Source organism: Vipera berus (assembly GCF_964194415.1).
Source record: "Vipera berus genome assembly, chromosome: 6".
In the NCBI taxonomy this organism is placed as follows: domain Eukaryota; kingdom Metazoa; phylum Chordata; class Lepidosauria; order Squamata; family Viperidae; genus Vipera; species Vipera berus.
In genome coordinates this window covers 79,536,338-79,680,516 of record NC_138208.1, presented here as the reverse complement: position 1 = coordinate 79,680,516, position 144,179 = coordinate 79,536,338, and the positions used below count along the sequence as shown (strand labels likewise).

Below are 144,179 nucleotides of genomic sequence, written 5' to 3'. Positions count from 1 at the left end.
TCTATTCTATTCTATTCTATTCTATTCTATTATTCTATTCTTTCTGTTTTTATTTTTCTTGTATTTGTTTCCATATGCTGGAGATCTAATGATCATATCTCCTATAATCAGTGGTGGGATTCAGCCAGTTTGCACTACTTTGGCAGAACCGGTAGCTAATTTTTTGTTGCCCAGGCCCAGAATGGACTTCCGGAAGCAGCATCCACACAGAGAACCGGTTGTTCACATATTTGAATCCCAGCACTGCCTACAGTCCTTGAATAATGTGATTTTTTTGGCCAAAGTAAGCTTGCCAATTCATGAAGATTGCTTTGAGATAACACAACTTACTGAAATAGGACTAGCCAATTTATGTAATGGGTTGGTGTAGTGTGTGAATTTGGACAGATTAATTCAATAAATCTAGATTCAGGTTTAGGCTGGGATTTCATGTCTAAGGGAGCTGAATAAGATGAAGTTTGGCATTCTCATGTTTCTTGGCATTGGCGTGAACCCAACCCAACTATCAAACATATTTATCCATAGCATGACTGTTTTGCACATGTTCTTCATGTTACCTAAACATAGAAATAGTGTAGTCATATATTTCCTGGGAAATCTGACCAATGTAAAATATTTAGGTTATTCCATACCTGACCTTTATAAGGCTAAGCATCTATTCATGTGAATAAGATCTCTTGATGTTTGATTTGTCTTCTATCTTGGTGAACATTCGCTATAACTAACACATAATTTCAACCAGGAAGAAAGTCACCATAACTTCTCTCTGCTTTGGCTTGTATTGCTTCAGTACTCTCAAACATTTTGCTAGAATAAGGAACTAGGGCTGAATCCGATCATTCAAAAATCCTTTTTTATTATTATTGTAGAGCCAAAAGGATCTCACATAGAAAGAGATCTGAAAAATGGTGAGAGAGGATTCATCCAGCTTTCTTGAGGAAGGAATTAGTACCACTTAACTGTTGCTTGAGTTCATACAGCATACTAAATCCTAAATTCTTTTTCTGTGGCAGGGCTCATCTAGATAAACATTTACTTTTTTTAAAAAAAAGTATTAATCAGGCTTTTTCTATATTAGGTAGGAAATACCCTATTTTCCATAAGCCAATCTTTCTTTTGAAATCACAGTCATTCTGATGCAATATTTTTGTGCAGGATAAATTGCCTAAACTACAGTAAATGTTGGACAAATTCTAATGACCCATATGTTCTTTTCCTCACACTGTTGTTACGATTCTGTCACAAAGAATCTTTTCTCCAAGTAGTGTGGACAAAAATGATGCAATTTTATTAGTTCTCACCTAATGGCCACCATCGGGACCTGAATTTCTTCTACTAAGCAAGGCAATTGTTAGGAGAGTTGTGCCTGATTTTTATGAGCTTTTTTTGCTATAGTTGTCAAGCAAATCAATGCAGTTGTTCAGTGAATTATACAATCATTAAGTAAATCCAGCTTCCTTTATTGACTTTGTGTGTCAGAAGATGGCTGGAAAAGTTGCAAATGAGGATCACATGAGGCCGGGAACATGCAACCATTGTACACATGTGCCATTCTCCAAGTGCTCATATTTTGATCCAGTGTCCTTGAGGGTACTATGACAGTAACTTTGAATGATTTGCTAGATGAATGGGTGTAAACTGAGAACTAACTGTAGCACGGGTAGCAAAAAGAAATTACTCTCAAGAAGTAGACAGAGAAATAAATATAAATAAAGAACAAGTATAGCTTCTAGCTACAACCATCTTCCCTTGATCATTAGCACGTAGCTTTCCGCACTTTTAACAGGTGGAGCTGGGGTGTTTTCAAGGCATCAAAAATGTGCAGGACTACCTCATCCTTAAGAAGGCAAACCTTCCAGATTCATGCTTAACATCTTCTTCATTCATATGCTAACTCAACGTATATGAAGGTGAGTTGCTACAAAAGAATCATTGTTCTCCTTTCTTATTTTGTTGAGCGAGAAATGAAGAGAGAATGACAGCTGCGTACCTAGGTTTGATTTAAACAAATAATTGCAAAGGAAAAGGTAGATCCATGCCATTCTAACAAATGAATCGGACACATGGGATTATATTTTTAAAAAATCATTTAAAAAAAGAAACAGTTCCACAGCAAGTCCCAATTTAAATTCCACATCAAACTCAAAGACACAGATTGGGAGTTAAATCTCAAAGCTTCTGGTGTGGGTCTCTGGCAGGTCACCCAAATCCAGTCACTCAAACATTTTGTTAGTGCTTCTCCTGCACTTACGTAAGTGATGCTGTTTGACACCTCAGAGACAATTTCTCATGTTAGATGGGTTGTAAACGAGCACATGGTCCAGAATAATTAACAGTAGCACTTCAGTCCTTTTCTGACAGAGTTGTGTTTCTTGTGTATTTTGTGCTGGTCTGTCTACTTAACTGTAGCCAACCATGCCTGAAAGACAAGAAAGAAGAAGATGGACAAGTGTGTCATTGATCAAACCTCTTTTGCTGTAATTAGAAATGTACAGGGAATAAATTATTCTCACACTCAAGCTGTCCAGCCTTGCACAAATAATAACACAACTCAAGAAGCAATCTGTTCCTAGGGAGGGTGGACAGAATTTGCAACAAAATGTTTCTCTGCTGCCTGATTAGCTTTCCTGGAGCTTATTAGATAAAAATTGCTCTGTCAATATAGTCCAGAATAATAGAATTGTTCCCATTTTTTTTTAAAAAAAACTCATAGAAACTAGACAATTTCATCAATAAATGATCACAGTTCACTAACATTTCATTTGATCTCTCATAAAATTAGTGGATTTGACAGTATCCAAAGGAGTTGAACTAAATGAATAGCAAAATAACTCAACGACAATGGGAATGATTGTGGTTTTCAAATATTATATCAATATCTTGATTTTATCTTGGTACAAACTTTGCGTTATCTGGGGAATTGTTTTCCTAGATTTATTTGGAAAAAGAGCTAAACTAACGTTTGCTGTTCGTCATTCCACCTCTCTGAACTCATTTGAGAAATGTGTTATTTTTTATGCCATAGAAAATTCAAGAGTCCCTAAAAATTCAGGGCTCATTTTTTATTTTATTTTATTTTTGCTCTTGAAATGTTTTAAATAGAACTCTTGTCTTTTAAATGTAACTCTTCAGGTTGTATTCAAATGCAACACATTTGTCTGAGCAGGCAAAGAAAATAACAAGGATTCTGCAAGACTGATTTAAACCCAGTGGATTTCAGAAGGCAACAAATAAAATGATTCAAAAGATGAGCTTTTTTGGAACTTGAATGTTGCCTTGACACATTTATTAAACTTCTAGACATACGTTCATGACATCTCGCTTCCCTCTCCATTCCCCTGCCTTTTTAACTTTGTATTTCTAACACCAGGTTGCAATTGTACTGGAAAATATAGCAGGAAAGCAGATTAAAACATTGTTTAGCTTGGACTTTTGAAGGTTTTTCCTGCACCTGTTTTGGATTTTATTTTCAAATCTTGAGTCTCAAAAGAGTTGTTTAGGAAACAGTTGAATATGAATAATGGTTCAATGAAAAATAACACAATACTTGGCATGTACTGGTGCTACCTATATGAATTTAATATATGAAATATCTCCAGATACAAAACATTTATTGATATACATTATTTATATAGGTTGTCCGCGTCTTACAAGACAGTTGTGCCCAAAATTTTTATTGCTAAGCAAGACAGTTGTTAAATGAGTTTTGCCTCATTTTGCGACCTTTCTTGTCACAATGGTTAAGTGAATCACTGCAGTTAAGTGCTTCCCCATTGACTTTGTTTGTGAGAAGTTTGCAAAAGGGATCACGTGACCCAGGGACGTTGCAACTGTCATAAATACATGCCAGTTGACAAGTGTCCAAATTTTGATCATGTGACCATGGGGGTGCTGCAACCATTGTAACTATGAAAAACAGTCATAAGGCACTTTTCCAGTGCCATTGTAACTTCTAACTGTCATTAAACAAATGGTTCGTTGAAGGAAAAATCTTCACCAGGGTCCAGTCCAAGTCAGAAATAATCAAAATGGAGAGTGCTTTAGAAAGAAGGTTGTAGCTTATTGAAGAGGAGAGCCAGACAGAAGCATGGCTCTGGGAAAGCTGACCACATTTGCAGGGAGTGGTGGCTTTTTATACCTTCTGGAGCTTTTGTTTGGAGTTGTTCCTGTGGCATGAACTTTGACTTGCATCTGAGTGTGCCTTTCTGGTATTCTGATGATGGTGGGTTAATCCTATTATGTCCCAAAGGTCATATCCTGCTTCCCTGGGGCTGATGGCTGATGAGTGTTGGATTGTTTTGGGTGTGAGGGATTGTTGATTCTAGGAATCTTTATCTTTCTAATCCCAGCTTCCTGGCTCCAATCTTTATGACAAGATTATCACATCTGCATTTCTGCAGACCTGGTTTCTGTTTGGGACAGAGAAACTTGGTGGTGGGGGGTTGGTTTCTACCTTTAAAATCCTTTGGGGAAATATATTGTGCCTTTTTAATATTTCCCGAAATATTTCTTTCTCTGGATTCTCCCCACAGTTTGTAAGTCAAGGACTACCTGTATAATTTGTATATATACCATCTGTATATATTACCAATTTGTTATAAAAACTGGGTCTCAAAAGTGCCAAGTGGTGAATAATCCCTTAACCTGATTCAAGACAAAGAGGGAGGGGCAGAGAAAAAGAATGAAAGAAAAAGAAAATTCACGGAGAGCAAATTATATCCAGTGAAAGGAAGTCACAGAGTAACTACATAATGTTTGAAGAACATCTCAAACTGTACGTCTTGTGCCTTGTTTGAAAAGTGCTTTTTTCCAAAACCTTCAGAATGTTTTCAAGGAAACAAGAAACCAAGGCAGCACTGAAGTTCACTTATTGGATGACAAATGAAATGTTTTGAAAGAAAAAAACCTCCAAGAAACCCTTTTGGAAAAAGCACCTTTGGAACAACCGTGATCTGGATGGTTGAGAATTTTCAGTGACCTCCTGTGACCTGGTATTGTTTATCACTTTCATTCGAGTTCTAAATAGCTACAAAGTACAAGTAGTCCTTGACTTAGAACTGTTCATTTAGCGACCATTTGAAGTTACAATGACAGTGGAAAAAGTGACTTATGACCAATGCTCACACTTACGACTGTTGTAGCATTGTCATAGACAAATTGGGGTTTTTAATAGTACAGGGTTGATTTAATATTTTTTAAATTGGGTTTTAACTTTTGTATGTTTGATTTTTAACTCCCTGTAAACCGCCCTGAGTCCTCAGGGAAAGGGCGGTATATAAATGCAATAAAATAAATAAAATAAATAAATAAATGGTCAAACTTCAGGTGCTTGGTAACTGACACATATTTACAATGATTGCTGTTATGTATGCAGGCACCTGCATAGCAACAGCCACCAGGGGGCGTTGGCCTGGACGGTTTCGGCGGGAAACTCAGTTTCGGCGGGAAACCTAGGGCCAACCCCATTGGCTGTCCGCTTACCTGGCTAGGTATTTAAGGAGGCCAGGTAGTCCTCATTCCCCCAGTTCACTACCCCCCTCCAATAAAGAGCTGAACTCACACACCGGCTGGCGTCTCTTCCTTGCGTCGGACCCACTACACAATAATTGCAGTATCCCAGGATTGTGTGATCCTTAGTAGTTCCTTGATTAATAATAATAATAATAATAATAATAATAATAATAATAATAATAATAATAATAATAATAATAATAATAATAATAATAATAATAATAAAGTTGGAAGGGACCTTGGAGGTCATCTAGTCCAACCCCCTGCTCAGGCAGGAAACCTTATACCATTTCAGGCAAATGGCTGTCCATTAGGGTATTATTTCTGCTTGATTTTTGTCTGGTGTTAATCCCTGCTTAACTAGGTATAGATTACTGGAGAAGATGTGAAAACTGTGAAAACAGGATGCTGGATTAGGCAGCCACCTGGTCTGATCCGATTCAGCATTTCTCCCATTGTGTGTTTTTTTTCCTCCTCAAATAATTCAGCACAATTGTGAGCATCCTGTGTCCTTCCTATGCTTTGCTTCTTGCCAGCATTGGACAACAATCCTTAGCAGCAAATTTTCTCTTGTATTATCATTCCCTCATTGTCCAATTTTTCTTTTATTTGTCTTATTTTTCCCCCCCTTGAAGTATAACTTGATTGTGCATTCATTATAAAGATGAGGAAAAGCAATGATTAAACAAAAACTTCTTTGGAATGCAGAGTTCATTTCAGCCCATTTGGTTTTGTTGCACACAAATTAGATTTGCATTGCAACCTGCACAGCAGGAATTCCACTTGAAATCAAAGACAGATACTTTTATGGGATTAGAAAGAAATATCTTCCGGAATGGAGAGCACCTTATTGCAGTGTGTAATGATAGCGCCCAAATGAATAATGATCATTTTTGTTATTCTATCCAGCTGTCGTAATTCCAACCCCCCACCACCCCCACTTCTGCAATTAAAAGAATTGAGGATCCTTTTTGTTACTTGGCTTGTTGACAAAACAAAACAAAAATTATGATTCTTTCTTTTTCATAAATAGCTGATGATACCTGACCTTATTTGAATTTTAATTGTAAATAGCTTGGAGCAAAACCACGCATGGTGAAATCATTTCAAGTGGCAATGTTAAATCACTTGTTTGAAAACAGCCACTAGTTCAAACAGTTCCTGAAACAGGCTGCCCTATTTTTATAATTCAGATATAGCTTTGCAGCCATCCCTTCCTTTTACAGCTGAGGACTTTGCATATTTCTTCTGTCTATATTTCAGCAGAGATCACATAGTCTCGCACAACCAGTTATTTAGTGGCCATTTGAAGTTATTACAGCACTGAAAAAATGACAAGACCATTTTTCACACTTATGACCATTGCAGCATTCCCATGATCACGTCATCAAAATTGGACACTTGGCAACTAGCACGTATTTATCACAGTTGTGCTGTCCTAGAGCCATGTGACCATCTTTTGTAACCACAAGCTTGGGGGAAGCTTGTGGCTTCCCACAATCAAAGTCAATGGGGTTCCCTTAACGACAGTATGATTCACTTAACAGCTATGGCAAAAAAGTTATAAAATGAGGCAAAACTAATTTAACAACTGCCTTGCTTAGCAATAGAAATTTTGGTGCTCAATTGTGGTCGTAAGTCAAGGACTACCTGTATATACACCACAGTAGGATTGTAGTTAATGTGTTGGACTACGACTGAGAGATCCAAATTCATTTCCAGAAGACACAAACACTCAATTGACTGCTTTGGGCCAAGCATTATCCCTTGATCTTTCTCATGAGGTTGCTGTTGTGGGAAAGAAAATATCAAGGGAGAACTCTATGGAAGTTACCATGAGCTCTTGAATGGAAAGGTGAGATGCAGAACCACCAAATACAGACAACTGGTGCCAATTGAAGAACTGAATTTGAGGAAGACCATGAAGGACCATGAAGGCTACTTTCTGGACCTACTACACGTCTCTATCCTTATCACACCACATATTAAGCTTGTGGGTCTGAAGTAGGGAATTGTACAATTATATAAGTAGGGGGATTGCATGAAAGAGGCATAGAATCAAGATGACACAAAGTATTAGGTACCGCTTTATTAAACCCTAGTAAGACCACACCTGGAATACTGCAACCAATTTTGGTCACCATGCTACAAAAAAGTATGACTTTGGAAAAAGTTCAGAGAAGGCAACTAAGATGATCCAAGGCCTGGTGACTAAAACATATGAAGAACTATTTATTTTTATTTATTTTTTTATTTTAATTCCATTTATATCCCGCCCTTCTCCGAAGACTCAGTAGCCTTCATTCTATGTATATGCCTGCTTATTAGGGCTTTCACACACACCCCCAAGCGGCATTATTACAAAGTCAGCTTAATTGCCCCCAACAATCTGGGTCCTCATTTTACCTACCTCGGAAGGATGGAAGGCTGAGTCAACCTTGAGCCTGGTGGGATGCGAACCTGCACTAATTGCAGGCAGCTGGTGTTACTTAAGGAGGCATTAGCCCACTGCTCCACCAAGGCTCTTACAGGACTAGGGTTTGGCTAGTCTAAAGAAAAGAAGAAACAGGGGTGAAATGATAGCAGTATTCCAGTATTTGAGGGGCTGCCACAAAGACGAGGGCATCAAACTATTCTCCAACGCACCAGAGGGCAGGACAAGAAACAATGGATGGAAACTAATCCAGGAGAGAAGCAACCTGGAATTAAGGAGAAACTTCCTAACAGTGAGAACAATTAACCAGTGGAACAACATACCTCCAAAAATCGTGGGTGTTTTTAAGAAGAGACTAGACAGTCACTTATCTGAAATGGTATAGCTTCTCCTGATTGAGCAGGGGAGTGGACTAGAAGACCTCCAAGGTCCCTTCAGCTCTATTCTATTCTAGGTTTTTTTTTAAAGAATGATACAAATATAGATGCTTATAAAGGTAAACTTGTACATGTTCTAGGAAGCCTCTATCAATGGAAATGCAGAATGCAGGAAAAGAATAGCAGTCTCTTCCTGCTTCTCCAACCTCCTTAAGTTCTGAACAAAACATCACAATCAGCTAAGGTTATCAGTATCTTGCATGGTACCAGAACTAGTGGTTAAGGCACCAGTGGCGTAGCGTGGGGGGTGCAGGGGGGGCCGGCCGCACCGGGCGCAACATCTGGGGGGGCGCGCTCACACTGAGCTGCTCAGGGAGCCCCAAGGGCTGCACAGAGTCGGCTTGGCTCCGCTCTCGAGCTGCTCTTTCTTGCAAAGCGAAACGAGTCCGGCAGGTGAGATGGGCGGCCACATAAACTGAATAAAATAAATAGAAGCGCCCAACTCTCCGCCCAGGCTCAGGCCAACCGCAAGCGCCCCGCAGGCGCCCCGGCAGGCTTGGCCGAGCGAAGACGGACCCGCCGGCCGGCTGGCCTAGCTTCGTGCGCATGCGTGGCTTTATTTAGCGGGGCTCACGTGCGAGCTTGAATGCAGCGGCTCTTGCAGGTCGGAGCCCCGCCCAGCCGCCCTCGAGAGGGACCCGGAAGCATCCCGCATGCGCGCGACTCTTCTTGGAAAGTCTACGCCGTTGCGGGGCGCGTCTTTTCGGCGGTGCCATGACGTCACCGGGTTAGGGGGCGCAAATTGCCCCGGGTGCTGACAACCCACGCTACGCCACTGTAAGGCACCAGGCTAGAAATCAGGAGACCGGGAGTTCTAGTCCCACCTTATGCATGACAGCAACTGGCTGATTTTGCGGCAATCACCAGGAGAGAAAACTGGCCGGGTGACATTGGCCCAGTCAGTTTCTCAGCCCAACCTACCTCACAGGATTGTTATTATGGGGGAAACAGGAGGAAATGTTAGGTATGCTTGCTGCCTTGAGTTACTTATAAAAATAATAAAGGCAGGATTTTTTTTAAAAAAAAACCCCAAAGCTAAACTAAAACAGAAAAACAGAGATAATAATGCTCTGTTTGGAGTCCTGAATGGACATGATCAGTTATGAAAACATTGGCCATTCTCCCTTGCTCTGCCATCTTCACACTTGTGCTCCAAATGCCACACTTTAGAACACATCTGCACTATCACGCCAGAGTGCCTGAAATAGCTTTTGCTTCGCATTCAACAGCAGAAGAAAATAGAAACCTGCTTTCAGAGTTTATTTTTAAGTCACTTCATATGTAAACCACCCCCTCTAGCTGTCTTCGTACAACCCATGGGAAGCCAATCAATTACAAACCTGTAATTGTAATTTACTTACATGTACATAAGATATCAGGCTGGTCAGTGCCATTCTACGTGAATTTTTTTTAAATTAAATTTTATTAAACAAATTTTAAATAAAAAAAACAAGAACATTATTACAAAGTACTGAAAAGTGCATCAAATAGAAAAACACCAAAACATCCTAGACACCAAAAAACCAAAAACAACAACATTAGACAGGACCGGGGAGTGTAATACTACCCCTAATTTCTTTTTCTCGTGCATCCCAGGCTAAGTAACCTTTAATTACCAAATATTAGAAATCTATAATTGTATATATCTCCAGATTCTATACCTCAAATAATAATACACAATCATCTGGTATTTCCCCCGTTGAGATTAAATATTCTATTTTGTAACCATGAATACCAGGAGTCCCAACTTCTATTGAAAAGTGATTCACTTTTCCCTTTGAGAATATATGTCATTCGATCTGACTCTGCGCATAGTAATACTTTCTCTATTACTTGATAGTCCGTTGGGATTTCCTTCGTCTTCCAATATTGCGCATAAATCATATGCGCCGCTGTTGTAATATGTATTACTAGATACCAAACATTTTTTGGTACTTCTTGTGGCTTCATCCCCAAAAGGAAAATAGCTGGGTCCAATTGAAGATCATATCCTGTTATTTGAAATAACCATTCTACATGAATTTGAGGGGGTAAACAAATCCATCAATTCAGTTATTCGGTGAAAAGAGTTGCGTGAGCGTTTTCAATCTCTACTGCAAACATACCTGGGCACGAATAACTTCTAAGTGATTTCAGCTGCATTGTTGCAGTTGTTCAGAATATATCAGAGTTGGAGGAGCAAATCAGAGTAGGAAAAAGACTTGTCTCATCAAGGTGCTTCTTTCCCCACCTAGAGCCTTCTCCCCCCACCCCCACCCCTTGTTTCAGATTCATTTTTCTTCCTCTTTAAAAGAAAAAAAAGAAATCTCCCAGTTTCTTCAGGATCCACAACACAGTCACTCAACATAATATGCATTTAGCCTTAGCTACAGTGCTACATGTGTCTTAAATCATAAATTCCCATTGCACGGACAACAATCAGAGCCAGTGAAAAATAAGTGTTGTTGTCTATTTTTTTTTTCATTGCAGCATTGCATTTCTTATTTTTGCAATAAAAAGGAAATAAATAGTAGAAAAAGGAGAAACCACTCGTAAACATTTTACACATCCTGCTAATTTTTTAAAAGTAGTTTGTGCTTTCTCCACGTTTCCACCTACCGACGGCTTAGAAAGGATGAGATATAATTACGAATGTTGAAACGCAAAGAAGGAAACACGAGGAATGATCCACTTAAAAGAACTAGAGAGGCCAGATATCAGTTACATCCCATTTGAAGTGAGGAGAGAAAATTCTCTTTCTCAAATCAGGGCAAAACAACCCCAGCATCATCCTGTTCATCTTATTGATTAAAAAAAGGAAAGAAAAAAAGGATGTTCTCCAGTAACCTCTTGTTATAGCCTCTTTTATGCCTCTTACGTATACTCTTTATCACTGTTATTGTAGATAAGCCAAAGAAAGACATTTGTAAGGCCCGTAACACGTTGATCAATATTGATACTCACATTAGAAAGCCAGAGATAAGAGCTGCCTAGCCCAGACCAGATGACGGTTATACATTATCATCTTATGTACTTGTCCTGCCTAAGAGGTGAATCAGGTAAGTTATAAGAGAAGTTAGTTTGATTGTTTTTCCGCCACTTATCTTATCTTTACAGGTAGTTCTCGAGTTGCGGCCATAATGGAGCCCAAAAATTTGTGTTGCTAAGTGAGACATTTGTTAAGTGAATTTTTCCCCATTTTACGAGCTTTCTTGTCGCTGTTACTAAGTGAATCACTTGCAGTTCTTAAATTAGTAACACCACCTAGCTGCCTCGCCTATGTAAGATTTTTTTTTAAAAAAAAATGGATTTCTTTTTCTGGATCCAGTCCATTTTAAAATTCTGCCTTTAGTTTCTCACATCAGATTTAGTTTTAGTCTAACAGAATAACAGAGTTGGAAGGGACCTTGGAGGTCTTCTAGTCCAGCCCCCTCCTCAAACAGGAAATCCTATAGACAAACGGTTGTTCAACTTTTTGCAGAATTAGTGTATGGGTAGATCTTTGTATAGGTTTCTGCCTACCAACCCTACTCCCCAACATTTCCACTGAGTGAGAAACAATAAACAATAACAATGATCAACTGAGGAAGGATTGGATTATTGTACTCCTTTGGCTACTCAGCTGCTTTGCCTGGTTTGGTGAAAAGCAAAAGCACATTGCTGGCATACAGTGACACACATACAGTACATCAGTCTACTCCAGTGTTTTCAAACTTACCAACTTTACAATGTGTGTCCCAAAGGTGCTTTTACACGAGGCAACTGGACTTTCTTGTTTTTCTTTGAAGACATTTTCTTTATCATTCCAGAAGCTTCTTCAGTTGTGACTGGATGGTGGGGAATGGAAGGATTTATACTCCTTGCAGACAGAATATAAATTCTTCCATTCCTCACCATCCAATCAGAGCTGAAGAAGCTTCTCCGATGAGAAATGAAACGTCTTCAAAGAAAAACAAGAAAGTCCAGTTGCTTTGTGAAAAGGCACCTTTGGGATAACTGTGACCTGGATGACTGAGAATCTCCAAGGACATTTACAATGTGTGGACTTCAAATTCCACACTTCTGCCGGGGGAATTCTGGGAGTTGTAGTCTGTACACCTGAAAGTTGAAGTTTGAAAAACACGGGTCTATAGGTTCTCCTCCTCAACTTAAACCATTCATCTAGTGCAGGGGTAAGCAACCTTGGCTCTTTTATGACTCGTGGACTTCAGGAGTCATAAAAGAGCCAAGGTTGCCTACCCCTGATTCTAGTGACTGTCTGAAGTTACAATAGCAATGAAGAAAAGTGACCTATAGCTGCTCACGGCATCTGTGTGGTCATGTGATCAAAATTCAGTCACTTGGCAACTGGCATGTATATATGACAGTTGCAACATCCTGGGAGTCCTGTGATTATCATTTGTAACTTTCCCAGCTGGCTTCCAACAAGTAAAGTCAATGGAGGAAGCCAGATTCGCTTAATAACTGTGTGCTTTGTTCAACAACTGTATGATTGACTTAACAGCTGGGGTCATTCACTTAAAAACCATGGCAACAAAAGTTGTAAAATTGGCCGTGTCTTATTTACCAACTGTTTCATTTAGCAACAGAAGTTCCCATCCCAATTGCGGTTGTAAGTCGAGAAGTACATACTCCAACATCCTGAAGTATTATGCTCCTGCTCCCATGGTTTGCTGGATTGGGGAATCATTGCTTGAATTCTATTAGAGAATATGTTTGTGTGACAGGAAACAGATTTCTGCAAGTAAATTGTTCTCAATGCTTTGCCTGCTTTCAATGGGTGCTCACTAAGGAAAATAAATCCTGTTTTTGTAGAATCTTTTCACTTTCTGATCCACTGTTCATTTGATCACCCTCCCCTCCCTTTGCTTCTCACTCTCAATGTAATTTTTTCCTCCGCTGGTTTTTCTTCATTGCAGTCAATGGCCCAGTAAATACAACAGTGTGTGGAAAACCCAAAAGAATGATATGCCCAAGCATTAAGTCATGGTTTTACTGCTTGGCTGTATAGATCTATCAGGTTCTTTTTTCAAACACTGAATCATAATTTGCACGAAGCATCCTGCTATGGGTAAGGTCTGGGATTATTATCTATTTTATAAAAAGCACCTAGGAAGGCAGAGGGCTTACCACCACCTTCAATCGTATGTTTGTTTGTTTATTAAACAAATGTATATGGCCGCCAAACTCATACACAGGTGACTCCAGGTAATTTACAACATTAAAATCCTGAACACAAAAGCCCTCACACCCTATCTATTATGTAGTGGGTTCTGGACTGCATGGACGACTCCGGACAACAGGGCTCAGCATAATAGTCTTTTATTGAAGTTAACACATGGTTGAAGATAAAGGGCTATTAGCCCCACGTATATACCTAGCCAGGTATACCTAGGACCAATCCCCTTATCTGGATTTCCCGCCAAGGACTACCCTGCCAATCCGGACAGGGTACCATGCCACCTGGTGGTGTCAGTGGCTCACTACTGCGGAAACATCCCCTATATACATAACACTATCCATGGCAGCAACAACACAACTAAACTTGGTCAGCTCCGTCTCTGTTCAGGATCCCTCGTCTTGCTGACAAAACCACATCTTTAGACCCTTTTGGAAAAGAAACAAGGTAGGGTCCAATTGAACCTCTGGGGAATGATGTTCCATAGGGAAGGGGTCACCACCAAAAAGGCTCTTTTTTGTGGTCCCACCAGTTGTGCATCCATAATAGGTGGGACCCACAGCATACCCTCTCTTTCCATCCCACTTGGCGGGTAGATGTAATTTTAATATAGACTTGCAACCACATTTGAGTCCAAAATATCTGTTGCTAAGTGAGAGAGTTGTTAAGTGAATTTTGCCCCATTTTACGACCTTTCTTGCTGTATTTGTTAAATGAAACATGACAGTTATTACGTTAGTAACAGTTTCTAAGTAAATCTGGCTTCCCCATTGGTTTTGCTTGTCAGAAGGTTGCAAAAAGTGATCACATGACCCCAGGACATTGCAACTTTCATAAATATGAACCAGTTGCCAAGCATCCAAATTTTGATCACCTGACCATAAGTTATAAGTGTAAAACATGGTTGTAAGTCACTTTTTTCAGTCATGTTGTAACTGCGAATGGTTACTAAATGCATTGTTGTAAGTTGAGGACTATCTGTAATTGGAATTTTAATAATGCTTAGGACAACTTAAGTGCTCCTTTTTAAAAAAATGGTCCCAGGAAGATGGATATTGCCAACCCCAATCTCTTGCTTGAAGCATAAAGAAATTAATTTACTAACATATCCCAAACCTTCATTTTTGGGTTAAAGTTCCTTTCAGTTTTAGATAGATGTTGTTGTTAGCTGCGAAGTCGTGTCCGACCCATCGAGACCCCATGGACAAAGTTCCTCCAGGCCTTCCTGTCCTCTACCATCTTTTGGAGTCCATTTAAGCTCACGCCTCCTGCTTCAGTGACTCCATCCAGCCACCTCATTCTCTGTTGTCCCCTTCTTCTCTTGCCCTCAACCTTTCCCAGCATTAGGCTCTTCTCCAGTGAGTCCTTCCTTCTCATTAGGTGGCCAAAGTATGTGAGTTTCAGCTACAGGATCTGGCCTTCTAAAGAGCAGTCAGGGTTGATCTCCTCAAGGACTGACCTGATGAGTTGAAGCCATTTGCCATCTGGAAAGGAAGAAAGGGAGAGCCGGCAGTGTCAACATAAATCATGTTAGACACAGTTTCACCCTGAGATCAAAACTCCTCAGAGTAAACCCTTTGGGATGTTGCTTTGCTCTTCTGCATGTAGGGAGTGGGGGAAGCGAGTAGGAAAAGAGTCTTACTAAAGAAGAGTTTATCAATTCTGCGACATCGCTTTGATTAACAGATTTTGAGCACCTATCATATTTTATTTTACTGCTGACCTTTATGAGGCTTATTGGAGGGGGGCGTGGGGGTGGAGAGACCCCCTTTTCCCCCCTGTACATAAAGCCATAACCTTCCCTAAAGTTTTATCATGCCTCTGAGCTCAGAGGAAAATTCTTCAGCTATTTTTTTGTTCTTATGTACACTTTGCCCTTTTCAATTGGTAATATCAGTGAATTTGCATGGGGGAAGAAGAATCGGCTGCTTTTCCTGATCGGTGTACATTTCTTAGAACAGCTGAATCGAGGTTACACTTCCAGTGTGAACATACCACGTTCTGATCACACAGGACACGAAAGTCACCCTTTTAAAATGTCCCATGTTTTTCTTGCACAAAACCAGCCTATGCGATACAGGTAGATCCTTAATTAATGACCACAATTGAACCCCAAATTTCTGTTGCTAAGCAAGACAGTTGTTAAGTGAATTTTGCCCCATTTAATGACTTCTCTTGCCACAGTTGTTAAGTGAATCACCTTGCTTGTCAACTTAGCAACAAGGCTGTCAGCAACAGCAATAACACTTAGACTTAAATACCACTTTATAGTGCTTTTTGCAGCACTCTCTAAGGGGTTTACAGTCAGCATATTGCGCGCGCCCCCCCAACAATCTGGGTCCTCATGGAAGGCTGAGTCAACCTCGATCCGGTCAGGTTCGAACTACTAGCAGTGGGCAAAGTCAGCCTGCAATACTGCATTCTAACCATCACAGTCCTGTTAAGTGAATCTGGCTTCCCCATTGACCTTGCTTGTCAGAAGGTTGCGAAAGGTGATCACATGACTCTGGGACACTGCAACCATCATAAATACGAGCCGGTTGCCAAGCATGTGAGTTTTGATCTCGTGGCCCTGGGGGTGCGGCAACGATCTTAAGTGTGAAAAACGGTCATAAGTCACTTTTCTCAGTGCCATTGTAACTTTGAATGGTCACTAAATGAATAGCTGTAAATCAAGGACTACCTGTAATCCAATATGCCTACCATTCCTGTATCATAGATTGCTAACTGCATTTTTGTAATACACAGTTCAGGAGGCAGCCCGGTTTACCGTTCGTGCAATGGCAGTATATTTCTGCTATTCGGAAATAAGTCCTCCTGAATTCAATGAGACTTATTCCCAAAATCCAGATGAAGTTAAGATGATGGTTAAAAAAAAAAAGCCTGCATGATCAATCCTGAGTTCCTTGGAGGAAGTTTATAGGAGAAATGTAATCAATTATATTAGAACCACTTTGAAGTTCCCAGGAGGACAAGTTATAATTCAATGTGATGCAATGCAGCGCATCCGTTCAACAATTTATTTCAAGTCTGCCAAGGGCACGGAACAAAATCAAAATGAAAACCAAGGATCAGATTCTTTCTCCATTCTTCTTATGTAGACCATATGATGTCACAGAGGTGGGAGCCAAAACTTAAATCTCACTCCCAGCTCGTGACATCCGGTTTCAAGTGTTCCAGGAGGTGGTATGCACAAACCATAGCTTTGTAATCTCAGCTACATCAATTTTTCACCCTTTAGGAATGATATGGGCCACTGAGACTTAGGCTAATTGAACCATTTGCAGGAATGGCTCTATCCAGTTAAGCCTGTTCTGGATCTTCACTACTTGGAGAAGGCATACTGCAATCAAGAAAAAGCTATTTGCAGACTCTCCAGTGTAGTGATGGCAATGATGTTATCCATTCAAATATTGTCCAACTTTTGCTGATTCTAAGGGCCATCTTCCAATCTTGCGCTACTTCTTTGAGTTGTTCTATGCTGGTGTCAGCCTCGATGGTGTCCAGCCACTGTTTTGTTTAACAGCCTGGTTCCCTTTCACTTCTAACTCTACCAAACATAACTGTATTTTGTAGTGGAGTGGAGTACAGCAAGAACATTGAAGAAGCAATTGAAAAGCCATTAAATAAACAACAGCACAGCTCTGAAAGAGAGCAGTGGGTGAGAAAGAAACTCAGTATTGGCCCACCTTGATTCTTTTTAGTATTAGGGGCAGAAGAAAAAAAACTATGACAGGCTTTCAAGATTCAATAGTGTTGAGATCCAATAGTCCTTATAGAATGTATGTCTTGACCTAACCTACTTTGAAGGACCGAAAGGTGCCTGCAAAACCAGCAATAAAGATCTCAGCTTTCACAGATCTTCCCCCTTTGGCAAAAGTAAGTATCTAAAATGAAAAAGGCACTTAATTCATGTTGGCTACGAAATTCTGAGATTGAAAGTCTTCATTTCTTAAAGATGCTGCGGTTGTGGAACACTGGTCTAGTTAGAACACACCTGGCAAGAAATGCTCTTTTTTTTTTAAAGTGAAATTAGCATTTAACAGAATAATAAAGTTGGAAGGGACCTTGGAGGTCCTCTAGTCCAATCTCCTATTCAAGCAGGAAATCCTTGACTTACAACCACGACTGATCCCAAAACTTCTGTTGCAAAGTGAGACAGTTGTTAAGCGAATTTTACCCCATTTTACAACCTTTCTTACCACAGACGTTTAGCAAATCACCATAGTTCTTAAGTTAGTCACCCGGTTGTTGAGTGAATCCGGCTTCCCCATTGACTTGGCTTGTCAGAAGGTCGCAAAAGGGGATCACGTGATCCTGGGCCACTGCAACTGTCACAAATACGAAACAGTTCCCAAGCGTCTGAAATTTGATCAGGTGACCGTGGGGGACGCTGCAACGGTCTGAAGTGTGAAAAGGCGGTCATAAGTCAGTTTCTTTGGTGCTGTTGTAACTTTGAACAAGCTGTTGTGAGTTGAGGACTACCTTTTCCCATTTTAGACAAATGGTTGTCCAATTGTCCATTTCGGGGAACAGGTTATCACCCAGTCCTCTCCCTGGCATGAAGCTTTGCTTTAACACAGAGCAAGCTTCCCCCTCTCTCGGCTCAAAGTGATAATAATAATAATAATAATAATAATAATAATAATAATAATAATAATAATAAGAAGAAGAAGAAGAAGAAGAAGAAGAAGAAGAAGAAGAAGAAGAAGAAGAAGAAGAAGAAGAAGAAGAAGAAGAAGAAGAAGAAGAAGAAGAAGAAGAAGAAGAAGAAGAAGAAGAAGAAGAAGAAGAGCTTGGAGGTCATCTAGTCCAACCCCCTGCTAAGGCAGGAAACCCTATACCATTTCAGGCAAATGGCTGTCCAGTCTCTTCTTAAAACCTTCTAGTGTTGGAGCATTCACCACTTCTGGAGGCAGGTTGTTCCACTGGTTAATTGTTCTAACTGTCAGGAAGTTTCTCCTTAGTTCTAGGTTGCTTCTCTCCTTGACTAGTTTCCATCCATTGCTTCTTGTCCTGCCTTCAGGTGCTCTGGAGAATAGCTTGCCTCCCTCTTCTTTGTAGCAGCCCCTGAGATATTGGAACACTGCTATCATGTCACCCCTCACCCTTCTCTTCGTTAAACTACACATACCCAATTCCAGCAACCGTTCCCTATATGTTTTAGCCTCCAGTCCCCCAATCATCTTTGTTGCTCTTCTCTGTACTCTTTCTAGAGTCTCAACATCTTTTTTACATTGTAGTGACCAAAACTGGATGCAGTATTCCAAGTGTGGCTTTACCAAGGCATTGTAAAGTGGTATTAACACTTCACGTGATCTTGATTCTATCCCTCTGTCAATGCAGCCTAACACTGTGTTGGCTTTTTTGGCAGCTGCAACACACGGCTGGCTCATATCGAAGTGATTGTCCAGTAGGACTCCGAGATCCCTCTCACAGTTACTACTATCGAGCAAGGTACCACCTATACTATACCTGTGCATTTGATTTTTCCTGCCTAAATGTAGAACCTTACTTTTTTCACCATTGAATTTCATTTTGTTCGATAGAGCCCAGTGTTCGAGTCTGTCCAGATCCTCCTGTATCTTAAGCCTATCTTCTGGAGTATTGGCTATTCCTGCCAGCTTGATGTCATCTGCAAATTTGATTCATCCCTCGCTGCCTTCCGCCAAATTTAAAAACCTGGAAGACACCTTCTGACATCTCTGTCTGTCTGTCCAGAGTCTACCTAATGAACTGCCAGCAAAAATAAGTGGGAGGTAAGGGATCTCAACTCCTATTATCAAAGTTCATTGTCAAGCACCTTTCCCCACCCCACAAACCTGGAATCTGCCTGTGTCAAGGGAGGAGAATGATTATGTGCTTTGATCAAGGCAAGTGCTAAATAAAGGGGAGAGGAAGAGAAGGGGGTTATAAATAATAGCAACATATGCATCAAGAGCCCCCCTCCAAGACTTGTGAGGGGGGGGGCAGAATTATCACAGACACCACCTGTGCTGTGTGTTAATGTGACTTTTCTTTATTCCAGGGAGCATCTGTTTTTAAAAAGCAGCTGTGGGTTTAGCACCACATAGGAAGTTTAATAGCGTACCTGTAGTTAGTGACATTGATATTACCTCCCTTCTTCCTTAGTTTTAGAATATTAGCAAATATATTTTTGGAATGGAGCTAAAATACAGAACACCCAGTAACTAAACTAGTTGAAAAATCCCACTCCAAAAAAAATATATGCACGATTTATAGGTTAATATTGGATGCAAAAAAACCCCTCAGATATGTACTGTTCAAATGTGTCCATAATCAACTAGAGGAGGGGGTTGTTTATAATATAAAAATTGTAGAAGTTGCATATGCTTTGGAGGAAAAATTGTAAAGAGAACATGATGACCACAGAATGAATTCTAGAGAAGGTAACATAGAAAAGCCTGCTCCACCACACCATTTACAGGTTATTTCCAATGTATATTTTCTTTTCTTTTTTTAAAGGTGATTTTTCAACAGGTAGTCATTGACTTCGGACCACAACTGAACCCAAAATTTTTGTTGCTAAATGAGACACGTGTTAGGTGTGTTTTGCCCCATTTTGCGACCGTTCTTGTCATGATTGTTAAGCAAATCACTGCAGTTGTTAAGTTAGTAACACGGCTGTTAAGTGAATCTGGCTTCCCCATTGACTTTGCTTGACAGAAGGTCGCAAAAGATGATCACATGACACACACCCCTCCGGGACACTGCAACTGTCACAAATATGAACCAGTTGCCAAGCATCCAAATTTTGATCACATGACTAGGGGGGTATGCTGCAATGGTCATAAGTATGAAAAATGGTCATAAGTCACTTTTTTCAGTGCTGCTATAATTTCAGACACAGAAATGAATGTTTGTAAATCAAAGGCTACCCGTACTTGATCCTCATTTTCTACAGAGTAAAAATACTTTTAGATCTGTGTGCACAGCCAGAGCTTTCAACCAGCGAAGGCTCCAGTACAGCTGGCCAGGAGTTGACCAATTTGGCAAAAAAAAAAAAAACCTTTACTTTTCTCTCTTCAAAGTTGCCAGTTGCACAGTGTCCTACTCACAAAACTTCTAATCATCTCAAAGGTGCTTTTTCAAAAGGCAACTGGACTTTTGTTTTCTTCCTTGAGGAAGAAAAACAAAACGTTTCGTCTCTCATCCGAGAAGCTTCGTCAGCTGTGATGGCGGGAGGGGATGGAAACTTAAGTTCAACTGCCTGTACCTGTCATCTCAACTGATGAAGCGTCTTGGATGAGAAAGGAAACATTTTGTTCTTCTCCCTCAAGGAAAAAACAAAAGTCCAGTTGCCTTTTGAAAAAAGCTCCTTTGAGACAAACAGTGACCTGGATGAGTGAGAATCTCCACAGTCAAAGCTTCGAATGTTCTCCGCAGGTCCTTCCTTCTTGTCACAAAAAGAGGAGCAACAATTCGTTTTTTTAGATTCTACATACTGCCCATAAATTTGATGATAGGCATCAGTATGCATATGACTATGGGTTTATAAGGGTGATAGATTGCTCATGAGGTGGTGGAGAAGGAGAAATGATGGTCGAAAGTATTAGCAAACCTCTGAGAAGCTTAAAATGGCTGCAGTGGTCCATGCCATCATATCAGCCTGGCAGGTGAAATGTACTTTCCAGAAGGATCTGAAGTATTCCTTTTCCTTGTAACCTGGACTGGATGAAATGTGAGCTGGGAGGCATGGCAACAACCCTGGATGAAGGTGTATTGGGGTATGTGGAGTCATGCAAGGACATTTCCCATAGATGCTTACCTGAGCCTTAACACATTTTTGTTTGTTATTTCTTCAGGGGGAAAAAAAAACCTGGAAAGTTATGCCCTCCAAGTTTGAAGTTTTGCTGCTGGATTTTTGATAACAAAATCATGGGGTGTTTGGAAGGGACTAGAAATTTTATGTAAACTCTGGGTTATGGATTGTATACTGCTTGACAACCTGTTATTTTTAATCATGGTTTATTGAATACAGTCATAAATCACACCAGACTGTGAAGGATGGTTTACAAATCACAGCGATTTGGTTTGTGGATTTAAAACAACAAGTGTGAGTTTGGTGTGTGGTGTAAGTTCAGCTAAGTGTAGCTTTTTCAGAAAAAATATGATTTGAAAATCAGAGAATAGTACCTGTTCTATTTTTTTTTTTTTTTTTTTTTTGCTATCTTGGACCAAACCAACCAACACTGGCATTCTTATGAGGATATCTCAGCCCTTCAAGAGGACCTTTCAAAGATACATTTTTGCTTCATATTTTTAAAATAAATGATGATGATGATGGAAGAGACCTTGGAGGTCATCTAGTCCAAACCCCTGCTCAGGCAGGAAACCCTATACCATTTCAGACAAATGGCTGTCCAGTCTCTTCTTAAAAACCTCCAGTGTTGGAGCATTCACAGCTTCTGGAGGCAGGTTGTTCCACTGATTAATTGTTCGAAATGTCAGGAAGTTTCTCCTTAGTTCTAGGTTGCTTCTCTCCTTGATTAGTTTCCATACGTTGCTTCTTGTCCTGCCTTCAGGCACTTTGGAGAATAGCCTGACTCCCTCTTCTTTGTGGCAGCCTCTGAGATATTGGAACACTGCTATCATGTCCCCCCTCGTCCTTCTCTTCATTAAACTGGACATACCCAATTCCAGCAACCGTTCCTTGTATGTTTTAGCCTCCAGACCTCTAATCATCTTTGTTGCTCTTCTCTGCACTCTTTCTAGAGTCTCAACATCTTTTTTACATCGTGGTGACCAAAACTGGATGCAGTATTCCAAGTGTGGCCTTACCAAGGCATTGCAAAGTGGTATTAACGCTTCACGTGATCTTGAGATGGCAAAGCATGTTTTTGACCTGAAAACTGTATTAAACATTCACCTGAAAAGCCAAACCGTGATCCTCTCTGCTCTGTAATTAGTGTGCCATTAGAGACAGGCTGAGTGTGATGGCGGTGTGGTGGTGACTGGGGGGGAAGAGAAGGGAACAAAACAGTTGGGGCCTAAAACAGAGATTTGATGAAAAAGGGAAAAAAAACCAACCCACTTTTCTCTCTTAATTGGCTTCTTAAGTGTTCTTTCTTCCCTTCAGACACTCCAGATTGACTCACACCTATGGGAGTATAAGGGGAGGGAGTTGCAAGGAGCAAACACACACCCATTTAGAGCTCTGTCAGACCTCTTAGCAGGCTGTCAGAGTCTGGAGCGTTTCACAACAGTGTTAACCTTTGGAATACAAACTGTCTTTAATGCAGTTACAAGGGAGAGAACGAAGGAGATCCTAATAGTGCCTCTGGAACGCTGGTGGATGTGACTCCCAGGAGATTAGATAATCAGAGCTGAGGCTCTTGTATTTGCAGAGGAAAACCAGTGTGTGTGTGTGTGTGTGTGTGTGTGTGTGTGTGTGTGTGTGCGCGTGTGTGCGCGCGCGCGCAAGCACTTGTCCACGTGTGCATGCATGGATATTGGGGAGGGGATATAATTTGAGAAAGCTGTAGAGGTAGTCCTCAACTTATGACCCTAACTGAGCCAAACGTTTCCATTGCTAAGCGGGACAGTGAATTCTGCCTCGTTTCTTGCCATGGTTGATAAGTGAATCACTGCAGTGGTTAAATTAGTAACACGGGTTGTTAAAAGTGAATCAGGCTTCCCCATTGACTCGCCTTGTCAGAAGGTCGCAAAAGGGGATCACGTGACCCCAGGACACTGCAACCGTCATCAATGCATGTCCGCTGCCAAGTGTCTGAATTTTGATCACGTGACCGGGGGGGGGGGATGCTGCGACGGTTGTGTCAAAAACGGTCATTTTTTTTCAGTGCTGTTGTAACTTCGAATGGTCACTAAAGGAGCTGCCGTAAGTCGAGGACTACCCGTACTCGGGATCTCCGTGTGAAATGTTCACTTCCAACAACCCCCAGTCTTCATTTTCAAAATCCAGCTTGATTTTCAGCTAGAACATTTCTGAAGTTGGAAACGATGCATGTGATTATTATTTTTTCTTGGCTACCAAAATAACAAAGTGGTTTGCTTTGGATTTTTAAGCTTTTCCAGTCTAGTTTACCGCCCGGGGAGTGAATTTCATCATCCTTTGAGCCATTCACCCTGCTCAGTATGACACTCAAGCCATTTCCCATACTTTCCGACAGAAAAACAGGCTATCCATGCTTTTCAAAGAATAAACACCCCAGGATCATCACACAGCTGTTCTGATGATTCCGACTGCTTGTGGCTCTTCCAGTAAATTATTTTGATTTCCAGCCCAGTGCCGATTCTATACAGTGGGACCTGTTAGCCAGCAAAATGGGCTAATCTTTTGGGTTTGTGTCCTGGGAATTGTCAGGGCACATCCCTTTGCAAACGGGCCTCCACGAACATCATTTCTAACAACATCTATTTCCTGCGGTTCGTTTTTTTAGGTTCTTTGCTACTGTACTTTATCTCTCTTTTCCAATATCTGTCTTTGTTTCTCAGCAATGGGATGTAATGATGGGAAATGTCTGGCTAAGGAAGCAGATATCTTCATAAATAGTTCTTGATGATCTCTACTTTGGACAAGAGTGCTAAAATCTAAAACCATCTATTAATTTGAGCTCAACGGCACATGATTATAAAATAACTTTCTCCCTCTTTCCTTTCTCCCCTCCCTCTTCCCAGCAAACACTGTCGCAGCACCACCTAGTGTCCAATGTTGTGTTTTACCCATTAATATGTAGCTACTGAAGTACCAGGGACGCGGTGGCTCAGTGGGTTAGGATGCTGAGCTTGTCGATCAGAAGGTCGGCAGTTTGGCGTGCCGAATCCCGAGTGCCGCGTAACAGAGTGAGCGACTGTTAGTCGTCCCAGCTTCCGCCAACCTAGCAGTTCGAAAGCACGTAAAAATGCAAGTAGAAAAATAGGGACTACTACAGTGGGAAGGTAACAGTGTTTTGTGCGCCTTTGGCGTCTAGTCATGCTGGCCACATGACCACGGAGGCATCCTCAGACAAGTGCTGGCTCTTCAGCTTTGAAATGGAGATGAGCACCGGCCCCTAGAGTCGGAAATGACTAGCACACATGTGTGGGGGAACCTTTACCTTTACTTTTTTACTGAAATACCGGGAGTCCTTGACTTATAAACCATTGGCTGGTTCGAAGTTACAACTGCACTGAACAAAGTGATTCAGGACCGTTTTTCACACTTGCCACTGCTGCAGCATCCCCATTGGTCACGTGATTAAAATTCAAGGGACTTGGCAACTGGCATTAACTGCTTAACAACAACAAAAATTGGACTCAGTTGTGGCCATAAGTTAAGGACTACCTGTAGACTTAAGGTAAGAGCCACACTAAGCTGTCTTATGTGAAATTGAACAACCATCCAACTATCTAGATGCTGTCTCTCTACGGCAGTTCTGTAGAGTTACAGAGAAGTCTTTCTAGAACTCACTGCATAGAATGGGCAATGAACATGGCATCGTCTGCATGCAAAATATAGGTAGTTCTTGATGTGAAACAGTGACTGTTTAAAGTTGTAATCTTCTTGAAACAGGGGACTTAGGACCTGGATCCGAAGTCCCATCCATCCCCTGGTGATGTGACTCACTTCAGGCTCTTGGCAGCACAGCTGCAAGAAGAGTTTAGACAACCGTTTGTCTGAAATGGTATAGGGCATAAAAGAGCATTGGCCCTTTTATGGCTTGTGGACTTCAACACGCTAGCTGAGGAATTCTGGGAGTTGAAGTCCACAAGTCATAAAAGGGCCAAGTTTGAAGATTTCCTGCTCTAGGTGGCCTCAACGATTCTCTGAAAGAATACAAACGACCAGCTGTCTGCAAGGAGTATAAATCCTTCGATTCCCCACCATTCAGAGCTGGAAAAACTTCAAAGAAAACATCTTCAAAGAAAAACAAGTAAGTCCAAGTTGCCTCATGAATAAACATCTTCGGGATACTTACATTTCAATATTCCCTGAAATTTTGGAGAACACTAGCTGAGTGATATCTGGATTACGGTTCTTCATGCTCAGCTATTGATTAGAAAGAATCAGGGCTGTTTGGCTTCAATGCACAACTCTGAGCCTGGGACGAATATTTGCAAAATATCGCAAGATTACAGCCAATGTAAATTCCTTTCTTCCTAGCAGACAAATCAGTAGCAGCACCTCTGTTGTATCAAGGGGCAATTGTGAAGAAGATCAAAGGCACCCAAGAAGTCTTTAACATTCTCAATAATAAATAACGGTTAAAATACATATATCGAGTTCTAAGTATTCCAACCTAAACCCTTTTCTCTTGCAATAAATCTGACTAATAAGGTGCAGTGCAAATTTATTGATTGTAGGCAGTCATTAGACACTTGTCAGTTCTCCATGAGCTCTAACCTTGACTGAATTCAAAGCTGGACTTTGAATAGACTGCTCACCTAGAAATGCCAGGATTCACTCATGGAGCAGAGTCCTCAAGTTATAACTGCTATGGAGCCTGCTCATTATAGCTGTAAGTCATAAAGTGGGTCAGTCATGTGACCAGCTTGATTTTATGACATTATGACCAATTTTTGCAGCAGTTGTAAAACGAACTCTGTGGTTTTTGAGTGAATGCTGCGGTCATTAAGCAAATGCTGTGGTCCTTAAGTGGTTTGTAATGGGTATGGTTTTGCTGAAGTAAGTGCTGGTTTTCAGCACAATTGTCATAAGACACGGCCACAAGACTACTGGAGACAACAGTAACAGAATAGCAAAGTTGGAAGGGTACCTTGAAGGTCTTCTAGTCCAACCCCCTGCTCAGGTGAAACCCTATATACTGTACCAAGGGCCTTCAAACATGGCCCTTTTCTGACTTGTGGACTTCAACTTCCAGAATTCCTCAGCCAGCTTGCCTGGCTGATGAATTCTGGGAGTTGAAGTCCACAAGTCATGAAAGGGTTATGTTTGAAGACCCCTGACCTAGAGGTTTATCTGTGTGGTCAGGGTTGCCTGAGCAGTGCAAATGGGTGTGAAGCTTTCTTGGAACTGCTGCGAGGACTGTGTTGAAGACCGAAGAGAGATGATATCGTATCCCTCCCTCTGTTGAGAGAGAGGGCTGTCCAATTTTGACCTAGGGCCTCTTTGATCCCTCTTTCAAACCAGCAGTCCTCTCTGTCCAAAATGTGGACTTTGCTATCTTCAAAAGAGGGGCCTTTGTCTTTTAAATGCAGATGGACTGCCAAATCTTTTCCTGATTGGTTTGTTGAAAAAAAAACACCTTTGGGATAACGATGACCTGGATGACTGAGACTCTCCACAGACATTGAAAGGTAAGGAAAGAGCCACAGAGCTAGATGGAAGCTGAGCAGTCATCTAATTCAGTCTCTAGCTCGGTACAGAATCCACTTGATCCTCAAATTTGGCGATTTTTATGAGCTGTAGACTTCAACTGTGCAGTAAAAATTGTAGTTTCAACCAGTTTGCAGTTGACTTCAAACGCGTAGACTTCAGCTCCCAGAATTCCTCAGCCAGCATGCTGGCTGAGGAATTCTGGGAGTTGAAGTCCACACATCATAAAGTGGCCAAGCTTGAGAACATTGCAGTAGGGTAACCAATGAACTGCATATTAAGTCATACGCCAAAGAAAAGCATCAGGAACTGAGAATGAGGAAGGGGGGAAAGCAAGTCCCAAAAGAAGGTAGAAATTGAACTTGAAGTTACAACCCCTTTTCCTGCCTCCACTGATCATCTCTAGTTGACCCACCTAACTGTATTAGCAAGGAAGTTTTCAAAATTTCCAGAACCCTCCAATCAAGACACAAAGCATGGCGACAGAACATGGAGATTTCCTTCTTTCCCCCCCCAAAAGGCTTAGAACATTTTTTATCAATGCTGTTGGCCCGAGTTTAGGTGAACTTGGGAGAAGTGAGTTTAGTCTCTCACAAACCTACAGTGACTTCTAGTACAAAAAGTCCTCCTGTTGTACCTTTTTTCTTTCTAAGTGTAACGCTTGGTTGTGGCTCTATCTTCTAGGGCAGGGGTAGGCATGCTGGCTCAGGAATTCTGGGAGTTGAGGTCCACGAGTCATAAAAGAGCTGAGGTTGCCTACCCCTGTTCTAGGGCAACAGAGAACAAGTCCAATCCCTTTTATGGGTGACAGCCCTTCACATATTCGAAGATTACCATCTCATAAGAGTTCCAGAACACTCATCCTGATCCTTACAGGGATATAGATTCTTGTCTAAAAGAGCCTATGGTATCGTTAATGTACGCTGTAAAGGTAAAGGGAAAGGTTCCCCCACACATGCGTGCTAGTCGTTTCTAACTCTAGGGGCCGGTGCTCATCTCCGTTTCAAAGCCGAAGAGCCAGCGCTTGTCCGGGGACGTCTCCGTGGTCATCTGGCTGGCATGACTAGACACCAAAGGCGCACGGAACGCTGTTACCTTCCCACCATAGTGGTCCCTATTTTTCTACTTGCATTTTTATGTGCTTTCGAACTGCTAGGTTGGCAGAAGCTGGGATGAGTAACAGGCGCTCACTCTGCTACGCGGCACTCGGGATTCGACCCACCAAACTGCCGACCTTCTGATTGACAAGCTCAGCGTCCTAACCCACTGAGCCACCGCGTCCGTCTAATGTACGCTGTACTGCATATTAAGTCATACGCCAAAGAAAAGCATCAGGAACTGAGAATGAGGAAGGGGGGAAAGCAAGTCCCAAAAGAAGGTAGAAATTGAACTTGAAGTTACAACCCCTTTTCCTGCCTCCACTGATCATCTCTAGTTGACCCACCTAACTGTATTAGCAAGGAAGTTTTCAAAATTTCCAGAACCCTCCAATCAAGACACAAAGCATGGCGACAGAACATGGAGATTTCCTTCTTTCCCCCCCCCAAAAGGCTTAGAACATTTTTTATCAATGCTGTTGGCCCGAGTTTAGGTGAACTTGGGAGAAGTGAGTTTAGTCTCTCACAAACCTACAGTGACTTCTAGTACAAAAAGTCCTCCTGTTGTACCTTTTTTCTTTCTAAGTGTAACGCTTGGTTGTGGCTCTATCTTCTAGGGCAGGGGTAGGCATGCTGGCTCAGGAATTCTGGGAGTTGAGGTCCACGAGTCATAAAAGAGCTGAGGTTGCCTACCCCTGTTCTAGGGCAACAGAGAACAAGTCCAATCCCTTTTATGGGTGACAGCCCTTCACATATTCGAAGATTACCATCTCATAAGAGTTCCAGAACACTCATCCTGATCCTTACAGGGATATAGATTCTTGTCTAAAAGAGCCTATGGTATCGTTAATGTACGCTGTAAAGGTAAAGGGAAAGGTTCCCCCACACATGCGTGCTAGTCGTTTCTAACTCTAGGGGCCGGTGCTCATCTCCGTTTCAAAGCCGAAGAGCCAGCGCTTGTCCGGGGACGTCTCCGTGGTCATCTGGCTGGCATGACTAGACACCAAAGGCGCACGGAACGCTGTTACCTTCCCACCATAGTGGTCCCTATTTTTCTACTTGCATTTTTATGTGCTTTCGAACTGCTAGGTTGGCAGAAGCTGGGATGAGTAACAGGCGCTCACTCTGCTACGCGGCACTCGGGATTCGACCCACCAAACTGCCGACCTTCTGATTGACAAGCTCAGCGTCCTAACCCACTGAGCCACCGCGTCCGTCTAATGTACGCTGTACTGCATATTAAGTCATACGCCAAAGAAAAGCATCAGGAACTGAGAATGAGGAAGGGGGGAAAGCAAGTCCCAAAAGAAGGTAGAAATTGAACTTGAAGTTACAACCCCTTTTCCTGCCTCCACTGATCATCTCTAGTTGACCCACCTAACTGTATTAGCAAGGAAGTTTTCAAAATTTCCAGAACCCTCCAATCAAGACACAAAGCATGGCGACAGAACATGGAGATTTCCTTCTTTCCCCCCCCCAAAAGGCTTAGAACATTTTTTATCAATGCTGTTGGCCCGAGTTTAGGTGAACTTGGGAGAAGTGAGTTTAGTCTCTCACAAACCTACAGTGACAGTTTGGGGGGGGGGGAACCGCTGTAGAAATATTGAGAATTGCAAATTCTGGAACATATATGATTGAGATATTCTGGGGGTTATGACCCCAATGCTTCTAAGGAAAAATTAACACAAAGACAAATGGCTGAAATGGTATAGGGCAGGAGGAGACAACCTTGGCTCTTTTATTTATTTATTTTATTTTATTTTTATTACATTTATATCCCGCCCTTCTCCGAAGACTCAGGGCGGCTTACAAGGTTTAGCAGTAGCCTTCATTCTATGTATATGCCTGCTTGTTAGGGCTTTCACACACCCCCAAGCGGCATTATTACAAAGTCAGCTTATTGCCCCCAACAATCTGGGTCCTCATTTTACCTACCTTGAAAGGATGGAAGGCTGAGTCAACCTTGAGCCTGGTGGGATGCGAACCTGCACTAATTGCAGGCAGCTGGTGTTACTTAAGGAGGCACTAGCATTAGCCCACTGCTCCACCAAGGCTCTTTTATGACTCGTGGACTCGTGGACTCGTGAGCCAGCTGGCTCAGGAATTCTGGGAGTTGAAGTCCACGAGTCATAAAAGAGCCAAGGTTGCCTACCCCTGGTATAGGGTCTCCTGCTTGAGCAGGGAATTAAACTAGAAGACCTCCAAGGTCCCTTCCAACTCCGTTATTCCATTATAAATGCATAGCTATCATCATTTCCGTAGCTAAACCTGGTAAAGGTGTAAAAAAGTATGTATCTTTCCATTTAGTAAGTGCTTTCCCATCCTAAAGACCATTTCCTTAGCAGGAACAATTGTCTGCTTTTTGTCTAATTGTGCCCAGGACCTAAATGGTATCTTGTTTGATAAATATAGCAGCCCACGAGTGATCTTGTATGCCACTCATGGACACACGATGCTTTGTACCAGCTGCAGCTTCCATATCACCTCCCGTGGCTAATTAGGGCCTGACACCGATCCCATCATGCCTTGTTCTTCTCCAAACCCATCCCTGCATTTCCACTCCAAAGGCCTGTCCGGAAGGCAGAGCTATCCGGCAGGGGTCTCGATTCCCCCATTTCCTGCTGTGTTTTTTTTTTTTCTGCAGGACTTCTTGTGATAAGAACAGCATGGGTGGTTCTTGAAAGAGAATAAGGCATGATGAAAAAGTTCTCCGGCTTCAGTCACCAAAAGTGTCTGTGGCATCTTTTGCTCTTCCTGATGGATTAAATGAGAAAGCGGAAAGAAGAAACTCCTCTGTACTGGGGTCCTGACTGTGTGATACTGTTAGTCCGTGGTGGCAGCTGGTGAGTGGCGAAGTCTTCTGTGACAAGTTGTATGCGCGAAGGCAGGTGCAGGTATACATCACACGCATACATCATCCTGTTTGAAGTTTGTCACTTCACACGCGTGGCTTTAGAGCTTTCTGTCAGAGATCTGTCTTTGCAGATGTTCCCTTCTTTCCCTTCATTTGCCATTTGTTTTAATTATTCCTGCTGGGGTGTTTTTTGTGTTTTTTTGGTGTGTTTTTTTTTTGCCGATTGCACGAAAAGCCGCAAGCACCTTCAAAAGTGGAAATAGATAATGCAATTGTCATAACAACAAAGCTTTTCATTACCAGAAGAACTTTTTGACAGCTTTACTATAATACACATGCACCCCAATTATTTCTTACCAGTCTGATTCATGTTCTTTGTAAACAGATTACAGCCTGCTAGAGAAGGCATAAAATGGTAAGAAGAGCGCGTCACTGCATATTTATGGTAACACACACGTCTGGAAAGACAGTCACCAACACCAACACCGCCACACACACAAAAAAGAATCTAAGAATTTATTTTTTGCAGGACGTTTTTAACTTTTTAAAAAATAAGCTACTGTTGCTTGTGATGTTTTTAGAAGAAAATTCTCTGCCAGAGATCTGGAACGTATTCATGCTCATAGATTGGGCTCAAAAGAACCTCTTTGCGCTCAAAGAATTTCAGTTTCTAAGCGATCCTTGAAAAGGTAAAACTTTCTCCAACCTCACTCTTACATTTTGGTTATTTGAAAGAATATCTTCTCCTACAATAACCTACTGCAATAATAACCAAAGAGACAATTTGGTCTAGTAGTTAAGACACCGGGCTAGAAACCAGGAGACTGTGAGTTCTAGTCCTGCCTTAAGCTTGTAAGCTGGCTGGGTGACTTTGGGCCTGTCAGTCTCTCTCAGCCCAACTCGCCTCACAGGGTTGTTGTGGAGAAAATAGAAGGAAAAATAGTGTGTATAGGGAGTCCTCACAGCCACATTTGAGCCCCAAAGTTCTGTTGCTAAGCAAGACAGTTGTTAAGTGAATTTTGCCCCATTTTACAACCTTCTTTGCCACAGTTCTTCAAAGAAATCACTGAAGTTGTTAAGTCAGTAACACAGTTAAGTGAATTTGGCTTCCCCACTGAGTCGGCTTGTCAGAAAGTCTCAATAACTGATCACATGACTCCCGGGACACTGCAACCATCATAAATATGAATCCATTGCCAAGCGTCTGAATTTTGATCACATATTCATGAGGATGCTGCAATAGTCATAAGTATGAAAAACAGGCATTAAGTCCATTTTTTCAGTGCCGCTGTAAATTTGGTCAATAAATGAACTGTTGTAAGTTGAGGACTGCCTGTATTTGCCACCTTGACTGATTAAGAAAAATAATAAAGGCAGGATATAAATAAATAATAGGGATGCGGTGGCTCAGTGGGTTAGGACGCTGAGCTTGTCGATCGGAAGGTCGGCAGTTTGGCGGGTCGAATCCCGAGTGCCGCGTAACAGAGTGAGCGCCTGTTACTCGTCCCAGCTTCTGCCAACCTAGCAGTTCGAAAGCACGTAAAAATGCAAGTAGAAAAATAGGGACCACTACGGTGGGAAGGTAACAGCGTTCTGTGCGCCTTTGGCATCTAGTCATGCCGGCCACATGACCACGGAGATGTCCTCGGACAAGCGCTGGCTCTTCGGCTTTGAAACGGAGATGAGCACCAGCCCCTAGAGTCGGAAACGACTAGCACGCATGTGCGGGGGAACCTTTACCTTTACCTTTATAAATAAATAAATAATCCACAGAACCCTTTCCAGCATCCTCTGTACCCTCCCTTTTTAGAGCTGCTTTAGGGGCAACATCGCCATGCTTTAAAGCCACACACGTGAAGTGACAAACTTCAAACAGGATGATGTATGTATGTGAGGCATACCTGCACACACACAGACACACACTCCACGTGCGTACAACTTGTCACAGAGAACTGCGCCACTCGCCAGCTGCCACCATGGACTAGCATTATCACACAGTCAGGTGCCCAGAACAGAGGAGGCTTCCTCTTTTTATGTTCTCATTCAACTCATCAGGAAGAGCAAAAGATGCCACAGACACTCTCGGTGACTGAAGCCGAGAAGTTTTTCCATCATGCCTTATTCTCTTTCAAGAACTGCCCAACTTGGAGAGGACCCTAAACCGGATTCCATACATTTCTTTACAAATGTAAAACCAGCCCAAGTCTCTTTCTACTCCAACCTCACACCTGGAATACTGCAGCCAATTTTGGCCACTGTTATGTATTGGGCTTGTGGTGTTACACCACGTGCGTGCGTTGCTGGAGCAGCTAACGGCTCTCCAGCAACCTAGACAAGCTGTCTCCGGTCCTGCAATTGGTTAGCCTCAGGCGGCAAGAGTGGGTTCAAACCTAATGGCTTCCACCTAGGGGCTGAGCCCTGACAGCCCTGCAGCTCCAGCCGTCTCTCGCTCAGGCTTGTGCAGTGCTGCCACCGGTTCAGTTCATTCCCCATCCCCCGCTACCACTTATCTAGGATGGTCGCGTACCACCTGCCAGTTGCCAAAGTACCGCAGGTGGTACCCGTACCACTGGTTGAAAAGCCCTGATTTAGAACACGCATATTGAAAAAGCCAAGACTACTTTAAGGATGGCTAGGAGGTTACTCTTCCACACCTAGTGATTTAATGGTGGGTTAAATCAGTGCCTGCCTTGTGACTTCTGTCTCTGCTTCGAGATGGCCATCTAGGCTGTAATTACTCAAAATGCCCTAAACCTTATTTTAAATTTCCTCAAAGAAGAAAACTTATCTTTATCTCTGCCAGCAGTGGAGAATCAGAGCTGAAGGCAGAGTATATTCTCACTCCCTTGTTCAAACCGAATGTTAACAATTTAAAAGGACTCAGAGGAAAGAAGGAAAGATGACAAAAAAACCAACAACAAAACCTCTAGATTATAACAAATATCAGGAAAGAAAGTTTAATATATGTCAGAACAGGTTCAATTTAAATAAGAGCTAATCTTGTTCCAGCTTGTATCCTATTGTTTGGTAATTGCCTAATGGGGTGAGAGACAACGTTCAAGTGATAAACGACCCATGATAGCAGTTATACATCCTCAAGTTATTGAGTAATAGCTGCAATTACCACGTGGGAAACAGTCTAAATTAGGGAAGGAGGGGGGAGATATTTCACAGCCATGCCGAGTTTAAGGTTTAAGCCAAACCAGCCACACCGTTGCTTAATAAATACGTATATGTCACCTGATTTGTAAATCTGAAATCGGGTTCATTTCAAAGATCTGGGGATGAAAAGTGAAAGCCGTCCTTTCTTTTATCTTATCTTCTCAAATTATCCTTTCTAGATTATGTGCCTCCCATTCCCCCCCCAAAAAAAGAGAGTTTCATAAAAGTTACCTTAAAGTAAGGTAAACTAGGATGGAGAAAGAGGATTTCACTACTTAAGGTAAAGGTTCCCCCGCACATGCGTGCTAGTCGTTTCCGACTCTAGGGGCCGGTGCTCATCTCGTTTCAAAGCCGAAGAGCCAGCGTTTGTCCGAGGACGTCTCCGTGGTCATGTGGCCGGCATGACTAGATGCCAAAGGCGCACGGAATGCTGTTACCTTCCCACCGTAGTGGTCCCTATTTTTCTACTTGCATTTTTACGTGCTTTCGAACTGCTAGGTTGGCAGAAGCTGGGACAAGTAACAGGCGCTCACTCTGCTACGTGGCACTCGGGATTCGACCCGCCAAACTTCCAACCTTCTGATCGACAAGCTCAGCATCCTAAACCACTGAGCCACCACGTCCCCTTTTCACTTCTTACACCCACCCAAATTGTTTAGGTTCTTTTCTGAATCCAAAATTCCACTGAAGGTGGCTAATTGTCTCTCAGGGGAAAAAAAAGCCCAAATATTTTAATTGGAGAATCAAAGCTAATATCCTCTGATTGGAGTGTGACTGCTTCCGGTCACCAAACAATTCTTTATTCAGGCTATAATGAAATATAAGCTGATGCGCTCTCCACATGGATTCCTCTGTACAAATCCTATATTGTGCTTCAACTTTGGGAAACGATTATATCACAAAACTCAAACATAAGGCTATTCTTCTGGTCTGGACCCCAAGAAGCAGTGACTTACATCAGGTTTTCTTTTACGATATTCATCTATTTAAAATGTTTTCATATTGCTTAAGACTTTTTTAATGGGAAGGAGGGGAGAGATGGAGGAAAAACCTTGATTGTTAAACTAAGCTTTTTAGTGGATTGATATACTGTATGATATTCAGATTCACCAGGTCACTGCTTTCTTGCTTTTGTGGCATGTTTTATGATGCTAAACATCAAGTGATTGGATTTTAAGATTTACAACCAGTGTTAACGCAAAGTCTTGCTGTCACAAAGTTGTGCTCTCCCAACCACTTTGGGCAAACAGAACAGACTGCAGGAATTACACTGGGAAACGTTCAGTGGATTATGAAGTTGCTACTCTTGATCTATCAATTGGTCAACCAACTTTTTCTTGGGCTCAAGACTTGGTATTTGTGGCTACATATTAAGGCCAGATAAAAAAAAAATTCTTATGTATTTTTTTAGAAGTTCTCATCTGATTTGATGAAGAATAATTTGTACTGGTAAATTATTTATGGAGAAATCCTCATGAGTAGAATATAGTGTTCCTTGAACTTGCTAGCTGGCCAGAATTTCTGTGGCTCAATGACACCGTTATTTTTGCCCCATTTCACGACCTATCTTGCCACAGTTGTTAAGCGAATCACTGCAGTTGTTAAGTTAATAACACGGCTGTTAAGTGAATCTGGCCTCCCCATTGACTTTGCCTGCCAGAAGGTTCGCAAAAGGTCATGATGTGACTCCAGGACACTGCAACCGTCATAAATATGAGTCAGTTACAAGCATTTGTACTTTGATCTCATGACCATGGGGATGCTGCAATGGTTGTATGTGTGAAAAACAGTCATAAGTCATTTTTTTCCCAGTACCGTTTTAAGTTCGAATGGGCACTAAACAAACTGTTGTAAGTCGAGGATTACCTGTAAAAGGTGGTTAAGGGATATGAGTATCTTGCCTTTCGTTATACTCTCACCTCTTCAGTTTGTAGCCTCCATGATTTCTCAAATCCTAAAGGGAAGACATCAAGAGGATTCACCCAGGAACATTTTTCACATGGGGATCTATCACCAGCACTAGAAGGAATCCTGCCCTTGAAAAAGTATTCAAGAATTCCATTTTCCCTTGAGAACTTCAAAGAAACCAAGTGCCCAATTCCTTTTCTTTCCACAGAAGTAGCCAAAATACCATCTGTATCCAGTTCTTCCATCTATAAAATGCTTGCTGGATGTTGTAGACTGCATGCATTTGTTCCATTTAACCAAGGATGCAAAGAATTGAGAAAGAGATGAGATTCTGTTTGTTTATATGGGATACTTCTCCAGGGTGTTAGATTCCTAGGACAAGCACGAGAAATATTCATTTTCACTTTCTTCAGAATTACATCTCTGGACTGTTGTTCCATGAGTGGGCGTAGGGAGCCATTATTTAATTATGACAACTGCACAGATACAAGTCATTGCATTAGGAAACACATAAGCACCATCTGCTAGGTTCCATGATTAGCTGTAGGCATACAAGAGTGGAAACTTACAAACATTAACTCTATTCTGGGAAGCTATTAGTGCAACTCACACCCACTGAGCATCAGCGAGTAAAGGCATTTGGAGGAAGAACCAACTTTGACAGCACAGATATTAAGGTTTTAAAAGATGGTAAATAATAATAATAATAATAATAATAATAATAATAATAATAATAATAATAATAATAATAATAATAATAATAATAATAATGTTGGAAGGGACCATAGAGGTCATCTAGTCCAACCCCCTGCTCAGGCAGGAAACCTTATACCATTTCAGGCAAATGGTTGTCCAGTCTCTTCTTAAAAACCTCCAGTGTTGGAGCATTCACCACCTCTGGAGGCAGGTTGTTCCACTGGTTAATTGTTCTAACTGTCAGGAAGTTTCTCCTTAGTTCTAGGTTGCTTCTCTCCTTGACTAGTTTCCATCCATTGCTTCTTGTCCTGCCTTCAGGTGCTTTGGAGAATAGCTTGACTCCCTCTTCTTTGTGGCAGCCCCTGAGATATTGGAACACTGCTATCATGTCACCCCTCACCCTTCTCTTCATTAAACTACACATACCCAATTCCAGCAACCGTTCCCTATATGTTTTAGCCTCCAGCCCCCTAATCATCTTTGTTGCTCTTCTCTGTACCCTTTCTAGAGTCTCGACATCAACTCTAACAATAAATAAGCATCCTCCACTTTATGCAGGATGCTTTCAAAAGTATACAGGTCCTTTTTCTGAGCTAGTGAAAATTGGACCTAGAGATGCAATTCCAAAAGAGATTCTGGCTAGTGATATAAATACATAGACTTTTAGTAAACTAATCTAAAGATGTAAAGTGTAGTTCAGATGAGCTTAATAGCAGAACCATCCTGAACTGGAGGGGTTTCAGGGAAAGTGGGGCTCAAACCAGGATTTTTAACACATACAAAAAAACTTCCCTTCTTGCAGCTTAGAGTTCAAATAATAATTTATTAATAGCACCATTAGTAATTTTATACTGTAGCAGGATACAATGCCACAAGAGCAACTGAAATTGCAGAACACAATGAGGATACAACTGTAAATTAAACTTACATAGTCTCTTCCTAAAACATCCTTTTGATTTGATCTTCGCTCACTTTTAACATATAATTAACAAAGAGAAGTAATAGATATCTTTTTAAAAAATGAGCCCAGACAAATCCTAGCCTGAAGGTAGGGAATATATGGGTTCTCCAATTGTTACTGAATTGTAAGTCCCTATATCCCTAACCATAGGCAAACCTACCAAGAACATCTCAATCTTGTAGTTCATTAACATCTGGAAACACATGTTCCCTGCCTCCAATTCTGAATCCCATTGAAATAGTCTTTTCTAGAATCCCAGCTAGATGTATCTCACTGGTTTGGAGACATATAAAAGTGCCTCCAAAGATTACCACAATTGGCAGACAGTTCACGTGGGAAGAAGGCAGCCTAAACTAATTACGGTTTACAATTATGTTGAGGATATCCTTTAAAAGGTCACCTTTCATTCAAAGACAAGTCCCGGTGAGTACATGGGCACATCTGTGCCGTTCTCTTGGCAACAAAATGGAAGTAGTTTGCACTATCTTTCAGGCTTCAGACTTTTTTGACTACCCAACCTCACCGATGACCTTGGAATTTTGAAGTGGAATCCCATCCAAACACCAGTCAAGCTCTGCTTAACTTTTTAAAGCCAAAAAGATTGGCTAGGGTGCTGTGACCAATTGAGGCAGCTTATTTATCCTTGGAAACAAAAGGAGACTCAGCAGAGTTATTTCCTGAAAGGCAATTCTTCTTCACAGTTAGCTTTCTTTCATCCAGTGAAGTGAGCATAAATAAAACCTCTGAGATTGTGTCAGGAAATGAAGGAGAGGACAAAATCCAGGATGCTCTGAAGAAACAGAAGGGATCTTCAAGAAAAGAAGCAAAGCAGTTCCGTGACTGGAAGATCACACAGGAAAGATTATTTGTTTGATTCATAAAGATTCGTAAATAAATATTTAAGACAATACTTGGAATACTGTGTCCAGTTCTGATCATCATGATACAAAAAAGATGTTGAGACTCTTTTCAGCATATTTATGCTGTAATCAGCTGAGATAGCATTTCCAGAGAGTGCAGAGAAGAGCAACAAAGATGAGTAGGGGGCTGGAGGCTGAAGCATATGAGGAATGGTTGCAGGAACTGGGTATGTCTAGTCTAACGAACAGAAGGACTAGGGGTGACATGATAGCAGACTTTCAATAGTTGAGACACAAAGAAGAGGTCAACCTATTCTCAAAGCACCAGAAGACAAGACAAGAAGTAATGGATGGAAACTGATCAAAGAGAGGTTCAATCTAGAATTAAGGAGAAATTTCCTGACAGTGAGAACAATTAATCAATGGAACGGCTTTGGAATTTGTGGGTGCTCCAACACTGGAGGTTTTTAAGAAGAGATTGGATAGCCATTTGTCTGATTTTTTTTAAATCCCATTTATATCCCGCCCTTCTCCGAAGACTCAGGGCAGCTTACAATCTAAGCACAAATCAATGGTATAGGGTTTCCTGCCTGAGCAGGGGATTGGACTAGAAGACCTCCAAGGTCCCTTCCATCTCTGTTGTTCTGTTATTCTTATTCATCCATATTTCTTCTAGCTCCTTCAACAGGATTCCACAACTGTATACTATTCTGGAGAATATGGAATGGCTTGGATAGAAGGAAGCGAGCAGGAGCCTTGGTGGAGCAGTGGGCTAATGCCTCCTTAAGTAACACCAGCTGCCTGCAATTAGTGCAGGTTCGCATCCCACCAGGCTCAAGGTTGACTCAGCCTTCCATCCTTCCGAGGTAGGTAAAATGAGGACCCAGATTGTTGGGGGCAATAAGCTGACTTTGTAATAATGCCGCTTGGGGGGGGAAGCCCTAATAAGCAGGCATATACATAGAATGAAGGCTATTGCTAAGCACATTGATTTGTGCTTTAAATTGTAAGCCGCCTTGAGTCTTCGGAGAAGGGCGGGATATAAATGGGATTTTTAAAAAATGGCACCCACCAACACAGCTCCATTTGCCCATGTGGATCCAGCTGTCCCTTTTTGTCCCTTTTGCAATAATACAAAAATAATACTAATCTGATCTGATCTACATCTATAAAACAATTTGTTACAATGAATTATGATAATCTCAGTACTTAAGAAGGAAAGCAAATATTAGATTTGTTCAGCTTTGGATGAGTTAATTCCATTCACAGAAGTATTCTAGGCACCATGCCTGAGCGGATGCTTATTAAAAGATACAGTAAAAGGATGCTTCTCAAACTCAGCAAATTTAAGATAAGTGGACTTCAACTCCCAAAATTCTCCAGCCCACTATTAAAGGAGTCCACACATCTTAAAGTTGGCATGTTTGAGATTATAAGGAAGCTCTGAGGCAGGGGCCCTCAAGCGGTGGGCCGTGAGGGGTTTGCAACTGGGCTGTGGAAACAGCCCGCTCAGACGCATACACATCCTCAATTGTGTGAGCAGCAGGCAAGCGCACTCCATTTGCATGAGCAGCAGGCGTGCATGCACACCACTCACATAAATGGAGCTGCATGGCCTAGCTAGCACATGCTTGCTGGCCACTCGCGCGAACCATCAGCTCCCCCCGCCAATCTGCAAAGCTGGAAACCTTGGGAAACTCTGTTCTAAGGGAAACATCTCACTACCAATTTGCTTGAGTAGTTCAGATTCTTGTAAAGCAGGGGTCCCCAACCCCAAGTCCATGGACTGGTACCAGGCCGCAGCATGCCAGTAACAGGGCTGCACAAACAAGCAGAGCCCCATCCGTGAGATCAAGGCAGCACACAAAACAACGCCCCCTCCGCAGAAAAATCTCTCTCCACATAACCGGTCCCTGGTGCCCAAAAGGTTGGGGACCTCTTTTGTAGAGAGCTGAAGCTTGCAATAAATCCTTATACCCATTTGAACTGCCTGGATCACCAGATTTCCCTTTATGCTTGACAGTAATGCTGAATGTTTTTAACGCTTTCATTATTATATATTGTGCTTCTAAGATATGTAAGCTGTCCAGAGTTGCTGGACAGGAAGATGGGTGATATATAAATTTATTAAATAAGATAAATAGGGGGGAAAAATAGAAAAGGACCCTTTGGCCTCAGTTTCAGCAAGCTAGTAGAGCTTTGGATGGCACAGTTGCTCTTCCAGACAACTCTTCCTTTTTCTCTGCTGCTTTGCTCTGCCCTAGATTTATCTTTTTTTTCATTAAAAAGTTTTATAAAAGTTACAATATAAACCCCAAAACCAACCCACCCTAACCCCCCCCTCTCCCTCCCCCACTTCCCAGAGCTGAGTACAGGGTTACAAATATAATAATCATAATCTAACTAACATTAACCAGCTATATAAATAACCAAGTCCATAATGCGCTTTAACTCCCCTTTAACATAAATATAAACAGATTAAAAGTAAACATAATAATAATAAAAACATAAACAAATTAATATCCTAATTATTAAACAATACAATATCCAAGTTGTTAACCAATACTAATACTAAAAATAATAATAATATCATATAATTAACCCTAATAAAAAATTCCACTATAAAAATTCCACTAAAATTTACTCAAAGGCTCAATGGTACTTTTTAGTCCCATATTTATTCTGAATATAATCTATCCATCTTCTCCAGACCGAAATGTATCTTTCTTGTGAATGATCCTTCAAATAAGCAGAAATCTTAGCCATTTCTGCTAAATTTGACACTTTAAGCGTCCATTCTGCTATAGTAGGCAAGCAATCCTTCTTCCAATATTGCCCTACCAATAACCTTGTGCCCTAGATTTATCCTAGCGTGTTTCTTTGAAGTTAAACTGTATTTAGCTGAAATTTGACTCGTTGGAAGTCGACACTAAAACCATGGCATCTGTTTTCCTTCCCCCCACCCCCCAAAAAAGTACCTAGTTCATTTTTTAGAAGCAGACCACTCAATTCTCTCTCCTCCCCCCACCCCATTTATTTAAATCTGTTCTTTCCTTTCAAGTGCTAATTGCCTTTCATAACAAGCAGCCTCTTCATCTACAATTACTGGCATAGCAATAGACAGGAATCCAAAAATGTGGCTTGAAGCAACCCCCACCCCAAAAAGGTTGCCTTGGTTACCAAGACCCCAATGCTTTTATTAAAAAAATATACACATACATCTCAACCCATTTCGTGATATGAGGAATAGAAAAGTGTAAGAAAGTAAATTTTTAGCCCTCCTGTGTCCACTCTTCTCTTCACTTAAGGGAGGTATGCTAATCCCAGGAAATAAGAAAGGCAATTATCAGGGAATAGCTAAATTCTAAAAAGGTTAGAGGTTGTGCCTATTTATCTGGATCTTGATCTGTTGAATAAGCCACATTTGACTAAGTTCACATCATGCACAAAGACACAAGCCAAGACCTAAAACAATAATGGTGAATTTAGGCTATGTGCTAAGTCACAGTCACACAAACCACAATGTTGCAATGTTCTGCATGAAGCACATGTCTCCAAAAGTTGCTTTTGAGACATTCAGGAAAATTCCAGGATCATGAAGAAGTCTCAGAAAGGAGGTGAGTGACTTTATTTTTGAACTCTGAAGAAGCAGAAAAGAACATGGACACTTCTGAAGTACTGACATTTGGGAGGTTGGAAAAGGGAACGGTTGCTGGAATTGGGTATGTGTAGTTTAACGAAGAGAAGGGTGAGGGGTGACATGATAGCAGTGTTCCAATATCTCAGGGGCTGCCACAAAGAAGAGGGAGCTAGGCTGTTCTCCAAAGCCTCTGAAGGCAGGACAAGAAGCAACGGATGGAAACTAGTCAAGGAGAGAAGCAACCTAGAACTAAGGAGAAACTTCCTGACTGTTAGAACAATTAACCAGTGGAACAACCTGCCTCCAGAAGTGGTGAATGCTCCAACACTGGAAGTTTTTAAGAAGAGACTGGACAGCCATTTGTCTGAAATGGTATAGGGTTTCCTGCCTTAGCAGGGGGTTGGACTAGATGACCTCTAAGGTCCCTTCCAAATTATTATTATTATTATTATTATTATTATTATTATTATTATTATTATTATTATTATTATTATTAATTATTATTATTACCATGAATAGCAAAGAAAACAATGTACTACTACTTAGTCTCAGATTAGCATACAGTAGTCCTCAACTTACAACAGTTCCTTTACTGACCATTCAAAGTTACAACAGCACTGGAAAAAAGTGACTTAATGACCATTTTCCACACTTAACCACCATTGCATCTCCATGGTTTTTTTGATCAAAATTCGGATGCTTGGAAACTGATTCATATTTATGATGGTTAGAGTGTCTGGGATCCTGTGATCTGAGACCTTCTGACAAGCCATGTCAACGGGGAAGCCAGATATACTTAACAATTCCAGTGGCCCAACCTAACCACTGTGGCAAGAAAGATCATAAAATGGGGCAAAACACGCTTAATAACCATCTCGCTTAGAAATTTTGGGCTCAGTTTTGGTTGCAAGTCGAGGACTCTCTGTGGTGTATTTTGGATGTGTTACGCCAAAATCTAGCTCTCTTGAAAAATCGATAATATCAGGAAAGATGGAAGAATCACTCTGAACAGCAAGATGAGTGGCATCTAGAAAAGAGAAAAAGAGAATTACTACTGGCAAGGGGAAAAGATTCTATTGCAACAGCCGGGGGGTTGCCCTGCATGAAAGTTCAAGCTGGAGATGGATCATCACTAAGAAGGTCTATTTATGTGGTCACCAAAAGCCAACAATGACTTGATAGCATGTAATCAGTTTGGCTTTCCTACGATTTCCTGCATATATTTTTTTCATTGAGTTGGATCGAGCTTTACGTTACACAATAACGTGGTTTGATTTCTCTTTAGCCTAATATGTACACTCAGCTATTGTAGTTTGTAAACTTTGGTGGATACTTGATGTTATGTGTTAATTATGGTTTTTTTTTTAGAAGCCCCAACTAAGTTCACACAGTTCTTTAACTATAAACCAGGGTTTGGAAGGCTCCACTGTAGTTAATACAATGTACGAACCCAACCTTGGTAAGACCACCCTTGGAATACTGCAGCCAGTTCTGGTCACCACAATGTAAAAAAAGATGTTGAGATTTTGGAAAGCATGCAGAGAAGAGGAACAAAGATGATTAGGGGTCTGGAGGCTAACACATACGGAGAACAGTTGTAAAAATTGGGTATGTCTAGTCCAGGGGTAGACAACCTTGGCCCTTTTATGAGTTGTAGACTTCAACTCCCAGAATTCCTGAGCCAGCATGGAATTCTGGGAGTTGAAGTCCACGAGTCATAAAAGAGCCAAGATGGCCTACCCCTGGTCTAGTCAAATGAAAAGAAGGACAAGGGGTGACATGATAGCACTGTTTCAGTACTTGAGGGCCTTCTACAAAGATGAGGCGTCAATCTGTTTTCCAAAGCACCAGAAGGCAAGACAAGAAACAATGGATGGAAATTAATGAAGGAGAGAAGCATCCTAAAACTAAGGAGAAGTTTCCAATGGAATAGCACGCCTTCCAAAGTTGTGGGTGCTGCATCACTCAAGGCTTTCAAAAAGAGACTGGACAGCCATTTCTCTGAAACGGTATAATGTCTCCTGCTCAAACGGGGTTGGACTAGAAGACCTCTGAGGTCCCTTCCAATTCTTATTATTGTACATTCTAACAGTAGCTAAACTGAATAGTATGAGAGAAAACTGACGTTCCATTCCGTAATGAATTTTAAAAAATCAAGGACTACACATTACATACGGGAATAGACAAGCTTACCTTTAATAAAAACTGAGGCAATAAATCTGAACAATCATCAGATTTTGCCAAAATGGGGGAGGGAGGAGGACCTGTGCTTCTGAAATAGCAATTCCTTTGTAGATACAGCTGGCCTATGTGAAAATTTAACTATTGCTGAATATTCCATTTCTTAATTACAGCAGAGATAAAACTTTAAAATGGCACAGCTGCCATCAAAGCTCCACGTCTGGAATGAAGGCACAAAGGAGGCGAGATGGATGCAGAAGAAGTTTTATAAGGAAAGCAAACCAGAGAGGGGGTTATATCAGGGGTCTTCAAAGTTGGCAACTTTAAGACTTGTGGACTTCAACTCCCAGAATTCCTCAGCCAGCTGGCTGAGGAATTCTGGAAGTTGAAGTCCACAAGTCTTAAAGTTGCCAACTTTGAAGACCTCTGGGTTATATGGTTATTCCAAAGTCTCACCTGAAGTCCTGATCTGTTAAGGCGTTTCTAAAGATCCACTCTGGATCTGATTTAGTTCCGTAGTCTACTTGTAATGTTAAAAAAAAAATCACCACCACTCGAAAAAACCCCCAAAGCATAAGAAAATCAGATTTGTACAAAGTGATGCAAAATTGAGAGGCAGAGAATGAGTGGTTAAGGAGTGAGTTCAAAGCCATTTTCAGCAGGGAAGATTTAATGGCTGATTTTAACAGAATAACAGAGTTGGAAGGGACCTTAGAGGTCTTCTAGTCCAACCCCCTGCTGAAGCAGGAAACCTTATACCAAGAGTCCCCAACCTGTGGGCCACAGCCTACTATCAGGCTGTGGCCTAGTCACAACTAGGCTCCGTAAGCAGCAGACTGGCATGGGCATGCTCACACACAATGCCATCCGCTCTTTCTCCCTCCCTCTTCCCCCCCCACACCGGGCCAACAACCCGAAAAGGTTGGGGAACACTGCCCTATACCATTTCAGACAAATGGTAGTCTAATCTCTTCTTAAAAACTTCCAGTGTCGGAGCACCCATTTTAAATCAGGCATCTCTCAGACTAAGCCATCTCACAGGACTGCTGTCAGAAAAATGGACTTGGAGGACAGAGTGTTAGCTATCTTTACCTTGGGTTAGAAATTAGTTAGTTTACTGAGCATTAAAAGACATAAGGGTCTAATTCTGCATTTTTGAACCAATACAGGTAGTCACTGACTTACGACCATTTGTTTAACAATGGTTCAAAGTTTTATGATGGCCTTGGAAAAAGGGAGTTATGATATTTACTTGCACTTATGACTGTCATATTGCCCTCATAGCCAAATGGTGATAATTTGGGTCTTTGGCAACTAACTAGCATTTACAACCAGTTGCAGTATCCTGCAATCACGTTATCATGATTCCTAACCCATTTTGGGGGCAATTTATGGCACAAACCAGCAAAACGCACCCATTGGGGAAGCTGAATTTGTTTAATGCCTGAAGTAAAAATTGTTGTAAAATTGAGTTTGACTCAATTTATGACTGCACATGAAATGAAACTTTATGGAAATTAAAATAAGGACTCCAAGTGCAATGCAGATTGTCAATAATTTAAAAAAATATTTGGGAATATTACCCTCAAAATTGTAGATAGGTAAAACTGTAAGCAAAAAGGCATTCTTCAGAGAAATTTACATCAAAATAAATTCAGCATTTTGTGTTATTTTAAAAAAAATATTCTTCTCCAATGAACTGTACCTAGCATATTTTTAGATCTAAAGAACTTGAGGGGGGAAAAATCATAAACTGAAAAAAGGAGAAAATTTAACAAATACAGTAGTAGAAATAATTACAGCAGTTTAAGTAAGAATGCAGCTGAGTTCACACATTGTACCAAGTCCTAATGTGATTTGTTTTGGTTTCATCTAAGCCAGGGTTAGGGGCTGTATGAATGCAATCTTTATGCTACTGTTTTTCCAACTGCAGTGCAGTTATAAGCTTCAGATAATCAAGAATAACTGAGGGGTCCTTGGTGCTCTTTGACCTTGGTTGTTTTCTTGCAGACATTTCATTACTAAACTAGGTAGCATCCTCAGTGCTAGCATGTCCTAGTAAAGTTTAATAAGGAAAAGTTTGTAAGAAAACCACCAAGCTCAGACAGCATCAAGGACCCCAGAATTCAACCCTGAGCTACAAATATTCTTTTCTTTCTTTTTTTCTTTTTGTAAAGTTTTTCTTAATTTTTTTCGTACAGTATTTATTCAATAAATGTGTTGTCTGAGTTTATCATTCACTAATACAAATTTAATTCCTAATCCTTTATTCTTTTCTCCAGCCATTGATAAAATAAGTCCCAAGTTTGAAAGTATTCTGTTTCTTCTTTTTCTTTCAACCTCATAGTAAGTCTTTCCGTTTCCGCACATTCTAGTATTTTTTTTTAATTATTTCTTCCTCTGATGGTATTTCTTCATTTTTCCAATATTGTGCGAATATGACTCTTTCCTCTATTATCACATGTAAAGTCAAGTATATACTTTGTTTATCAACCTTTTCTGGCATTATAACTAGTAAAAAAAAAAGTTCAGGTTTAAAATCTATATGCTTTCCCAACATCTTTTCTAGCCAAATAGTCTTTTCTATTGGAATCCAGAATATCCCACACTTTCATGTTCTTAAGAGAGCCCATGGGAACACCAGCCTGGAATCCTAACCGTTATGATTGTTCTGTACCAGCCTGCTACCGGCCCTGCAGAAAAGGCAACCCCTTTACAAACGGCAAGAGGCTGGAATAACGTCTGCCAAATGTATTACTACAAAAACAAACAAGACACGAACCAAGATACAGGAGCTTTGAAACACTATCCGAGCGGTTGCTTTCAGCAAACCAGCCCTCCCCACACATTCCCTTTATAAAGAGTTCAGGGCGTGGCTTCTCTCTGCCTCCTTCCGAGAAGCTCCATTGCCTTCCTCTGTTTACTCCTACTTGACTGCCTCCTGCGTCGGGCGTCCTTGAACAGGGCCAGCTGTGGGTCATCTTCATCCACACTGTCAGGCTCACACAGCTGGGTCTCCATGGTGACCAAGTGGGAGGGGCCTGCCTGAGGGCTCTCATCAGCAAGATCTTCAACCCCCTCAGCAAGGTCTTCAACACCCCCCTCCTCCTCTGAGTTGTCCGACCCAACTGCCGAACCCACAGGCTGACCCTGAATCACAACAATGATTCCCATTTGTAACCTGCCTAACTGGCTTCCAACAAACAAAGTCAATTGGGGTGGGGGGGGAAGCCATTCTCTTAAGAACCACATGAATTGACTTAACAACTGCAGTGGTTTGCTTATACCTGTGGCAGAAAAGGCCATAAAATGGGGCACACTTCACTAACAACTGCTTTGCTTAGCAACACAAACGTTGGGCTCAGACGTGGTTATAAGTGGAGGATTACCCTGTATTGGTGACCAGCTATCTTGGTAGACATGACTGTCAAAAATATGACTATAGCTACAATATGCTGATTATATTGAGAAACCTCCAGCCTCATATTGGTTATACCAGGGGTCTTCAAACTTGGCCCTTTTATGACTTGTGGACTTCAACTCCCAGAATTCCTCAGCCAGGCATGCTGGCTGAGGAATTCTGGGAGTTGAAGTCCACAAGTCATAAAAGGGCCAAGTTTGAAGAACCCTGGGTTATACAGTAGCTCCAAAGCTCTTCTCCAGGTAAGACTAGATTAGATGTCTAGTTTATAGAATTAGCTATTGATGTATTTTGCCAAAATTACACGCTGAATGACTTTTTTTTCCTAAATTCTATCTGAGTGCTCTTATTGCAATCGAGTTGTTTTGTTTTGTTTTGTTTTACTTTCAGTTCCATTTTAACTCGAAAATTTAATTATTGCATGAGGATTGGTTCCAAATTAGCTTTATAAAAAGAAAAGTGCAGCAAGTTAATTCAGATTGTGTTTTTTTTTCTTAAAAGCTTACAGTGTGCAGTGCTAATGGAGATTAAATGGAGGTGTATGTGTGCAAAATGGTAATTTGCCTTCCAGGCTCAAAGCCTTCTGCCCATGCATGGCTATCTCTGTGTGTGTTCAGACCAATCAAACTTTTCTTTTGCTACTGCATAGTAATATTTTTCCTTTCCCTTCTATTCATTTCAGTGGGTGGTGGGAGAGGGAACTAGTTATGTTGACTCTAGGCTGGCAAAAGAGGATTGATTATTCATTTTTACCCCAGTGAAAACCGTTTTTTGAAGTCTAGAATAGAATAGGAGCTGGAAGGGACCATGGAGGTCTTCTAGTCCTGCCCTCCGTTCAAGCAGGAGAACCTATACCATTTCAGACAAGTGATTGTCTAGTCTCTTCCTAAAAATCTCCAGTGATGAAGCACCCATGATTTCTGGAGGCAAGCTGTTCCACTGGTTAATTGTCCTCACTGCCAGGAAGTTTCTCCTTAATTCCAGCTTGCTTCTCTCTTTGGTCAGTTTCCAACCATTGTTTCTTGTCCTGCCCTCTGGTGTTTTGGAGAACAATTTGACCCCCTCTTCTTTGTGGGAGCCCCTCAAATACTGGAATACTGCTATCATCTCACCCCTGTTTCTTCTTTTCTTTAGACTAGCCAAACCCAAGTCCTGCTGCCGTTCTTCATATAGTTTAGTCTCCAGGCCTTTGGTCATCTTTGACCATCTACTTCTACTTCTGCTTGCCAATGTTGACAGTGGGAAATATAGCTCTGTGGAACTCTCTGCAATGGCAGAACTGGAGCCTCTGGAATGTAACCTTTCTAGTGACAGCCCACCAGCAGGAAGGGATGCTTGCCCAATCTTCCTGGTCCATTGTTTTCCTGAAAACAAGAAAAGAAACGCATCCCATTTTAGAAATAACTTGCATCTGGGGATTGCAATGACAGAAATAGATTTTCCTCAGAGAGCAGATTCTGCCAACCAAGATCTTCTGCCCAGAGATCAGGTTTTGACCGTGGAGACCAAGGTCTTTGATCCAGAGCTTAGATTCTGGAGACTAAAGCCTTCTGGCCAAGAGATCAGGTTCTGGAGACCAGGGTTTTTGACCCAGAGATCAAATTCTGGAGACCAAGGTCTTCTGCCCAGAGATCAGATTGTAGAGACCAAGCTTTACTCCAACTCATTTCAAGTTCCTTGAGATAAGGGAAGGGGGGAATACTAGGAAAGGGGTGAGAGGCAATTTCACTAGGTTGCTCACTAGTGATAAATAAGAAGCACCAAGACTTACTGAAGACTGCAGGAAGTCCAGGGCAGACCCTTCCTTTGAGTTCTTGCGCTTCTAGCATCCTATGACGCGATAATTTCTTTTATCCTCTGCAATCAATGACCGCCACCCCCCAGAAAGTGGGACTAAGTAGAAAAGCCCAAAATATTGAAATAACAAGGATATACCAACTACGTTTAGCATTTGAATGAAATCAATAGATCCATCCAATTGTTTCAAAGAATGAATCGTGACCTCGATAGGAAATCAGAGTCAGAATAGAGTTGAAAGGGGCCTTAGAGGTCCTCTAGTTCAACCCCTGCTCAAGCAGGATACCCTATAGCAGAGGTCCCCAACCTTTTGGGCACCAGGGACCGGTTCCGGGGAGAGAGGTTTTTCCACGGACTGGAGAGTGCGTGGTTTTGTGTGCTGCCTGCAACCCACGGATGGGGCTTAGCTTGTTTGTGTGGACCGGTTGCTGGCATGCTACGGCTTGGTACCAGTCCATGGACTCGGGGTTGGGGACACCTGCCCTATAGTATACCAAGTGGCTGTCCAGTCTCTTCTTAAAAGCCTCCAGTGATGGAACACAACTTCTGAAGGCAAGCCATTCTACTGGTTAATTGTTCTCATCATTTGGAAATTTCTCCTTAGTTCTAGGTTGCTTCTCTCCTTGACTGGTTTCCATGCATTGTTTCTTCTCCGGCCTTCTGGTGCTTTGGAGAATAGCTTGACTCCCTCTTCTTTGTGATGGCCCCTCAAATACTGGAATACTGACAGTCCTGCTTTTCTCTAGACTGGCCATACCCAATTCAATTCAAATGGTGGAGTCCTGCCTTCCCCTCCCTCCCAAAGTTTCTGGATGGGGCCAAATGGTAAAGTGAAAGGCCTCTCCGTGGCACCCAAGGAAGGGAGCTGTAGCCCCTGTAAGCTTATGCCTTTGAATAAGAATTGTCTGAATTTGAAAAGGTGCCCCCAGACTCCTCCTGATTTTTTGAATGTGAGAAAATGATTTGAGCAAAGATTTTTCTGCCCATTCGAACTGAAAGGAAAGGCGGGGGTTTTCCTCATTCCACAAAGCCACTTGGCCCTTGAGAGCTATCTTAAGCACCTTCCTATTTTATCTGCCAGTTGCTCGAATGTACATGTGACCGCCCCATGTCAGCATGAGAAAGTGACCATATTTTGATTTTAACCTTTAGATGACTTTTGCAGAGAGGGGAGAGTAGGGGGGTAAAACAATCTAGGCATTATTTTTCCTCCCTCCCCCCCCCCCCCAATTTGAAACACTGACCTCTTTTTCCCCCTTGTAAAGCTGCCTCAATTTATAGATTTATTTTGTACTCTTTTCTTGGAAACAGAACATATCGTTGGCTTGATATTTTTTTTAGTCCCTCTTTCTCTATTCTGTCACTTCCAATTCACAGTTGCTAAGCATTCCAATAGCTCACCAGAGGGACTCTCTCATAGTGTGATTTGAAAACTTTGAAATAACACCTACCAGCAGAAGCACCATATGCTCTGAAGTTTCACAATGAACCAAGAAGAGTGTTCCAGACAGCATTAGAAATTCCCAAAGATTTCAGCCTTTGCTGCTAGCAGTTACTTTACTGTTACATCCATACCAGCTAATTATTCCATAGATTTCTTTTCCAAGCTCCATTATCAACCTCGTGTGGCCTACACAATACCACGGGGGTGCCATTAAGTAAGGGGACAAAGATTTTAAGGGGGGGGGCAAGATTTAGCAAGATCCAACAGCCTGCTGTTGAATATATTCAAGGTTAAATTGCAGGGTTTTTTAAAAAAAAATTTAAAAAAAGTATTTTAGAGCATTAGCTGTGAATATTTAAAAAGTGCAGAATTCGACATAACTTGTAGCGATGTTATCAAATAATACTTCTTTTTTAAAACGGGGGAGGGTGGAATTATGTCTTTGGCAAGCTTACCTAATGCAATAGGCTTGTTTTAATACTTGGGATAATAATTATTATTAAACTGATGAATACACTAAACATACAAATCTTTCTACTGTACATGGACCAGAGTTCCTATTGCTATAAATCCTGTCATTTGCTTTGTTTGCTATAATGCATTTTTTCTAACTGAGGTATTGCGGCCCTCAATTTACGAGCACAATGAAGCCCAGACTTTCTGTTGCTAAGCAAGATAGTGGTTAAGTGAGTTTTGTCCCATTTTACAAATCTTCCTTGCCACTATTTTTAAGAGAATCACTAAGTCTGTAATACAATTGTTAAATGACTCCGGCTTGCCCATTGTCAGAAGGTCAGAAAAGCTGATCATATGATCCTGCAACCTTCATAAGTACAAGCCAGTTGCCAAGCATCTGAATTTTGATCAGGTGACCATGAGGACGCCGCAAAACCATAAATAGTTTTTTTCAGTGCCTGTTCTGTACCATCCTACTACCGGCCCTGCAGAAAAGGCAGGGACAACCCCTTTACAAAACGGCAAGAGGCTGGAACTAAGCCTGCCAAATTTATTGACATGAAACAGAGCAAACAGAGCAAACAGAAACACGAACCATGAAACAGGAGCTATTCAAACGGTTGCCTTCAGCAAACCAGCCCTCCCACACATTCCCCTTTTAAACAGTTCAAGGCGTGGCTTCTCTCTGCCTCCTTCCGAGGTGCCCCATTGCCTTCCTCTGTTTACTCCTGATTGACTGCCTCCTGCATCGGGCGTCCTTGAACAGGGCCAGCTGTGGGTCATCTTCATCCACGCTGTCAGGCCCTGGGTCTGCGTCGTAACCAGATGGGAGGGGCCTGGCTGAGGGCTCTGCGGAGCCTCAGGGCTATTCTCTGGAGGCTCTCCAACACCCCCCTCCTTCTCCTCTGAATCGTCTGACCCAACTGCTGAACCCACAGGCTGACCCTGAATCACAACAGTGCCATTATAACTTCAGTCACTAAATGAATGGTTGTAAGTAGAGAATTACCTGTACGGCTATCCCAATGACAGAACCTATTATAGTATCTATTATTTTAATGACTCCACCAGCCAATTGACAGCGTAACTGTTTGTCACAGTGGAAAAGACAAGGGCAATTATGGCTGGCCAGTGTGACTGGCCAATGCTAGCAGGTCCCAAGATGGCAATCTAGTATCAACGGTCTCCATCTCCCATCCACCCCAAGGTCTTTCATTTCACTGCAAATGAAAGTCATAACGTCTTTCCCCAAATCCACTGCTTAGCCGTTTCAATGCCTATAGCAACAGCTATATTAAATTCCACTTCTCCTACCCTGGAAAGAGTATCCAGCTAGTAAGACCCGTTGGTGAATTTTCTAGCTTCTGACCTCATCAAGTTAGCCTAATTGTATGGCAGGGCACCGGGGCTCATTGCTCTCTCTAACATTAATAACTCCGTGTCCCCTTTCTGATAATGAAGAGATATTAACAAATATCTTTTGGAATCAAAGGCAAACTTCGCATAAAACACAAGCTGTTCCCTTTGTGGTTCATTTTCATCCAGCTGCACTTAACTACTCGTGGAGCCAGCAGAGAAAAACTACTTGGCAACATTTCCTAATTAGAGGACGTTAATTACTGCTAAATACTATACTATTTCAATGTTATAAGAGTTCGCCTCCATCAACGTTATTACAGTACTAAAGGAATTAATAATGATTTCAGGCTTGGAAGCTGTTGCCAAAGTACCCATTAGTTCAGAGTTTAAAAATGGCACGATAAAGCACTCTCACTCTGTATATTGCCCAAATGGACGGAAGCCAGCTTCATTTTGTGGTTCTGTTCTACAGCAGGATGACTTGATTATTACTGCACATCAGCACGTGGATGGCGGCCTCCCTTCCCTTTGTACATTTCTGTGCCCATCTCCCTCCTTTGTCCAGTCAAACCCTTCAGATTTTTCCCGCTTTCTTTCATTCCCCTTTGACTCAACGCATCCAAGGTTTTTCCAAGTGCCCCCCCTCCTTTGCCAAGGTCCCTCAATTTACTTTTCCCAGTCTTGTTTTTGAATCTGCTTGCTATCTGGTTCTATCGACTCATGCATTTTTATCCACTTAAGTGGAGGAGGATGCAGAGGTCAAGACCATGCCTTGGCCACTTCCCATTTGGATTACTACAATCCACTGTACATGGGGCTGTCCTTGAAGATCAAGCAGAAGCTACAACTGATCCAAAATGGGGCAGCATGTGCAGTGATGGGTGTCCCCAGGTTTACCCACATAACGCCTCTGTTGTGTGAGCTGCACTGGCTCCTAGTTTCCTTCTGTGTGCAATTCAAGGTACTGATTATCACCTATAAATTCCTGTAGACACAGGGCCAGGTTGTTTTCAGGACCATTTTCCATCTACCCATCCTACCAGGTTAGGCATACTTTTAGTTCCTTCCCCTAGTTCCTAACCCTAAATACAAAAATACAAAAGCAAAAAATAGGAAAAATAGGGGAGGAAAAAGGGAAGAGAAAAGTGTAAAAAAGAAGCGAAAAAGAAAGAAAAGGCATTGACTTCCAACTCCCTTTGGTGCAGTAGAATAATATAGTAACATCAAACCTCAACTTTTTACTTTTACATGATAGTATAAACTAGCTGTTCTGTACCAGCCTGCTACCGGCCCTGCAGAAAAGGCAGGGACAACCCCTTTTACAAGAAGGCAAGAGGCTGGAATTACGCCTGCCAAATTTATTACCACAAAAACAAACGGAACAAGACAAACCAAGAAACAGGAGCTTTAAGAAACATGAACTATCCAAGCGGTTGCCTTCAGCAAACCAGCCCTCCCCACACATTCCCCTTATATAGAGTTCAGGGCGTGGCTTCTCTGTGCCTCCTTCTGAGGAGCCCTGTTAAGGAATTTGTTGTGCAGGGTCTCCTTGTGCTACCAAAGAGTTGCACAGACAAGGAAGGGTACTGAGAGTAGTAAAGGTCACACACAGGAGTACACTGAGTTCTAAAAGCAAAAAGTATTTTACTTTGAGGTGGTGTAAGAACAAAAATGCACAGTCAAAAAATAAACAGTCCAAGTCATAAACAATAGCAACAGTCCAAGCTACAAAGTCTTCTTACCGGTCCAGAGGTCAATACACAGTTCAGGTTTACAACAGTAGTAAACCAACAGCAGAGCAAAAACAGTAACAGTAGAGAGCAGTGAATTCAGAGAGAGAGAGAGAAAGAAGCTACGTTCCTAGCTTCCTCTTATGGCCATGAGAACACTTACACACCCATTGGCCAATTAACTTCTTAAAGACATAGCATTATGGTTAATATATTTTCAACCCAACATTGTAGGCTAACACCATATGCCTAACATTCTCCCCTTTGGGTAGAATAATATATAACTCTTACAATCTTATGCACATTCTTTCACAATTAGCATTGTGTTTCACAGCACTTTGTACCTTCGTAAAATGGTCTGCAATATTTACATCAGATGAACAATACTCTAGCTGTATTAATTTATCTTTGACACATTGTCTGACATTTAAATAACGAAGATCAGTATGTTTAGATCTTGTTCTTACTGCAGCTTTGTTAGCCATCTTTATCGCAGCTTGATTGTCCTCATACACAATAAATGGATCATTTACATTTAAACCCATATCTAACAATAATTGTTTGTACACTAGCAGTTCTGTACATAACACTGATAGACATGAAAATTCAGCCTCCATTGTAGATAAGCTTATGTGCTTTTTTTTATTTATTTATTTATTTATTTATTTTATTAATTTAATTTAATTTATATACCACCCTTCTCTCAAGAGACTCAGGGCAGTGAACAGGGCAATACATAAAAATTAGATACAAAAGTTAAAATTAGATTATTAAAACATAATTAAACAATGCCCAGAGATAATACAAATTTAAAATTGAAGTCGTTAATAAAAATCCCACCCCGTCCCATCAGGCCAGGCCAGCTTGTTTAAAGAGATAGGTTTTAAGGTCGCGCCGGAAGGAGCGGAGATCGGGCGCCATCCGGAGCTCAACCGGAAGATGGTTCCATAAATCCGGTGCACCCACAGAGAACGCTCTCCCCCTGGGGGCCACCAGTCAGCATTCTTTGACCGGCGGCACCCTGAGGAGGCCCTCTCTGTGGGAGCGTACTGGGCGGAGGGAAGTTGACGCCGGCTGCAGGTGCTCCCCAAGGTATTCTGGACCCATGCCATGGAGGGCTTTGTAGGTCATTACCAACACCTTGAACCTCACCCGGAAGACAACTGGTAACCAATGCAGCTCGCGGAGCAGAGGTGTAACAGGGGAGTATCGGGAGACTCCCAATACAACTCTCGCGGCTGCATTCTGTACCAGTTGGAGCCTCCGAGTGGTCTTCAAGGGTAGCCCCATGTAGAGAGCGTTGCAGTAATCAAGACGAGAGGTCACGAGCGCATGAGTGACCGTGCGCAAGGCATCCCGGTCTAGATAGGGCCGCAACTGGCGCACCAGGCGAACCTGGGCGAACGCCCCCCTAGTCACAGCTACAATATGATCTTCTAAGGAGAGTTGTGAGTCTAGGAGGACTCCCAAGTTGCGAGCCCTATCTACAGGAGATAAAGACTCACCCCCCATAATGAGGGGTGGGATATCCTGAATATCCCGAGATGCCGGTACGCACAGCCACTCCGTCTTGTCAGGGTTGAGACGAAGCCTGTTCCTCCCCATCCAGACCCGGACCGCCTCCAGGCACCGGGACATCACGTCGAGGGCATCACTGGGGTGGTTTGGGGTCGAAATGAAAAGTTGGGTATCATCAGCATACTGATGATACCCAACTCCAAAACCACGAATGATCTCACCCAGCGGTTTCATGTAGATGTTGAACAGAAGGGGCGAGAGGACCGACCCCTGAGGGACTCCACAAGCGAGAGGCCTCGCGGTCGACCTCTGCCCTCCTGCCAACACCGACTGCGAGCGTCCCAGGAGATAGGAGGAGAACCACTGAAAAACCGTGCCTCCCACTCCCAATCCCCTGAGACGCCGCAGCAAGATACCATGGTCGATGGTATCGAAAGCCGCTGAGAGGTCTAATAGGACTAGAACAGAGGAGTATCCTCTGTCCCGAGCCCTCCAGAGATCATTCACCAGCGCGACCAATGCCGTCTCCGTGCTGTACCCGGGTCTGAAGCCCGATTGGTACGGGTCTAGATAATCCGCTTCATCCAGGACCAGAGGGAGCTGATGCGCCACCACACTCTCAACAACCTTCGCAAGATTTGTCTAATGGACTTCCATCCAATCAAAGAATTACCCAACATTACAGCCAACCCTGAAGTAGATTTAGGAGTGCTTGTGTCAGAGGCAAAACTCGCATCTGCATATGCAGTAAGGATTAACTCACGATTTGGCTCTAAATATAACGAGTAGTGAATAGTTTGCTTCAAATACCTTAATACTCGTTTAGCTGATTGCCAGTGTCTAACAGTTGGATTATTGTTGTACCTAGCTAATTGGTTTACACAGTAAGAAATATCAGGTCTAGTCCAATTACTCAGATACATAAGACTTCCTATCAAAGATTGGTACATAGTCTTATCAAATATAGGACTCTCAACATTAGTGTCCTTAAAATCCATAGCCATTGGAGTTTTTGCTGGTTTACACATTTCCATATTGTATCTCTTTAATAACTGAGATATTTTACTGGCTTGCGACACCTTAAAACCCCTATTTGTTTTCACAATATCTAACCCCAAATAGTGGCTTATTTTCCCAAGATTTCTAATTGTGAATTTATTTTCCAATCTTGAAATGATGGTTTGTGCTTCTAACTCAGTTTTTGTTATTATTGCAATATCATCTGTGAATAATAAAATAAAAGATAATGCTCCGTTGTGTTCTCTTCTAAACAAACAAGGATCAGTATTACTGGCTACAAAACCTAATGCACTTAACTCATTAACTAAACATTTGTTCCACTCATAGCCTGATTGTTTCAATCCATAGAGGCTTTTCTTTAACTCCCAACAATCATGGTCTCTATCATTGGTCAATCCTGGTGGTATTCTTAAATAAATAGTATGTTGCAATGGAGCATGTAAATATGCAGTTTCAACATCTACATGGGTAACCATATATTGGTTTTTAGCCGCCCATACTAAAGCTGCTCTTAAAGTAGTTGCCCTCAGACTGGGTGCAAACACCTCGTCATAATCCTCAGTAGTTTGGGCAAAACCTTGTGCAACCAAACGTGCCTTATGGGTTATAGTTCCATCTACTCCTTTCTTTATCTTATATATCCATTTGCAACCTATAGCTTGCTCACCAGGTGGCAGTTTTGCTTCCTCATAAACCTTAAGATCCTGCAAAGACTTTAACTCCCTGTTCATTGCAGCTTTCCATGATGCTTGTTCCTTTTCAGGATACATCCTGATCTCATCATAGTTAGAAGGTACTGAACTAACCTGACATACTATACTAGCTTCATAGTGATCAGTTGGATGTCTGATACACGTTGAACGCCAAGGAATTACAGGGCTTTGAATTTCAGACTCCTTACCTTCCTCTGATTCATCTTTTATCTCCCCTATCTCCTTTTTATCTTTTATATTTACAGGAGATGTATTATCATTACTAGTTATGTTATCAGAGGAGTCCTCAAACACTAGAGGATCAGTATTAACAGTTTCTTGCTCTAACCTATTCCAACCAACGTGCTCAAGGAATTTTGCACTCGCACTGTTATATACATTAGTTGTGCCTCGTTCCCAGAAACGATATGATCTGTGGTTAGCTTCATAACCTACGAAGTATAATTGCCTAGCCCTATGTTGGCCTTTACTCCTGAGTTGTGCAGGAATGTGGACCCAAGCTGGGGTGCCAAATGTGTGCAGGTAATCAAGGTTTGGTCTTCTACCATGCCATATTGTATATGGTATTTTACGAGTAGAAGTATTAACAACTATATTCAGAACATGGTTTGCACATTTTGCTGCCTCCCCCCACAGTCTATCTGTTAAGCCTGAATCTCTTAACATGGTTCTCATCATGGCTTGTAATGTTTGTCCACGTCTCTCAACAAATGCATTATGTTGAGGCCTATAAGGGGCTGAACGTTTATGCTCAATGCCAGCTGATTGTAGCATATCAACAAAACGCTTATTTGTAAATTCAGTACCATTATCAGTAATTATGCACTGAACCTTTTTCTTTGTTTTCCTTTCCACAAACTTCAGCCAGTTTGCAAATTGTTGGAAAGTGTCTGCCTTTGACTTAAGCAGATAACAAAATCCATAACGAGAGTAGTGGTCCAATATACTTAAAATATAACAAGATCCTCCTAAACTTGGTTTCATGGGTCCAATTAAATCAGTAAACACAACTTCCAAAGGTACAGTTGTTTTGAAGCTGTTTATCCTGTTTGCAGGATTTGCCTTACTCTTTTCCTGATTACAGGCATTGCAATTCAAATACTTACTACATGGCTTCAGTTTAATTCCTGCTACTAACTCAACTGTTTTACGTAGTGAGTTAAAGTTTACATGCCCTAACCGCCTATGCAATAAATGTATACACTCATCATGTGGCTTCTTGTTCTCACATATTGAGTTAGCTCTAACTGTACTAACCTGGTTACTTGTGAGAAAGAATAAACCATTTTTCAAATTAGCAGTTACACAGGTTCCATTCCTCTCAATAGTGCATTGCTCCCCTCTGAATGTTACCACAAACCCAACTTTAACCAATTCCCTTACAGATAACAGGTTGAATCTTAGTTTAGGTATATATAACATAGGTAACTGTTCATCAATGCATGGACAATAGGAATTACCTTCACCAGAGGCCTTCATCTTCCAACCGTTGGCTAGTGAAACATATTGGTTGCTGTTTTTCATATTAACAAACCTCTCTTTCACTTTAGTAATGCATTGTGAAGCCCCACTATCAACAACCCACAATTCATTATTTCTGGATGTTGGTTCACCAGAAATAGCCAAACCAATGCCCTTCTTAGCCTTCCCACTGCTATTCACATTCTGTTTTCTACTCTTTCTACAGAATTTGGCTATATGCCCTTTAGCCCCACAAGAAAAACATTTCTTGACGTTGTAAGCAGTGGTAAATGGCTGCTCCTCTTGTGGCTGTGTCTCTCTCAGCTGGTCTCTGTCACGCCTCCTTCTGGACTCTTCCAGCAGTCTCCCAGTAATGTTAGTCAATGTCAGTTCCTCTCTGGTCAGGACTTCCAAAGAAGAAACATACCCATCATAACTCTCATCCAAAGATGACAGAATAATGTAGACCTGATGCAACTCTGAAAAAATCAGCTCCTTTTCATGAAGCTCTTGAAAAGTTGCCTTCATGTAATTTAAATGGGTCAGCATATCTCCATTCTTCTGCAGACGAGCCCTAAACAGCTTACGTGTAAGGTGTATATGTGCACCCACACTGTCTCGAACATAAAGCCTTCGCAAAACATCCCAACACCTAGCAGCAGACTCCTCACCACGAATATGGACAAGCTGCTGGTCATTCAGTGTTAGTCCAATAATGCAAAGAGCTTTCTCATTGTTTCTTTTAAAGTTGTCTAACTTCTTTGCATCCTCTTCGTCATCTGGATCCCAAGCAGTAGTATCTGGTGGATTATTTACTACAGTCCATAGTCCTTCCTTGCGCAAAAGCAAGCAGCATTTCGTGGACCAGGAAACATAGTTTGTCCCATCCAACCGGGTTATCCAGGAGATGCCTGACAACTGTTCTTGTGCCATTTTACACCAAATAGCTAACACAAACTCAGCTAGGAATACTGTGTGTACCAACTCTCAGTACAGGCCTGGGCCCATAACCAGTGTTAAGGAATTTGTTGTGCAGGGTCTCCTTGTGCTACCAAAGAGTTGCACAGACAAGGAAGGGTACTGAGAGTAGTAAAAGTCACACACAGGAGTACACTGAGTTCTAAAAGCAAAAAGTATTTTACTTTGAGGTGGTGTAAGAACAAAAATGCACAGTCAAAAAATAAACAGTCCAAGTCATAAACAATAGCAACAGTCCAAGCTACAAAGTCTTCTTACCGGTCCAGAGGTCAATACACAGTTCAGGTTTACAACAGTAGTAAACCAACAGCAGAGCAAAAACAGTAACAGTAGAGAGCAGTGAATTCAGAGAGAGAGAGAAAGAAGCTATGTTCCTAGCTTCCTCTTATGGCCATGAGAACACTTACACACCCATTGGCCAATTAACTTCTTAAAGACATAGCATTATGGTTAATATATTTTCAACCCAACATTGTAGGCTAACACCATATGCCTAACAAGCCCCATTGCCTTCCTCTGTTTACTCCTACTTGACTGCCTCCTGCGTCGGGCGTCCTTGAACAGGGCCAGCTGTGGGTCATCTTCATCCACACTGTCAGGCTCACACAGCTGGGTCTCCGTCGTGACCAAGTGGGAGGGGCCTGGCTGAGGGCTCTCATCAGCAAGATCTTCAACCCACTCAGCAAGGTCTTCAACACCCCCCTCCTCCTCTGAGTCGTCCGACCCAACTGCTGAACCCACAGGCTGACCCTGAATCACAGCACTAGCCAATTCTGTGACAACAGATCTATCTAATCAGTAAAACCCAAAATCAAAGTTTCATTTTTTCCCTACCTCAAGCACAAACTCCAGAAGTGGTTTCCAAGTAGAAATAAAAGTAATTGTGTTTTTTCTTTCTTTTATCAAAGCAGTCAGTTTAGCCATCTCTGCTAACTCCATCAACTTTTGCATCCTTCCATTTTTGTGTATAAAGTAATCTTGTGGCCATCAACATTTATAACATCAAAGTTCCAAATTTTTTCCCCCAAGTCTTTTTCCATTAGAAGGTGGAAGCATTTTTTTTTCCAAAAGAAAAAAAAAACTTTGGATGGTGTGATTAAGAAACAGTTTAAAAACAAAATTCAGTACTATGAAATCTATACTAATAATTCATGTCAAGAGCAGGAGCAGAATATTTGTCGATAGACAGACAGACTGCCCTGTGAATTTAGAATAGCCAATTCCAACGGCCGTTAGGCATTTAAAGCAGTGTGCTTGGCGAGTTAATATACCTTGGTTGCTGCCTGCCCTATTAAAACAACTGACCAGATGGAGATATTTCCAATGCTCTCATCCTCCCTCCTTAATCTTGTCTTCCTGCACAGGTTGCATTTAATTAAAAATTATTCTCCCTTTTAATCCTACCCATGACATTTTATCTCTCATCCAGATGTTAGCTCTGATCTTCACAAGATCAGCAGGATAAAACTTAAGTCTATTCTTCTTAGGAAACAAGGAACCAAAGTTACAAATGAACAAATTAAGATACGGAAAGCTTGCCAAGGGCGAGTGGGGTTCCCGTCCATCATGAGCAGTTTCTGAGTCCTGGAATTTTATCAGTCATCTCTTCCAACGTATTGATTTGACAATATGTTGGGGGAGGATCAATACTTAGGAACCTTTATGTTGGGGAGAGGAAAATTATTGCTCAGAACAAAGATTGGGACAGGAAGAACACCCAACAGGCAAAATTAAGCCCCATCTGCTAAGCTAATTCTCTTGCCAGCCCCACTAAAACTGTTCTCAGGTTCCTAGGATTGAAGCTATCTAGATGTGGTGCACGAGGACATGCAGATAGGAACTTGAATTGATCCGGACTAATTTCTAGATAAGTATTATTTTCTACACCTTCCAGGTCAACCTTTGCAAAATAGTATAGGTAGTCCTTGACCTACAATTCAGCCCAAAATTTCTGTGGCTGAGACAGTTGTTAAGTGAGTTTTGACCCATTTTACAGCTTTTCTGGTTACAGTTGTTAAGTGAATCACTGCGGTTGTTAAGTTAGTCACGCGGTTGTTAAGTGAACCTGGCTTCCCCCTTGACTTTGCTCGTCAGAAGGTCGCCGGAGGTGATCCCATGACTTCAGGACACTGCGACTGTCATGAATGTGAGTCAGTTGGCAAGCGATTGAATTTTGATCATGTGACCATGGGGATGCTGCAACGGCCGTAAGTGTGAACATAAGTCACTTTTTTCAGTGCTGTTGTAACTTTGAACAGTCACTAAATGAACGGTTGTAAGTCAAGGACGACCTGTAATAATCACGCGCACAGTAGCCCTGGGTGTGTGAATGTAGAATTCTACCCAGCTTTGCTTCTGCAGAGAGCCTTTATCCATAACTGGTGGGGTTAAATCCAATTCTGGGCAGGGCCAGTTTTAAAAGCCATATCCAAGGCTTTGGGTTATGCACACGTCATATATGCGACACATTTTGCACGAATAGACTTCATTTTTAAATTTGTTGACCACCTCCATTGACCCTCTGTCCTTGATCTTTCAGTTGACCATCCCTGCTCTGATGTTTTGTGTTGAAGGATCATCCCTCTCCAACCCTCAGAAATGACAGTTTACGATTCCCAAATCTGATTTAAATTTGCATCAAAGGTGGGAACAATTTTGGCTCCCCAAATTTCTCTTTCTCCATTTGTGGATCATTTGCTTTTTAAGCCTGAGTTTAAATGTTCAGTGCAAGGAATGGGAAGATGGTTGGTTGGATAGAATTAGATAATCATTGATGGAAGCCCATTTTATTGCTTGAGTGTATTTTACAAGGAATGGCCACAAGGACCAGCTCAATACAGGTAGTCCTTGCCTTACAACCAGTCATTTAGTGGCAGCATCTCTATGGTCACGTGATCAAAATTCGGATGCTTGGCAACTGGCTCATATTTATGACAGCTGCAGTGTCCTGGGGTCACGTGATCACCTTTTGCAATGTTCTGACAAGCTGAGTTAATGAGGAAGCCGGATTCACCTAACAACTGTGTTATACTAACTTAACAACTGCAGTGATTCACTTAACGAATGTGGCAAGAAAAGCCACAAAAGGAGGCGAAACGCACTTAACAATGGTCTTACTTAGCAATGGAAAATTTTGGGCTCAATTGTGGTCATACGTCGAGGACTACCTGTGCCGAATGAATTCAAATTCAGCCATGGCTTTGAAAGTCATCTGGGTTTCTCCAGCTAAGCCCTATTTGTAACATTTAAGAATAGTGTAGGCAGGGTGTGCAGTATTATGGATAGTCTGAAAATGAGCTGCTTTGGACATTAGGCCAGCACAACCCCTTTCTAGTACCCATTAACGTAGCCTAAATTTTTTTTCTCCACACCACATGAGCCTCAAGAAAAGCTCTTGATGCTTTTTTTCCCCCCATGCCAAAGTGTAAAACAAGCCAAGCAGTTTTAATGAATAGTTCTTATAAAAGATCAAAAATACTTCTGAATCCTTTCCAAAACCCATGAAGGTCTAACAATGATTTCATCTAATAAGAAGCGAATCTCATCCATGTTATATTAAGCTTCCCGGAAAAAAAATATCAATCTATGTGCTCACTAAAAGTCAACACTACGATGGCTCACAATTAATAATAAGGATGGCTTTGTCAGGAAGAAGCAGCTAAACAGTCTGGTCTGAACTCAAAAAGCTAAGTGAGGTCGGATTTCATTAGTATTGGGATGAGATTCTACCCAGAATTATCGGGGCCTGTTAGACTGGGAAACCAGAAAAATGTTTTGGAAGAAAGCAGTACAAACCCATCTATGATAATTGCCAAGAAAACTACCTGTTCTTGACATCACCAAAAATCCAGCTGAACTATACCCATGGTGGCGAACCCAGGGCTTTTTTTTTTGTCATAGAATGCTCAGAACGGAGTTCCGGCACCTTTTTTGGATGGAACCTTGTAGGGTAGGCAAGGCTGGTTGTATGACATGTGTGAGTTCCGGCACCTTTTTCTTTTACAAAAAAAGCACTGGGCGAACCTATCACACGAGTGCCACTGGTTGCACGCAGAGCCCTCTCTTTTGGCACGTGTGCCATTGCCCCAGTCCTAGGCCTTCAGCTGGGTTTTATAAAACCTTTTCGCTTTAGGCCTCCGCCGCCGTGTGCAAAAAAAAAAAAGGTTCAATCAATCAATCATTTTCAACTTCTCGTGGGGAAAAAAAAGATCTCGCCAAGTTGGAATTGATTGATTGAACTTTTTAGTCCCACCCAGTCTGCCATTACCACTGCAACCACGCCTACCCAATGGGCCACACCCACCCAATGGGCCACGCCCACCGAGCACCCGACAATACATAAGTGGGTTTTCGGTCGCAGTTTGGGCACTTGGTTTCTAAAAGGTTTGCCATCACTGAACTATACTAAGCAAGGTAGTCTACCTGGTGGGTCTTCAAGGGTTCAAGATTCCTTCCAAAGTTCAAATCTGAAATCTAAATTGGGAACAAAATCCTACCAAAATTCTGTGACAGCCCATTTCAGCAAGTACAGTATTTGTCTATGGAGATTCTCAGTCATCCAGGTCATGGTTGTCCCAAAGGTGCTTTTTCAAAGGCAACTGGACAGCTCAGAGCTGAAGAAGCTTCTTGGATGAGAAGCGAAACATCTCGAAGAAAAAAGAAAGAAAGTCCAGTTGCCTTTTGAAAAAGTAGCTTCGGGACAATCAGGACTTTGTGAATTCAGCAAATAGTTAGGAACTGACCAGGAATATAAATCAAATGGCATAACGTGATAAAATTACAAATTATGATGGTAGGGTGGTAAATAAACTGACACAAATTGGTGGCAATCTCCTTTGGGTTAAAAGAAATAAGGAGGAAAAAATAACGTTTTACAACAAATCCTCTTGTTTATTGCCATATTTCCTAAGGCATATAGACCGATGTAATATAATCCCTTTACTCAATTACTTTTTGCTATATATATATAAGGGACGCGGTGGCTCAGTGGGTTAGGACGCTGAGCTTGTTTGGTGGGTTGAATCCCACGTGCTGTGTAACAGAGTGAGTGCCTGTTACTCGTCCCAGCTTCTGCCAACCTAGCAGTTCGAAAGCACGTAAAAATGCAAGTAGAAAAATAGGGACCACTACGGTGAGAAGGTAACAGCGTTCCGTGCACCTTTGGAGTCTAGTCATGCCGGCCACATGACCACGGAGACGTCCTCGGACAAGCGCTGGCTCTTCGGCTTTGAAACGGAGATGAGCACCAGTTGGAAACGACTAGCTTTCTCAGGAGCCAACTGGATTTTCTTCTTTTTCTTTGAAGACGTTTCGCTTCTCACCCAAGAAGCTTCTTCAGCTGTGACTGAATGGTGGGGGAAAATGGAAGGATTTATACTCCTTGCAGACAGCTGGTCATTTGCCTTCTTTCAGAGAGTCTTTGAGGCCATTTGGAGGTTTATCTGTGTCCGCAGGGTCACCGGAGCAGTGCAAATGGGCGTGGAGCCTTCTTGCAACTGTTGAAAGGACTATGTTGTAGACTGGAGATAGACGATGTCGTATCTGTCCCCTTCTGTTGAGAGAGGACTGTTCAGTTTTGACGTAGATGGCCTCTTTGACCCCTCTTTCAAACCAGCAAAGTGGAGTTTGCTGTCTTCAAGAGTGGCCTAAAGCAGTCCTTTATTTTAAATTCTACAGGTAGTCCTCGACTTACGACCACCAGAGTCCAAAATTTCTGTTGCTAAGTGAAACACTTTTGAGTTTTGCCCCATTTTACGACCTTTCTTACCACATTTGTTAAGTTGTTAGTAATGCAGTATGTTAAGTGAATCTGGCTTCCCCATTGAATCTTTGCTTGTCAGAAGGTGGCAAAAGGGGATCACGTGACCCCGGGCCACTGCAACCGTCATAAATATGACTCAGCTGCCAAGCACCTGAAGTTTGATAGCTTGACCATGGGGATGCTGCAGCGGTGATAAGCGTGAAAAATGGTCCTAATAAGTCATTTTTTTCCCCCAGTGGTGTTGTAACTTTGAACGGCCACTAAACAAACTTTATAAATCGAGGACTACCTGTATTTTTCGGGCTTTTTTTTTGTTTAGTTAAAAAATAATCCTTACAAATCAACCTCAAACTTATTTCCAGTAACACGCCACATCCAGAGCACACAGCGAGTCACTTTGAAAGCATCTGGTGCTTTTCCATTAGGCCTGAATAATTTCTGCCCAACGCCATACATCTAACATTAGGGGATAGCCGTGACAACGTGCATCCTTCTTTTCTAAAACAAAAATCACACAAATATTTTGTTACGACTATAAGAAGAAATGTTCCTTTGTTTTCCTTTGAATTACTTGTTTTTATATGATGGTGGCCTTCTTAAAAAAAAAAACATTTCCTTAACAGACAGCCTGACAAAATAAGGCGTGGAGCCCGATCTTTAGAAAGGTAATGATTCAAATATTATTTTTAGTTGTGTCGCGTGCAGGCAGTAATTAATCTCAAGTGAAACGGGAGAACAACCCTTGCACAGATTATTCTTTCATTTAAACATATGTTCTTAAAATGTCAAGCAATTTATTTTACAACGTCAGGGCTGTAACCAAAATTCACGAAGGAGCCCTTTTCTGTTTTCAGCAAGAGATAAAGAGGCTCAGATCCAAGCTGTTTGCTTTTAAGTTCTACTCGGGGGTTTGTTCGTTTTTTTCTTTCCTTAGTCCACCAAGATGTAAAAAAATTTGAAAAGTCAGGATCTATAAAATAGTCGCAACTCAATCATGTGTAATTCAAAACATCCCAATTGGAAGTGTGAAAAGGCCCCGTTTTCAATGTACAACAGCTGCTCCAAAAGCAAAACAAGCTGTTTTCAGCATTTTTTTTCACACTCAAAAACAGCTGTTTGCACATGAAATAGGGCAGTTCAACTTGAAATGGGAGGGGTGGTGATGTTTCAATTTCAAAACTCCTCTTCATCACTGACAACAATCCATTAACCAAGTCTCTGGACTATAATGTCTGTGTCTGGCCCAAACAGTCCTGTTTCCTATTCATTGTGTTGTGCAAAATTATTGTTTTGCTTAAATTTCAGAACTCTTTACAATTCTGTTAGCTATCAAAGTCTGAGAAGCTCTCCTCTTATATATAGGGAGCATCCTTCAAAAAGTAAAAGAACAGGAAAGCTATTTTGTGTTGAAGTTTCCTGTGGGCAGATTCCTTTATATCTGACTGTAGAATGTGAAGTAGCTACTTATGGATAGCTGGGAATCAAATTTGAACTGCTCACAACTTCAAAACTTACCTGTGAAAACTGTGCCTATTCCAGTTGGCTTGAAAAACTGGAACAGTTGGAAGCATGAGGGCTCACACACACACACACACACACACACACACACACACACACACACACACACACACACAACCTGGCTACAGCAGCTAGACTATAACCCCCATTATTATATAGTGAGTATGGGTGGCCATGTTGGCTGGCCCACGCTAAAGCTTGTAGCCTAAGCTTGAGAGTTTATTTATTTAAGAGTTTATTTATTTAAATGGCCGTCCAATTCACTCTTATAAAAACAATAAAAAGGCAATAACCCCTCCCCACTCCACCTCCCTGATGACAACAATCAGATGTTCCATTTGATGGGTTCCATCCCATTCTGAAGACCCTAGGCCCGTTGGCAAAACCAAGGTCTTCAGTGTCAAAGTGGAGGCCAATCTTATCTCTGTGGGGATGATGTTCCACACTGAGAGAGCCAATATGGAGAAGGCCTGCTTGATGGACCATCTTGGAAGAGGTGACCTGTAGCATTCCCCGTTTCTCTGCTATGGTGGGTTGGGTAGATGTGACCAGGTAAAGACAATCCTTCAAATAGTTTGACTTGGTTACGTTCAAACGCATGATATTGATGGGAATTTTTAATCCAAAAGGTTAAAACTGGAAGAGGCCACAAACTATCAACCTTTCAAGAGTTGTTCCCAACAGCATCCAATCTAGCCAAAGTTATCTGAGTCTGGTAGTCTGTTGTCTGAATTCTCTCATACATACAGCTAGCAGGACATGACGGTACTGAAAAAGGGTCAGATATTTTCTGGGCCAAATTAGCACAGAGATCATCACCCTATCAGCAATTGTAAGAATTACTACTTTAATAGCAAGGGACTAAATTTGGATCTGTATAGGAACTATAAGGCTTTGTGGTGATGACTCATTCAGTCTCTTTTCAGTGGAGGGGAGAAGAAAGCAGAGATTTTAAATAATTTATTTAGATAATCATTATTTGCTATTTCTTAACGTGAAGGCTTGTTTGGTTGACCACACTCCTAGTCAGGACCGCAAGATTGGGGTGCAGTTACATCTTTCCCTCATAACCCACACCAGTTTGCATTCATATACTTTTTAATAGCCTAAATAGCATCATTTTAAAACTCTGCACCACGGAGGTGCTTTTATCAAGGTCTATTCCAATACTGCTGACCATCATGTTTTGGAATACTTCCATTTATATATCACAATTCACAAATGCTTATTTTCAAGTACAAAATTCACACCAAGACAATCATTTCCCGGTTGTTTTCTGAAATCAAGACGGAAGTCAACATATGCCCTTACAGCACAATTAGCAGTAGAAATTTTCAACATACAAAGCTTCCTGCATTTATTCACCTGGGCCTTGGAACATTCTAAGAACACTGAAACTGTAAAATGGAGGCACCACAGTTTTAATCCGTTTTGTAAGCACTTAGTAAGGGCGAGGTATCATGAAAAGAATTCCAGGACATTCTTTGTTTCATTCTTTCTCTCTTTCACAGCACAAACCAGTCACTGGTCTAAGCCATGGGCAGGTCATAGGAAGCTGGATATCTGCCAGTCACATGATAATAAATCTGTGCAATGGAAACAAAGAAAGCAGAAATTAAACCAGTATAATAAAACTGGCAAACGATGGGTAGGTTAATGCAAAGATGGACCTAGCGGATAGACACCTAATTATTCACACTGATTAAGAACATGCCTTATCTAAAGCCATTCTCTTTTTTTTTTTAAAAAAAGGAAATATGAGCTGATACTCTTTTGTTTCACCTGGTGTGTTTCATCTTACATTTATTTGGCAATTTTCTGTCTCTCTAGATGGAAAATGGTATATATAGGACTCACTCTAATTCACAATCATCATGTACAGTTAGGTTAAAGGTAAAGGTTTCCCCTGCCCAGTTATTTCTGACTCTAGGGCAGAGGTCCCAAACCTTTTGGGCACCAGGGACCGGTTACATGGAGAGGTTTTTTCTGCGGATCGGAGGGGGTGTGGGTTTGTGCGCTGCTTGCATCCCATGGATGGGGCTTTGCTTGTTTGTGCGGACCGGCTGCTGGCATGCCACAGCCTGGTACTGGTCCATGGACCAGGGGTTGGGGACCTGTGTTCATTTCCATTTCTTAGCCAAGGAAGCATTGTCCAGAGACAATGATGCCAGACCACTGACTTAATGTCTATGCTAATCTTGCTGAGAGAAAAGCAAAGCTTGTCACTTACTTGATTTTGAGCCCTATCTAAGTGGAGTGCCTTGCACTGACAGCCAGCCAAGCTCAGCTTTTTCTTCCATTTTCAGCAGAAACTCCAAGATTTCTGCTTTGACTAAACTAATGCTTGTCAACCTTGGCAATTTGAAGATGTTGGGGACTTCAGCTGCCAGAATTTCCCAGTCGGTTGAAGGTCACACATTGTACAATTGCCATGGCTGAAAAACACTGGGTTAAAAAGTTCATTTATTTTATTGGTTTGCCATTCGTATCGAGATCAAAAGCATCCTTGCCGCATAGTCAGATTCTTGATTCAGCCATTTGTATGGCCATCCACCTTTTTCTCCTTCAAAGTTTGGCAGCAAACGACTGGATTTCCGTGATGGGATTTTGTTCCACTTTCTAAATGGCTTCCCCATACTTGAAAACCTACTCGAAAGCCCCAAAGCTTCAAGGCCATTCCACGGTCTGGGGAGATTTGGGAGTGGGGAAGAGGAGCAACTGTTGGATTTCCATAGAGGTAACCCTTCACTTATGACTTGTCATTTAACAATGACCATTCAGTTATGATGGACTTTTGGAAAAGCTACTTATGACCCATCCTTGAAATTATGACTGCCCTCACCACCACCAGTGATCACATGATTGTGTTTGGGCATTTGGCAATTGGCTTACGCTGATGACTGGCTATAGCATCTCGTGATCATATGACTGTGCCAGTTTTGCCAGTTTCCAGCAAAAAAAAAAAATTCCCGCGGTGAATGACCATGTGACTCACTTTACCTTCACTTACCTTCACAAAAATTTAATCTAGCAACTTGGTGCCTCAACTTATGACTGTAATGACTTATGACCAAAATTCCAGGCTCTACTGTGGTCATAAATGGAGGATATAAATACTGCCTCCTCCCTAGAAGTCAAGAGGCTGTATTGTTGCCTTTGGCCACTCAAAAGCCTCTCAGCCCTGCACTTGCTTTATTAATCCGAGCAAATACATTGTCAACCTCCAGCTCGAATATCCAAATAAAGTCCAGGATTTCCTTGATTTCTGAAAATCTTACCGGTTTACTGATTATATGACATGGTAGAGGCAAAGGAAAACGAACTCTAAAATCCCAAGACAACTAACCAAAGCATATAACAATGACATTCCCAGCCAAACCTCCGGGATGTCCCCTTCTCGTTGTTTTGGGAACCTTCCGCTATCTTCTTCATAGCAGTTAGAATGTCCTTGAAAATTTTCCATAAATCTTTGTCTCAATAAACATCTGCAGAACTGGAGAGGTTTTGTTTCTCTAACTAACCCATTTGAAGCCTCATCTCTCTTCCCCGCCCCCCAACCTTACTCTAATGACAAGATGAAAACAATAAGGCATGTAGCTGCCAGATTTTTTTCGCTCGATAGAATAGAATAGAATAGAATAGAATAGAATAGAATAGAATAGAATAGAATAGAATAGAATAGAATAGAATAGAATAGAATGGAATGGAGTGGAGTGGAGTGGAGTGGAGTGGAGTGGAGTGGAGTGGAGTGGAATGGAATGGAGTAGAGTAGAGTAGAATACAACAGAATGGAATGGAATGGAATGGAATGGAATGGAATGGAATGGAATGGAATGGAATAGAATAGAATAGAATAGAATAGAATAGAATAGAATAGAATAGAATAGAATAGAATAGAATAGAATAGAATAGAATAGAATAGAATAGAATAGAATAGAATAGAATAGAATAGAATAGAATAGAGCAGAGCTGGAAGGAACCTTGGAGGTCTTTTAGCCCAGCCCCCTGCTCAAGCAGAAGAACCTATACTGTCTCAGACAGGTGAATGTCTAGCCTCTTCTTAAAAATCTTCAGTGATGGAGCATGCATGATTTCTGGGGGCAAGCTGTTCCACTGGTTTATTGTCCTCACTGTCAGGAAGTTTCTCCTTAATTCCAGGTTGCTTCTCTCTTTGATCGGTTTCCAACCGTTGTTTCTCGTCCTTCCCTCTGGTGCTTTGGTGAACAACCTGGCCCCCTCTGCCTTGTGACAGCCCCTCATACATTCTATTAAGCCAACAATTGTGCTACATTAGCCCAGGTTAAGGGTTAAACGTGTTGAGTAAGCTGAACCTTGCTGCTGAAAGGCAGCGCTTCGAATCTCACCTGTGCTTCAATGTCTCCCAGCAAAGTACTGGCACCCAAGCGAAAGAGTTCTGGTTTCAGCCATTCCTCTCCCAATTCCTCCTTCATCAGTGAAAGCCAGATCAAGGCCTCTTTGGCTTTTCGAATGCCTCCTGCAGGTTTAAATCCAACCTTAGGAAAGAAAATTTGTTAAAAAGAAAGAACTATTATGTTAGACTCCAAAGAAGTTGTTGCAGGTGTAGAGCAAATAGGAATTTGCATATAAATGCACGCATCTATCTAAACACTCTCTCTCTCTCTCTCTCTCTCTCTCTCTCTCTCTCTCTCTCTCTCTCTCTCTCTCTGTGTGTGTGTGTGTGTTGTGTGTGTGTAAAATTTACAGAAGGATTTCTTTCCTGCCTTCCCTCTCCAAAATGCAGGTGCACAAAGTGGCTTATAGGGTAATAAAATATAATGACAAGAAGAAACACACAACTAAATAAGAGAAAATCACTAAAAATATAAATGGAAGCATAGAGTAGAACCTGATAACCACGGAGCTCCAGACATCTGGGGATAGATACAGTAAGTATTATACGAGCACTAAAAGCCTCAAAGCCAATTTGGGGGAAACCAGAGAGTTTACTTTTAAAGAAGAAATATCTTGCTAATATTAAAAATCTTGAAAAATGGCCTAGCAAGTTAGCTGGGAAGAAGTATTTAAATGCAACTAATAAAACTGCAGTAAATTTAAAAGATCTGGAATGAACTATATATTAAAAAGTGAGGGGAACGAGAGAGTGAATAAAACTCACACGCGGCATTCACACCTAGGGAAGAGGTGAATGTTCACAGTAGGCATCTAAGGCAGGGGTCCCCAACCCCTGGGCCCCAGCCCACTACCGGGCCTTGATTCTTTTGGAACCGGGCCACAGAAATGGTGAGCAAGCACGGACACGCGTGCATCCCCACTCATGTGAGCAGCGGGCAGCCGTGTGCACATGCTTTACCCACCACATGCGTGGGACCCTCCCCTCTCACCTGCCCCCGCCAGTCCGCAAAGTTGAAAAGATTGGGGAACTCTGATCTAAGGCTCTTAATAGTAATAACCTCCTGAATATGAAGTAGAAGAATATTCCAGGCAGCAGTGAGGCGTTAAAAGAATATGGCACCACCAGCCAGAAGATGAAGAGATGGAAATTGTCCTTCTCTTCTGATTTGGAGCACCTTATGAATCCTCCAGTTTCCCAAATTCAGAATTCCTCAGAGAGGAGAGAGAACCCAAACTACTACATTGCCATTACTACGTCTCTTAAGGAGCCCAGTGGCTTGAGTGGTTGGAACGCTGGGCAGGAGGTTAGCAAGCCTGTGTTTGAGACCTGAGAGCTGCTGTGGGACAGGTTGAGCTCTCGTCCTTCACTCCAGCTCCTGCTGGGGACATGAAAGGCATCCCCAGGGCAATGGTGGCTTCACCAGCAAATCCTTTAACCCGGAACCACCTCGGTGCTTCTGACACGTGTACAAAAAGCTACTTCGCTTTCCTGCTCTTATTAGTGATAAATCAATCCAAAGGAAAGTTCTAGGCTGCAAAATAATTTCTGGATTTGGTGTGTGTACGTTCATTGACTCAACAAAGGTGGGTCCTTCTGCTCCAATTCTGAAGGGCTATCTTTGGTTGTTTTGCCCTCTAGGCTTCCAGAATAGGTGAGTCACATATAACATAACGAGGACATGTCCCTTAAAAGCTGCTGTTAAAGCATCTTTATGCTACGAGTAAGGAGTACACGAAGATGAGTCCCTATTGAACTACAACGCCCAACATGCTTTTCAACTGCACTAAAAAGAACAAGCTCAACGAAAGGACAAAGCTTTCTTGTTTCCATTGCCGGCCAGTGAAGCCAAGCTTCTTCTAATCTTGGAAACAATAAATAGCCTTCATGAACATCAGCCCTTGATCTGAATTTTTATATTTCCACTTCTTACCAACTTTATCCATGAATGCGCTGGGTGGACTGTAAGAAATGGTAGCCTCCATGCAGTGATGGGATTCAAATATGTGAACAACCAGTTCTCTGCATGGATGCCACTTCCGGAAGTCCATTTTGGGCCTGGGCAACAAAAAAATTAGCTACCGGTTCTGCCAAAGTGGTGCGATCCGGATGGATCCCACCACTGCCTCCATGTCAGAAAAAGAGATGACAAAGTATGTTTTTTTTTTAAAAAAAAAAGAGGCAGAAGAAAGAACATGGTTCAAACACATCTATGGTTTGTCTTCGGCAGGGGTGAGTAAATATGACAGCTTTATAACCTGTGGACTTCAACTCCCAGAATTCCTGAGCCAGCATAGGAATTCTGGGAGTTGAAGTCCACAGGTCATAAAGTTGCCATATTGCCTTCCCCTGTAGAAGGGGTTTCATGCGTGTAACTTGGATCTTCTTTCATTTGCTCCTGCATACAAAGCTGCTTCTGAAATATCCGTAAATTTTGTTTGTGTGGTGCAGTAAACTCATCTTAGTAGTACTAATAGTACATTGCACCGGTTATTATATATAAAATGGCAACTCAGCTGGTAAGGCCTTGGAACTTGACCTTACCTTATTTTGCCACCTGAAACATTCACATTCCCACAAATAATTCCATTTCTCCTTTCCCCAAATGAGCCATTATCCATACTGTAATGGCATGTTTTGTCCTAGGAGGATAAAAGATTTGGCTACTATTCCCACGCGCTTTCACAGCATTTCATTATTTTGTTTAATAAGTTCATCTGCCTGAGATTTTTTTTTCTCATCACCTTATATTATTAAAAGTAATAAGTTTCTCTGGGCTAGGAATTCCCCAACAGAAAAACCAATTTGCGTGTGTCCTTCAGTGATGACAAGGGGAAAAAAAGAGATTATTTCCTATTATGCCAAATACTTTCTATATTGCTGCAACAGCTTATCATTCAATAAACGTTAGTCTGCAGCCCACTTCCATCCTTGGGAGAAGTTTAATTTCTACATTAACCTGTTTCTACTAGCCAATGCCTTCATAGAAAAGCATCTGTGTGGGAGCCGAATTGGTTTCTTAAAGAAAGCATTCAGAAATCTCTTGTCAATGATAAAATTATCTTTGTCTAATAAAAGGATATAAAGTCTGTTTACCACTATTTCTCATTATTATTGTTTCCAGAGTGAGCACATGCACTGGAGTCTTTTGGTTGATAGAACTTTAAATTTCTGCCTAATGAATCCTCCTTTAAGTGAATGAGAAATGGAATCATTACGAAGCTGCTTTTTCAAGAGGCAACTGGACTTTCTTTGTTTTTCCTTGAAGACATTTCGCTTCTCATCCAAGAAGCTTCTTCAGTTCTAAAGCTTCAGAACTGAAGAGGCTTCTTGGATGAGAAGCGAAATGTCTTCAAGGAAAAACAAAGAAAAACCGGTTGCGTCTTGAAAAAACACCTTTGGGACAACCACGATTTGGATGGCTGAGAATCTCCATAGACATTTGAAACCATTACAGTGTACTGATGTGCAAAGTCACATCCAGTGTCACAGTGTACAGAAGCCCAATTTATGACAACTTTCTCACAAACCTGGACAAATAATCCCCTCAACAATATTGTCTAATATGGTTCTGTGTGAAGCAGAAAATACCTTTACATGTTCATTATTCACAAAGTTTTAGCCTGAAAATACAGTTTGGAAGTTGGCTGGATGCTTTCACATATGTAACACTGTGTGCAAAGGAAAGAGGGCGTTTTTTTCATCACGTTTTTCTGTTTATACTATTTATATACAATTATTCAGGCCCTCCTAGAGATTCAGAAGGGCTTGGACACCATTAGCTTTTGAAGCTCCTATATAAAAGCGCCATTCAAAAATTACAGATTAAGTTAGAGTCCCCCACCACCACCACCAAACTGACATAATTTGAAAAGATTCTCCACTTGAGATCTTTTGAACCTGAGGTCCAACCAAATGGATATCTGTTCCCCACCTCCAGCTGGACTTGACACTAATTGAAAAATGGGTCATTGTACTGCTTACATGGATATCTACTTGTAAGCTGAGCTCTTGAATATGGTTTCAACTACTAGTAGTCCTTGACTTATGACCACACACAGTGGGGGCAGAATTTCTGTTGCTAAGCAAACTTAGTCATGCCTGATTTTACGACCTTTTCTGAATGGTTGTTAAGCAAATCACTGCTGCTGTTAGCAAACCATGTGGTTGTTAAGCAAATCTGGCTTCCCTCGCTGACTTTGCTTGTCAGAAGTTAAATGGGAAAGTTGTAAATGTCAGTCATGTTACCCTGGGATTCTGCAACCATTGTAAATGTAAGCTGGTTGCCAGGCTTTAGAGGTGCTGCCAACAATCATAGGTGAGGACCTGTGGTAAGTTACTTTTTTCAAAGCCAAAACAGTTCTAGGCTGCATTAACAGAGGGAAAGAATCAAGATCACATGAAGTATTAATGCCATTTTACAATGCCCTGGTAAGGCCACACTTGGAATACTGCATCCAGTTTTGGTCACCCCGATGTAAAAAGGAGGTTGAGACTCTTGAAAGAGCACAGAGAAGAGCAACAAAGCTGATCAGGGAATTGGAGGCTAAAAGAGATAAAGAACGGTTGCTGGAATTGGGTATGTCTAGTTTAATGAAGAGAAGGACAAGGGGTGACATGATAGCAGTGTTCCAATATCTCAAGTGTTGCCACAAAGAAAAGGGAATCAAGCTATTCTCCAAAGCACATGAGGGCAGGACAAGAAGCAATGGATGGAAACTATTCAACGAGAGAAGCAACCTAGCACTAAGGAGAAATTTCCTGAATTAATCAGTGGCACAACTTGCCTCCAGACGTTGTGAATGCTCCAACTTTGGAAGTGTTTAAGAAGAGACTGGACAACCATTTGCCTGCAATGGTATGGGTTTCCTGCCTGAGCACGGGGTTGGAATAGAAGACCTCCAAGGTCCCTTCCAATCTATTCTATTCTATTCTATTCTATTCTATTCTATTCTATTCTATTCTATTCTATTCTATTCTATTCTATTCTATTCTATTCTATTCTATTCTATTCTATCCTACCCATGTGTCCTGTATTTCTTTCTTTTTCTATCTATCTATCTATCTATCTATCTATCTATCTATCTATCTATCTATCTATCTATCTATCATCTATCTATCTATCTATCTATCTATCTATCATCTATCTATCTCTATTTATCTGTCTATTCTAATGTCATTGTAACTTCGAATAGTCACTAAACAATTGGCTGTAAGTTGAGGACTATCTGTATGAAGAAATTCATAACTGCATCGCTCTGCCACAGCTCAAAGGATAAATAACAACTGTCCCATGAACATAGGTATCTACAGAAGAGTGGGGGGAATTATGTGCACAGTGTGATGTCATTTATGCAGTGACCCGCCACACAAGACATTTTGAGATAATTGTGTCTTGTAATGGATGCCATTGAGTATAGTCCTCAGGTGTCATTTGTTCACATACCAAATAGGCAATCTAAGTGATTTTTTTTAAAGCCAACTAGGCCAAAATTGTAAAAGCTTTCTCAATGGATTCTGGATGAAAAATGCATGAACAAAATGAATGAAAAATGGCCATGTGTCTAGCTTCACTTCTTTGATCAGGAAATATGTATCTTTGTAAGTGATTAATCCTTCAAAACTGTCATGTTTATCATGTTTGGTTTCCCCAATGGTGGGGATTTTTTTGTTTTATTTTTCATGGAAACATTCAATTTTGAGGCCAAAAATTCTAGGAAGAGAAATGCTTAAAATTTTCCGTTGAATCATTTATGTCATGGGGGCAGGTATTTTATCCTGAAATGCATTGTTGCTGAGATCTGGAGAACTATGTGAAGAGAGATCATGAGTGCACGAGGTTGGCTTAAAGGTAGCTAGTATAAAACAACTTCCATTGCAATTTTGCTCAGGAGTGACCACATTTGTGTAATTTAAGGGGAGAATATATATCGGAGGTGGTGACTCTTTGAGAGCTGTATGCAACGAAATTTCATTTTGATGTATGCTGATTGGTGTACATTTAAAGTGACAATAAAGTTATCATCATCATCATCATCAGAAGGACAATCCATAGGTTAACATCATCATCACGAGGTCCAGCAAAAAGCTGATAGTCAACATCTACAGCCTCCTTGACCACTCATATCTCTTCCTTGCTATCACAGCTTGTTTGACTGGCCTCTTTAAGAAAGCTATGTTACATGTATGTAGAAGAGTACTCCTCTTCTGTGCCATGAGACCATAAGGAGCTTTCCAGCACTCCAAGAAATACTAGCAAACTTCGGCAAGAAAATGGCTTGACTTTCAGTGGTATTACAGGTAGTCCTCGACTTACAACTGTTTGTTTAGTGACCGTTCAAAGTTACACTGCACTGAAAAAAAAGTGATTTATGACCCTTTTTCACACTTATGACCATTGCAGTATGCCCGTGACCATGCGGATGCTGCAATAGTCGTCAGTGTGAAAACCCGTTGTAAGTCACTTTTTCAGTGCCGTTTTTAACCTTCAATAGTCAAATGAACTGTTGTAAATTGAAGGTTACCTGTATGCACGTGAAAAAAACATGGGAAAGATGTATGCAACACAGAAAAATAATTTTTCCCCAAGAAGTTCTATTTTATTTTGTCTTCCCACCGTTGTCTTCCAGCCTAATGTACGCATTCTGAGACTAAAATGCAGGAGGAAGAACAAGCCTAACCCTTTCTGATGTGTTGAAGAGGGGAAGGATAAAAGTCTTACAAACAAAAATCTCATTAAAAGGTCTTATTAAAAAACCTTAAACATTTCACCTTTTTTTTTCTTTTGGAGAGAACCGTTTTCGAAATGATGAGCGATTATGTTACCTTATAGCCAGTTTTCCAGTAGTAATCTCTGATAGCTCTCACCATGACCAGGCCTACTGGGAAAATAGCATTAACCGCTTCTTTTCCTGTAGATGTCTTGATAAAATCAGAACCTTGGAAAAAGAAGATAAGAGAAAAGTTTAGGTCAGCAAAATATAGTGTCAGAACTCCTAGGTCCGCGGTGGCGAACCTATGGCACACGTGCCACAGGTGGCATGGAGAGCCCTCTCTGTGGGCACGCGCGCCGTCGCCCCAGTCCTAGGCCTTCAGCTGGGTTTTATAAAACCTTTTTGCTTTAGGCCAAAAGAAAAGACAAAGTTCAATCAATCAATTTCAACTTCTCGCGGGGAAAAAAAAAAGATCTCGCAAAGTTGGAATTGATTGGTTGAATTTTTTAGTCCCACCCAATGGGCCACATCCACCCAGCACCCGACGATACATAAGTGGGTTTTGGGTTGCAGTTTGGGCACTCGGTCTCTTAAAGGTTTGCCATCACTGTCCTAGATTTGAGGTTCGTTTCCAATACTGATTCCCCTCTCTTTTTAAAAGGCAGGAAATAATGGAATTTGAAACAAAAGTTGTGGCGGAAAATCGCTTCAGTTCAGAATTGCCAGCCAGAAATCTTTCTCTACTCCATTTTGATTTCCTTTTCAAAAGTCAGGATTTATTTATTTATTTTCCAGAGCCACCTGTCTGAGACAAGGGACTCTGGGTGGATTAATAACAGAATGACAGAGTTGAAAGGGATCTGGGAGGTCTTCTAGTCCAACCCTCTGTTGAAGCAGGAGACCCTATATCATTTCAGACAGACTGGCTGTCCAATCTCTTCCTAAAAACCTCCAGTGCTGGAGCACTCACAACTTCTGAAGTCAAGACGTTCCACTGATCAATTGTTCTCACTGTCAGGCAATTTCTCTTTAGTTCTAGGTTGCTTCTCTCCTTGGTTAGTTTCCATCCATTGGAAATCAAAACAAAGCACCCTTCAGGTGCTTTGGAGAATAGGTTGACGCCTATCTTTGTCGCAGCATTCTAGATCAGGGCTTTTCAACCAGTGGTACGGGTACCACCTGTGGTACATTGGCACCTAGCAGGTGGTACGCGACCATCCTAGAAAAGTGGTAGCGGGGGAGGGGAATGAGCTGAACCGTTGGCAGCACCGCACAAGCCTGAGGGAGAAATGGCTGGAGCTGCAGGGGCGTCAGGGCTCAACGGAAGCACCAAGATCAGCGCTTCTTCGGGGCTGTCAGGGCTCAGTGGAAGTACCAGGATCAGCGCCAGGCTCTAGCTGGAGCTCGGTGCTGATCCTGGCGTTTCTGCTGAGCCCATAAGAAGCGCCAATCAGCTGGAATGTTGCAGTATCTCCAGGGTCTTGTGGTTTACATTCAGATGCTTGGCAACTGATTCATATTTATGATGATCACAGTGTCCCAGGGTCATATGGAGTGACCAAAACCTGCTGCAGCCACCCAGCAGACAGGGGGAATGAAAACCAAACACCCCCCCCACCCCACCATTGCTGCCAATCCTCAACAGAAATGCTCACAACAATGAAAACCTGGGACAGGAGGAAGAGCGCCACCGGGTGGGCAGGCAGGTATCTTCCTCGGCTGTGGCTTGGGGAGCACTTTTTTCAGTGCTACTGTAACTTCGAACAGTCACTAAATGAACTGTGGTAAGTTGAGGACTACCTGTACTTCATCACTTTTTTCCTTTTGGGGGGGTCATCAAGTTTTTGACACCTTGCTAGGCAACTGGTGGTACTCGGATGTTCCCATATCCTAAAAGTGGTACAAATGGGTGAAAAAGTTGAAAAGCCCTGTTCTAGATATTGGAACACTGCTGTCATGTCAACTCTACTCCTTCATTTTATTAAATTAGACATACCCAAATCCAGCAACTGTCCTTCATACTGTATGTTTTAGCCTTCAGTCCCCTAATCATCTTTGTTGTTCTTCTCTGCACTTTTTGTAGACTATCAACATCTTTTTTACATCGTGGTGACCAAAACTGGATGCACAATTATAAAAGCCATTAAAACCAAGTACAATCAGTGGTTTTTTCAACCAAGAAAATTATAACCATAAACATTAGTACAACCAGGAAATGGGGCCCTAAACACACTGGGATCTCAGGCCTGAGCACATAACTAGGTCTTCACAGCCTTACAAAAGGCTAGCAGAGTCATCCTAATCTCTGAAGGAAGAACGTTCCAGAGGGCAGGAGATACAGCAGAGAAGTCTAATAAAGAAAAAGGGTCATCTGATTGAACCTGGAACTAACTTTGCTGCTTTTGTCTTTGTTATGCTTTTAGAAATTATCCAGCTAACTTTCTGACAACTAAATTATCCAGACAACTTTCCTAAGAATTCTATAGATAGCAATAGCACTTAGATGTATATATCGCTTCACAGTGCTTTACAGCCTTCCCTAAGCTGTTTACAGAGTCAGCCACACACACACACACGCAACAATCTGGCTCCTCATTTTACCGACCTCGGAAGGATGGAAGGCTGAGTCAACCTTTAGCAGGTCAGAATCGAACTGCAGAACTGCTGGCAGCCGGCAGTCAGCAGAGGTAGCCTGCAGTACTGCATTCTAACCACTGCGCCACCACGGCTCACGGGCTATAGATCTGTGGTTCTCAACCTTTTCTTCACCACGGACCCCCTTTAAATACCTTAAATGGGCCATGGCCACGGACACCCAAAACTTAACTCAAGATTTTAATCATAACATTTTTTCCCAAGCCTTTGCAGATCCCCTGTGATGACATTATGCCCCCACCACCACTGGCCTGCGGACCACAGTTTGAGAACCAGTGCTACAGACAACCATGTTAGATTCAATCCCAATATTTTCTAAACCGGTAAGACCTTTCATATCATTGGCATTTGAAATACTTATTTTGCATGGTTGTGCCAGAGATTTTTAGGTACACAAAACTTGTCCTCCAGCTCTTCACTATGTTGGCTGCCCTGCAGAGCTTTTCTTAACATGGATGGAATGAGAATGTTTCCCCTTTAGAAAGGAAAAGCAAACTTCTTTGCATCAACTCGTATGTTCTCCCTCCCTTCATTTTTTTAAAAATTGCAGACTTTAAACCCTTTTGTTTAAGTCTTCCACCCCTATCTCCCACTTCCTCCTATCGGAGTAAGGTAAGTCAAAGCTTTTATACGTCTGATAATTAGAAATCTCAATGGTATGGTTTCATTAAAAACTTTCATTAAACAACATCTGCCCTTGTATAAGGGTCTCATAATCAATTTGGTCAAACAGAAGGGCTTCTAATCGGCTGTTGATAAAAATAGAAGATGAAATTTTAATTCTAATAGATTAACCACAAACTCAAGATAGTCTTCAAAATCCATCTCGCTGTATTCTCCAGTGGATTTAACGACTCTTCAGCAACTCATTACTAAATAGAACAAGATGAACATTTTCCAGTTCATTAAAGAAATGTACTATGTATTTTTGCATTGTCCTCATGATTCGTTACAAGGAGTCTTAATTACAAGATAATGGATAAAGGTTATTAAATGCAGGCTCCAGTAATGAAGCTCTATTCATTTGCAAGCCTCGGAGACTGCAAAGAGGGGAAAATAAAATTACTAGCTTCGAAAGATTAACGGATCAAATTATTATTCAATTCTGAAAATCTCATTCAGACTTTGCAGAAACAAGAAAGGAATTTTTTTTTAAATAGTAGTATTAGGATTATAGTGAAACACTTATTTTTAAAAAATAAAATAATACCTTAAGGCTATTAGCAGAATAATCAGCTTCAATGTGATTATCAAAATACAGCCAATTTAGCAACATCTTCTAACAATGAAAACAATGCTCTATTTTATTTTACGAACAAATTCTATTTATGATTCAAGCGAGAGTTTCCTAGCAGAATACCGTAAAGAACTCAGAAGATGAATGCAGCCACGGAGCTTTACAATATAAAGGTATTATTAACATTTTATATTACTCTAATGAAAACAGGAAGAGGGAGAGAAAAGAAAGTTTTGCTGTTAAAATGGAGGCTCTTAAACGTATTTCATATTAGCTTTATAAATAAGGTGTTTCTGGCTATATAATTCACCTGTCAATGTTTTTTTTTCTTTTCTTTTTCTCAGATTGGTAAGAAAGAAAAAAAAACCCAAAGTTTAGGCAAAGAAGAAAGGGTCAAAGTTTGATTTCATTGTGGGAAGCCACTGTATTAGCAGCAACATAAATTCTATGTATCACAAGCAAAAGTCAAGACTGGGAACAACATCCGATGAAAACCAGCCTGTCAAGGCACATAATAAGGTGGTATTTTGAGAACAAAAACTCTGCATCACGCGAAGGAGGACAAAAGAAGCCAGATTTCTTTTCAAAGTACATATATTAACATATTTGTACAGAAGCATGTTGGAAAATAAACTCCATAACTGAATTCAAAATATAATGCATCTCATCATACTGAAAAGACTGGGCGGGGTTAACGAGCATGCTTACGCCGAAACGTAGCTTGTTTTAGTTTACTGTGTTACACAAACCTAGCCAGTTTTAAACAGGGTTTATGGTTTAGCCTATTGTACAAATGCAGGCAATTGTGATTCATTCAATAAGCAAGGGTTAAATAAACCATAGCTCAGAGAGTGTGCCAACTTGTCTGCTATCCGGGTGCTAAATATGGACAGGCAACTTCAAGGTGTTGACTTTCTTTTTTAACAGATCTTTTATCTTTAATTGCCAACTCGAGCGTAGAAAAACTTTCCGATGGAAAGCCATCCTTTCAAAAAGCCAGAATACCTAGGCATGTAATCAAGAAGCCTCAATAAATAAATCTAGAAAAAGTCACAGGTCCTTCCTAGTTATGAATTTGCGAATCAGAAATTTCTTCAAGTCTTCTCTCCAACATTCTCCTTTCAATGGACAGGATTTTTTTTTAAAAAAAAAAAAAACTTTGGCAGGCATTCTACAGTATATGACTTTTTCCAGGCTTACTGCAAACTACCGTATTGCAGCTGATTGCAGGAAAGTTGCACTATTCATTCATGGAAGCCAGATTCAGTGGATTTAGTCAGTGGATTCATCCAACTCTTGTCTTGAGTTCATCGGTCAAGCTTTAGAGCTTCAAATATCTTCCCAAAGTCTTCCTTAAACTACCTTGTGGCTGCAATCTAGCCTAGATATAATTGAGGCCAGAACTCAACTTAAGGAGATTCTCTTTCAAGAGTCCATCTGAAGTCAGGTCAACGGGCCATTTTTTAACTTCCATGGTTTTCAAAGGTTTGGGTTTACAAGTGTTATCAGAAATTAATTCTACCGCATCTAATGAGAATATTCATTCGTTCAGAATAACAGAGAAGGAAGGGACCTTGGAGGACATCTAGTCCAACCCACTGCTCAGGCAGGAAAACCAATACCATTTCAGACAAATGGTTGCCCAATTTCTTCTTAAAAACCTCCAGTGTTGGAGCATCCACAGCTTCTAGAGGCAGGTTGTTCCACTGATTAATTGTTCTAACTGTCAGGAAGTTTCTCCTTAGTTCTAGGTTGCTTCTCTCCTTGATTAGTTTCCATCCGTTGCTTCTTGTCCTGCCTTCAGGTGCTCTGGAGAATAGCTTGACTCCCTCTTCTTTGTGGCAGCCCCTGAGATATTACAACACTGCTATCATGTCACCCCTAGTTCTTCTTTTCATTAAACTAGACGTACACAATTCCTGCAGCCATTCATCCTTTTTTGTTTGTTTGTAGACCGCCTTTATTATTTTTACAAATAACTCAAGGCAGCAAACATATCCGACACAGCTTCCTCTTCCTATTTTCCCCACAACAACAACAACTCTGTGAGATTGGCCCAAAGACACCCAGCCGGCTTTCATGGCCATGGCAAGACTTGAATTCAGGGTCTCCCGCTTTCTAGCCTGATGCCTTAACAATATAACAACATCCTCAAATGAGAGGTAAAAGCTGCCAGAACATAGGAAAGATCAAGCGAATTAAATGCCGATTATCTGCTATTTCTGAAACTGTGCCACAACCAAAAGCAGAGTTGTTTTTGGAAGTTATTTTGGACTAGAAGTAACAACCGAAAAGAAAAATGTTGATAGGCAACATCTATTAAGAAAATCCATATGAGAGTATGCTCCATGTTACCACTCCCTTTCGCTGCCAGCAAAATAAGGAAAAAAAGGGGGGGAAACTAAAAAAAAAAGCATTTCTGGAACATGTAAATGGCAACCATTTATGTGATTAAAACTGGAGCAAAGTATTTAGCTGGCTATAGACAAGAACAATATTAGAGAGCCATTATTAAGCAGTAAAGAATAATAAACAGCATAGCAATCATGGCGTAATCGCAATCTTTATGTTTCAGTTATGCTCTAAACACCCGCGGGATGCCATTATCTCCCAATAATCTCAGATTGCTTAACGTGGCTTTACTCTTAATAAAGAATAAGAACCAAGTCTGCAATTTAAAAGAATGCAGAGCGACCAGCCGGATGTGATCACCTTGGCATCTCTTCCAATTTTTCTAAGGGAAATCCAAATTTGGTGGGCCCAGCGTTAACAGGCCTGTATCCTGCCAGACTATGAGAAGGAAAGGCTTCATTCCGGGCCTAACATAGTGGAAGAAAGGAACATAAAACACAAAGGAAGAAAGAGTTCTAAAGTGGAGGTCATCATTTGCGGCTGTTCCAAAATTTGAATCATTTTTAAATGTTGAAGAGAGAGGAGGTTTTCAGGTGGTCCTCGACTTCCTGAGCCCAAACTTTCTGTTGCTAAGCAAGAAGGTTGTTAATAGAATTTTGGCCCATTTTTACAATCTTTCTTGCCACAGCTAAGTGAACTGCTGCCGTTGTTAAGTTAGTAACACGGTTGTTAAGTGAACCTGGCTTCCCTAATGACTCTGCTTGTCAGAAGGTCGCAAAGGGGACGCTGCAACCATCATATATGCACCTCAGTTGCCAAGAGTCTGAATTTTGAACATGTGGTCTTCACTCCATTTTCACGTGCTGATGACTTGGTTGTGACAGTATCCCAACCGCTACAGTCGGTTGTAGACTTGATGGAAATTATAACTCAGTATGGTAAGGTTTCTGGGTTTAAGGTGAACAGTAATAAAACTAAGATATTATCCAAGAATTTATCTACGAGTGAAAGGGATATGTTATCTAACTTAACAGGTTTTGAAATAGTGAAGAAGGTTAAATATCTAGGAGTGCATATTGCAGCCTCAAATGTAAAATTGTATAAGAATAATTATGAAACACTATGGTTGAAGGTACAAAGGGACTTAAATAATTGGAAAAAATTAAAATTATCACTACTGGGAAGAATTGCAGTTGTTAAAATGAATGTTCTACCAAAGTTCCTCTTTCTGTTTCAGATGATACCTATACTGAAAAAGGATGCCAACCTTGATCAATGGCAGAAGGGTATTAACAAATTTATCTGGGCGGGGGAAAAACCAAGAGTTAAATTCAAGATTTTACAGGATGCCAGGGAAAGAGGGGGACTCAAGGCGCCGAATTTGAAATTGTACTATGATGCGGCTGCTTTGACCTGGGTTAGTGATTGGCTTAATTTAACTAACAAGAGAATACTTCATCTTGAGGGATGGGATTTGGTATATGGATGGCATGCATACTTGCTTTACGATAAGAAGGTAGACAGGGCTTTTAAATCCCATATTCTTAGAAGTGCTTTACTGCGTGTCTGGAAAAAGTACTATAATAAGTTAAATTATAAAATACCGATTTGGGGAATTCCTGGACACGCGATAGAGGGTGTATCTATGGGAGTGAGTATGGATATGGTTTCTTATAAGGAACTACTCAAATTGCAAGGGAATGATTGGCAACTTAAATCAGCAGAGGAGTTAAGACAAGAAAACATAAATTACTCTTGGTTTCAATATACCCAATTGAAAGCTAGGTGGAAGTCAGATCAAAAGGTTGGTATCACAATTACAGATCAAAATTTAGTAAAGCAAATTAGAGATTCAAAATGTGCACATATAAAGAGGATATATAATGCTTTAATTGAATTGGATTCGGAAACGGAATTGGTTAAAGATTGCATGATAAAGTGGGCACAAAATATTCAGGAACCAATCTCGTTGGACACCTGGGAGATAATTTGGGTCAGAAATGTTAAATTTACCCAGGCTCAAAATTTAAGAGAAAATTTTTACAAAATGTTTTATAGATGGCATCTGGATCCCAAGAAGTTGTCCAACATGTATCCTAATCTGCAGTCTAAGTGTTGGAGGTGTGGTAGCTTAGAAGCTACCTATTTCCACATGTGGTGGACTTGTAGAAACATAAAAGCCTTCTGGATTAAAATTTGGTGGAACATTCAAAAGATTTTTAAGAGGAAGATAAAGTTTTCCCCGCAATTGTTCTTACTGGGTATTGTTGTAAATTGTGATGTCAAAGAGACTAATCTGATGCTGAATATGATAACGGCAGCACGGTTACTGGTGGGACAATATTGGAAGAAGGACAATCTGCCCACGGTAGAAGAATGGGTGTTTAAAGTTTCTAATCTTGCAGAAATGTCCAAGATTTCTGCTTATTTAAAGGATCACTCACAGGAGAGATATATTTCAGTTTGGAGGAGATGGATAAATTATATTGAAAACAAATATGGGACCAAAAAGTTCCATTTAGCTTATGAGTAGAATTTAGTAGGATATTGTTATTGTTAGTAGTTATGCTAAGAGAGAGTTAAAGCGCAGTACGAATTTGGTTGATTGTATATTGTGTAAATTTTTATTTAGAATATGATTGTTGTAACTATAATCCTGTATTTAGCTCTGGGAAGTGGGGGGGGGGGAAGTGGGGGGGTTGGGGTGGGAGGGATTTGAGGATATATTGTAAAATATTGTAAAACTCCTTAATAAAAAAAAAATTGAACATGTGATGTTGCAATGGTCGTAAGTGTGAAAAGTGGACATAAAGTCACTTTTTTCAGTGCCATTGCAACATTGAACTAAGTGTCACTAAGTGAACTGTTGTAAGTCAGGGACTACCTGTATTTCCTATAATGAGCTCTATGGCTTAGGGTTTGGTTATCTGTGTGATTCCCAGATGGATTCGGCCTGTGCAATCCACGTGCACAGAAATGTGTGCTGAGGTCAAGGAACATGACAGTTAAGAGATGAAAAGTTGGACATTGGAAACTATACTCCATATCAAATCCAGGACAAGAAGTAAATGTAATTTAAGCCATATCAGTTCAACAGCTCCTGAATTTATTTTATTCTTATTTGATTTGATTTATTAAATTTATATGCCACCCACCTCGCTATCCAAAGCAACTCTGGGTGGCTTACAATTTGTGCTAAAAGACTGTGTTATCTCTCCCAGTCCTTGAATGATTCCATTCCACTTTATCAGTCGGACAGCCACTGTACAGGGAGTGCTTCCCTTACAATCACAATTGGGACCAAAATGTCCATTGTTAAGCAAGACAGTTGTAAAGTGAGTTTTGCCTGATATCGTGACCTTTCTTGCCGCAGTTGTTAAGTGAATCACTAAAGTTGTTAAGTTAGTAACAGGGTTGTTAATTGAATCTGGCTTCCCCATTGACCTTGCTTGTCAGAAGCAACTGTCATAAATACATGCCAGTTGCCAAGCGGCCAAATTCTGATCACGTGACCATAAAGATGCTGCAATCCGTCAAGTGAAAAGTCCCTTTTTTCCAGTGCCATGGTAACTTTGAACGGTCACTAAATAAATGGTTGAAAGTTGAGGACAATCTGTATGCCTTTAAAAATTGGTGGCTGGGTTTTCTTGGTTATCCCAAACTTTTTTTTCCCCTTTAGGTGTCATGCTTTTTATGTTTTTGGCATGGGGGAGCCTTTTTTTAATGATTTTTATGAAAACTATTTTGGGCACTCTTTTCACAGAAAAATCTCTTAAATCAAACTCACTACAAACTGCTATTGTTGCCATTATAAACATCCCCTGCACATCACTGCAATCTAAAAGATGAAAGCAACGAAAGAAAAATTGTTAGATATTACAATGAAGGAGAATATTTGCAGCCCAGGGTTGAAATGAGGGGGTCCTTGGTGTCTTCTGAGCATGGTTGTTTTCTTGCAGACGTTTCACTACTCTAACTGGGTAGCATCATCAGTGCTAGTAAGGAGTGCCTTTCGTCAAAAGGCATGATGAAAATGCTTTAATTTCACAGCATCTAGACAGATTTAACCATAGTTTCAGTTGGGAAAATGTGACAATCCTAGACCAGGCCAAATCCAAAAATGCCAGGGAATTTCTAGAAGCCTGGCACTCAAGACAAATCGGCCATCAATAGACACATAGACATTAACAATATCTACAGATCATGCAAAAGAGACAATCAACCAGCCCCAAAGGGAAAAAGACTCCAGCACCTCTCCACCAGTCAGTAATCAGCACTCAGATCAACACAGATTAACTCCAAGGTCACCTTCAGACCAACAATCAAGTAAGTAGCACCCCACTCAAGAAACTTCCAAAGAGCCATTAGTAAACAGCACAACCAAAGACTCTCTAAGACCACCCCACCCACACAGACAGGGCAAGACAGCAGAATATAACCTGACAGCCAACAGCACCCCTTACTAGCACCTAGTTAGGGTAATGAAACATCTGCAAGAAAACAAGCAAGCTCAGAGAGCACCAAGGACCTCTCAGTATATGTATTAAATAAAGTTATTATTGGCCTATTTTGCCACTGCTTTGAAGTGAAGCACCCCTTTCTCCAATCCAATAAATATGGTTTCCGTTGGCCTCCCGTCAAAATACTGATTTTATTTTGAACAAAATACACCAATGCTTAGCTTTGACAAAACTGCAGCATCAAATGCTTTCCAGCCCCCTCCCCTCTCCCAAGTAATACTGTATATAAGATACAGATATTTTCAGAAACCCGATTTAACTTTGCTACTTTCCGGTGTCAGCAATAAGTTGTTAACTAATTTTATTAATAAAAAAAACCTATTGTCTACCAAACTTTGCAGGAAAGTTGCTGAAATGGAAAAAAAACAAGATGCTTGAAATGGATTGAGAAAAAATATAATACACTGAACAAAGCAAGCAGGAAAATTAGGCTCCTTTATCAGACTTTGAAAGTGCTATGAATTTTAAGCATAACTTTTTTAAAAGGCGGATATAAAAAACACACACGCACACACAACCAAGATCATCACACTTCAATGTCAACTTCAGTGTCTTTTTCAATAGGTCCGAATAAAAGCACTTGAACAGAGAGCAAAAGAGCACGCCTTAAAGGAAGGCAGAAATATATTGGGATTTGAACCTTTAAAGTTTCAATGCCCAAACACTTCTGTGTCCAACTTCAAAGCCTGCACCAAAAAGGCTCATTTTTTTTTGCTCAGAATAAACAATCAAGCTTTAAAAGCAACTGTTATGTCCCTGTGACTTATTCTAATAGAGCTTTCAACCCACTCAGTTTATTACAGATTCACAAAGCTAGAGAGAGAGAAGCTCCAAATAGGTACATTTTTGTAACTGATATGGGGAGATTAATAGACGCATGGGTGTGGGCTATGAGGCGTATGCTTAGCCCTCGTTTCTAAGTTTTAGATAAGACGGATTTTAAAGGTGGGAATCTGAGTGATGTTTGGAGGTTTACACTTTCTGGCAATGCAGAGGCTACACTTAGAACATAGTATAATAATTGGAAGGGACTTTGGAGGTCTTCTAGTCCAACCCACTGCTGGAGCAAGAGACCCTATATCATTTCAGACAAATGGTTGTCCAGTCTTTTTTTCTGAAAGCCTTCAGGGATGGAGCACCCAAAGTTAATCCTTTTTATTATTTTATAATATAAAATGCAAAAGCAAATAATAGGAGGGGGGAGGGAAAAGTGTTAGAAAAGTAGGGGAAAAGGAAGAAAAGGCATTGACTTCCAACTCCCTTTGGTGCAATAGAATAAGATAGTAACATCAAACCTCAACTTTTTACTTTTACGTAATAGTATAAACTAGCCATTTCTCTAACAGCAATCTATCTAATCAGTAAAACCCAAAATCAGTTTCTTTTTTTTTCACCTCAAGCATAAAGTCCAGAAGCGGTTTCCAAGTAGCAACAAACATTGTTGTTGTTGTTAGTCGAGACGTCGTGTCCGACACATCGCAACCCCATGAACAACGTTCCTCCAGGCCTTCCTGTCCTCTTCCAAAAACATACTTGTGTTTTTTTCTTTTATCAAAGAAGTCTATTTAGCCATCTCTGCACCCACAACTTCGGAAGACAAGCTATTCCATTGGTTAATTACTCTCACTGTTAGGAAATTTCTCCTTAGTTCTAGGTTGCTTCTCTCCTTGGTTAGTTTCCAACCATTGTTTCTTGCCTTGCCTTTTGGTGCTTTGGAAAATAGCTTGACCCCCTCGTCTTTGTTAGGAGCCCCTCAAAAACTGGAACAGTGCTAGAATTATAAACAGTGATTAGAATTATAAACCACAATCTACCAGGTTTTACAGTTTTGCTACCACAACAGATTAACCAAAGGGCTGTTTTGAACATCACTTTTCCTACTATAGAAATTCATCTTGATAAGACTGGTCAAAACATTGACCAGGCAATGTTTATTCATTGCCTGTATTCGTGTTTCTATCCATCATCTTAGAAATGCAAGAACCTATGGGATTGTGAAAGCACACCTGCAAACATAAAACACGAAGTCACATTCTTGGAAGATTCTGAGATCGTGATTTACACCAAGAATGAACAAACATTCTGAGGTCACAGACCACATGTTTGTCTTCATTACTGCATTATTCTTTTGGTTTCCAGGGAATATGCAGATTGTGGCTGTTTCTTCCCCAATTTGGGGGAAATGAAGAAATTTAAGGAAAATGGCTAAGAAGGCTTATTTTTAACAAAAATAGAAAAAGAGGAAAAGAATTTTGGCCACCCAATTTCAGAGATACAAACGAAGAGAGTGACTACCTGGGCAGGGGAGAACAAGAGACTCTGTGTGTGTGTGTGTGTGTGTGTGTGTGTGTGTGTGTGTGTGTGTGTGATGAAGTTACCATACAAATAACACAGGTTACATATCAAATCAACTAAGTATCAAATAAACAATTTCTACCATTTTTACATTATTGTGGCTTTTATTGGTGCTTATCAGCAAATAAATATTGGTAAAATTCTGCAATGTGCAGAGCACAAAACTCAGAAAAAGGAGATGCATTTGGCAAATTCAGATTTTGTCCATTACACACACACAGACTGCTGAACGGAGATCTGTATAACTGAGATTTTGCTAAAAATAAAACAAATGCACAAAACCAACAACAAGTGAACAGAAGAACAGAAAGCAGAAGCCAAGAAACAGCACTGAACTCAATAGCTTGTTCAAAGTTTTCAATTCATACGCTCAATTTCAAAAGAATCAATTCTCTGAATCAAAAAGCTGAATCAAATGTCGTTGGAACAGGCTTGGTGATTTGGAGGACAGAAATGATGCAATTCTATTTTCTGAATCAGTTCAAATCACTGAATCACACCAACTATCTAAGTCAAACCAGCCATTCGGATAAGATTGGGGCTGATGATCCTCTAATAAAACAGGAAAGGCAGAAATAGGTTTGTATGAGATGCTGAGCAACATCAATGAAATCTTTGCCACTATGATATGAAATACATATACATTAAAAAGGTAAAGGTAAAGTTTCCCCCGCACATGCGTGCTAGTCGTTTCCGACTCTAGGGGCCGGTGCTCATCTCCGTTTCAAAGCCGAAGAGCCAGCGCTTGTCCGAGGACGTCTCCGTGGTCATGTGGCCGGCATGACTAGACGCCAAAGGCGCACGGAACGCTGTTACCTTCCCACTGTAGTGGTCCCTATTTTTCTACTTGCATTTTTACGTGCTTTCGAACTGCTAGGTTGGCAGAAGCTGGGACGAGTAACAGGTGCTCACTCTGTTACGCGGCACTCGGGATTTGACCCGCCAAACTGCCGACCTTCTGATCGACAAGCTCAGCGTCCTAACCCACTGAGCCACCGGACATTACACTGTCTTTATTCTATTCTCTATACTCCACTATTATATTCTCTCTCACTCCCATTATTTGATTTTTTTTATCCCACCTGTACTACTTTATAAGTAACCCAAGGCAGTGAACATACTTAATACACCTTCCTTCTCCTATTTTTACCCCAACGTGCAACATGTTGGGAAATGGGAAGACAGAGTGATGGCCAAAAGTCACACACTAAAACTAGACTGAAAAGCCAGAACCAAGTGTGAGAATCAGCACAGACACAATGATCTGCAAATAATATTAAAAACATGGAGGCATGGCACTGGAAGAGCTAAGGTTCTCCCATAAAGAGTTCCTTGAAATCTCCCAAACCCTTTTCATCCACTTGATCTGTGCATGTGAATAAAAATGTACATGTTTACAGAGCATGTTTTAAGAGGGTAGTCAAAAATAGAAGAGAATATTTGTAGCTCAGGGTTGCACTGTGAGGTCCTTGATGCTCTCTCAGCTTGGTTACTTTCTTGCAGACATTTCATTACCAAACTAGGTAACATCATCAGTGCACTGATGATGTTACCTAGTTTGAGAATGAAACGTCTGCAAGAAAACAACCAAGCTCGGAGAGCACCAAGGACCTCACAGTAGCCAAAATGACATATCGTACTTGGGGCTTGTTAAGTGGGACTTTGCTCTGATACAATTAGAGTAGCAGTAGTGTGCCATAGCTAAATTTTGTGTTGCTCTGATGAAAGCAAGATACAATTAAAGGCATATTTACATCTTATCTAATAAATTGTAGGGACTATGTAGTTTTTATTTTATACATATTCATGTTTTATATTGATCACCTGGGTAACAACTGTATTAATATATTAACAGAGGAGGGAATGCTGGGATGAGTTGGGCTCGGAACAATAAATGAAGCTTATTTAAGACCTTTATATTAAAATAGTCCATCATCATCATCATCATCATCACCACCATCATCAATTATCATGAACACTCAATCCCTGCCCCCTTCCCCAACCACAAAAAATTAGCACAAAATAAATTAAGTATTTATAAGGAATTCTCATACGTGGGTGAACTATATAAAAATAGTGAGACAGGCTTAGTGTTAATCTTGTCAGAAAACCAATTTTAAAAGAATGGGTGGGAGTGTAAATGAGAGAGAGAAAAAAGTTTGGATTTTCACTCCTGTAACTTCTGGTAGACTAAAATATCCACTTAAGAACTCCAAGCATCTGTTCACTGGCAGCTGTACGCAACAATACCCACACAAGACAATTTATATATCTCCCTTATATTAAAAAGTAAACAGGATCCTTTAAATTATTCACCAGTGCATTTAAATGAACACAAAATGCTGTGGGGGCTCAGGCTCCCCCAGCAGTGTTTTCTGACCCGATGACCCCAAAGGTGATCTTTCAAAAGGCCACACTGGACTTTGTTTTTTCCTTGAAGGCGTTTCGCTTCTCATCCAAGATGCTTCTTTGGTTCTGAATGAATGAATATATATACATACACACACACACACAAACACACACACACACACACACACACACACACACACGAATATGAGAGAGAGAGAGAGAGAGAGAGAGAGAAAGAAAGAAAATAGTTATATAGATATATGAAAATAATAAGTAGAATCTCACTTCTCATCCAAGATGCTCTTTGGGTCTGAATGAATGAATGAATATATAGATGAAAATAATAAGAATAGAATCTCGCTTTTCATCCAAGATGCTTCGTCAGTTCTGAATGAATATATATATGAATATGAGAGAGAGAAAAAGAGAAAGAAAGAAAAATAGTTATATAGATATATGAAAATAATAAGTAGAACCTCGCTTCTCATCCAAGATGCTTCGTCAGTTCTTAAAAAGATATATAGACAGACAGACAGAAAGACATGTGAAAACAATAAGTAGAATAGAATCTAAAAAATAATTAAGAACAAATATAATAAACTAAAACAGAATAAAAATAGTATTATAAGAAGTTCCAAACTTCATTAATGGTGTGGTGCATTATACAGATGGTAGCATAAAAGTGGCAGACTTGGGAAGATATTTTTGAATCTTTGTCTGAAAGAAGTAACATTAAGTAGAAATCACAAAGCCTACCCAGAAATTTGTTTAAAATCGGATAAATGAAGGTCTTATATACGGTAGGGAGCAGCATTATTAGCATGAGGTTTAGAACTTCTACTGAACCATCACCACATGCACATAACTGAAGATACATAGTAGTATCCTTAAAGTGTCCAGGAGTTGAAATAAATTCCCAGCATATAACTGAAGATACATAGGAGTACCCTTAAAATGTCCAGGAGTTGAAATAAATTCCCAGCATATAGTGAAATACTGATAGATAAGCAAACACATTATGACTCAGCCTTCCATCCTTCCGAGGTAGGTAAAATGAGGACCCAGATTGTTGGCGGCAATTAAGCTGACTTTGTAATAATGCCGCTTGGGGTGTGTGTGTGAAAGCCCTAATAAGCAGGCATATACATAGAATGAAGGCTACTGCTAAGCTTGTAAGCCGCCCTGAGTCTTCGGAGAAGGGCGGGATATAAATGGAATAAAAATAAAAATAAATAAATAAATAAATATTAATAGCATTGATTTAATTAATTTTATTTAGATTACATTAAATGTCATTCGCTATACATGACCCTCCAGACTTTTGGAAGTTTTCTCCTACAGTGCTACTAAAAACTAAGGGTCCCTTTGTCATAAAAAGGGAGGGAGGGAGGAAGGAAGGAAGATTTGCATACAATTCTGCAAACTGGGAATGAACAACAAAAATGCCAAACTACCTGAAAGATTCTTGTATGGGGCTTCCTGAATTCATAATAAATAAACATACATTTTAAAAAAGAGAAATATAAAATAAAATAGCTGAGATATCAGGAAAGATCTGCATCTTAGCTTATAAAATCAAATACACACACACATACCCACACACTGATGACAGGTGCTTTGGGAAGAGAACAACTTCTGTAGTATGCAATAATTAATGAAACACATGGGGCAAGGTTAAGTATTAATCATTTTTAGTATAAATTATAGCCTGAACACTGTTTCTATACTTTCACTGAACCCCAAAACAGCATTATGAACTTAATTTTTAAATATGAATTAGAAAACCCATAATGCTCAATATCATGATCTTAGAACAGGAGACAGAGTTTAGTCCCTCAAAATTTCTGAAGACAAGTGAGGTGCTCTGCTTTCAAAACTTGGTTTTATAGAGCCAGTTTGGTATAGTGGTGTAGTTGCTGGCCCAGAAACCAGGTGACTGAGAGTTATAGTCCCGTCTTAGGTCTCAAAACCAGCTGGGTGACTTGGCCCAGTCAGTCTCTCTCTCAGCCCAACCCATCTCAAAAGAGGAGGAAGAAGAAGTACCGTATATTATGTATGTTCATCACCTTGAGTTACCTATAGTTTTAAAGGTGGGATAAAATCTAATAAATGAGATTAATGGTCAGAAACATTTGGTTCCTAATTTGATACAGTCTGAGCACAATGAATGCCGAGAAAGGCACAAACCATTGAAAATTATAACCCCAAATTTACCTGAAAGGAAGACAACCACAATTTAAGGTAAGTCATCATCTAATTCAAAGGAGAATTAGAGGTCATCTCATTTGCGTCATTACTATATTCTCAGCAAACCTAAAAGGACCCTCCTGTTTAAAGTTAAATTATTTAGGAGGAAAACTGTAAGGTTTCCTTTTTGGGTAGATATTGTTAAATTCAAAAAAAGTATTTTTATAAGGATACAGAGCAACACCTCTGTATATGTGTGCGTCTGTGTGTGAAGCGTGCTGAAAAAGGAGAAGGAATTGTGTAAACAGCAGAGCCATCTGCTGTATTTCAGTGAAACTACAGCACTAAAATTGTAGAGGAATTCATTTTAATCCTAAACTACCCAAACATGGGACAAATCTTTATTTCCTGTTTCGGCCTAACCGAAGGCCATCGACAGGCAGTAGTCACAACAGTGACAGCTCATATTTGTGCTCATATTTATATATATATAAATAGCATCTGCTGTGTTGGACTAAAGGCAGGAAGAACTACAAAAATTCCTTCTGTGATTTTAGGTCAGTCACTTGCTCTTTGCCCAACCTATCTCAGATTAGAAATTGTTGAGAATATTTATAGCTTAGGTTGTAGGTTTTGGCAGGGGTCTCTGTTCTCCAAGCGTGCTGTTTAGCTCCCGGACATTTCCTTACCAAACCACGTAACGTCTTCAGTGAGGTTTCGGGGTAGCCCAAAAACTCAAGACACTTCACCACCAGACACCAGCCCCGCTGAAGGTGTTACCTAGTTTGGTAAGAAAACGTCTGGGAGCTAAACAGCAAGCTTGGTGAACAGACCCCTGTCAAAACCTATCTCAGATTGTTGTGGGGAAACACAAAGGATGAAGGGTAATGTATTATCCCTTGAAATTCTAAATGAAAAGTGGATATAGAAATCTACTGAGAGCTAATGCCCTTCCCTTGAAGCTAATAGAGTGGATGGGAAGAACTTTTAGACAATTTTAAGCAGCTCTCAATATTTCTGCAATTAGTTAGAGCACGTGCAACTTCTGCAATCAGGCTACACATAAGATTCAGAGAAAAGTTCCCATCTTTTCCCCCCCCTGCTACTTAAGAGTATAGCTTCCAGTTTAATCAACTGACTCAATCTTAGCTCATCTGATTCTTGTAATGCCCTAAACCATGGTTTGATTATAGGTAATCTTTGCTTAATAACTGACTCATTTAGCATCTGTTTGCAATTAGAATAGTGATCAAGAAGTAACTTTGCCACCAGTCCTCACATTTGTGACCTTCACAGCTCTGTAAAGCAAAGGAAAGCTGAATAAAAGCATCAGCACAGTGGTGGTTTCACTTCACAGCTGCTAAATTCAATTGCAGTTGCTAAAGGAGGACTACCTGTAACTATTTACCAAATGCCACCATTCACAGGGTTCACATAGCAGTTAATGCCATAAACCACAGCTTATAAACTATAATTGGTTGTCATTGTACAACATGCTAAATAATGCACCAGAAATATAGTCAGTTTAGAACAGGGGGTGTCAAACTGCTGGTCCGTGGGCCGGATGCATAATAGCGAAACCGCGCCCACCCCATTGCCGGCAATGGCAAAAAAGTCATTATTAGAAAGCTCAAATGGCTGGCTAGTTTACAGAACTGAAGCATTCCACAAAGCAGCAATCTGTTGCAAACAGTACCAAATCAAAAGATGTGGAAGTTACCTGCCATCATGGCTACAAGACTGGCTTTGTAGACATTTGTAAGCGATCCCAGCTCTCCTGTTCCCAAGATAGTTTTCATATGAACGTTGCCGCAGGCCTTGCGGAATTGACGGATTTCTTCATAAAGGTCTGCGAGGAATAATAAATAAATAAATAAATGTAAGGGGGGGGGGGTAAATCATGTTAGCATCCTTTAATAGAAGAGGATATATGTAGTTCGGGGTTGAACAATGGGGTCATCTAGGTCTGGTTGTTTGCATGCAGAGGTTTCATTACCTAAGTAGGTAACATCAATAACGTTACCTAGGTGGGTAATGAAACTTCTGCAAGCAAATAATCAATCTCAGAGAGCACCAAGGACTGCCTGGCATCTTTTACTTTATTATCATCAGATTTCCAGTTTGGATTTAAACAGTGAAAAATGAACAAATGCAGATTAAACTTTTCCTGCCAATTGCTGATCAAAATAATAAGGAAACAATTGGGACTCTTGCAAAAAGTTCTGGACTGCTACCACCATTTTGTTTTCTAAAAATATTTAAGGGGTCTATTTGCAAATAAAGATGAAGTTAAATGCTGGTCCTACGTGCCATGCCAGTGTCCATGATGATGATGATGATGATGATGATGATGATGATGATGATGATAATAATAATAATAATAATAATAATAATAATAATAATAATAATAATAATAATAATAATAAAAAGGCAGGGTGGGTGTCAGACCTGCCACAAGTTAAACCTCTAAATAGAAATGATCCTTGCCCCCCTTTGTTGAAAAAGGTACAGTTTATTAAAGGTCACATGTATTGCAGTATTGTAAAACCAAAATTGAGCAAAATCCCTCCCTTAACTGTCTCTCATTGCCCAACCCATTGTAACCAATCAGGTTCTAGCAAGATGTTTTCTTAACAGTCAGTCCAAGCAAAGTTTGGTATGTGGCTCCTTCCAGCTGGGTGACCTTGAGGCAGCATCTCAAGGAGATGCAGCCCTTACTTTCATTTTCCCCCAAGCCTTCCCCACTTCCTTCCCCCTCCCCACAGTTCATGTCAGTCTGTCACTGCACAGCACAGTGGGAAACCTGTTGAAGCAATCTCTTTGAAGGCCCAACAGTATTCATAGGAAGCCCAACCAAGGTAACAAAATTCTTTTTCTAATGTTTTATTACATGTTGATTATTTCAGTGAAAGCCTCATTATCCCAGAAGACTAACAGGTATATTAGAGACTGAATAGCTCTTCCATTTTCAAGGGCAGTGTATCACTGAATATGCTGGGAGGGTTTCGATTGAACTTTGGCAACAGGGATCATAGGACTTCCCTGATCTTCAAGTATCTTTGGATCCAAGTCCAGATTCCAAGATTTATACAGCTTTTATCCTTTCCTATTGCTTATGACATACTCTTAGAGAAAAAAAACCTCACAAGAATTTTAGTAGGGTCCCCCCCCCCGAAGTATGAATAAAAAAAGCTGTGCATCAAAAAAAAAGACTTTTGTAACTCCAATGCAAGGACTCCATTCCTAAATGAAAAAAAAGGGATACAGTACTCACAATAACTTGCTTTTATATTCCAGTCCATTAAGAGAACACTTAAAATAACTGTTAAAGCCCAAGCTTAGCCAAATTATAGTTCAAGTGTTATACAGATACACTACAATAGGTAGCAGCAGATTTAACTTAAAGATGAGCATAATTGGACATACGTTAGAGTACTTAACATTTTCAGTGATTTTAGAGTTGCATTCAGTGCTGAAAGACTGTTCTGTGAGCCCAACGGCTTTCCATCAAACATAACCCTCAACTTTGCCACAAGCTCTTTATAGAGCTTTTTTTTTAAAAAAAAAAAAAGGAGAGTGCTGAAGGAGGGAGAGGAACATTCAAGGCCATTCCTTTCAAAATGCACCTGATCACTTCTCTAATTCACAATCCATCACAAATCAACTTTTAATTGGACTATCTCAACTACAAATACGTAGACACGGTTAACTTGGAAGCAAAGAAAATACAACAGATGTGTCCAGAATCTTTTTTCTTTACACTAAAGAAAGTCCTTGACTTGCGTTTAGTGACCGTTCAAAGTTACGGCACTGAAAAAAAAGTGACTTATGGCAGTTTTTCACACTTACGACCATTGCAGCATCCGCAGGGTCATGAGATCAAAATTCAGATGTTTGGCAACTGGCTCATATTGATGACGATTGTGGTGTCCCGGGGTCATGCGATCACCTTTTGTGATCTTTCAGTAAGCCAAGTCAAGGGGGAAGCCAGATTCACTTAACTGTGTTACTATCTTAACAAGTGCAATGATACACTTAACAACTGTAGCAAGAAAGGTTGTAAAGAGGGACAAAACTCACTTAACATTTGTGTCGATTAGCAACAGAAATTTTGGGCTCAGCTGTGGTCATAGGTTGAGGGCTACCCATATAGTATCCTTCAAATGCCAGCTCAAACTCGCCATTCCTGTGAAAACCATTAAATACAATGTCAGTTGTACTCTATCTAAATTTAAGTACACCAAGTAAAGAATGACATTGTCTTCAGTTTTCTATTTATTTATTTTTAGACATTACGTTTATATGCCACCCATCTCACTGTTGATTCTGAGCAGCTTATTGCCTTCATTTGCCCTCTCTTCCCTGGCATCATTTCTCCTATTTTAAATTTTAAATTGTAATTTCCCTAGACTTCTTGTTCTTTGCAAGCTGCCAGGCCCACCATTGGTGTTCTATCATGGGCAACCAGCAGCCACAAGCAGTATGGGGGGGTCTGAGATCTCGTTTTTGCAGTCCTTGGAAGATCTCCAACTATGTGACAGCAGTTTCCAGCTTCTTTAAGGTGAGAAACACATAAAAGTTGTAACGTAAGCCCTAAAAAAAGTATAGTTAAAAAACAAAAAAAACCACTTTCATCTTCTCCAAATTGTGTTGGTATGACTGTAACCCCTCTGGTGTTTTCAGTCCTGTCTTAAGTGGCCACCAAAGAATTGCCACACTTGATCTGTATGGTCAGTTCTGACCACCACCTCTCAACTGGGAAAAATAATCAGAAATGGGCAACATACAGGACTGAATTAAGTTCTATTGCCTATTCACAAGATGGCTGCCATGAGACACCAGCTAGTCTGTTCACAAAATTGTTGCTTATCATGACCAGTCACAAAGCATACATTTACTAGAATAAAAATGGTGAGATATTTCTGGCTATCCCTTCTGATCCAGTTCCTGGGACTGGAGCCCCAAATGTCAAACTTTTTTGGCCAACTGGATACCTGTCCAAATACGGCAGTGGGGTGTAGCCATCCATCATTCTATTGGGCCCATATGGCTGAATGCTTAGATATGGGAGAGACACGGGGGATGGGGGGAGGGGAGTCAGATTCAAGTCACTCTCAAGTCACCATATCACAAAAAAAATGTTGAGAGTTTGGAAAAAATTCAGAGAACAGCAAAGTCCTGGAGACTAAAACATACGAAGAATGGCTATGGGACTTGGGTTTGGCTAGTCTAAAGAAAAGAAGAAATAGGGGAGACATGATAGCATTGTTCCAGTATCTGAGGGGCTGCCACAAGGCAGAGAGGGTCAAGTTGTTCACCAAAGCGCCAGAGGGAAGGACGAGAAACAACGGTTGGAAACAGACCAAAGAGAGAAGCAACCTGGAATTAAGGAGAAACCTATCACTTTAATATTTCAACCTAAAATCTCTTCATTTCATATTTTATTTTTATCTATTAGCAAATAATTTATCCTCATCATTCAATTTTAATCCCCAAGTCCATTAAGAGCTATCAGAAATAATATATCTTAAACAAGTAAATCAATTCCATATTTTTTCATTTATTTTACACACTAATTTATCATTTTCTCTAAAAAAAATCTCTTCCTCTCATATCTTATCTCATATTGATAAACAAATCTTTAAAGCCTCATCATTCAAGGTTAATCAGAAAAAAATTCTATTAAGAGCTACTAGAAACAACACCATATTGAAATTTAATCCCATCAAATCAAGTCCCACAAATTAATTTCTTATCTTTTCTTCATACCTCTTAGAAACCTTTCCACAAGTTTAACACTTTCCTGCCATTTTAATACCACAGCTTATCACTTTCTCTAAAAATACAACAAAAAATTCTTCTCTTATCATATCTTATCTATAGACAAATCTTTAAAGCCTCATCATTTAATCCTGGTCAAGAAAAATTCATTAAAAGCTCCTTAGAAAAAAACCCCCATCAAATACATTTTAACCTTGATCGAAGAAAGCAACTTTATATATCTTATTTTTACTTTTAAAAATCTTGATGGTTATTCCTTTTAAGTAGGTTCCAGAAATGATTTTTTTTATTCCCTTTTAATCTTTTCTCAGGAACTCAGGCTGAGAATTTTTAATTTTAATTTTAACTGGGGTTTTTATTTTCTCTCAGGGTTTCATTTAATCTTTTTTAATTGTTTTAACTTTTGTATTGATTTTCTTTTAAATATCCTGTAAACCGCCCTGAGTCCTTAGGGAAAGGGCGGTATATAAATCTAAATAATAAATAATAAATAAATAAATAAATAAATAAATAAATAAATAAATAAATTCCCTCAGGGATGTAAAACATTTCTTTCTAAGTCCAAAATAAAACAGTTATCCTAGTCATTCTTCTGAATTGAAATCTTCACATTCAAAGTCACTCTTCCCATTTACTACTTGTGTGTCTGTTTTAGCTATTAAAAAATTAATTGATTTCATTTGTGAATCCTGTATAACATCTTTGTCATTCTTGTATCCTGCCAATTTTAAATCCCTGTGCAAAACAGCCTAATTCTCACTTATATCCTCTCCTCTCTTGAACCCATTTTTATAGTAAGAAACAATCTTAAAAAGAAACTTCTGAATACTGCCAAATATCCTTGTATTTTTCCAGAGTTAAAATACTTTTCTCCATTCTGTATCAGCAGATCTTCTCCTTTAATTATAATCTTTAAATTTTTTTGTGGTTGCTTCTAGTAGCCAGCCTTCAAAATCTCCTTTTACACTGTTTTTCTCTAATCCACAACATTTTCTCAGGGAAAGATTTCTTACATGTAAACTCAAAATCTTCATATACTTTTAGTAAGATTCTAAACAAACTACAGAAAGTATTCTTATTTTTTCAAAGTGTTGCATGCAGTCTTTTTAAAAAGTTTCCCATTCTAATCACCCTTTTGCCGCTTATTTCCAAATAAAAAATGTTTTCTTTAACTTTTAAACTTACGTAAATTCTATTTTAATGTGAGTTGGAGGACAACCACCCAGTGTGATAAAACATGTCATTCTGAAGGTTCTTAATATCCAAAAAGCAATTTAGAAGCGATTTCAAGTGAAAATTATCAAGAAAGGAAGAGGGCAAATCCAGTATCTCTTTTAGGGCTCCGAATCACAGCTTGGACAAAATTCATTCACCAGAAAAAGCAAACAGTTATGTTGAGAAATCACTTTGCCTCTTTCAAATCAGACTCAGTTGGGGCAATTCCATCAAGCAAGCTGAACTACGGTAGTCCTCAACTTACAAAGTTCGTTTAGTGACCGTTTGAAGTTACAATGGCACTAAAAAAAGTATGACCGTTTTCAATCCTTATGGGCTGTTGCAGCATCCCCATGGTCAGCTGATGAAAATTCAGATGCTTGGCACAACTGACTCATATTTATGACGGTTACGGTGTCCCAGGGTCATGTGATCACCTTTTGTGATCTTCTGACAAGCAAAGTCAATGGGGAAGCCAGATTCGCTTAACAACCCCTGTTACTAACTTAACAACTGCAGGGATTCACTTAACAACTGTGGAGAGAGAAATGTAGTAAAATGGGGCAAAATTCATTTAACAAATGTCTCCCTTAGCAACAAAAACTTTGGCTCAGCCCTCTTTCTTCGCTTGCCTTCTTCTAAATATTACCTTGAAAGCAAGAACTGCACTTTGCAACCTACTCTGAAAGTCTTTTTGGCCACAAATATAATAAAATAAAATATAATAAAAAGCTGTTATGAAAGAGGTGGAGGTTATCATCACTATATCATTCAGCCAAAACAATGCGGGAGGGGGGGAGTTGTGTTTTAATGCAAGGATGTTAATTGCATCCCTTTTTTCCCCCTCTACCCAGAATCCAATTGTTGGGAGCTCTGTCAGCACTTAAAGGCAAACCATTCGAAGTACATTAAGGAAAACCCAATTACAGGGAAAAGATATCTCCTGTGGCATTAAAATCTACTAATTAATAGCATTCTAGGGAGACAACTAGCCATAGCAATCTAAACAGTAACACATGTGCCTTGAAACTCTGTGAAAACCAATTAGAAAATACAGATTTTGTTGTCAAGAATCCAGCACACCTTTTTTTAAAACGACACACCACCTAAACCAAAAAACCCTCTTTGAATTCTTTTTAACAATTGTGTTGCAAAGAATTAGAACACTAGAACCCCACTAGTTTTCTTTTCACACACACACACACACACACACACACACACACACACACACACACAGGCTCTTAATTTAGAGAAAAGTGTGGATGGATTGAATTTTCACAATACAGCTTTGCAGAAAATGTCGATTCTATTTTTTACACACACACACACACACACACACACACACACACACACACACACGAGAGGTATTTGCAAAATTTGTGGCAGCTGTAAACACATTTAGTTTGTTTTTTTAAAAAAGGCAACCACCTGCAAGCGTGCAAAAAAAGAGGTTCAAAATTTCTGAAGAATCACTTGGAAATTCTGAACACGCTGAATATGGTTGCAAACTCTTAGCCAACTACAACTACAGCAAAATGTTTGCGTTCTTTTCCTAAGAGCCCAGAAGTCTCTCTTTGTGCCCATAATGTAGCCACTAGCTAAGAAAATAAGACTCTTCTCAAAGCAGGCAAATGAAAGGTAACTAAATCTCCACTACGAAGTTGCTGACTATCTATGTTAGTCCATCTTTCGGTATATATTATAGGCGATGGCATGTAGAGGTGTTCACGCTTAGCAACCATTCAAAATTACAATGGCACTGAACAGTGACTTCTGACTACTCCTCACACTTACGGCCATCAGAAACATCCCCACGGTCATGTGATCACAATTCAGGCACTTGACAACTGGCACAAAATTATGACAATCACAGGGTCCTGCGGTTCCATGATCCAAATGATCTTGCACTTAACTGTGGGTGATTTGTTTAACAACCACAACTGGAACGACCATCGTAAGCTTGTGTGGTGATGTGATTTCCCCCCCCCTTTATGACAGTGTCATTTAGAGATGGAGTTCCCAGTCCTAATTAAGGTCGTTAACCGGGACTACCTGCATGGAATTTCTGATCATGTCTGGCAACCAGCAACTGAACAAATGGTTTAAAATGAGCTGAGAATTAAAAACTTAAATATGTATTTTTTTCACCTTAGCAGGGGTGTCAAACTCAATTTCATTGAGGGCCGCATCAGCATTGTGGTTGCCCTCAAGGGGCCGGGTGGGTGTGGCCTACTGGGTGGGCGTGGCTAGAGTGCGTATGGCCTACTGGGTGGGCATGGCCAGCTCTACATCGTTCGCATCAAGGGTGCCTATGGGTGCCTGGGCAGGAGTGGGACATATTTGAGGGTCTCTGGCAGGAGGGTCTCTGGGCCAGGGCCAAGGCAGTGGGAGCCGTTCCCTCACTGTTTCCAGGATGGCTTTGTGGGCCACATGAAACCACTTTGCGGGCCGGATCTGGCCCCTGGGCCTTGTGTTTGACATGTCTGCCTTAGAGACTTAGGACCCAGTTAAAAATGAAGGGTGGGAAGTTTATACTTTCAAGATCACTGCAGATGGGAACTGTAGCCAAGAAATTAAAAGATGCTTGCTCCTCGGGAGGAAAGCCATGGCAAATCTAGACAGCACACTAAAAAGCAGAGACATCACCCTGTCAACAAAAGTGCGTATAGTCAAGGCTATGGTCTTCCCAGTTGCAATGTATGGCTGTGAAAGTTGGACCATAAGAAAGGCTGAGCGCCAAAGAATTGAGGCCTTTGAACTATGGTGCTGGAGAAGACTCCTGCGAGTCCCTTGGACTAAAAGGCGATCAAACCGGTCAGTCCTAGAGGAGATCAACCCTGACTGCTCTTTAGAAGGCCAGATCCTGAAGCTAAAACTCAAATACTTTGGCCACCTAATGAGAAGGAAGGACTCACTGGAGAAGAGCCTAATGCTGGGAAAGATTGAGGGCAAGAGAAGAAGGGTACAACAGAGAATGAGGTGGCTGGATGGAGTCACTGAAGCAGTAGGCGTGAGCTTAAATGGACTCCAGAAGATGGTAGAGGACAGGAAGGCCTGGAGGAACGTTGTCCATAGGGTCGCGATGGGTTGGACACGACTTCGCAGCTAACAAAAACAACAAGCCTTACAGTAAAGTAGATTTAGCTCATCTAGCTAAATTTTCCTGACTGATTTATCCAGCAGGGCTGACACGGGGGTGGGAGGTGGAGGCAATCTATCCTAGAACTTTGATTTTAAGACTATGCAAATGCTCACCTTCCCATTGGCCCGTCAGTACTAAGGTTCGGTTAATGACAACATCAATCTCTCTGGCCCCTTCTTCCACAGCTAGCTGGATCTCCGCTAAACGAATTTTCAGAGCTGTCTGTCCTGCCGGGAATCCAGTTGCCACTAAGAACAGAAAAACAAAATCCATTAAAAACATGAGGGATATTAAAATAGTGTGGCAATATACCATAACAGGACCTAGATATAGGACTTCTATTAGACCTCTCAGCAACTTTTGATTCCATCAGTCATGGTCACAATCAGGTGCCCAAACTGTAAGTGGTATGGATGTTTTGACCTAGTGTTTGGAGTCTCTGTGAGGATCCAAATGGAGCAAACCAAGGCCAAGTTAAATTTGTCGAAGACTGAATTACTGATGAGTAAGCATCCAATAGCATTGGCTCCAGTCCATAAAGAAAAATGTACATCACTGCTGTTTCATGCAGCTGCTAGTGTAGGCAGGCTTGCTGAGAGTTCCCACCCACCCCTGGGAGGTTTGTGAGATGGGGGCAAAATGACAAGCCATAGATAGATGAGAGACAGAGAGACAAAGAGAGAGAGAGAAGGACAGAGAGAGAGAGGGAGAGAGAGGGAGAGAGGGAGAGAGAGAGAGAGAGAGAGAGAGAGAGAGAGAGAGAGAGAGTGTTGTGATTCAGTGTCAGCCTGTGCTCCCAGCAGCTGAGTCTGATGAATCTGAGGAGGAGAAGGGGTTTGGAGAGCCTTTGGTGTCAGAGGGAGGCTCTGATGCACTGCAGGACACTCAGCCTGGCCCCTCCAGTCATGTTCCTCATGAGGCTCAGCTGTGTGAGTACGAGGTGTTGGACTCAGAAGAGTCACAGCTGAATCTGTTCAGAGACGCTAGAAGCAGAAGGCAATCCAGCAGAGCAGAGCAGAGCAAATCAATGAGGCAACTCAGTGAGAGGAGGAGAAGGCAGTGAGAAGCCATGCCTTGGGGCTGATAATAAAAGGGGAAGGTGTGGGCGGGGCTGGTTGCTGAAGGCAACCATTTGGAGACATTCTAAGGGAATCCTGGTCTGTTCCTGATACTTCTGTTTAACTCTTGTTGACTCTTGTTTGATATTTTGATTCATTTATTGAAGGAAATATTCTGTTGCTTTTTTGTTTGAACTGTAAATAAATTTGGGTTGGGTTTTTCCAGCCTATTGACTGTAAAAAGGAAAAAAGGGGTTGTCCCCGACACGCAAACAGGGCTGGTCGTAGGCTGGAACAGAACAGAGACAGAGACACAGAGAGAGAGAGAGAGAGAGAGGGAGGGAGAGAGAGAGAAAGACAGAGAAAGTCAGACAGAGAGACAAAGAGACAGAGAGAGTGAAACAGAGAGAGAGAGAGAGAGAGAGAGACAGACAGACTCACTTTCCCTGTGATTTTTTCTTTGAGAATTGGGGGGGTTAAGAAAAGAAGTTAAATACAGGTAGTCCTTGCATAACAGCGGCGTTTTTAGTGACTATTTGAAGTTATGACAGCACTGAAAAACTAACTTTACAATTGATCTTCATGTGGCTCTTGCCCACTAACCTTACAACTTACAACCACCACAGTCTCCCATAATCCTTCAACCACCATTTGTGTGTTTCACAGTCGGCTTCCAACAAACAAAGTCAAAGGAGAAGCCAGTAGTAAAATCACAAGTAGTAAGGTCTTGCTTAATGACCACAGGTGATTTGTTTAACAACCGCAGCAGAAGTGAGGTTTTATGCCTGTCACAGTCATGTGGTATCTCATTTTACAACCACGTTGCTTTGCTACTGAGTTGCTCATCCCAATTGTGGCTGTTAAGTGAGGAATGCCTGCATGTGCTTTCTTTGGGGTTCTTTTCCTTGTTAAATTAATCGCTCCTGCGACCCATGGTGGACTTTCTGAATCACTTTGGATCTAAACAGAAGCAGACTGAAGTAGCAACACTGCACAAGTACATCTCATTTCATTTCACGTCATTGATTTTGATCATGGACTTTTAGGGCTCAACTTTTCTTTTTAATTCAGAACTGTATCAAGGTTAGCTTCTAGTAACATATGGCATCCCATATGGCACATATGGCACATATGGGACTGTTCATCAGTCAAGAACAAGACAGAATCTTTTGATTTTTTTCTTCTTTTTATGACCCTGTGATCCTTTGATTTGGGGTGGAATCAGAGCGACTGAATGGAGCTGAGCATTTACTGGCCAGATGCCCTCCCTGACGCCTATGCAGAGTTCGCAGCAGATATTTTCTCTTTGTGCTCTGATAGAGAAATATCTTTTGCTGCCTAGGATTGAACTCTCCACCTTCTGAGTGGGAGGCGAGCGTCTTCACCTCTAGGCCACCATGCCACTCAAGCCAGAATCTTTAAGGAACCAAATAAATAAAATTAGCATACAATTCTGAATCTCCCCTTCTGAAATTCAGGCAGAGAGCTTACCTGAAGCTACTGGGATGTGGCAGCCAGCAGATTTGAGAGCCTTAACTGCATCAGTCACTCTAGCCGGATAGACACAAACTGCTGCTGTGGTAATGCCTGGAAAGGAACCATCGTCAAAGCTCTGTTATCTTCAATGAAGGAGAATATTTGTAGCTCAGAGTTGAAATGAGGGGTCCTTAGTGAGCTCTGAATTTGGAGGTTTTCTTGCAGACATTTCATTACTCAAGTTGGTAACTTCATCAGCACCCAAGCACTGCTTGAGCACTGTTGATGTTACCTAGTTTGGGTAATGAAACATCTGCAAGAAAACCACCAAGCTCAGCGAGCACTAAGGATCCCTCCGTTACCTTCATGTGGCTCTTGTCCACTAACCTAATTCCCTCCAATGGAGCCTTCCCTAATTTTGCTCTCTGCATAGATGGACTTCAACCACCCAAATCCCCAGCCATGTAGGGTTTATGAGAGTCCATGATCGACCAGTCTAGCTTGGGAAGGAGTCCCTAGCATTTAATTTGCCTTCCTGAAGAAAGCCTTCAAAGTCCTCTCCCACATGTTTGCAGAGGCAACAAGTTAAACACTATTTTGGAAGAATTTTGAAGATCTTTCAGACGTTCCCGCCAAAAACAGAAAAGTTATGTGTATCTGTTCAAGATGCAAGTCAGTCATTGGAATATTAACTCACATGACTAGGTTTTCCTGTCATGGCCATAATGTAAGCTAAAATCCAATGATAATTTCCATGACTTTAGAGGCATAAAGAACAATGGACATTTCTGGAATACTGCAGCCAATTTTGGTCACCGTATCACAAAAAAGATGTTGAGAGTTTGGGAAAAAAATTCAGAGAAGAGCAACTAAGATGACCAAAGGCCTGGAGACTAAAACATACAAAGAACGGCTACAGGACTTGGGTATGGCTAGTCTAAAGAAAAGAAGAAATAGGGGAGACATGATAGCAGTATTCCAGGATCTGAGGGGCTGCCACAAGGAAGAGGGGGGCAGGTTGTTCACCAAAGCACCAGATGGAAGGACGAGAAGGTTGGAAACCGATCAAAGAGAGAAGCAACCTGGAATTAAGGAGAAACTTTCTGACAGTGAGGACAATCAAGCAGTGGAACAGCTTACTCCCAGAAATCGTGGGTGCTCCATCACTGGAGATTTTTAAGAAGAGACTAGACATTCACCTGTCTGAGACGGTATATGTTCTCCTGCTTGAGCAGGGGGCTGGACTAGAAGACCCCCAAGTTCCCTTCCAGCTCTATTCTATTCTATTCTATTCTATTCTATTCTATTCTATTCTATTCTATTCTATTCTATTCTATTCTATTCTATTCTATTCTATTCTATTCCACTCCACTCCACTCCACTCCACTCCTCTATTCCATCATGTTATTCTATTCTATTCTATTCTATTCTATTCTATTCTATTCTATTCTATTCTATTCCATTCCATTCCACTCCACTCCACTCCACTGCACTCCTCTATTCCATCATGTTATTCTATTCTATTCTATTCTATTCTATTCTATTCTATTCTATTCTATTCTATTCTATTCTATTCTATTCTATTCTATTCTATTCTATTCTATTCTATTCTATTCTATTCTATTCTATTCGGCAATATCCTTAATATTTGAGAATTATCAGGACCTCAAGCGCTGTGAATTTTTCATGCTTGGGGAATGGCTTGAAGAGCGATTATGCCACACTGGTAGGATTGATCCACTCTAAACCTGTGCAAGGCAGTTCTAATGTTCCTTAATGCGATTTGCATTAGTGAGAAAGTGGTTTGCTTTTTCTCACAGCCTCCACTTAGCCTCGTCCAGCACTTGAAAATGTTGAAGGAAGCTACAGGGGGGGGGGGAAGCAAAACAAAGCAATTCTCCTGCCATTTTGTTTTGTTTTGTTTTTCAAGAGGACTTTCAATCCACTTGGGTCAATTGTTCTGGTGCTGTTGTATTGCAATATACTTCACCATGTTTTTCCCCCTCTTTTCTTCCATTTTCACGCTGCATATCACATTGCTAACACAGCTATATCTACTCAGCTTGTTTCTCTGTTTGACGAAGGACAAGAACATTAAAAATGATCAGTACGCCTTACTCAGATAGAACCAAGGTTTCGTAACCACAAGGTACCTTTATCATGCATTTTCAAGGCTTGTAACAAATCCTCTCGGATGGGATGTTTGGCTTTGTAGCACAATCTGCAAACATTGGATGGGGTGTCATCTCCAGAAAGGGTGGTGAGGTCTATGCAGGTGACGGCTCTCAAAAGCCAAGCTGCCTTTATTTTAAAAACACACACACCAAAACTATCAAAATAATGTCCTTACAACTGAGCTACATAGTTGGTACAAATAGTCCTTGACTTACAACCGTTCATTCAATGAACATTCGAAGTTACAACCGGACTAAAAAATGTAACTTACAACCATTGTTCACACTTAAGACTTGCTGCAGAATCCCCATGGTCATGTGATCAAAATTCAGACGTTTGGCAACTGGCATGACCTCTTTTAAATAGTGCATTCACGTGCAGCATCCTGGGGTCATGTGATCACCTTTTGCAATCTTCTGACAAGTAAAGTCAACGGAGAAGCCAGATTCACTTAGCATCCATGTTACTAACTTAACAACTGCAGTGATTCACTTAACAACCGTGGCAAGAAAGATTGTAAAATGGAGTAAAACTGACTTAACAACTCTCTTGCTTAGCAATGTAGATGTGGGGCCCGTTTGTATGCGTAATTCGAGGACTACCTGTAATTGTGGTTGGATCCTTGATTAGAGTAACCACAGATGACCAATAGATGGCAGCTAAGAGTTTTCTATGTGTTTTGCTGCCATCTGGTGGTAGTCTTAAGTTTTCTCACAGGACAGATAAACCAGAGAAAGAACCATAGGGTGCATGGTGGCTTCCCTTTTTTATATCTCCAGAATACCACAACTGTAAGTTGAACTGATTCAAAGTCTTTCATGGTCAAGGGTAGACACAAACATGGATCACCTCAGTCCTAGTCCAATAGCAGCCTCTAGTCCAGAGGTGTCAAACTCGCCACGTTACGTGATGTGACGTATCGCGGCTTTTTCCCCATTGCCGGAGCTGGGGTGGGCATGATTTCAGCATGAAGCATCCGGCCTGCGGGCTAATAGTTTGACACCCCTGCTCTAGCCTATCATATTTCTCCTTCTTCTAATCTGCCTGCTTTTGATTTTAAACGTCACAAATTAAGTAGCAACTACTGCTTTTACATAAACAATAGTCAAATTAGTTAAGAAAACCAAGATCATGGCATCCGGCCCTCCCAATTCCTGACAAATAGATGGGGAAGAAATGGAGATAGTGACAGATTTTATTTTTCTGGGCTCCAAGATCACCGCAGATGGCGACTGCAGCCAAGAAATTAAAAGACGCTTGCTCCTGGGGAGGAAAGCCATGGCAAATCTAGACAGCACACTAAAAAGCAGAGACATCACCCTGTCAACAAAAGTGCGTATAGTCAAGGCTATGTTCTTCCCAGTTGCAATGTATGGCTGTGAAATTTGGACCATAAGAAAGGCTGAGCGCCAAAGAATTGAAGCCTTTGAACTATTGTGCTGGAGAAGACTCCTGCGAGTCCCTTGGACTGCAAGGCAATCAAACTGGTCAGTCCTAGAGGAGATCAACCCTGACTGCTCTTTAGAAGGCCAGATCCTGAAGTTGAAATTCAAAATACTTTGGCCACCTTATGAGAAGGAAGGACTCACTGGAGAAGAGCCTAATGCTGGGAAAGGTTGAGGGCAAGAGAAGAAGGGGACGAGAGAGAATGAGGTGGCTGGATGGAGTCACTGAAGCAGTAGGCGTGAGCCTAAATGGACTCCAGAAGATGGTAGAGGACAGGAAGGCCTGGAGGAACGTTGTCCATGGGGTTGCGATGGGTCGGACATGATTTTGCAACTAACAACAACAACAATGTATCTGCCAACATCATTTGGTACCTTGCATATTTACTAGCACCAAACCATTACTGAAAGCAGAAAAAGAGATTTCAACTTATTCTCCTACTCCACTCCATTATTAAAAGTATGCAACTCTTTTTTCTGTTTTGATTTAAAGCAAGTTTTTTTAGTGTAGAAAAGGGATTTACTTGAATCCCCATGTTATCTATAAGAAAGGATTAGGAATTAAATATGTATTAGCAAATGTAAACTCAGACAGCACGTTGGTTGAAAAATTATTACTGTATGTATGGGAAAAATTAATAAAAACTTTTACAAAAAAAGAAATAGAAAAGAATATACAATTAGCAGCTAGGAAGGGAAATCTAGTCTCCTTGTTTGCAAAATGTGAAGACAAATACAATTCCAAGAATCAGTCTGAACTGAAGAGGCAGTAGGATAAATAGTTTTTTAAAAATCATTTGGAAAGTTGTTTTTATCAATGGGGTCCTGCCCTGAAAACCTAACTGGGTAAAGCTAATCCTTGATTTATGACCACATTTGGGTCCAGAATTTCTGTTGCTAGGTAAAGCAGTTGTTAAGTGCATCAGTACCAATTTTAGGACCATTTTGTCACTGTTATTAAATGAATCACTAGAGTTGTTAAGTGAATCATGTGGTCATTAAGTGAATCCAGCCTCTCTCATTGACTTTGCCTGTCAGAAGCCAACTGGGAAGGTTGTAAAAGGCAATCACATGATGCTGCAAGAGTTGTAAGTACACGCCTGTTACCAAGTGTCTGAATTTTTTCCCCCAGTGCCATTGTAATTTCAAATGGTCACTGAACGAATGGTCGTTAACTTGAGGACTACATGTAATTCCTGAAAAATGTGATCTTTATTCACAGCATTTGGAAGTGAGGCAATTCCAACTTGTCCAGCAAGACGTCTATCTTAAAACTGTCAACTTCCATCCTGAAAGTCCAGGATGATTCTCATTTCCGAAAAGCTTACTGTTTATTGATATATTATTGGTATAAGCGAGGTATTCAATAAACAGTAAGCTTTTCAGAAATGTAAATTTTATTGGATTTTTATTAGGCTACTTCATCTGGAAGTTGACATTAAACTAACTCTAAAATCCCAAGGCATCAGACCATAGCATATAACAATAACTTTCCCAGCCAAACCCCACCCCCCACCCCCAGCCAGATATCCATGTATCTCATATAAACAAGTCCTCTTTGTTATGAAACCCATCTGCTATCTTCTTCACACCTGCTAGAATGTCCTTGAAAGGTTTCCATTCTGCCGACTTTCAGCAAGCTTCCATAGAACTGGAAAGGTTTCCATGCTGGCTCAGGAATTCTGGGAGTTGAAGTCCACGAGTCATAAAAGAGCCAAGGTTGTCTACCCTTGAACTAACCCCTTTGGAAACAACACCTTCCCCACCCCCATTCTAATGGCAAGATAAAAACATAGAGGTACATAGCTGCCAAATTTTCACTCTTGACGTAAACATTTGTATTTTAGGTGGGTTTTGTTGTTTTTTTGGCCTTCCAAGTCTGAAATTGAGTTGGATAAACAGATCATCTTTTATTGGCCCACTGTCACTATTGAGTTTTGATGACAAAAGTATCAAACATCATGCTAAAATTGATGGGAAAAGATTGTCTCTTTTGGAAACCCAACAGTGGGGACCTTCTCACCTGCCAATTCTTTTTCATGGTCCGATGCATTTGAATTTGCCCTGCCCGCTTTAGAACAGCTGGATGATTCACCCGAACTCGTGCAAGCCATGTGAGATCTAGAGGAAAAAAACATCCATTTACTTCCATCGCCATTTACATTCAAAATCAATTTTGGGAAGAAGAGAATCTGAAGGGGAGATGGGAGGAGCAGTGTTAGACATTGGTCCAACATTGGACCAATAATTGTTTAGGCCTTCTTCTTTCATATCACCAGCAACCATCACCTGTGGAATTTAACTTTTGTTGGAGGTGATCAGACAGGGGAAAGCTAAAACATGATAAAAATGAATTTTAAAAGTTTTTTGTTTTATACTATTGCCATCATCACTCCATCATCATCACAGAAAAACAGAGTTGGAAGGGACCTTGGAGGTCTTCTAGTCCATACCCTGTTCAAACAGGAGACCCTACTATTTCAGACAAATAGTTGTCCAATCTCTTCCTAAAAGCCTTCAGTGATGAAGCACTCACAATTTCCCAAGGCATGTTGTTCCAATGGTTAATTGTTCTGTCGGGAAATTTCTCCTTAGTTCTAGGTTGCTTCTCTCCTTGATTAGTTTCCATCCATTGCTTCCTGTCCTGCCTTCAGGTGCTTTGGAGAATAGGTTGACCCCCTCTTCTTTGTGGCAGCCCCTCAAATATTGGAAGACTGCTATCATGTCATCTTTAGTCTTCTTTTCACTAGACTAGACAATTCCTGCAACCGTTCTTTGTATGTTTCAGCCTCCAGTCCCCTAATCATCTCTGCTTCTCTTCTCTTTACTCTTTCTAGAGTCTCAACATCTTTTTTACATCATGGTGACCATCAAACAATAACTCAGCCTTTTTAGGATAAGGTCTAACACAGAGGCCCCCAACCTTTTGGGCACCAGGGACCGGTTCCATGGAGAGAGGTTTTTCCACGGACTGGAGACTGTGTGGTTTTGTGTGCTGCCTGCATCCCACAGATGGGGCTTTGCTTGTTTGTGTGGACTGGTTGCTGGCATGCCGCAACGGACCGGGGATTGTGGACGCCTAGTCTAGCACACAAGTTCTAGACTCATACATCACAATTAGTGGATTAATGAAGCTGGAGTTCTACAAAGGTTATCTGGACCACATAATAAGGTGTGAGGTCATCAATTTGTCATCAGATTGGCTGGTGGTGGGAAGGACTACGAGAGTCAGAAGACACAGGATGGGAAGGACTGGAGACTGAAAGTTGTACTGTTCTAGTTTCCTGCCGATCTGAGTGAGAGCAGGGCTGGGGGGAGGAGCTAAAGGGGAGTAGGTTCTACAATTGGTATTGGTAGTTGAAAATTCAACACAACTTTGTGTTGCTTGGTTGGTCAGCTGGGAAATAGCACAAAATGTGACAGCAGCACTTTGGTGGTGCAGTTACTCCTCGACTTACAACCATAATTGGACCCAAAATTTATGTTGCTAAGCAAGACAGTTGTTAAGTGAGTTTTGCTCCATTTCTTTCTGGCCACAGCTGTTAAGTGATTCACTGCAGCTGTTAGTGAATCTGTTAGACACCTGGTTGTTAAGTGAATCTGGCTTCCCCATTGAGTTTGCTTGTCAGAAGTTCGCAAAAGGCGATCACGGGACCCCGGGACACACTGCGACTGTCATTAATACGAACCAGTTGCCAAGCATCCAAATTCTGATTATGCGAACATGGGGATGCTGCAAAGGTCATGTGTGGAAAACAGTCACAAGTAACTTCATTCAGTGCCTTTGTAACTTCGATGGTTAGTAAATGAATGGTTGTAAGTCGAGGACTATATGTATTGCCTAGAATGAGACAGAGTTCTCCTTTGGATACTAATTCCCCTTCCTAGGTCCTGTGCTCATCCCGGATTCCAGATCTCTGGATTCTCGGTGCCCCTGATCCCTGGATCTTTCTGATGAGGTCAGTCTGTAATAAGTTCTCCTTATCCACATGATGCTCTAGAGAATTCAGTAAGTTGAAGTCCATGGATCTTAAAGTTGCTGAGGCTGAGAAACAATGCTGTAGATGACCCACCGTAATTGAAAATGGAGGGCCTGTGAATATTTATTATTTTTATTCTTATCCATTTACATCCCAATGACCTTAGCCCATCTCCACCTTCTCTTTCTCAGTCCCTCTTCATAGGGTTGCTATTTGAGGGGGGGGGAATGGCGATACAAGCACCATGCATGCCATCCTGAGCTCCTGAAGGAAAGACAGAATATTAATAAATATTCCACTGGCTCTAAAAAGGAAAACTGGATTGCACATCTGGGAAAGAAGAGGTCTGAATCATCTTGAATGTCTGCTGAAAGACAAAGACGTTTCAATTCATTAAACCTGGGAGTGTTAATAATACCATTTTTAATATGTCATCTGTTCCAATCAAATATTCATGGGGCTTCAGGGATCAAAGTAATTAAAGTAGTTAAACTACAGATAATTAGCCAACTTTCTTTAATCCTCCCTCTGGGGGCAAGGGGGATGGAAATACGCTTTGTTTCATCTGAAGATATGTTCCAAAGCTTTGCCTTCAAAACTGCATTCAGTCGTTTCTCTGGAAATTGCAATTTTGCTGGATTCCAGGACACTCAGTATATTTGGCTTAGGGTACAACGGCATATTTGGTGCTAAGCCAAAACCAAAATCATGCTAGAATAGCGCATTTCAAGGCTTCGGACCTGGACTTCTAAAAGGCTCCAAGAAGGCTAGAAAGCATAAACATAGCGCCTTTTCTACAAACTCCTAAACAACAACATTGCCAGGATTGCACAGCTTCCCTCTGTAGTTGTGATGCTGGGAAAAGTGTGGCTGTTTTAAAGGGGCTACCTCCATGCTCTTCAAAGCAGCACTTTGTGTAGGAGGGCCGAGTTAAATGGGTCATTAGTTTGGAGTCCTTGCGTTCCCATTTAAGTCCAGCCTCCCATAAATTCCATTGAGCCTTATCTAGCAAAAAAATTGTCTTGACCATTAAAAAATCAAATTCTTAGTTATAGGTAGCACATAATTTTTTTTAGTGCTTTGAACATTACTCCTCTTCTTGGATACTTTCTGGAGATCAGATCCAAGGCCCTAAAAAGACATTTATTTTCTTAGGCAGTCTGAAACAGCATTTCACTTAGAAATGTTCCCAAGAAACACCTCCCCAAAGTATTAAGCGGGAAATGCCAGCAGATCATAAATTCCTCTACAGGTAGTGCTCAACATATGATTGTAATGAAGCCTGCAATCCTAAAGTGAATCCATTGTTCATTATGGGCTATTTTTGCCCCAAAGTAAATGTGTTTTTGGCAAATACAGTCACAGGCCTGCAGATTGCTACAAACAGCCGTAAATGAGGGCTAGTTGCCAAGCGCCCAAACTGAGGTCACATGATCATGGAAGGAGGACAGCCATCAGAACTTCAGAACCAAGTCGTAGGTACTGGGGAGGGGGTTGTCTGTTGTAACCTCAAATGGACTCCAAAGGACCAGTCATACTAGTCCATACCATAGCCACAATGAAAGGAAAAATGACTTTTCAATTGCAGGCCCAGGTCCTCTGAAATACCTTGGCTGCCAATGTTTGCTAACAGCAGGGATTATATTTCCTTTCACACAACCCTCCAACCGTCTTTTGTTAATACTGGTTTTATCAGCTGATATGAGATTTGTCAAGTATGATTTAGCACCCTTTAGCTGCGTTAGACTGCAGTCACTCCAGTGATCTCAATGGCTCTGAAAACTTGACATTCAGTGGTTGTTAGTCCCCATAGGTTTCTGAGCTGTCTGGATTTTTTCTGCTGGGAATAAAAGATGGGTTTTCAATGTTGTTTCCTTCTTTTTAAAGTATACACCTCAGGTTTGGGGATGTCTAAATACCAATAATTACCAGGGCCATCATAAATTCATCTTGCATTGAGGCCTTAAAACGGGAGTCTTCAAACTTGGCCCTTTTATGACTTGTGGACTTCAACTCCCAAAATTCCTCAGCCAGGCCTGGCTGAGGAATTCTGGGAGTTGAAGTCCACAAGTCATAAAAGGGCCAAGTTTGAAGACCCCCTGCCTTAAAAACATGCCCCTTCCAGCAGATGCTTGACCCAGGATGAATTGTGAATCCAGTGAAGTGCTTGAATTTAAGTTTTTATCTTCCCCTGCACTGTTGTTTGAGTGACTTTATGCTTCTAACACTCCTATAAGTTCCTTTTGATAGAAGTAAATGAAAGGTCTCCAAATGTTAATATTGAAAGAGAAATTTAAAACTGAATATGCTGCAGTGGAAATTTACTAGGTGGATGGAGATGAGAACCAGGAAAGGAGAGCACAAAGAAAGGATGCTAAGTGAAACATGTAGGCAAAAATTAGTGGGAAAGGAAGAAGACAAGCCATCAATACATCTGTAAGAGAAGATAAGTAGCAAAACAGGAAAGAACCTATTTGTTTCTTAAGAGGTCACAAAAAGGGGGCTAGAACTCAAGCAACTGAGCATGTGCAATTAGCTGATTCACTGACACACCTTGCATAAATTATCTCTTAATTTTAATGTACATGGGATGTATGATTTAGTATGTAGCAGGAAATAGGTAGGAGGCGGTCGGAAAGAGTGTAACCTCATAGTACCTCAGCCAATGGGGAAAGAGGAGGGATGTGGCGGCCGGGAAAGGGCTGTATAAAAATGGGAATATTTTGGATTGAAACTTTGGAGCGAACCAAGCTTTGATAGCTTCTCTCCCCGCTTATTGCAATAAACGAAACAGGGCCTTCACTGTGTCTTGGCTGGTTATTGGTCAGGCGAGCTTGTCTCTGGTCATGAAGGAAAGCAGCCAGGAGCGCATAACACTTTGGATCACTGCTAATCCTTATAAATCAGTGTTTTTCAAACATGGCAAGTGCATGGCAATTGGGGATTTTTATTATTCTACTGTTTTTAGCTCGGGCTCTTATTTAATTCTTTTTTTAATTTTTGTATTCTGTATTTTTATGTGCCCTGTTCACCGCCCTGAGTCCTTCGGGAGAAGGGCGGTATACAAATATAATAAATGAAATGAAATGAAATGAAGATATATGGATTTCAACTCCCAGAAATCCCGTGTCAGCCATTCCCCAGCTAGCTAGATAACTAGCTGGGGAATCTGGGAACTGAAGTCCATACATCTTAAAGCTGCAAGGTTTGAAACCCAACCCCACCCCCCACACTATAAATTAAGTAAACGAATAAACAAACTTCTCACACTTATACGCTTGTTTCTTCTTGCAGAATGTGAACCCTGCAACATTTGCAGCATTTTCAAATCCCTACCACCCAGCGTGTCCATTAAACTCATCCCAGGTGGGAGGGCACCGCCAATTTCTTTATATTGACACCAGCCAGAAAAAAACCAAGGCAGGAACGGGGCGGTGGGAAGGCAATTATTTATTGTGTGCGGTACGTGTAAGGAAAGGAACTGCTCTCATCCCAAAGGTGCTTTTTCCTAAAGGCCACTGGATTTTCTTGATATATTTTTTTTCCCTTTGAAAACCATTTCGCTTCTCATCCAAGAAATCAAGAAACTCCAGTGGCCTTTCGGGGGGAAAAAAGCACCTTTGGAACAACCACGACCTGGATGATCCAGAATCTCCATAGACGTGAAGGAACTGCTCTCTTATTTGCCCCCCCCCCCAAAACTGGCAGGCTTTCGTTCAAAGCACCCCTTCTTTTTTTTCCCCAGCCTACTCCCCGCCTGCTCCGCCCACCACCATTTGTCCGGACTCGCCCTCAGCTTGCACGAGGTCCGGCGCGGCCGCCGGGCTTACCTAGCTCGGTGCCCTGGTTGCTAGCAGCCATGATCGGCGGAGAAGCGAAAGTCGATGCTCTTCCAGGGCAAGGCGCTTTCGGCGCTTCCTGGTTACGCCCTTTCCCTCCTTCCCTCCCCGCGTTTTCCTCCTCCTCCTCCTCCTCCTCCTCCTCCCGCCGTCTCCCCTCCAGGAGGGACCCCGGGGCAGAGAAACGCCGGGCGATCCGCTTGCAAACGGCAAACAAAAAGCAGGCCCGCGGTTCTGCAGGTTGTAAAGGCAAAGCGGATCCCCGCGCCCGGTAGTGAGCAAACAAAAAGACAGGCAAAGGGCTTGGTATTATTATTATTATTAGTGGTGGTGGTGGTGGTAGTAATAGTATTATTATTATTATTATTATTATTATTATTATTATTATTATTATTATTATTATTATTTATTATTATTTATTTATTTATTTATTTATTATTTATTTTAATTCCATTTATATCCCGCCCTTCTCCAAAGACTCAGGGCGGCTTACAAGCTTAGCAGTAGCCTTCATTCTATGTATATGCCTGCTTATTAGGGCTTTCACACACACACCCCAAGCGGCATTATTACAAAGTCAGCTTAATTGCCCCCAACAATCTGGGTCCTCATTTTACCTACCTCGGAAGGATGGAAGGCTGAGTCAACCTTGAGCCTGGTGGGATGCGAACCTGCACTAATTGCAGGCAGCTGGTGTTACTTAAGGAGGCATTAGCCCACTGCTCCACCAAGGAGCAGTGGGTGGTTATTATTATTATTATTATTATTATTATTATTATTATTAATTATTAATTTATTTTAATTCCATTTATATCCCGCCCTTCTCCAAAGACTCAGGGCGGCTTACAAGCTTAGCAGTAGCCTTCATTCTATGTATATGCCTGCTTATTAGGGCTTTCGCCCCCCCAAGCGGCATTATTACAAAGTCAGCTTAATTGCCCCCAACAATCTGGGTCCTCATTTTACCTACCTGGGAAGGATGGAAGGCTGAGTCAACCTTGAGCCTGGTGGGATGCGAACCTGCACTAATTGCAGGCAGCTGGTGTTAAGGAGGCATTAGCCCACTGCTATTATTATTATTATTATTGTTATTATTGTTATTATTATTATTATTAAATGCATGCACGGCCCTGTCCATAGTATGCTTAATAGTTCGTATTAACTCGTATTTGTATTTGTTGGGACCGCAAAGATAAAATGATTGATGCGCTCACGCTGCTTTTTGGTTCATAAATTGCAATGGCCCCTATTAGTACTGTAGTGATTGAGCCTCTCATGATTTTACGACCAGGAGGCTCTCTCTTCATTAATGATTTACAGTTATATCATCCAGCTAAATCAACGCTGCAGACTGGACAGTGTTAAAAACAGCTTCTCGGTGTACAATTACCACAGGTCTAAATGGGGCCCTTGTTGATCGTGGAGTTGAAGGGCTAAAGGCCTCTCTTCCCTTCCTCCCCCCCCCCCACCAATAAGGTCAGCATATTGCACCGCTGATAGGGGGAAGAGTCCATCATGTTGCCTTCTCGGAGAAAAGGTAGGAAATGAATGTCACATTTGGAATCTGGCAAGGAAGCTAAAGAGCAATTCAGAATTTATTGGGTTTTTGACAAAGCAGCCTCTGGCGTACAAAACTTTTAGGCAGGGCTCAGAGCCCTGTCATTTTCTCCCTGCCGAAGTGTTAAGAACCACGGATTTTCAATTGTTTTTAAAGCTGTCAACAGGATCGGCCACTATTCTTGAGGTCAAAGGTTTTCTTCTCCTAGTCAACAGAATTGCTTCGGGAAACCCGCCTTCCTTTGAAAGTCATAATAAGTCATAATAAAAGGTCCTGACTTTCACTAGAGGTGTCATTGAGTTCTACCTGATGACAGATGTTAACTTCTCGGGATCCACCTACGTTTTTTCAAATACTTTCTTGGCTTAAATGTGGCGAAGGTAAACGTGCGAAGAAAGTAACAAGGGGAATTGCAAATTTTGAAAGGCAAAACTGATTATAGGATGTCTTAAGTTTACGGCAAAATAGTTTGAATTGCAAGCAAGGGTTACTAACACTCCATAACCCTCTATCAGCTGAGAACAAAAGGCCAGCCGTCAGGGAATGGAGGTTAGTGACTCAGAAACAAATGGTGCCAACGAACCTGCAGTTAGTTTTATTGCTCCCAAGATGAAGCACCAAAGGTCACTTGTCACTGTATAAATGCAAGATATTTCACAATGTGGTAAATTTGAAGGCTGTGCGTGGGTCTAGACATGCATAGAGTCCTCAACTTAAGGCCACACAACTGGGAACAGAAATTCTGTTGCTAACCAAGACCGTCATTGTGTCATGCCCAATTTTACTTTTCTTGCCATGATTGTCAATCACCATAGCTGTTAAATCAGGGGTCCTCAGAAATCTGGGAACTGTAGCCCACAAGTCTTAAAAGTGACCAAAGTCGAGGACCCTTGTGTTAAATGAATCGTGATTGTTATGCAAATCGGGCTTCCGCCATTGCTTGTTGGAAGCCAGCTGGGAAGGTCACAAGTGGCAGTCAAAAGTGACCCTGGGACACTGCAACTGTATTTAATGTGTGTGCCATTTGCCAAGCGCTCAAATTCTGATCACAAGACAATGGGGATGCTGCATTAAGAGTAAGGACCAGGGTTAGAGGTCACATTTTCAGTGCCGTTGTTATCCTGAATGGTTGCTAAATGAGTGGTCATTAAGTCGAGGACCACCCGTTAATCAGTAAGTTATCCTTGAACATTTCAGTAGGAAGAAAGCACAGAGACTTGGAAAGTCCTTTTCTTATAGGAAAATGAACATTCTAGGTTTTTTCTACTATTCAGCTATTTTACAACCATATACATGTACTGGCATATAGATGGAGGGTTCAAGCAAAAACGACTGCCAGAAACAAATGCAAAAAAGATGGGGCACCAAGATACAGGGGGGAAAAATACGGCATTTATAAGCAACCAAGAGAACTAGGACTCTAAAATCTGCTGATTCATAGAATACTGTTCCAGGTTTTTTTTAGGGCAGGTAAAGTTAACGCTCTCAAACCTTCCCACTGGAAGACCATCTACAAAAAAACCCCCAGTATTGAAGGCTAGGCTACAATTATTCTTCCCGTCTTATTTGCTTTTGATCTTGTAAGCTGTTGTCAAAATGCGGCAATAATGTCACATTCCTAAATGCACGATCCTATATAACTGTGGATGCGGTGGCTCAGTGGGTTAGGACGCTGAGCCTGTCGATCAGAAGGTCGGCAGTTTGGTGGGTCGAATCCCGAGTGCCGCGTAGCAGAGTGAGCGCCTGTTACTCGTCCCAGCTTCTGCCAACCTAGCAGTTCGAAAGCACATAAAAATGCAAGTAGAAAAATAGGGACCACTTCGGTGGGAAGGTAACAGCGTTCCGTGCACCTTTGGCGTCCAGTCATGCCGGCCACATGACCACGGAGATGTCCTCGGACAAACGCTGGCTCTTCGGCTTTGAAACGGAGATGAGCACCGGCCCCTAGAGTCGGAAACGACTAGCACGCATGTGCGGGGGAACCTTTACCTTTACCTTTTATATAACTGTAGACTCAAGGGGCACACTTTCGTCTTCTCCACATCCTTTTCCGCTAAAGATGGGAGATGTATTTTTTTTTAACAAATTCATCATAACTGCATTAATAGTTCAATTATTTTACTTCCTCCAAAGAATCAGTGTGTCACAGAGCTGGCCTTAATTTTCAGCTCCCCTTGTAGTACAGAATGCTCTAATCTTCCTCAACATTGTACCAGGTGAACTGCATCTTTTCAGATCGCCAGCCAAAATGGCCGATGGATATGGGTGTAAGACAATTTACTGCAACTCAAAAGATACCTAAAGAGGAAGAAGGCGGGCAAGGTTGTTCTACAGTAATGGGCTTATATTCCTTTTATGCTGGATACAGTGCATTCTGAACCCATGCTACCGTTTATAAACTTCAGTGGCTAACCTTACATTTATTCTTCAGTTAATACAGATGATTCTTTAAACCACCATTTTATTCCTATGCAGCATATGAATTATTTGATGTATACATACAGTTCAGTTTTGGGAAAAAAAACATTAAAAATTATATAGAAATACTTAGCTGCTTCCATTTAAAAGACGTCCAGAAGAAATACAATGGCTAAGTAGGTATGTTTTTAACATAGTGTAAATTCAGATCGTGTATGAACAATTTTGACCAGAGGTGTGTTATCTTTAGAGTCTTTTGAAGTTTTATTGGAGAACACACAAGCTTCAAGCAGTAGGGCATTCAGCCACCTATCATGCAAAAACCACCCGAAATCTTAGCCCCCCCCTTTTTTCCCCAAAGCCCCAGGCTATTCAGTACTGTTCGGAAACAGATGAATTAACCTGGTACACTTTATAACATTTTCTAGGAGTGCTATCGTAGGAGCTTTTTATTTAGATGATTGGAAACAGAAGCAGTGGGGGGGGGGGCAAAAACCCCTAAACCACAAATATCTTATTTAACCAAATGACCCCCGCCTTTTGTCACCCTTCCCACTTTCAGAGAACATACTCTAACCAAGATACCATTACATTTCTCTTCAATAATAAAACACTACAATGACTTAATCAAGACTGGAGAAACAGGATCTTGGCGCCTGGTTATGTTCAGACTTACAAAAGGCAATGACGCTTAAAAGACAGCCAAACCGTTACTTTTTGTCTCTATTCATCTTTCTTGACAACCTGTTCCTACCCATTCTCATCAATTACTGCCCCCCCTATTTGCCTTCGATTCACTTTGCACCTTGGGAGGCTGTTGCATATGACTGCTCGTGTTTTTTTCCGTTTTTTCTTTTTGGGATTGACGTGTTCCTGTGTTGTCCTTAACGGCTGTGACGCTCAAGCCTTAACCTCGGGAGTTGTGCTATAGAGGGAATCTGTATTTTCAGAGCCAAGGTCTTCTGCCACGTTGAGCGTAAAGAAAGAAGAAGAAAAAAAAATATCCCCCGTTAACTTTCAGCAGAGGTCGATTTAAAAATACGTGTTACTATGCCTGTACTCCACCATAAGTCAGTTTTTATTCCAATCTACAGATCCGGCAGTCTATTGCTGCTGGAAATAGCATCTGGTCACAGTTGCCAAGCATCTGAATTTTCATCACGCAATCGTGGAGATGCTGGAAAGGTTGAAACTGAGAAACAGTCATAAGTCACTTTTTTTCAGTGCCACTGTAACTTTGAACGGTCGCTAAGTGAACTGTTGTAAGTAGAGGACTTCCTCTATTAGACTATTTTAATGTACACAAGATAGAAAACAATCACAGTTTCATAGTGTAGCCTCAGTTTTCATAGGCTGGACTTCAGCTGCCAGGGGAATTCTGGGAGTAAAAGTTCACCCATCTTAAAAAAGTTGCCAAGTTTTCAGAAACACTATTTAATGCGATTCATATGGGGCTCTCTTACATCGCTTCACTTCTTACTTGCTATATTATCCTACACACCTTAAGGTTAACCTCTGACTGTGGTTAGATTCTACCATTAGATCATTACCTAATTCTTCTTCTGCAGTTCCTGGAAGATTGACTTTAGCCTTAGCCAGCTCTCCACCTTCTTCTTCTGGAGAAAGAGAATTAGAAAGCACAAAGCCATTAATTAATTTTACATCATTCAACTTGTCACTTTTGTACAAATTTACAAAACAAGCAGCATTGTGCCAGGCACCAAACATTTTACAGTGCTGTTTTGTATGTTTTTCTTCCAGATAAGGCTGCATGGTTTAAGCTGGGACGATCTATCTACTCTCTTGCATAGATATTATTATTATTATTTATTGGATTTATATACCACCCTTCTCCCAAAGGACTCGGGGCGGTGTACAGGGCAATTAAAACACAATATACAATTTACACTATACAAAGTTAAAATAAATTAAATTAAATTAGCCCTAATAAGTAAAACACATTCTAAAAGTTTAAAAATTAAAAAAAAATATTAAATCCCAATCCCTCAGTCCAAGCCAGCAAGCTCAAATAACCAAGTTTTCAGGTCGCGGCAAAAGGAGCGAAGGTCGGGAGCCATCCGGAGCTCAACAGGGAGTTGGTTCCATAGGGCAGGCGCGCCCACAGAGAATGCTCTCCCCCTGGGGGCCGCCAGTCGGCATTCCCTGACCGACGGCACCCTGAGGAGGCCCTCTCTGTGGCAGCACACAGGACGATGGGAGGTTGACGCCGGCAGAAGGTGCTCCCGTAAATAATGATATGTATTATCTATGTTACAATTACTAGCCTTAGAAAATCAAAAGTTTTCAATTTCAGGGGTCCACGGCAGTCAGTGGGAGAGAGCTCTACCTCCTTCTGATAGCCTTCGGTCTACCCCATGCTTGATGCCTGAAGAATCACTAACCCCAACCGGGCCAGATGAAGTGGTACAATACAGGATTAGCATTTTAACGGCAAAGTTTTAATCAAAACACACGGGCCAATCTTTTACTGATACACAATCTGATCGGATGTCGGTGAGTTACTGAGCAGCAAAGCCAAAGGAGATACAGGTTAAAGTCCTCAACTTTTGACCACATTTGGAACTGGAATTTCAGTTGCTGAGCGAGGTAAGTTGTTACCTGTGCCCAATTTTATGACCTTTTTGCCACGGTCGTTAAGCAAATGTAGCTTCCCTCACTGACTCTGCTTATCGAAACCCAACTGGGAAGGCTGCACACAGCAATCCTGACCCCTGCAGCTGGGATAAATACGTGCCAGTTGCCCGGGGCCCAAATTTTGATCACAGGCAGGGACAAAGGCAACAGTGGTTAAGTGCAGAGCCACTTTTTTCAGCACCAAACTTCAAACGGTCGCCAAATGAACGGTGGTTAAGTCAAAGACTACCTGTGCTTCCTACAATTCTGTTAACAATTATCTCATAAATCAGAGAACAAACAAGTCAGTGAAGGCTTTGGTCTCGACAGAAAAGACGCTTCTTACCAGGAATCACACATTTCCAGAGACCATATGTTTTCCCGACTGTCGTCTGCCACAGCCTCAGCGTTCCATCCTCTGAACCGCTAGAGTACAACTCTCCATCTGGGCTAAATCTGACACAGTGAATCGGCCCAAAGTGCCCCTTGTAGGATTCTGCAAAGAAATTGTAACACATCAATAATGCAAGGGAAAGCATGGATACAAACAGATTCAGCTCAAGCTTTTAAGGACATAACAAAGAGAGAGCTTGCCCTGCAATGGGGGTTCAAGGGGATAATTCTGCCTTCTTTTATTGGAACGACGTTAAGAAGGCCTCAAATTTTAGAAGCACCACTTGTCGTATGTAATGAAAAGGTCCTCTGAATGCCCTGGAGGTGAACTTGCCACCAAAAAAGAGATAAAATTTGCGGGTATTGCAGACTTATATGAGTAAGACTTTTATTGTTAAAAGCGAAGACAAAAACAGCATCAGTTCACACTCAGCATTATTTCTATCCCTGTTAAGGGACTTTTATCTTAAACTGAAAAATTCCCAGAGGGTCACTGCAGGGATAAGGAACTCAAGATTCAATATCAATGTCTCCCTGATCTAAAGAGCCAGCATAGTGTAGAGTGGTTTAAGGTGTTGGACTAGAAGTAGGAAGACTCAGGTTGAAATTCACCCTCAGCCACCAAAACTCTTGAGGAAATTTGGGCCAACCGTTCTCACTCAGCCCAGCCTATTTTACAGGGTTTGCTGCTGTAGGGAAAAACAGCATATATGTCTTCTTGAGTTCCTAAACAAAGAGTGGGATGTGACCCTAATGAATAAGTTACCTGTTACCTCTATGCCCAAGTGGGTCACAGAATCAAAGGGCCAAGGACTAATGATTAACGAGTGACAAATATTTTCTGACATGGTAGTAGTACAAGGAAATTTGCAATTTTTCCAGCAAAACTACAAAGAGAACTTTGGCAAAAGCTATGGGAAGTAAAAAAAAAACAACTTTCTGTATTAAACCTAATAAGTTTTGGTTTTATTGGCTGTGAAGGACTATTAGTATGGATCTAGTCCAGTCAAAATGAACTAGCTATCCCTATACTCTTGACCTTTGAACTTTTGCATGATCTAAGACTCAGCTTTACCAATAGCTTTTAAATACTGAACACATTTCAGCTTTTTAAGGTGCCATTTTTTATTTGGTTTTGCTCCAGCTGTCTATTAATATCCCTTCTCCTGAAATTTTGCCCAAACATTCATACCTAATGGCAGGAGTTCTGAATTGCCTTATCTTTCCTGCCACAGAGAATATATTTTTGCCCCTTTAATTGCACCCAATTCTTGCAACAAACAGCACAGGAAAAAATGGTGTTATCAGCTAGCTATAAGAAAAAAAGGTATTAGTCTTACTCTTGTCTATTCTTTAATTTTCTATATTTCAGCTGTAGAAAGACATGAGCACAGAGTATTCTAATTACAATTGGGTCTACGTGCAAGCATATAACAGTCTGCAATATGAGCAATGCACAAAAAATGACCTGAACACAATCACATATAAACACAGGCAGTCAAGGATCATCTTCTGTTTAAACCCACAACTCAAGGTCCAGTGGAATGAAATATGAGTACAATACCAACTTGATAATTATGAGTTAGGATTGTTACCACTGCTGTGCTAATTCCCCCAAAACAAGCTGGTTGTGTGTGTGTGTTTTTTAACAGCCATGAAATTCAGACAAACATGCTCTGAAGGTCATTTAAATATATTACATACCTAATTCTTCACCGGTATTATAATCATATTTATAAAGTTTAAAATCTTCACCACCAGCAACTAGACATTCCTTCTCCGGATGGAGAGATGCAGAATTGATTGTTGCAGGTGCCTCAAATGATTTAATCTGTTCCAGTCTATGGAGAGAAAACAAAAAATGCTAAAATTAATTTTAAAAAATAAATAAAAATCCTGTATTGGAACAAAACACTAAAACATGTCAAAGAAAACAACACAATAAGGAGGGATTCTTATTTAAATTCACCTATCAGAAAGATGAGTGCCCGTTAACAAAAAGAGATCCATTTTTAGAAAGTTGTTATTCTCATTTTTGAAATATATTTTGCATACCCCAAAATAGGGTGCACGTGAAAGTAAACCGAAAGAAACTTCTGTAAGTCATAAAAACATTTGAGATTATAGTTATCATTTACAATCAGATACAGGGATTTTCCCTTAGATGCAGATACACACGCACACACACGCACACACACACCAGCAAAATGCCAGGGATAGCAGTGATAACATAGTTCCTTTTGCACTGTAGCCTAGACAACAGAGGATGAATGCAACTATTACATAGACCAGGAAGCAACTATTACAGCGAAGAGAAACAAACCAACTTTTTTTAGCCACAAAAAAAATGCCCTGAAGGTCATTTAAATACATCACATGCCTAATTCTTCATTGGTATTATAAACCTATTCATAAATTTTAAAACCTTCACCGCCAGCAACTAAACATTCTTTCTCTTTTTTAGCAAAAACAAGTAGGTTTGAATACATATACTAATGTAAGTATAAAAATTATTTAGACTGGTGTCATGATACGCACACTGTCTCTTTAGGCTATTCTACGCTTGACCAGTTTGTCTGTTTGGCCTGATCAATGAAACACATGTTAAAAACAAACATACGTTTCTGCGCTGTGAAAGGCAATGGTCCGGCCATAGGTGATGACTATTATCTCCCCTTCACGCACGTATTCCATGCTACTCACGGACATGGCAACGTTGATCGCCTTCACTTCTGTCAGTGTATTTCTGTCCCAGAGTCTGAAGTGGAGAGACAAGAGTAAAATTTATATAGTTCATCACTGCAAAACGCCAAACGCTCCTGGATAAAATGTTCTTCACTACCATGGTAATCTCTCAACCTGCTTACGGTACAGTTCAAGCCACTGATGGGATTCAAATACCTGAACAACTAGTTATCTGTGTTGATGCAGGCCTGAGCCTCCGAGGCCTAGAATGGACTTCCGGAAGTAACATCCATGCACTTCCTGTGGGCCGTTCGAGACCTGGGAGGCCTCCTCCAAGCCTCAGAGGCCTAGAACAGACTTCTGGAAGTGACATCCATGAACTTCCTATGGGCCGTTCTAGGCCTGGCAGACTTCCTCTAGGCCTCTGAGGCCTAGAACTGACTTCCAGAAGCAGCACAGGTTCAGCCGGTTCTCCAAACTCCACAAGAGGGCTTTTCAACCAGTGGTACGGGTACCACCTGTGGTACATTGGCATCTGGCAGGTGGTACGCGACCATCCTAGAAAAGTGTGGGAGGGGAATGAGCTGAACTGGTGGCAGCACCACACAAGCCTGAGTGAGAGATGGCTGGAGCTGCAGAGCTGTCAGGGCTCAGCAGAAGCACCAGGATCAGTGCCAGGATCCAGCTGGTGCTCGGTGCTGATCCTGGTGCTTCTGCTGAGCCCAGAAGAAGTGCCAATCAGCTGGAATGTTGCAGCATCTCCAGGGTCTTGTGTTTTACATTCAGATGCTTGGCAACTGATTCATATTTATGACGGTCACAGTGTCCCAGAGTCATGTGAAGTGACCAAAACCTGCTGCAACCACCCAGCACAGGGGGGGGAATAAAAACCAAACACCCCCCACCCCACCCCTGCTGCCAATCCTCAACAGAAATGCTCACAACAATGAAAACCTCGGACAGGAGGAAGAGCGCTGCCGGGCAGGCAGGGCAGGTGTCTTGCTCGGCTGTGGCTTGGGGGACACTTTTTTCAGTACCATTGTAACTTTAAACAGTCACTAAGTGAACTGTTGTAAGTCGAGAACTACCTGTACTTCATCACTTTTTTTTTGGTCATCAAGTTTTTGACACCTTGCTAGGCGACTGGTGGTACTCGGATGTTGCCATATCCTGAAAGTGGTACAATGGGTGAAAAGGTTGAAAAGCCCTGCTCTACAAAATTTAGCTACCAGTTCTTCTGAACTGGTGCGAACCAGCTAAATCCCACCACTGGTTCAAGCATATCAAGTGGTGTTTTTTTTAAAATTGTCATTGCTGTTACACAAAAAGAAAAACATTTTATATCTACTTTAGTTATGCATTCACCCGCTTTGTGAATGAACGCAAAACCCACTGAATGTGAAGAGTGAGAAAACAAGACGTATTTAACCTAAGAAATCATACGTGTTGAAAGTCATTCTAATGTCGGATTGATAATGGAAGAGCAACAAAGTCTTAAACGGTAAATCACTTTATTATTTAACTTGTCATCAGCAAAAGCTCCTGAAGCTATGCACGCAATCCCTTCAGTGCCTGACAAGATGACAGTCCTCAACTTACAACCATTCGTAAAGTATCCATTTGAAGTTTCCACAGCACTGAAAAAAGTGACTTACAACCGGTCCTCACACTTACGACCACAGCACCATTGCCACAGTCACATAATCAAAATTCAGGCACTGGCAACCAGCAAGTGCTTACGATGGCTGCAGAGTGCTGGGATCATGTGATCTCCATTTGTGACCTTCCCAGTCAGCTTTCGAGAAGCCAAGTCAATGGGGGAGGCTGGATTCCCGTAACAACTGTGTGATTCACTTAACAATTGCAATGATTTGCTTAACAACCAGGGTAAAAAAGTTGTAAAATTGATTGTGACTCTCTTAACAACAGAAATACTGGTTCTAATTGTGGTTGTAAGTTGAGGACTTCCTATATGACCCGCTCAGAGTCACCTTGTAGTAGAGATGGTGGCATAGAAATTTAATAAGTAAATAAAATGATCAACAGTACTTTCCCAGCAGTCTTAACCAGGAGTCTTAACTCAGCGTTTCTCAACCGTGGCAATTTGCAAGATGTATGGACTACTACTCCCCAGAATTTGCCAGCCAGCTAATACTAATACTCTGAAACTTGGCTTATAAGCATGGCTGGCAAGGAATTCTGGGAGTTGAAATCCACACATTTTAAATGCCCTGAGATTTGAGAAGCACTGCAATAGATCAGGAGCAGCTTGTCTCCCAACCGGTAAAAACCGCAACATGGTAAGACTTGCTTCTTAAAATTAGATTGCTGAATGCAATTTGGGAGCAAACTAAGAAAGGAAAATGAAAAGAGCTGAGGTCAGCTGTTCTAAAGAAAACACATTGCAGCTTGAACATGTGCAAACACCGTCTTTCTTAAAATTAAATACGGTATGCAACTTTTCCCGACTCCCAGACACTCTTTTGCACTTGGCTCTAACTGAGGAATACCGGAATCCAAGTAAAAATTAAACTGAACCTGAATCACCGTATAGGTAGTCCTCGCTTAAAAGACCGATTACTTAGCAACCATATGAAGTTACAATGCATCTCCCCAGAATTACTTAGGATCTGTCTCTGGTGTTTCCACATGCCCACCCCTACCGTCATGTGATCGTATTTTGGATTCTTGGCAACCAATTCACATTTACAGCTATTTGCATCATCCTGTGGTCACATGAACATGACTTTTGGGAGTTTTCTAGTTTTGGGCACAGAACAGTCATTGAATAAAATGTATTCATTTAACAACTGCTGCAACTAAGGTTGTAAAATTGGTCACATACGGCAGGGGTCCTCAACCTTGGCAACTTTAAGACTTGTGAGGACCCCTAACATAAGGTCACATAAAAAGAACCATCACGACTTACAACATAATTCCAGCCTCAGTTACGATCATAAGTTGAGGACTACCTATAGTGAAAGACATTTACTTGCATAGTAAAGTCCAATGCGTGGAAAGCTAAGCATAAATGCTCAAATTCAAAATGTAGTTTTATATTGAAGCTGAAAGCCACACAGCTCCACCATCCATTTCTTATATAGCACTTAGGGATGCTACATAGCACTAAGGGACGTTACATAGCACTAAAGGATGTTATATAGCACTAAGGGAAGAGGCACTGATTACTTCTTACCTGACTGTTTTGTCATCTGCTGAAAGGATCTGTGTATCATCACTGCTCCACAGAGCCTTTTTAATACCAGACGTGTGACCACTGACCACCTCAGGTTCTAAAAAGTAGAGGAAATATTTTGGATTTAAAAAAAAAATCTTTTCTTTCGCTAAGATTGTATTTCCTACTACATTTGTGATTGATAAATAAAAATTATGGAAGTAATTATTGTATATTAGAGACTACAGTGCATGTTCAGATATTTCAGGGTATTGCCATGCATATAATGAAAATTACAAAACAGACATAATACAGTTGGAAGGGACCTTGGAGGTCTTCTAGTCCAGCCCCGTTCCAAGCAGGAGAACCTATACCATCACAAACAGGTGAATGTCCAGTCTCTTCTTGAAAATTTCCAGCGATGGAGTGCCCACTATTTATGAAGGCAAGCTGTTCTACTGGTTGATTGTCCTCACTGTCAGGAAGTTTCTCCTTAATTCCAGCTTGCTTCTCTCTTTGATCAGTTTCCAACCCTTGTTTCTTGTCCTTCCCTCTGGCGCTTTGGTGAACAACTTGGCCCTCTCTGCCTTGTGGCAGCCCCTCAGATACTGGAACACTGCATCATGTCTTCCCTATTTCTTCTTTTCTTTAGACTAGCCAAACCCGAGTCCCGTAGCTGTTCTTTATATGTTTTAGTCTCCAGATCAAGAATATATCACATTTCTCCTTGCTTCCAAAAGAGGTGATTTCATGGGGCTAAATTCATTTGTCAACCTTGGCCTTAAAAAGTCCTCCTTAAATGACCATATCCATTTTCCCTGCTTACTTTAACAAGGGAGAAACTATTTCTGCTAATTTTATTCCCTCCCTTGCCTATTCCACTGAGTAGGGCCATGGACTCCTATCCGAAGATCCCACTTTGGTGACAGAATGATAAAAAGAGACAATCCAATTTATTTACAAAATTAACAAAATCAGCTGTTCAAAGCAGGGGTTTTTGCAATAAAGTTCAAGATCATATTCTGTCCTTTACTGCATTTTGGTATGGCGAAAAAGAAGACTTTACACACATTTTGTTGGAATCTGTGGTTTTTCTTAATCACAGTTTTCTTATTCTGGCCAGTTACAAATAACAAAAAAAATATTAAAACCAGGGGGGAAAAGTCAGCTTACCGGGCCTTCAAATTAGCACAGCAATATTAGCAACGTCTAATAATTCATTTTACTGATTCATACAAATAAACAAAAAAAAACTCACCTGCCTCTGGCTTGCTTAAATCATAGATACGTAACAATTTATCTTGTCCACCTGTCAACAAGTAATTGCTGTCCTAGAAGAGAAAATTAGCATTGTCATTTATTAAGACGGTAATATGCCGGACCTTTTTAAACCGAATTAGTTTTTTTAAAAAAAAATCAGTAAAATTAGCAATATGTCGATTATCTTCAGAAAAGCAAAGGCAGATTCCAAATCTCGAAAAACGAGAGACAAAATGACATTTGTAGTTTTTTTTTTTTACCTGAGTGAAGTCCACAGATTTGACAATATGCTTGTGAGCCAGAGTGAGGAGTTCATCTCCCGAAACACCATCCCACACTTTGCTGAAACAAAAGAGGACTCAGCTAATGACATGGTATTTGCAGCAAACTCCTGGTATAGATTTCCTTTATCTTAGCTTCCTTGCTATTGTTTGAACTTAATGATTTGATAAAAGCTCTAAAGTGGCTAGAAGTATTTCCGTATGCAACAACTCTCACTTACGCAGTAAAATCTGCAGCTGCTGTAGCGGCTTTAGTGGCATCCTCATTCAACGTGGCCCCCCAGACTGCTCCTTTGTGACCAAGAAATGTTCCAATCCAGTCTCCTGTGTCGCCCTGTCGAAGCATAGGTTTACCATCTGGGTGGTGGGGAGGTGGAGGGAAGGAAAATAGTAAGACAATCTCAATCATGCAGCATGTATTTGTTTATAGATAAATGTAAACGCAGGAAGAGGCTATGGACCATCAAGGCAATCCTGGACCAACCACAGTTGGGACCAGAATTCCCATCACTAAGCAAGGCAATTAAATGAGTTGCACCTGATTTTTATGAACGTTTTGCCATACTTGCCAAGTGAATCACTGCAGTTGTTAAGTGAACCCTGTAGTCATTAAGCGAATCTGGCTTCCCCTACTGACTGGGAAGGTCACAAATGGCGATCATGTGACCCTGGGACACTGCAACCATCGTAAATAGTTCCTGGTTGCCAAGCAACAGAATTTTGATCGTGTGACTGTGGGGATGCTACTACAGTTGTAAATGTGTGGACCAGTCATAAGTCACTTTTTTCAGGGCCATTGTTGATCACTAAACAAATGGTTGTAAGTCAAGGACTACCAGTGGTAAAAAGTCCCATGTACACAAATAAGGAATTCTAATGTTTGACAAAGTCTTATAAAAACTGCCTTGGGTCATTTTTCAGCTGTGATCCAAGAACTTCAGCATATGGCAGCTTGTCTGCTTATTGCATATCCACACAATCACTCTTCACTCAGGGATGGGCATTTGAACCTCCAACAGTTGATTAAGCTAAGCATTCCTAAATTGGAAAAAATAATCCCTTATTATCGTTATTATATATGCTATTGAAGGACAAAATGCAAATACACTTTTGACATATGACGGGCTATTACACATACCAGCAAATACTACTGATCCTTTTAGTCTAACTGCTACGACCATTAAATTTGTTTTTTTATAGAAGCCTAAATAACCCACCAACATAAATATATAAAAACAATATTGTAACAAAATGTTTAATTGTAAATGGTTTCAAAATCAAACCCTTTTGCAGATTCCTTTAAATAAGTTAAATACTGAAGATAAAAACCCAATTAACTACCTTGGCAGGTTGATTTCTCTTTCTCTAACATCAAATTTGTACACGTGAGCAATTTAGGCAGTTAAATGAATGTTTGTGGCATAAGTAATCTCACCTTGGCTCTTTTATGACTTGTGGACTTCAACTCCCAGAATTCCTGAGCCAGCATGGCTAAGCATGGAAACCTCTCCCTTTCCCCTCAGCATGGCTGGCTCAGGAATTCTGGGAGTTGAAGTCCATGAGTCATAAAAGAGCCAAGGTTGCCTACCCCTGTTCTATATGGATCCCCCACGCAGTCACTGTTGACTGGGGAAAAAAAAATATAAGGTAGTCCTCAATTTGCAACCACAATTAAGCCCAAAATTTCTATTGCTAAGTGAGACCGTTAAGTGAATTTTGTCTTTTATGACTTTTCTGGTCACAGTTGTTAAGTGAATCACTGCAGTTAAGTGAAGCTGGCTTCCACATTGACTTTGCTTGTCAGAAGGTCACAAAAAGTGAACGTATGACCCCAGGGCACCGCAACCGTCATAAATATGAGTCATTTGCCAAATTTTCATCACGGTTTTTCCAAAAGGCAACTGGATGTTATAGGGTTTTTTTTCCCTCCTTGGGAAAAAAAACACGTTTCGCTTCTCATCCAAGAAGTTTCTTCACCGGAGAAGTGGACGAAAAGCGAAACATTTTTCAAAGGGGGGGCGGAACCCGAAGGAAGTTCAGTTGCCTTTTGGGGGGGGGGAAGCACCTTTGGGGTCCCAAAGATGCTTTTCCAGGAAGCAAGTGGTCTTTCTTGTTTTTCCTTTGAAGACGTTTCGCTTCTCCTCCAGGAAGCTTCTTCAGCTCGTCACCTCTGGGGTATAGCCCCCTACGGCCCAGGCCGAGCACCCCTGCTGATCCCCAAAGCAAGGCCCCGATCCTAGGAAAGAGGCAGCCCGACAGGCTCGGATGAGCCCCGTTGAGGAGCGCGGGGGACGGGGGACGGGGTTGAGAGGAGGCGATCTCTGCAAAGGGCCTTCGGGCCAAGGCCGAGACGACCCTCCAGGCTCACCCTTGCAGGCGCTGATGAGGAAGTAGCCGTAGGGGGTGATGCCGCTGAAGGCCAGGTCCACCACGGGCCGCGTGTGGCCGGAGCACGTCAGCGGAGTCTGCTTCATCGCCATGGCGCCGGTCGGGAGAGAGCAGGGAGCCGCCGGGGGAGCAACGAAAGGGGGAGCCCGGGAGGGTGAAGGGGAGGCAGAGCTCGCCCACGGCCACGCGAACGGCCTGGCTCCTGGCGACGGGACGGACGGCAGCCGCGGCCGGATATGGGAGGGGGAGAGGAAAGAATGGTCGTTGCCGGAAGCTTCCTCATCGCGAGAGCTCTTTCCGTCTCGGCTCTATGGTCGGGGAGGCACTTCCGGATTGGGATGCAATTGGCGCAAGGGTTGGTGACGTTCGCAAGGAACGCTACCATAGAGACTCCGGGAAAGGTCCGGTCTCGTTTACTTTTCCCACCCGTGGGCCCTTCCTTCCTTCCTTCCTTCCTTCCTTCCTTCCTTCCCAGGGCGCCTCTTCCACGCAGGACCTGAGCGCAGAAGGGAAATTCTTGCCGCACACTTGCTAAATCGTCCTATTCGACCCGTCAGTTGGTAGGTTTCCCCCTTAAAAGAGGGAGAGGAAGAAAATGCGAAACGAAAGAACACCGCGCTTCTTTCGGGAAATGGGTTTTAAAAGGGGACTGTCTCTTTAAGAGGAGGGACCTTTTCCGGCCCTGCCCCGCAGGGAGGCCAGGCTTGATCTCCCATTGGACAGAAGTTTAGTTTAGATTATTTTTATTTATTTATTAAATTTATATGCTGCCCGTGGGAGTTTGCCCAGAAGAAGGAAGCAGAAGCCACCAGCCTGATGATGACGGATGGGATTCCGTCGAAACGTCGCCCCTACACCTTTAGTTCTACGCGGGGAAAAACCCGAATAACCAAAGATCCACATACGAACACCTGCGAAAACCTCAGAAAACATACATATACATATACATATACATATATATATATATATATATATATATATATATATATATATATATATATATATATATATATATATATATATATATATATATATATATATATATACATATATATATATATATATATATATATACACACACACACACACACACACACACATTTTAACATAAATATTTATATACAAGGGAAGCGGTGGCTCAGTGGCTTAGGACGCTGAGCTTGTCGATCAGAAGGTCGGCAGTTTGGCGGGTCGAATCCCGAGTGCCGCGTAACAGAGTGAGCGCCTGTTACTCGTCCCAGCTTCTGCCAACCTAGCAGTTCGAAAGCACGTAAAAATGCAAGTAGAAAAATAGGGACCACTCCGATGGGAAGGTAACAGCGTTCCGTGCGCCTTTGGCGTCTAGTCATGCCGGCCACATGACCGTGGAGACGTCCTCGGACAAGCGCTGGCTCTTCGGCTTTGAAACGGAGATGAGCACCGGCCCCTAAAGTCGGAAACAACTAGCACGCATGTGCGGGGGAACCTTTACTTTTTTATTTATATACAATATTGTTTGCACATAAGGTGAAAACACGCAGATACACACAGTCATAACATATAAAAGGAAAAAAGTAGTTTGGAATTGCCGCCTTCTTAGGGTTGAGAGAATCTGACTGGCCCAAGGCCTTGCAGCTGGCTTTGTACCTAAAATGGGACTAGAATTCCCAGTCTCCCAGTTTCTAACCTGGTGCTTTAAACCGTCTACCAAACTGCTCCCTGGAAGTACATATGTGATCTTAAAGAGAAATGCAGACGTTTTAATAATAGGACAATCGCTACAACCATCTCCTTAGGCAAATTACGTTGGAAGATTTTCCTTCCATCTCATCAGGTATATGTAAAGTTGGTTGGGCAGAGAGACAGTGACTGGTACAAAGTCACTCAGGAAGTTTCCATAGCTAAAGGTTGACTTAACCCTGGGGCTTTCCAGTCCTACTTCAATGCCTTTAATCCAACACAATTCTAACTCTTCTGTGCATATTCATTATTTCTATGAAGAATAGAACAGTGTTCTACTGTTATAGAATTCGTTAAAACTCTTTTCAATTATGCAATGTTAATGTTACAGCCAGAACAATTTCCTTACTGATTATAGTAACAATAAAAAGGCAGTTTAGTTTTCCAGTATTTTGAAGGCATATAACAAATGAAGGGATGCGGTGGCTCAGTGGGTTAGGATGCTGAGCTTGTCGATCAGAAGGTCGGCAGTTTGGCGGGTCGAATCCCGAGTGCCCCGTAACAGAGTGAGCGCTTGTTACTCGTCCCAGCTTCTGCCAACCTAGCAGTTCGAAAGCACGTAAAAATGCAAGAAGAAAAATAGGGACCACTACGGTGGGAAGGTAACAGCGTTCCGTGCGCCTTTGGCGTCTAGTCATGCCAGCCTCATGACCACGGAGACGTCCTTGGACAAGCGCTGGCTCTTCGGCTTTGAAACGGAGATGAGCACCGGCCCCTAGAGTTGGAAACGACTAGCACACATGTGCGGGGGAACCTTTACCTTTAACGAATGAAGGCATATACTGAAGTCAAATACTTTGGATAAGCTTCTCATGTTGTATTGATTTAGGTCCCTAGAATGAGTAGACAGTAAATTCAAATTATCATTGTTAATTAATAGTTAATTGCACAAAGGTTCATGGTGAAAGTTTAGTAAGTGATTTTCCTGTATTCTTTATTATTAGATATGTCAGGGCTGCACAGCTCCAAAAAGATTCTGAGTGGTTTATAAACAATCAAATATGTATTGAAAAGACTGTTAAAAACATAACAAAACTGCCCAAACAAGGCAACAAAAATAACATTAAGATAAACCCAACAAGTGCTCCACAAAAAAAATGTAACCCCATGCTTGGGAGCAGAGCCATGTACTGTGGGACTTCCGGACCTGTTAGAGCCATATATATCTTTGGGAAATGGATTTTCTCAGAAATATTTGACCAGAATAATTGATTAATTTGGTGTTATCACCAAAGAAAATGACAATGTATGCTAATTGTGACATCTGCATATTATCTTCTGGTCAGTTGTGACTAATTTGTGAAAACGTGTTTAAAAAGCATTCCACCAAGAGTGTTCAAGATCAAATCCAAAATGTTCCTTCCAGAGCCTGTGATTTTCAAGAAAACATTCTGGGCTTAATTTAAGGCTTGTATAAAATATTAAATATTATAAATGGTCATTTTGACCATTTATGGTCATATTTCACCCCTTTGTTTTGTAGTAGAATTACTTTATTTATATGCATTTCATTTGCACATTACGTAGAAACAATTAGTTGTAGAACTGAATTTATCTTTAAATGTATCATTTATTGAGAGATGTTACTTAGTCTGTTTCAGAGTAGACACTTCCCTTCTATGCTGACCAGAATTAACTATTAGACATGACAGAGTTCTAATTTCTGTCTAAGCAAGGATGAACTAATGTGAACACATTATTTTGAAATTCCATCTTCTTTCTGCCATGTCGTGTGATCAAACTCACTGGAAAAGGCAGTTATTCTCAGAATGGCCAGCAGTAACAGGAAACAAAGCTGCCAAAAGCTATAATGGATAAACACCAGCAAAGCTGACACCAGCTGAAACGTAACATAATTGAAATAAACCATACAAGATTAGAAAATTTGAAGAGAGTTGATCTATAGCAGGGGTCTTCAAACTCAGCCCTTTTACGACACATGGACTTCAACTCCTAGAATTCCTCAGCCAGCGTGCCTGGCTGAGGAATTCTGGGAGTTGAAGTCCATGAGTCGTAAAAGGCTGAGTTTGAAGACTCCTGATCTATAGAATAGCCTAGAATCAAGATACCATGATCATCAGACACCAGATGGAATGGGGTTAAACGTGTCTACTACAACATTTCATTTTAGGAAATACTTCTATTTATTCTAATTATTATTAGTTTAGGCACTTGTATATCTTCAGAGAAAATTCCAAATAAAGGCAATAAGTACGTACAACTTTTAAAGTCTTTATATTTTTTTTCTTATTGTTCTCCATTTAAAATGTTCTTACCAGATTTTTGTGCAAGACGGTATTGCAAATATTTTTCTTTTAGTCATCTTAAAATTGTAACTTTAAGAAGCTATGGTCTGCTGCCTATTTGTCTGGAATTAATTAATTCGTTGTAATTTATGTTTGAATAGAGTTGAGTGGCAGTTTGCAATAAGAAATATTAAGCTTTCCTTTCCATTATCATCTACTATTTATTGTGTACATGTTGGAAGCATTTTCTTTCCAGTGCCCTCTTGAGCTTCTTGGCAAAAGTAATCTATTTTTTGTTCATTTGAAGGACCATCTCATCTGACCTAATTAAGAGAACTGGTTTTTTTATTTTTTATTTTGAAAGGCTCCTAAATTGATTGTGATGGAATGATTGGGTGGTTCAGCCCATGATAAAGGCAATTGAAATCCAAGGTTACCAGATTTGACTTTGTAGAAAACCTTGGAAGAAAGTTGGATTTGTAGAAAAAGTTGGACCATGTTTAATGAAACAATATCCATGCAGCTTGAACAGCCGTGAAAATGTACAGACAAGCTGTGCTCTTGAGAAGCATTTCACTTTATTGTTCCCTGCTCTCAGTTTTTAATTTAATTTTTTTTATACAATTGGCCCATAAGTTGCCCTTTATGCAAAGCAAATCCAGTTGATATCCAGTTGGGGAGACATAAACATTCTAATCGTTAAAGGAAAGTCATAAATACCACAAAGACATTGGAAATCTAGAGCTGGCAAAATCCTTGGAGATATCAGGGCTATTAACATTGAGCTATGCAGTAAACCCCACACCTATTTAGCTAATTTCAGCCTATTAAAATGATGCTATTACTGCTTAATTTGATAGGATTCCTCTTTGCAATTTTGCAAACAGCTGTCGAGATTTGGATCTAATTTGGCAGAGAGCGTGCCGCAAATGACTTGATACTGTAAGAATGGGACCTGAATTTTAGTTGCAGTTCTGTTCTTACTTGGAAGTAAGTTCTTTCAGAGTTGGACCACTGAGCAAGGTCAAGAATCCATAATATAAAAGGCCTCCCAAATTCAGCCTTATTACTATTATTATTATTATTATTATTATTATTATTATTATTATTAATCATCGCACAGTCAGCCCAGATGTTCAGACTGGATTTGGCATTTTTGTCTATCTATCGAGTCCTTACCAAAGACCTGGGATAGGCAGATGTGGATGTTTGATGGTGTTACAGATATCGTCACAGGATGGAAGCAGTTCCTAATAAGGCTGCCTTTTGCAATTCACTAATGGCGAATTTGTCAATGCCAATGGTGTTCAAGTGGTGCTCAAGTTGTTGTGGTTGTGGTTGTGGTTGTTATTTCTCCTTCTCCTCTTCCTCTTTTTTCTTCGAGAAAACAAAAATGCTCAGTGTTATTCTACATTTCCTCTGCAGTACATCCATGCTGATGAAAAAAGGTAATTCTGCTAGTAAGATGGAGGCAGGGAGAGAAAGAACATTAAGAGTAGAGGCTGGTATGTGCAGATAATGTGTGGGGTCCCAGAGTAAACTGTCCAGATGTATAACAAAGAGGAGGGCATCAAACTATTCTCCAACACACCAGAGGGCAGGACAAGAAACAATGGATGGAAACTAATTACGGACAGAAGCAACCTGGAATTAAGGATAAATTTCCTAACAGTAAGGACAATTAACTAGCAGAGCAGGTTTCCTTCAGATGTTGTGGCCGCTCCATCACTGGAGGTTTTTAAGAAGAGATTGGATAGTCACTTGTCTGAAATAGTATAGGACCGTGGTGGCGAACCTATGGCACGGGTGCCACAGGTGGCATGCAGAGCCCTCTCTGTGGGCACATGCACCGTCGCCCCAGTCCTAAGCCTTCAGTTGGGTTTTATAAAATCTTTTCGCTTTAGGCCTCTGCCGCTGTGTACAAAAAAAAAGGATCAATCAATTTCAACTTCTCGAGGGAATTGATTAATTGAACTTTTTAGTCCCACCCAGTCTGCCGTTACCACTACAGCCACGCCTACCCAATGGGCCACATTGACCCAATTGGCCAAACCCACCCAAAGGGCCACGCCCACCCAGCACCCGACGACACATAAGTGGGTTTTGGGTTGCAGTTTGGGCACTTGGTCTCTAAAAGGTTCGCCATCACTGGTATAGGATCTCCTGCTTGAACAGGCTGGACTAGAAGACCTCCAAGGTCCCTTCCAACTTTATTCTGATTCTGATTCTGGATGCCTTACTGCAGCAGAAATTAGGATCATACCCCGTTCTATGAAAAGTTATTTACCTCCTTTGGAATTTTCTGAATGTTGCTGACATCTGTGATATTGTGTACTAGCTTCATGTGGGCTCTATTAATATACAAAGAGAAGCTAAGTACAGCAAATAAAGAGGAGAGGTAGTTTGGTGTAATAATTAAGGCAATAGGCTAGGAACCTTGAGATTGGGAGTTTTAGTGCCCTCTTAGGCACAAAGACAAGCTGGTGATCTTCAGCCAGTCATTCTCAGGCCTTTGGAAGAAGGCAATGGCAAACCACTTCTGAAAATCTTGCCGAGAAAATTGTAAGGATTTGTTGCAAGCAGTTACTAGGAGTCAAGACTCACTGAAAGGCACACATACACATTCACAAGGGAATGATGCTTGGCTTTTCTTGCTTTATTCATAAAGTCATCCAACAGTGAAAAAATAACTGCCTCTTTAATCTCAGTAACTCATTGCATCATCTTTAGCAGCAATAACTGCTATCAAACATCCCTTATAAAATAATCATCTTCCCATATCACTGTGGGAGAGGTTTGACCGATTTTTCCATTGCAATATAGTTCAAGTCAATAATATTTGAAGGTTTGCTAGTGTAAATTGCTTGTTTAGATCCTATTTTAGGTCTGGATTTTGAGTGGGCTATTCTAAAACAATGAGCTTTCTCTTCTTCATTTGGTCTCTTACATACTTGCTTGTATGCTTGGGATCACTGTCTTATTCCATGGTCTTACTGGCTCTTAGATTCAGCTGATAAAAGCATGGCCCGATGTTGGTTTGTAGAATTCTGATATAATGCAGAATTCATCCATCCTTCAATGATGAATCTAAGATACTAAGATTCTAACTATCCTCAAACAATACACAACAATCTTGATGCTAATCATTTGACATTGTGTTGGTTTGCTCCAGAAATAGCATATCCATATAGCCCTA

General features: G+C 41.1%; 2 protein-coding genes across 4 annotated transcripts; both read right to left on the bottom strand.

Annotated features, from left to right (window-relative positions):
- Positions 1-68,336: 68,336 nt before the first annotated feature.
- DERA (deoxyribose-phosphate aldolase) lies at positions 68,337-120,276 on the bottom strand. Of its 2 annotated transcripts, none has more exons than XM_081330606.1 (9): positions 120,218-120,276; positions 114,431-114,528; positions 110,941-111,088; positions 108,803-108,898; positions 106,367-106,501; positions 97,836-97,964; positions 78,573-78,685; positions 71,740-71,889; positions 68,337-68,961 (listed from the first exon to the last, which is right to left on the bottom strand). In XM_081330606.1, exons 1-9 carry the CDS (start codon positions 120,246-120,248, stop codon positions 68,905-68,907), a joined length of 957 nt encoding a protein of 318 aa, XP_081186732.1. In that variant the 5' UTR covers positions 120,249-120,276; the 3' UTR covers positions 68,337-68,904. The 2 variants fall into 2 exon arrangements, with proteins under 2 accessions (XP_081186732.1, XP_081186733.1); XM_081330607.1 differs by having other exon boundaries at positions 110,941-111,084; positions 120,218-120,236.
- A 3,949-nt stretch (positions 120,277-124,225) lies between these two features.
- STRAP (serine/threonine kinase receptor associated protein) lies at positions 124,226-137,334 on the bottom strand. 2 transcript variants are annotated; one of them, XM_081331272.1, is made up of 10 exons: positions 136,999-137,334; positions 134,852-134,987; positions 134,610-134,691; positions 134,348-134,420; positions 133,111-133,207; positions 129,850-129,987; positions 128,934-129,070; positions 127,183-127,332; positions 125,753-125,818; positions 124,226-125,161 (listed from the first exon to the last, which is right to left on the bottom strand). In XM_081331272.1, exons 1-10 carry the CDS (start codon positions 137,108-137,110, stop codon positions 125,103-125,105), a joined length of 1,050 nt encoding a protein of 349 aa, XP_081187398.1. In that variant the 5' UTR covers positions 137,111-137,334; the 3' UTR covers positions 124,226-125,102. The 2 variants fall into 2 exon arrangements, with proteins under 2 accessions (XP_081187398.1, XP_081187399.1); XM_081331273.1 differs by having other exon boundaries at positions 124,226-125,164; positions 136,999-137,283.
- Positions 137,335-144,179: the final 6,845 nt, after the last annotated feature.

Bases quoted from the DNA above. Each gene is read 5' to 3' on its own strand.
- STRAP (XM_081331273.1), bottom strand. From the start codon at position 137,110: ATGGCGATGAAGCAGACTCCGCTGACGTGCTCCGGCCACACGCGGCCC. The intron at 134,692-134,851 runs GTAAGTGAGAGT...CTTTTGTTTCAG, and splicing joins GCAGCTGCAGATTTTACTGC to CAAAGTGTGGGATGGTGTTT. The intron at 134,421-134,609 runs GTAAAAAAAAAA...TTTCTCTTCTAG, and splicing joins AATCTGTGGACTTCACTCAG to GACAGCAATTACTTGTTGAC.
- DERA (XM_081330606.1), bottom strand. From the start codon at position 120,248: ATGGCTGCTAGCAACCAGGGCACCGAGCTAG. The intron at 108,899-110,940 runs GTACCTTGTGGT...GTTCCTTTCCAG, and splicing joins CTTGAAAATGCATGATAAAG to GCATTACCACAGCAGCAGTT. The intron at 68,962-71,739 runs GTGAGATTCGAA...TCCATTGCACAG, and splicing joins TGGGAGACATTGAAGCACAG to ATTTATTATCATGTGACTGG.